This window comes from Pogona vitticeps, chromosome 6, assembly GCF_051106095.1.
Source record: "Pogona vitticeps strain Pit_001003342236 chromosome 6, PviZW2.1, whole genome shotgun sequence".
NCBI classification, from domain to species: Eukaryota; Metazoa; Chordata; class Lepidosauria; order Squamata; family Agamidae; genus Pogona; species Pogona vitticeps.
Genome location: NC_135788.1, coordinates 85187243 through 85330611, shown reverse-complemented (window position 1 = coordinate 85330611; position 143369 = coordinate 85187243). Strand labels below are relative to the sequence as shown.

The window sequence follows — 143369 nt, the reverse complement described above, 5'->3', positions numbered from 1 at the left end:
GTAGGCCAGTGGGGTGGCTAGGACAAGCAGTTGTTTAAGGCAGAAAGGAGGCAGCCAAGACACCTGTGGGGGAGGGACCATCACGTACATACAGAGGAGCACCTGGCAGGGTTTCTCACTCCCGAAGGGGGAAAAGCCCAAAGGGAAGACAAGCCCACCTCCGTTGTGTCGGTTAGCAAGGGAATGACTCCAGATGTCATCGGCATTGTATGCCTCCAAGTCTCCCCTCCCTACCTACAGTATACAAGAGCGCACCCCCCTTTGTCTTTCCTCGGTCGAAGCAAGGACAGGCTAGCAATGAAAGCTGGCGAGTCCTTCAAACGAGAAACCAATCCAGCCAACGCCGCTGCCTGCAACCTGCTGCACCCGCTGACAGGTTGCCAAAGTTCACGGAGGAAAGCCCTGCTCTCTCTTCCAAAGGCCTCGGGGAGAGCGCAATCTGCGCACCCTCAGGGAGCAATGTAAAAACGTGCCGGTTTGCAATCTGGAGGAAACAAACGAAAAGACCAGCTGCGTGCAGCCTGCAAGACAGAGCATGCCCTTGCCTTCCAGGAGGACCAACTTCGGGTGTGGGGGGGTATCGTTGGTATACATATATACATCCGTATTTTGGAGCTATGTAAACGATGCCTTACTTTGCTAAATTACTTCTGTTCATATGGACACGTTGCCTATACATGAATGCTATTTCAATTAAACTCTTCAATTTAGCTCTTCACTGAATAATGTGTGTTTCGATACCCAGTATGTCCCATATCCACACAACCCTCTATGACGCTTTCTCCAGGTTACACAGTATGGATCAATTGCTTAATCCTAGAGGAGGGGAATGAGTGAGAACTGGTAAAGATGAGAACCCAGCCATACGCACCGTTGCTGACGTGTCTAATGTGGAAAGACATGGTTTGAAGCCTCTGCTTCTCTCTTCATGTTCTGAGAAGAAAAGTGGACCCAAAGTGTTAGAATTTTTAGCCAGGCAGTCTTCTTCATCCCATGCATGACCTTTCCTGGCCACCCACAAGGCCCCTTCCATTGCTTCCTGCCTACCAGCAATTTCGTTACCCCATCAGAGTTTTGAAGCTAAGTGCGGGAGAGCCTCTCCTGCTTCTCCCATCCCCAGCTATCCACGTTCACCCTTGTTGTGGGTTAACGACTGCTTACCATTCCAAGCAGCTGATGATGGATTGACAATGCCCACATCTTCTGATGGCCTCCACTCTTCCTCCACATCCTCTCCATACCAGAGTTCAACATCATCAGTGAAGCTAGAAAAAACAACAAATGCCAGTCATGACAAAAAACCAAAGGTTGTAAGAGGAACGTGTCCTTTGAGCACAGGTTCCTTCCCTCCTCCCAAATCCTTGCGGCACTCCAGGAAGAAAATGACTTGATTCTGTAGTAACTGTTTCTCCTTCCTCTCCTCCATGGAAATCTAGACATGTAACCCCCTTCCCCCTACTCCTTGATACGTTCCACCCACACAGGTCAGTACCAAGTCCCAAACCAGAAAAAAAAATAAGTTGACCCACACACTCCTGGGCACAGGAAGTACTTTCACGTACTTTATGCTGCACTGGGCAAGACCAATTACAGTATTTCAGTTCATAGTTATTCTCACTTCCAGGTGACCCACAAATACAGCCAGGTTCAACATTGCCTCCAGACCTCCTCCTCACACATTTCAAGGTTTGTACATGTTTGCTAAAACAGCAGATTGTCTTCCCCACATAGGAAGTCAGAGGATTTATGTCTTCCCCTGAGGCCATCAAAGCTCTGGACTTTCTGTGGCTCTTACCTTGATGTAGACTTCCTCTGTCTGGCTCTGAAGAGGAAGAAAGCCAAGATGGCACTTGTCACAAGGAGGACAGCTAGTCCTAGTCCAAGGCCCACCTCACTCTTCTGGAAACGTCTATTGCAGTGGCCGTCCAAGTACCAAAATAAATCCAAGTCCGTACAGCTATTGGAGAGAGAGAAATAGAGAGAGAAATGGGTTAGGAAGGCTCTCTTTTCCTTCTCTCAGGCATTTGCAGTCATTCTTGTCTCACTCCATCCTCACACATACGTGAATTGTGCTGCTGCAAGAATAAATCAGAAAGAGAACTATAGCATAGCTCTTGAAAGAAGGGGGTGTTTCTACTATCTTTTTCTTTCTTTTTTATGGGTAAGATTTTAAATGAAATCTATTGGCTTAACTCACATGTGCCTATCCATGTCTCCAGTCCATGAGTTATTAGGAGAAAAAGAAAAGAACTGGACTCTGCTCCTTTCACTTTCTGTGCAATGTACAACACGAGGACATACACAGCAGACCTAGAGTGAGATGTGTGTGTTCCAGATGCTGAGTTCACTAAGGGCCAAACTGAATCTTACAGATGTAACTATGCATTTTTACAGATAGCATGTCATTAGAACCTGAAATCACATTAGTGATCCAGAGAAATCATTCCAACAGATCTTTGTGTGCCAGAAATCATACTTGCAAATGAGGCACATGTTTACCTCCCAATGAACAATCATAAAATCAAGCAAACTCCTTTCCAAATTTGTGCTATGAGGATCAGAAACCTTTCAGTGCTTAGAGAATTCTAGTGATATGCTATCTTTAATGTACTGAACCACCTGATGTTCAAGGGCCTGCTTTGTATGCTGCATAGACTGATCTGCTATGAAATGAAGCAGGAAGGCAGGAGCTATAGCTTTGTATGCAGAAAGTACCAAGTTCCATCCCCGGTATCTTGTCTTAAAAGGCTCGTTTAGCACAGTGGTTCCCATCCTTGGGTCTTCTAATGTTCTTGGGCTAAAACTCCCAGAAACCTTCACCACTAGCTGTGCTGGCCAGGATTTCTGGGAGTTGTAGTGAAAGAACATCTGAGGACCCAAGGTTGGGAACCACTGAATTAGCAGATGTAGATCCTGCAGATGCTGCACAGCTGCTGCCAGGCCATGTATGGAGTCAATACTGAACCAGATTGTCCAAAGGTATGACCCTATAAAAAACAGCTTTTGTGCACTCATGAGACCCCTGCAACTTCCACTGCTGCTTTTGGCAGTATTTGACACCAGTCTAACAGACACTACAGAGATAACAATCACTCAGTATAATTTCTCTTCTAGGGAAGTTAGATAGAAGATAAGGGTTAGAAGTCTGATTATCAACAATAACCACAATAGAGCACAGACTGCAGAGATAAATGAAGAATCTGGGTTCAAATTCCATCTGTATGGATGGTTACATGCGCATTTCAGGTCCTTGAAGTCATTGCCCTGGTGTACTTATTTTCAATATGCAGAATGTTTCTTAATTAGGAAAAGACTCAAAGAACACTAGAAACCAGCTAAAATAAGGCACACAACAAGTTACCTGAAAGGGGAAAGTAATGCGTCCATAAGGCAGTTACAATTCAAAAGTAACGTAGCAAATGGAAACAGTACTCCCCCCAACATTAATGATTGCATAAAAGTAACTTAGGGTGTGACTAGACAAGGGAATTTGGAGCAATCCAGGCCACACTAAAAAAGCTCTTATCTTCAACACAATCTATTTTATCTCGCACTTGAGCAATCCTTCCATTCACACGGGAGACTTTTCCCCCCATGAGAAAGATCTAGGCAGCACTTCAGATTGCACTAATTTATCCCCCTTTTGATTATTGATGTTCCTTCCCCTGCTGCTTTCCCCGCCTTTTGTTGCAGCTGTCATTCTGTGGGTTGCCGCAACTTTCCTTTTTTTGTTTAATTTAGTAAGTGAAACAGCACTACAGCAATACATCGACTAGCATGGATATTGCCTTATATCTGAAATAGTGCTGCATCACATAATATTTTTTAAATTGTGAGAAGAGGAAAATAGAAGATAGGGTTCCTCTGCCATCCTTTCTACTACCACAACTCACTACATACATCATAGGATTTGCACTGTCAACAGCTCTATTTGGGAGTGAATTCAGCAATCGCATAGACTGTAGAACAAGATAATCATGATTGCTCCCAATTGCACCAAATACATTGAAACCCTAGCACTGTGTCAGAAAGCATCAGAACATCTCATAAAAGGGGCAGAATATATTGCTCTTGTTTAAAATACCCGTGGTCACTGGAAAACAGTGAACCAAACCATTCCAAAAACAAACTACAGTAAATAGCGAGCTATATGCTAATCTTATCACACACAGCCCGAATGGCTGAAATCCTGTTGTTTAGGCATAGTTAGTCACAAGTAGAGTAGGCTCATTGAACATTTGGCCTATTCTAGCATTGGATGATGAAAATATTTTAGCACTCCATCTGAAACTCAGCAGTAAACCACAACTAGAATAGGCCCATTGAATTAGTGGTGATTTGGTGAGTCAATTGTAGGTTCCACTGAATCAAATGGGCCTATTCTACCTGCAACTTATTTTAGCGTAGTAGATTGCAGCTAGAATCGCCCCATCTAAAACAATGACACTTACAGAGGAGCTGATTCATCAAATTCCAACCTCTTAGATGGGCAAATTTTAGTTGTGAATTACTAGTAGGTTTCAATAGGCTGGGGACAAGGATTGGGGGTGAGGAATAATCCCACTTCTGCAGTCCTTCTCCACCCATTGCAATGGATAGTTAATGGTTGTTAACAGTGATGTTTCTGGTGGGTGTGGTCCTAATCTTTCTGGGAAGGGAGGAAAGGGCAGCATGATAAATAGGAGACAGATTGTATCTAAGGCCTCCACCCCTGTTGAGTGAGGGATTTTCTATATGCACATGTTTGGCCTCTCTGACCCCTCTCCCAAACCACCTGTCTTCTCCGTCCAAAATGAGTACATCTTGGTCAACAAATGAGTGTCTTTTGTCCTTCAAATGAAGGAACACTGCTGATTGTGGTCCTGAGCCGTTGCCCCTCCTGTGCTGGGCCTTTCTCCTGTTTATCGGCTGTTTGGTTTCTCCAGTGTAGAGCTCCGAACACTTCTCTTTGCATTGGACTGCACAGACTTACTATATTGCTCCTGTTGTGTTTTGGTGTCCGGTCTTTTGGGTGGACGTGTGTCTGCCTCAGTGTGTTTGTGAGTTTGAAGTGCACGGGTATCCTTTTGAGTTTTTCAGACACACCCGTCATGTAAGGAATGACCAGGTTATCCCTCACCCCAAGCCCTTTGTCCTTCTAACCAGTCTATTCAGACCAGGGGGAAGTGAAACTAACATGGAAGATATATCAGGGATCTCCTACCAACTCACCTCAGACTGAAGAAGCTACTTGGATGAGTAGTGAAACGTTTCAACCTAACAATAAGTCTTATTACTTCCAGATAACCTCATCTGAATGACTGAGAATCTTCACATATATACAGCCCTAGTCATTATTTCAAATTTAAATGTCAGGTGGATTGAAGAGTTTGCATCTGGGGATTCTTTGGCTCATCGTTCCTTTCTGTTCACTTACTTGCACTGCGCACCTCTTAGGGATATGGCACAAATTCCATGCTTGCAAGTGATGGCATTAGGGTTGTCACTGGAACAGTTGGACAGACAGCGCAGGGTGCCCGTTGAAGTATTAGCATAATAGTAAGCTGCATAATTAGCATTACTGATAGTTTTACAGTTTTCTGGAAAAGAAAAGTGGTGAGCAGTTAAATGTATGTGGCTAATACAAGAGGAACAAGAGGACCATAAGCAGTCATAGTCTGAAACCAGAGGCTATGCTGTATATGATATGCCCGCTGAGACCACCAAAAGGAAAGGTAGACCTAAAGCAGGTTTAGCCAATATTGATATTTACTGCTCTCCAGGCATCTGTCAACTGGCTCCCCACTTGTGGGAATATAGCAATGGCCGGGAATATATTCTTTGGGCCTAAGACCCCCTTTTTTGGTTAATGTTTATATCCCACCCTTCTCATCTCAGAAAAGCACAAAACAAGTTTGGGAAGACCTGGAAAATTATATAATAGGACTAGAATGCAAATTCCCTAGAGCCCAGTTACTCATAATGGGGGGCTTTAATGCAAGATTAGCCTCAAATAACAGCACACTCTTTTCTTCTAGTTTATGGGGGGCAGTTGACAATGAAATCTTTGCCCCTAGCTACGATAGAATTTCCAAAGATACTAAGGTGAATTATGGTGGCATCTGTATGATCCAAATGGTGACTCACCTTGGTTTTATAATATTAAACAGGAACCCCTGCTATTCACCTATGTATCAGGACATGGAGGCAGTGCTGTGGATTTTGTGCTAATCTCCCAATCTTTATCTAGAGAGGTACTGGAATTTTCTGTAGGCCTAAGGCTGGATAGTGACCACATGCCCCTTAATACCACCCTCCTACTTTCACAATCTGTCCATCTGAGGGTAAAACCTCATCTACAAGATAAATTTCTAAGCTTCAAACAAAAGAGAATACACTGGACTGAGGAAACCCGCAATAAGATAGAAGGCTTCTTTGGCTCCACTGAGGGGAAGTCCCTAAAAATTCAATCATAGGAGCCACAAATGCCACTACTGCCATAAATAAATACTGAATCCTAATCAATGCAATGAATACGGTCCTAACCTCCAAACAACTGCTTCCACAAGCCTCATTAAAGATAAGCGGCCCCAAGTGGTTTGACGGGGAATGTTATATAGTTTTAAAAAAACTGAGAGAGGTATGTAACAACTATAGAAAGGAAAACCTAAATGTATTACCTGCAGAATATTATAACATAAAAATATAAACAATTAATAGCACGTAAAAAGAGACAAGCAATTCAAACGGGATGGAATGAATTAATAGAATGCACTTTAAATAAAAAATCTAAACTCTTTTGGGCTCCTGTCACTGATGCCCTGAGCTCATCCTCGAACCAGCTCAGCTGTAACATCCCAACATTTCTCTACTCTATTCGGGAACATTAAAGAGAATTCAACAGATTTATCTCCATCTATACATTTAAATGACACTCCTCCGTGGAGACTAGTCACAGTGACTGAAACAGAAACCCTGATTAGAAGTACAAAATGAGGCAAGGCCTCGGGAACAGATGCCATTCTCCCTAAAGGCTAACATGGATTGGGGGGCACCTTTGTTGGCAAACTTGTTTAACCATATCAATAACTCAGATAAATTTCCCATTGCTTGGTCCAAAGCCATAATAATACCTATCTTTAAGAAAGGAGAAAGAGGAGATCCAACCAACTACAGACCAATCAGTCTACTCTCTGTGCTGGGTAAATTGTATTCTAATCATTTAAATCAAAGACCACTTACTTGGATAGAGGAGGAAAGTACGTATCTTGGGGAAGGAACAGGCAGGATTTAGAAAGGGTAGATCAGCAATTGATCAGTGTATGATTTTGAGCCATCTTGCAGAGAAATATATGTCCTCTCATGGAAATGGGCTCTATACTGCATTCATAGACTTAAAATCAGCCTTTGATTCTGTCCCAAGAGACATTCTATGGTCAAAATCATACAAAACCTCTATAGATAAGAGACTCCTGTATCTTATTAAATGTCTTTATAAGGGTACCACACTCCGTGTTAGATGTGGTACAGAAGGAAACCTGACAAAACCTATTCAGGCTAATAAAGGGGTTCAACGGGGCTGTATATTAGCCCCCACACTATTTAACCTGTATTTAAATGATCTGCTTGGGTAGTGTCTTGGAACAGACTTCCATCCTCCTAGATTGGTAGAGACCAAATGCCCCCTACTGCTTTATGCAGATGATGCAGTTCTTCTGTCCCTATCAAACATAGGACTTAAATAGCTGATCCGCACATTTATGACCTACTGTAAGAATAACCAATTGATTATAAATTTTGTTAAAACCAAAATTATGGTTTTTGCTCAGTTTCTAACACCTAGAAAATGGACAATTAACGGTTCTTGCATTGAGCAAGTAAAACAGCTAAAGTATCTAGGTATTACATTCCACCATAAACTTTCCTGAGCTGCCCATAGATGGTCCATAATCCAAGCAGCCCAGAACATGCAGAAAGCTATCTTGCGTTTTTTCTTTACTAAGGGGGGACAATTTATATCAGCTGCTATTCAAGTTTTTAAGCTCAAGATTTTGCCCCAACTGTTATATGGTATACCAACTTATTTTAAATATTATATGTATGTATTTTAATGGGTCAGAGACCGCAAAATAGAGATTGATTGATTGAAACCAGAAGGGACAACAAGTCCACTGAAACTTTGCAAGCCTAGTTTGACCAGTGTCTGGATGAACCCTTGTTCATGGTGCTTTATGTTTCATCTAGAGATGGCAGTAAGCCAGACCTGGGCAAAGTGCCAGCCCACGGACAGTTTTGAACATCAAAACCATTTATAGCTTTTTGTCTAAAGTTGATCAGTTGTTTATCTTTAACATACCACAAAAAACCTCTTTAGTATTTGTGAAGATTAACAAGTTTAAAATAAAAACAATCATAACATCACTGTTTCATTTTATTTTTAAGTAAAGTTGGTTCATGTGGCCCCCCTATGGAAATTAATTGCCCACCCCTGCAATAAGCAATACATCCAGACAAGACAGAGGGCCTTCTGGTACCTGGAGGGCAGATAAAGGAATAGGATTCAACTTGTGCTGGATGGCACCATAGTCCCCTCAAAACTAAGGTTTACAGGCTTGATGTACTTCTGGATTTAGATCTGAGTGATATCGAACTTTCAACTGTGGTCAGTGTCAGGATCACCTCTCCCTAAAGAGATAAAGATCACGGGTGAGGTGTGATAAGGGGAAAGATGTTCTGTCGCCGTGATTAATGGGTGTTGTTAGCTAGTCTTTTGTATGCAGTGATCACTGGTCCTTGTGGCTGGGTAGAGTTCATTGACCTTTTGCAGGCTGTATTTTTCAGTGCTGGGGGCCAGGCTTTGTTGAGTTGTCCTGGCTCCCAGCACTGAAAAATACAGCCTGCAAAAGGTCAACAAACTCTACCCAGCCACAAAGACCAGTGATCAATGCACACAAAAGACTAGCGAACAACACCCATAAATCACAGTGACAGACCATCTCCCCCCTTATCACAACAATACACCCATAACAAAAAACACCCTGATCACCATAATCACTCAATCTCCTGAAAAGGACAAAAAGCTGACCTCACAGCTACAAATACTCAACTATCCCACACACTACACCAGAACACAGATGGAGTTCTAACTCCTATCCTCTGAAGATGCCAGCCACAGAGACTAGCGAAATGTTAGGAAGAAAAACCTTCGAAACATGGCCAAACAGGCTGAAAAACCTACAAAAACCATCAGATACTGGCCATGAAAGCCTTTGAGAATACAAAAATGTTTTTTCCTGTCTTTTCTATGGTTAATGCCATTTCTGCATTAATCACGACCTTTGTGTTTTATCATTATCATTTTCTGCTATTGTTAAATCATTAGTGGATGAAGATCTACTGATAGTGTGTAAATGGTTGACATTTGTGTGGCACTAGCAATCATTATGTTAGACTACACAGGGAAGCCATTGAAATCCACAAACATCAGCACAGCTTCAAAAAGAAAAAAGTCTAAAACTCAACAAAGCCTGGCTCCTAGCACTGAAAAATATAGCCTGCAAAAAGGTCAACAAACTACACAGCCAGAAGGACTGGTGATCACTGCATACAACAGACTAGCTAACGACACCCATCAATCACCATTACAGATCATCTCCCCCTTATTACAATAATATATCCATAACAAAATTATTGATCACCCTGATCACCATAATCACCCAATTTCCTAAAAAGGACAAAAAGCTGATTCCAGAGCTACTAGCTCCTGTCCTCTGAAGATGCCAGCCACAGAGACTGGCAAAACATTAGGAAGAAAAACCTCCAGAACACTGCCAAGCAGCCCGAAAAACCTACAATAACCATTAGATCCTGGCCATGAAAGCCTTCGAGAATACAGTTGACATTTTCTTAGTGTTTCTTAGTCTAAATTACAACTATGTAATTTAGTAAGTGATTCTGGAGACAATGACCATGTCTGCATAGGAAAGTACTGGATGCTCTCTGCAGAACAAAGGGGTATTTGGAATAGAGATACTCTTGGTAGGCCTTGTAGTAAATAAAGAAATGCATGAAAATCATCTTTTGAGTCAGACTCACTTGCCCTATACATAATTGTGTCCACAGTAGAAAAGCCCATTCATGGGTCTGCAGTGCCACCCAATGGTAGCTCTAACCACATGGCAACCACCCACGGGCCATGTCTCGCAGCCCAAAAGGAACCCAAGCTTTGTAGAGTTCAAAAGACAATGCAATGAATTGCCTTACTGGGAAATGGAAGCCGGAGTTGAGGCAGGTAAAGATGAGCACAAGAGAAACAAACCGGGTCATTAGGAAAGATACAGCTGTTTCTTCCACCCACGTCTACATTGATTCTTTTCAAAAATGCCCCATGTTTTATTAAGAGCAAGTCCTCCAAGATTATGTATGAATCATCAGTTCAGATACCCTCTCTGGGAGCTGCCTGGCCCAGCCTCAATATTTAGTTGCAAAAGAGACTTTATTTCCTTTGGGCTTCCTAAACCACGAACCCATGCCTTAAAGAACCAAAGGTGTCTTTCCCCTGATAGAGGCTTTGATGAGTTATTCCTAAGGTTCTGGTAGTCTTCTAGAGTATGTACATGGCTTAGTTACAGCAGTTTAGCTGCCCTGATTTCAACCTATAGAATCCTGGTTTTTATAGTTTGAGGAGATGCTTAGCCATGTGTGCTGGAGAGCTTTGATGATCTCCCCCAAACCACAGCAGAGGATCTAAGGGCCTTATTTCACCAGACAATATATCCAAGAGTTCTATAGAATGGGGCCAAGATGGTTAAAATGCTATTGAAAATAACTTCGCAGTGTATATACAAAGTTCACTGGACTGAGGAATGGCACCTTGTGTTTTCTAAGGGGAATCTATTTGGACTATGTTGTCCAAATAGATTTTGGACAAAATGACACTGAAAACAGGGCATACAGGGACCAAAAGAGACCATCAATTTTCCATGCCCATATCTAGAACTTACCATCTGGTGAAAAATCTGGGGTCACACCAAGAATTGGGTCAGGTGGAGAAACGAAGCACAAATCTGGCAGGAGAAAAGACAATAGTTACCTAGCAGAAGGCAGTTATTATGTTTGTACTGTATTTGCCTCTAAGGATTCTTCTCCTCTACACACCTCACAATTCTGGTGTTGAAATAGGCCCTGCTGCTTCATCAAAGCAAGTTGGTCCTTATGAACCATTTCCAAACAGCAAACAATATTTGAAATGTGTTTTAAATCTCAGTTTCTAAGCTAAAAATGAGGTTTTTTAACAGTAGGACTCAACAGGAAATTTTACAGTATTGAAAAGAATGCATCCGATAACCAGACTTCAGCTGGGAGGAGGGGGGAGAAACCCTTAATTTAGTATCATATAAATTGCTTTATTGTTGGAAGGAAATTGGTGTTAGAAAGAAATTAATGGAAACCTGACTCCTGACAAAGGACAAAACTCCTCCTATCTCTAGGCTAGAAATGGCCCTACCAAGATCCTATGAGTCTGACTGGCTTGATCATTATGACAGAGGGTCAAAATTAACATTACTAGGAACACATACTTTCTGCATTTAACCTCCTCTTTTTTAATAGCAAGATTCCACAGATATGTGTGCCTCAGCAAGCAGACATGCAAATTAAGTCTGTGCATACCTTCCAGTGACCAGTCACAAAACAAAACATTAATAAACACAAGGCACAAGCTGAAAGAAAGGCACATGACATAACAAATTTTGGAGTTTTGTTTGCAACCTTACATGCCATCTGTAGTTTATGTGACTGGGAAGGAGTTTTCTGGGCTGAGGTTATTGTATGTCTATGCAACACTAACCAAACATTCCTTCCAGTCTTTTATTTCAAAAAGAGCCCCACGTCTCTGCTGGGTGTTCTTTTCCCTCTCTCTCTTAGCTGATGGAGGCAGTTGCTTGTTTGCTGTGGGTGTGTTCAGTTGGTTGTTAGTATGTGTACAGCAAAGAAAGCAATATACTCAAGTTTGTGATTTTAACTGTAAGTGAAGAAATGTTTTTTGTTCTTTTTATTACAATTTTCTCAGTTATTCAGACTTTAAGTGCCAGTTAAAGAGAAAGGGAGGGACCCTGGGGAACTTGTAGCTATTCTAGTCTGTGGATCTCTGTACTTCTACCATGTAGCAGAAGGGAATTTTTTTATCAGAAATTAAAACTATGCAACACAAATATCTTTCCCCATCTGAGCTCAGCTCTTTTAGAAGAGGATAATTTTTTTAAAGTAATCACTAAATGTAATCTGGTTCAGCCATGAGTGACTAAAGGCATGAAAGAGGAATGAGAATATGTCCTAAGGACTAAAAAGTTTTATAACTATGCAATTCACCAAAAGAGATGTGATCCAGATCTAGCAATTTCATGGGAGAGATAGAAAGAACTGGGAACTCCTGACTGATGTGAGTTGAAGCAAGTGTAGCTAGGAAATGTTGTAGGAACAGGCAACACTGTCCTCTCCAGATGCTCTTTTTGATTACAGCTCCCATAATCCTTGATCCCTGGTCATTCTGGCTGGGTTTTATGGAAGCTGTCATCTAAAACAGTGGTCTCCAACCTTGGGCCTCCAGATGTTCTTAGACTTCAACTCCCAGAAATCCTGGCCAGCAGAGGTGGTGGTAAGTCCTCTGGGAGTTGTAGTCCAAGAACATCTGGAGGCCCAAGGTTGGGGACCACTGATCTAAAACATCTGAAGGGCCCCAGATTGGTATTGGTGTGCAAGTTTAATGTATGTGGATTTGCCATCTACTGTATGACTGCCTTTTTTATTCCACAAAGAGTGCAAGTGAACACAGAGAGGTTTATATTTGTAAAGAAAGCATAATAGTAGAAACAAGTGATAAGTGTCCAGGCCTTTTGGCTGTAAGATGCCAAACATGTTAGTAGCAAGACAGTGGAAGCTTTTACCATTCAATAAGCACTGCATAATAATGGTATGAAAATATTTCATTAAGAGCACAGTTACACTATGAAAATGAACAGGAAGAGGATCGGACTTTGTGAAATCAATTTAAAGTCATGTACTAATCATGTGGGTTTTGGCTCAGTATGTGCATCCTCTTGGGAAAACATTTAATATATTTTTAAATTGTGTCATATATTGGTTGAGAGGGCGACATGGGCTTTTAGGATCATTGCATTTGAGGCTTTGTCCTGTGTCCTTCCACCCTCATGCTGGCTGCCTATTGCACCCACTAGCCGCTGCTGCTGTGTTGTTCAGTGTTTTCAGTATATATATATCCTGGCATCTATTACTTGACAAACCCCACAGACACAATTTACACTGACAGAGATATTAAAATATGCCAAAACAAATCAAAATAAAGTGTTCCCCTGTGCATCGTGTAGTCGGAATTTTTAAAATTACTGTAGTTTGAAACAGGCTAAAAAACCAAATTCATAAAAGTTTTTTTTCCTACTTGTAAACAAGCCCTCAGTTGAAACTTTGTTGCCAGTTGCTAGTGAGCCCTTACCATTCATACAATCATTTTCAGTGTTGTTGATGGCAGTTAGTTTATCCAGCACCAAATCTGTTACGGTCTTTCCCAGGTTCTCAAGAGTTGCATTAATGATGCTAATGTTGTTCGTTATATTAGCTTCAAAGATGACTTCATGATCCACAATGATGCTTCCTGGTCTAAGACATAAATGAAGAGAACTCAACTCAGCTGCTGACACACAATACTATATTGCTGGATAGAAAAAACTGTTGAAATTATTGCAGCCTTACATGTTGCCTTTAGTAGGTTTGGCTGGGAGGGACCTTTCTGGGATGGGGCGATTGTCAATCACTACCAGCACTAACCAACAGTTCCTTCTCTGTTGCTGTTTAAAAGAGAGGCCCGCTTCTCTGCTCTTCTCCCCCCCCCCTTTTTTGTCTGTTGGAGATAGTTAGTCTGTTTGAAGTAGTGAGTTTATTGAGGCCTGTTGTTACAGGCAGCCATGTTTTGTTAATTTGCTTTTTGATCTGTTCAAAATTGTAAGTAAAGAAAATGATTTTGCTTCTTTCTATTCAAATGTCTCAGCACGAGTTATTGAGACTGTAAGTGCCAGCTGATGAGAAAAAGGGATGGACTGATCTGCAGAACTCGAAGCAAATTCTGTTCTGTAAATCCCTGCACTTCTGCTGCACAGCTAGAGGAGTTTAACCAAAATACAAAACCCTGCAACAAGAATTAGAAGAGGTTCAAGGTGTCATAAATGATTCTTCTTTGGCCCATATTGTCTTCAGAACAATCCTGTGAGATATACATAGCCAATCTACCATGGAACTAATAAAGCTAAAGTTTAAGGGCCCCTAATCCCAAAGAGGCTCCAGAAGTGACTTTAGTCCACATTTTAAAAAAATGTGTAGTGATCCATCACAGAATAACTGCACTGTGGTTACCCAGTTGTTGCCCAACCCTCATTCCTGGTTGTGAAGAGGGCCCCATAACAGTTCAAGCTTCAGGGCCCCCAAAATGTAGGTCTGCCACTAGAGATATGTTATACAGAAGGGAAGTAATTCTCCCAACGCCGCCCAGTCAGCTTCAGATCTGAGTGAGGTGTAAACTTGGGCCACTGGCTCTAGTCCAGCTGCTTGGCCATGCATGTTCAGTAGTCTGTCAGGGCAGATAAAGTTGTGTTCCTGCTGAGGGACGTTTCCCAGTTTCCCAGTATGACTATATGAGCATTCTACTGATAGAACTACTCCTCAACATTCTTGACCTGTTTTTTTGTGCTACGATGGTGATCATCAAATATTCAGGAAAGGGGCCATTTCTCAGTACTTCAATTATGTTCTTTGTTACGCTTTTCCAAGTAATACGCAGGTAAGGAAGAGTAGTCTAGGAGATCTTGACAGGGACGTAGTGCTGCGAGCAACAAGGAACAAGACAGAAACCAGGAACCACAAGAGTCTCTTGTGTTTCTTCCGGAGGAGTAGGGTCTGATGGCCCCTAGGAGCTAGGACTCATTCAGTGGGCTCCCTCTCCTTGGCTGTGAATTAGAACTAGACCACTGGGGATATGTATGGAATCTCAACTTGATTTCTGCCTTGGGCACTCACCTCAGGTAAAAGATCTCCACATCATTGTATTCAGGGATATCCTTATAAATCTCCATCATCTGCAAGGTAGAAAACATAGAACATTTCAGACAGAAACCACCCATGAAGTAAGTAAGTAAGTCTAATTAGTTAAAAGGAAAAGAGAAGTAAAAACCAAAAAAGCAAAGCGTGCTGCTTATATACCACCCCATAGCGCTTCAAGCACTCTCTGGGCGGTTTACAAGTTAATTATGCAGGCTACACATTGCGCCCCCAGCAACCTGAGTACTCATTTTACCGACCTCAGAAGGATAGTAGTTCATATATTAAATCTCCCATGTAGTTTGCTTCTAAATGGCAACAACCAAAGATGTTTGATCTAATGACTGGTTTTTACCTTCTTCTTAAACTCAGTTTCAAAATGTTTATATTCTTTGGAATGTGTGTTATTGAGCTGGTTACTGTAGTTCCTGTTAGTGACCTTCACCGAGGCTTGAACCAATACATTTGCAGTTACTAAAACAAACAGAGAGAAAGACGCTCACATTAGCTGAAACTAGGAACTGTTCCAACAAAGTAGCTATAAGAATTATATATCAATTTGTACATTCTTTGCTTTGTTTTAAACACCTACACTACAAGGTAAGGTTTGCATAACTGAAAGGTTTTCTGTGGTCTTGGTAGTTCTGCCTGGTCAGTACAGGTCTGGCATTCTTGAGGTGGCCTTTTCTCTTTTACCATTGACATTGTTTAAATCTGTCTTCTCTCTAGCTGAAGAAATTTCACTACATCTGTTTACTAGCATAGCATAGTAACCATTTTCTCAGCTACTTTGGAGGGCACCAGAGCCATACTAGATATTAACACTGACGGAGCCTCCCTGCCTCAAAGCTGGTGGGATGGATAGTGATAGGGCTTCTGTGAGCCACCTGTGTTGGAGGATGCAGAGTAGCAGGAGAGGGGAGATGCCCGCTTCCCTGGATGTATCTTACCCCACATTTGGCACAAAAAGATCCTAACCAGCCAACGTCCCTCAACCTGCAGCATTCCACCTATGTTGGACTACAACTCCTTTTTAAAAATATATATTTTATTTTCCAACATAAAACTTAAAAACATATAAATACAACATAATGTATCTTTAAAGTGTAAACATAAAGTATAAACTGGTGAGATCCTATCCCTACTATTCATTTTAATGCAATTATTACGGGATTTTTGCTTTCCACCAGTCATAAAATAAATTCCAGCTTAGGTAGAAAGTTGACTTTTCTTGTCCTTTTAATCTCTTTGTTAATCTGTCCATTTCTGCACTTTCTAATGTTTTTTTAATAATCATGTCATCCTTTGGTGAATTTTCCTCCTTCCAGACCTGTGTTCATACTAACCTAGCTGATATCAAAACATGTACTGTATTATTAAGTAGTAGCTTTGTGTATTTCTGGTTTAAATTCTTTTTCCTGTTTTGACATTTGCTTTATCCACCTATGAATTTTAACCCAATACTTTCTTGCTTTATCGCATGTCCACCATGCATGGTAGTAAGTTCCTTCATGATTCTTGCATTTCCAACACTCATTTGACATATTTGGAAACATTTTTACAAGTCCGGCTGGCGCCAAGTGCCATCTATAGAACATTTTATATAAATTTTCTTTATAGGAGGTTGCTAATGTTAACTTGTAATTTTTTGTCCACATTTGTTGCCCTTTTTTTAGTTTTATATTATATCCAAAATTTGTAGACCATTTTAACATTATCTCTTTAACTTCATCTTGTGTATCCCATTGCAGTAGAAATTTGTACAGTTTTTGAATTCGTTGTTCTTCTGTGGTAAGTAATATTTTATCAAATATTGTATATTCTTTAGAGAATCCTTGTGTTTTCTTATCTTGGTTATAGATTGAGGCATTTGAGGCCACCCTGAAAAGATCAATCCTTGGTTCTCTAGTTGAGATTTTGTTTTTAGAAGTCCCTCAGCATTTATAAGCTTATTATACATCATTATTTTTTCAAAATTTAGCAAATTTGGGTGTGTAAATGCTTCCATGGGTGAAACCCATCTGGGTATTTTCACATATACTTTGAGCTTAAATATTCCCCAAACCTTTAACAGAGAATTCCTTATTATATTTCTTTCAAAGTATTTGTGAGTTTTAGTTTTTCCATACCATAGAAATGCATGCCAACCTGCTTGCAGGTCGTGTCCCTCCAAGTATAGTCTTCTCTTATTTTTTTAGCTTTATACAACTCCTATCATCCATAGACAGCATGGTAACAGGCTGCCAAAGTTAGGCTGTGGAAGTGAAAGGCTGCTCCTGACTGCACTTACTCTGCTTCACAGGGATCTCCACGACAGGGAACTCGCACTTTGGGCCATAAAATAGATTATCTGGACATATGCATTTGCCTCCATCATAGGTACCGCCATTGTAGCAAGGCTCTGGAAGAAAGAAATTCCCCACATTGCAGGGCAAACAGAAAAGGAATTAGGTCATGCACAAGCATAATTTTCCTATATAGTAGCCAATAGATAGCCTAAATAAACTAAAGTGAACTCACCACATGTACTTTCTACCAGCTCCCCAATCCCAACATTGTTCCATACTCCCTTGGAGCTCTCAGAGAGCATCATCATTTGACAATGTCAAGTCAAAAAAGGTGAAAAAGAAAACAAATGTATCCCCAGTTGAGTGATGAAAAACGAAATCACTTCAGCTGACAGACTCAGCTGTATCTTGTCCATATCCTACTGGTCCATCTTCAGTGGAAGAACTCTGGGATGATTGACACTGTCAGTCTCTTCAGACCAAAAATGTCAGCCATCACCAAGGAAAACGTTCAGCCCGAGATTAGCAGGCATCCCCTTTCCAACCATAAGGGTCTTGGGGACAGACAGAGTGTTCTGCATATTAGGGAACACCCAAGGTCCCTAAAATTTTGTTTATATGAGTAAAGAACACAGATTCTCTCTCTCTCTCTCTCTCTCTCTCTCAGACACGTACCACTAGTGTGAAAGGGAGTGTTCCCTGGGCCATCTGAGAGGTGAATGTGCAGCCTCATGCTGACAAATCCAATCCAAGGTACACGTGTTTGATGGGAAGGTTCATGCTCCCTCCCTCCCTCCACATAATAATCTCTTTTGATATGAAACTAAAAAACAACCTAGAACTCCAGCTATCTCTACTCCACAGGTAGACAAGCCTGAGTAGACTTGCTGTGGCAGCTGCATTTCACTGCTACTGTGATGGAAGTGTGTAACAATATTCTCTATGACAGAGAAAGGCTGAAAGGCATGCAAAAGGCAGAGCAATATTTTTTTTTAATGATGGAAGGATAACACCTGATTTTGCCCAGATGTTTGGGGGTAGTATTGTTGCAGCTGCTGACAAATTAGGAAAATGCCACCATTCAAAGGAAAGGGAGAAATTGACGTCATTACAAGCATATAAGCATTTCATGAAGAAGGACCATCTTCTTGTGGGTGTTGGGCCATTTCTGTCTATGACAAAGGCTGAAAAGCATGTAAAAGGCAGAGTTCAAGTAGTAGAAAGATGGAGCATCCACCATGAAAGGGGCAATGAAACCTCTTTCCTTCTTGCATAAATCATCACAAACAGAGAAATGAATTAGCCAGAGAATAGGACCTCATGACAACAAAGAGGGTGAGAAAAATCTTATTGTGGTGGTAGAGCCCCATTCCATCAAACCTCGATTATACTTGCCCAGAAAAGAGACTTGTGGAGTTCTGAGGCCAGGGCAGATGCATGGAGGAAAGTAACGAGGTGCCCTATTAAAACAAGAGTCTCTATTCTATATGTGGAATTGAAAGGTTCTTTCTGCATGAGAGCATCTAACTTGGAGTTTGCAAAGCAATGCAGAGGATTACTGAAAGACGGGGTTCGAGTTTAGTGAACTGTGGGAGACTACAAAACTACCAAACAGAGGCACCAAAGAGAAAATGTGCTTACCGAGAGTGGTTGTTTTAGAAGTGCTCTGGGTGGCTGGAATTGCAGATGTTGCAGGGAACTCGCACTTTGGGCCATGAAATAGGTTTTCTGGACATATGCATTTGACTCCATCATAGGTACCACCATTGTAGCAAAATTCTGAAAGAAAGAAATTCCCCACATTGCAGGGTAAATAGAGAAGGAATTAGGTTATGCGCAAGCATAATTTTCCTACACAGTAGCCAACAGATAGCCTAAATAAACTAAAGTGAACTCACTACACGTACTTTCTACCAGCTCCCCAATCCCAACATTGTTCCGTACTCCCTTGGAGCTCTCAGAGAGCTTCATCATTTGACAATGTCAAGTCAAAAAAGGTGAAAAAGAAAACAAATATATCCCCAGCTGAGTGATGGGAAATGGAATCAATTCAACGGACAGACTCAGCTGTGTCTTGTCCATTAAACCCTAAACTCTGGGATTTACATATCCTACTGGTCCATCTTCAATGGAAGAACTCTGGGATGATTGACACTGTCAATCTCTTCAGACCAAAAATGCCAGCCATCACCAAGGAAAATGTTCAGCCCGAGATTAGCAGCCATCCCCTTTCCAACCGTATGGGTCTTGGGGACAGAGTATGCTGCATATTGGGGAACACCCAAAGTCCTTAAAATTTTCTTTATATGGGGAAAGAACACAGATTCTCTCTCTCTCTCTCTCTTAGACACACACCACTAGTGTAAAAGGGAGTGTTCCTTGGGCCATCTGAGAGGTGAATGTGCAGCCTCATGCTGACAAATCCAATCCAAGGGACATGTGTTTTATGGGAGGGTTCATGCTCCCTCCCTCCCTCCACATCTTAATCTCTTTTGATATGAAACTAAAAAACAACCTAAAACTCCAGCTATCTCTACTCCACAGTAGAGTAGATTTGCTGTGGCAGCTGCATTTCACTGCTACTGTGATGGAAGTGTGTAACAATATTCTCTACGAAAGAGAAAGGCTGAAAGGCATGCAAAAGGCAGAGCTCAAGTAGTAGAAAGATGGAGCGTCCACCATGAAAGGGGCAATGAAACCTCTTTCCTTCTTGCATAAATCATCACAAACAAAGAAGGGAGAGAAACAAATTAGCCAGAGAATAGGACCTCATGACAACAAAGAGGGTGAGAAAAATCTTATTGTGGTGGTAGAGCCCCATTCCATCAAACCTCGATTATACTTGCCCAGAAAAGAGACTTGTGGAGTTCTGAGGCCAGGGCAGATGCATGGAGGAAAGTAAAGAGGTGCCCTATTAAAACAAGAGTCTCTATTCTATATGTGGAATTGAAAGGTTCTTTCTGCATGAGAGCATCTAACTTGGAGTTTGCAAAGCAATGCAGAGGATTACTGAAAGGCAGGGTTCGAGTTCAATGAACTGTGGGAGACTACAAAACTTCCAAACAGAGGCACCAAAGAGAAAGGGTGCTTACCGAGAGTGGTTGTTTTAGAAGTGCTCTGGGTGGCTGGAATTGCAGATGTTGCAGGAGAAGGATGAGATGAGGAAGCGCGGCTGGTCGGGAGGCTCATAGTTGTTGTGTTGAGCGGCTTGCTTGTGACTGTGTGTCCTGAAGAAGCGCTTGTAAGATGTGTCCATGTGGAGCTCTCCTCCTTGGTGGAGCTGGAGACCGAAGCTGAACTCCACACGCTGCCAGGGGAACTGCTCGTGAGGTGTGAGCTTGTACTGATTTCCTGCGTTCTGGTGAAAAGGCTGGTAGGAGAGTGACTTGGCTTTGGGGTACTGCTGGTGGAGACGGACGTTGTGGTGGCCATTTCCAGCGTGGTAACAGGAAGTGAAAAACTTGTGACTCCTGTAGAAATACTTGTGAAAGGAGTGAACATGGTGCTTGCCCCACTTGTGGGGCCAATGTCAGGAGGCGCTGGGGAGCTTAACACCCCTGAAGCAGGGCTTGGAGAAGGAGTGGCCACAGTGCTCTGTTCCTCTGTGGGGCTGGTGTCAGCGGGTGTTGTGGTAATTCGGTCTCCTGAAGGGAGGCTGGGAGAAGGAGTGGCCACGGTACTCTCCTCCTCAGTTGGGCTGATGTCAGGGTTCCCTGTGGTTGTTGAGTCTTCTGTAGGAGAAGGAGTGGCCGCAGTGCTCTCCTCCTCAGTTGGGCTGATGTCAGGGTTCCCTGTGGTTGTTGAGTCTTCTGTAGGAGAAGGAGTGGCCGCAGTGCTCTCCTCCTCAGTTGGGCTGATGTCAGGGTTCCCTGTGGTTGTTGAGTCTTCTGTAGGAGAAGGAGTGGCCGCAGTGCTCTCCTCCTCAGTTGGGCTGATGTCAGGGTTCCCTGTGGTTGTTGAGTCTTCTGTAGGAGAAGGAGTGGCCGCAGTGCTCTCCTCCTCAGTTGGGCTGATGTCAGGGTTCCCTGTGGTTGTTGAGTCTTCTGTAGGAGAAGGAGTGTCCACAGTGCTGTCCTCCTCAGTTGGGCTGATGTCAGGGACCCCTGTGGCTGTTGAGCCTTCTGTAGGAGAAGGAGTGTCCACAGTGCTGTCCTCCTCAGTTGGGCTGATGTCAGGGTTCCCTGTGGTTGTTGAGTCTTCTGTAGGAGAAGGAGTGTCCACAGTGCTCTCCTCCTCAGTTGGGCTGATGTCAGGGTTCCCTGTGGTTGTTGAGCCTTCTGTAGGAGAAGGAGTGGCCGCAGTGCTCTCCTCCTCAGTTGGGCTGATGTCAGGGTTCCCTGTGGTTGTTGAGTCTTCTGTAGGAGAAGGAGTGTCCACAGTGCTGTCCTCCTCAGTTGGGCTGATGTCAGGGATCCCTGTGGCTGTTGAGTCTTCTGTAGGAGAAGGAGTGTCCACAGTGCTGTCCTCCTCAGTTGGGCTGATGACAGGGTTCCCTGTGGTTGTTGAGCCTTCTGTAGGAGAAGGAGTGTCCACAGTGCTCTCCTCCTCAGTTGGGCTGATGTCAGGGATCCCTGTGGCTGTTGAGCCTTCTGTAGGAGAAGGAGTGTCCACAGTGCTCTCCTCCTCAGTTGGGCTGATGTCAGGGTTCCCTGTGGCTGTTGAGTCTTCTGTAGGAGAAGGAGTGTCCACAGTGCTGTCCTCCTCAGTTGGGCTGATGTCAGGGTTCCCTGTGGTTGTTGAGTCTTCTGCAGGAGAAGGAGTGGCCGCAGTGCTGTCCTCCTCAGTTGGGCTGATGTCAGGGATCCCTGTGGTTGTTGAGTCTTCTGTAGGAGAAGGAGTGTCCGCGGTGCTCTCCTCCTCAGTTGGGCTGATGTCAGGGTTCCCTGTGGTTGTTGAGCCTTCTGTAGGAGAAGGAGTGTCCACAGTGCTCTCCTCCTCAGTTGGGCTGATGTCAGGGATCCCTGTGGTTGTTGAGTCTTCTGTAGGAGAAGGAGTGTCCACAGTGCTGTCCTCCTCAGTTGGGCTGATGTCAGGGATCCCTGTGGCTGTTGAGCCTTCTGTAGGAGAAGGAGTGTCCACAGTGCTGTCCTCCTCAGTTGGGCTGATGTCAGGGATCCCTGTGGCTGTTGAGCCTTCTGTAGGAGAAGGAGTGTCCACAGTGCTGTCCTCCTCAGTTGGGCTGATGTCAGGGTTCCCTGTGGTTGTTGAGTCTTCTGTAGGAGAAGGAGTGGCCGCAGTGCTGTCCTCCTCAGTTGGGCTGATGTCAGGGTTCCCTGTGGTTGTTGAGTCTTCTGTAGGAGAAGGAGTGGCCGCAGTGCTGTCCTCCTCAGTTGGGCTGATGTTAGGGTTCCCTGTGGTTGTTGAGTCTTCTGTAGGAGAAGGAGTGTCCACAGTGCTCTCCTCCCCAGTTGGGCTGATGTCAGGGTTCCCTGTGGTTGTTGAGTCTTCTGTAGGAGAAGGAGTGTCCACAGTGCTCTCCTCCCCAGTTGGGCTGATGTCAGGGTTCCCTGTGGTTGTTGAGCCTTCTGTAGGAGAAGGAGTGTCCACAGTGCTCTCCTCCTCAGTTGGGCTGATGTCAGGGTTCTCTGTGGTTGTTGAGTCTTCTGTAGGAGAAGGAGTGTCCACAGTGCTCTCCTCCTCAGTTGGGCTGATGTCAGGGTTCCCTGTGGCTGTTGAGCCTTCTGTAGGAGAAGGAGTGTCCACAGTGCTCTCCTCCTCAGTTGGGCTGATGTCAGGGTTCCCTGTGGTTGTTGAGTCTTCTGTAGGAGAAGGAGTGGCCGCAGTGCTCTCCTCCTCAGTTGGGCTGATGTCAGGGTTCCCGGTGGTTGTTGAGTCTTCTGTAGGAGAAGGAGTGTCCACAGTGCTCTCCTCCTCAGTTGGGCTGATGTCAGGGATCCCTGTGGTTGTTGAGTCTTCTGTAGGAGAAGGAGTGGCCGCAGTGCTGTCCTCCTCAGTGGGGCTGATGTCAGGGTTCCCTGTGGTTGTTGAGTCTTCTGTAGGAGAAGGAGTGTCCACAGTGCTGTCCTCCTCAGTTGGGCTGATGTCAGGGATCCCGGTGGTTGTTGAGTCTTCTGTAGGAGAAGGAGTGTCCACAGTGCTCTCCTTCTCAGTTGGGCTGATGTCAGGGATCCCTGTGGCTGTTGAGCCTTCTGTAGGAGAAGGAGTGTCCACAGTGCTGTCCTCCTCAGTTGGGCTGATGTCAGGGATCCCTGTGGCTGTTGAGCCTTCTGTAGGAGAAGGAGTGTCCACAGTGCTGTCCTCCTCAGTTGGGCTGATGTCAGGGTTCCCTGTGGTTGTTGAGTCTTCTGTAGGAGAAGGAGTGTCCACAGTGCTGTCCTCCTCAGTTGGGCTGATGTCAGGGTTCCCTGTGGTTGTTGAGTCTTCTGTAGGAGAAGGAGTGTCCACAGTGCTGTCCTCCTCAGTTGGGCTGATGTCAGGGTTCCCGGTGGTTTTTGAGTCTTCTGTAGGAGAAGAAGTGTCCACAGTGCTGTCCTCCTCAGTTGGGCTGATGTCAGGGTTCCCTGTGGTTGTTGAGTCTTCTGTAGCAGAAGGAGTGTCCACAGTGCTGTCCTCCTCAGTTGGGCTGATGTCAGGGTTCCCTGTGGTTGTTGAGTCTTCTGTAGGAGAAGGAGTGGCCGCAGTGCTCTCCTCCTCAGTTGGGCTGATGTCAGGGTTCCCTGTGGTTGTTGAGTCTTCTGTAGGAGAAGGAGTGTCCACAGTGCTGTCCTCCTCAGTTGGGCTGATGTCAGGGATCCCGGTGGTTGTTGAGTCTTCTGTAGGAGAAGGAGTGTCCACAGTGCTCTCCTTCTCAGTTGGGCTGATGTCAGGGATCCCTGTGGCTGTTGAGCCTTCTGTAGGAGAAGGAGTGTCCACAGTGCTGTCCTCCTCAGTTGGGCTGATGTCAGGGATCCCTGTGGCTGTTGAGCCTTCTGTAGGAGAAGGAGTGTCCACAGTGCTGTCCTCCTCAGTTGGGCTGATGTCAGGGTTCCCTGTGGTTGTTGAGTCTTCTGTAGGAGAAGGAGTGTCCACAGTGCTGTCCTCCTCAGTTGGGCTGATGTCAGGGTTCCCTGTGGTTGTTGAGTCTTCTGTAGGAGAAGGAGTGTCCACAGTGCTGTCCTCCTCAGTTGGGCTGATGTCAGGGTTCCCTGTGGTTGTTGAGTCTTCTGTAGGAGAAGGAGTGTCCACAGTGCTGTCCTCCTCAGTTGGGCTGATGTCAGGGTTCCCTGTGGTTGTTGAGTCTTCTGTAGCAGAAGGAGTGTCCACAGTGCTCTCCTCCTCAGTTGGGCTGATGTCAGGGTTCCCTGTGGTTGTTGAGTCTTCTGTAGGAGAAGGAGTGGCCGCAGTGCTCTCCTCCTCAGTTGGGCTGATGTCAGGGTTCCCTGTGGTTGTTGAGTCTTCTGTAGGAGAAGGAGTGTCCACAGTGCTCTCCTCAGTTGGGCTGATGTCAGGGTTCCCTGTGGCTGTTGAGCCTTCTGTAGGAGAAGGAGTGTCCACAGTGCTGTCCTCCTCAGTTGGGCTGATGTCAGGGTTCTCTGTGGTTGTTGAGTCTTCTGTAGGAGAAGGAGTGGCCGCAGTGCTCTCCTCCTCAGTTGGGCTGATGTCAGGGTTCCCTGTGGTTGTTGAGTCTTCTGTAGGAGAAGGAGTGGCCGCAGTGCTCTCCTCCTCAGTTGGGCTGATGTCAGGGTTCCCTGTGGTTGTTGAGTCTTCTGTAGGAGAAGGAGTGTCCACAGTGCTGTCCTCCTCAGTTGGGCTGATGTCAGGGTTCCCTGTGGTTGTTGAGTCTTCTGTAGGAGAAGGAGTGGCCGCAGTGCTGTCCTCCTCAGTTGGGCTGATGTCAGGGTTCCCTGTGGTTGTTGAGTCTTCTGTAGGAGAAGGAGTGTCCACAGTGCTGTCCTCCTCAGTTGGGCTGATGTCAGGGTTCCCTGTGGCTGTTGAGCCTTCTGTAGGAGAAGGAGTGTCCACAGTGCTCTCCTCCTCAGTTGGGCTGATGTCAGGGTTCCCTGTGGTTGTTGAGTCTTCTGTAGGAGTAGGAGTGTCCACAGTGCTCTCCTCAGTTGAGCTGATGTCAGGGTTCCCTGTGGTTGTTGAGTCTTCTGTAGGAGAAGGAGTGTCCACAGTGCTGTCCTCCTCAGTTGGGCTGATGTCAGGGTTCCCTGTGGCTGTTGAGCCTTCTGTAGGAGAAGGAGTGTCCACAGTGCTCTCCTCCTCAGTTGGGCTGATGTCAGGGTTCTCTGTGGTTGTTGAGTCTTCTGTAGGAGAAGGAGTGTCCACAGTGCCCTCTTCTGTTGAGCTTATGTGAGGGGCCCTGGGTTCTGTAAGGAATAGTGGAAGATTGTTATTTTGAATTTCAATGACCATCAGCCCTCGACACCATGGATTACGGGAGTTGTAGTTATACCCTAGCCTAGGGCAGGGAGAGAAACATGGAATGAGGAAGATCAAAAAACCTGGTTCCTTCTGACTCAATATCTATATGGCTCCAACAAGGAGAAGGCTGGGAAGGAAGAAGACTGAGGGGGCCATGACGGTGGGATCTCTCATCCTTTGCTCCTTTTCTCCTTCCTCTGGAGAACACTCCCACCGTTGACATCCTAGCTGATGGCAGGGTCACCCTAATTGTAGGCTGGTCGCTTAGACTCTGTGCAGGAAGAGGCAATTGTACATGGGGGGGGAATGAAGCTTATGTATCTGAAGCAAACTGAGAGGCCAAAAAATCCCATTTCCCTAGCTAGGCGAAACAACAGCAACAATGGAATCAGCAGAGAAGTGGGAGACATCAATTTGATGTTGCAGTAATGTCATGTGGATACATTATTTATTTATTTATTTATTTATTTATTTATTTATTTAATTTATATGCCGCCCACACTACCCAAAGGTCTCTGGGCGGCTTACAGCATTTAAAATACAATAAAGATATGTACAATTAAAATACAATTAATATATATATAAAATTGCCATCAGACCCACAGTTAATATTATTTCAGTTAAAAGCCTTCTGGAATAGTAGTTGAGACTTCTGTAGGAGAAGGAGTGTCCACAGTGCTGTCCTCCTCAGTTGGGCTGATTAGATAAATCTGAACCAATGGGACACTGAGCTCTTTAAATAGAAGCAAATAAGACATGTAGTTGAATGCCCAGGAGTTCCAATCTAGACCTTTAAAGATTTAGACATTTAAAGCTGTAAGTCTGAATGGGCAATTTGTTGATTTCAGTTTATCTCACACTTAATTATACAAATTAAAATGCAAGTTTTCCCACCCTAAATATTAAAAATTGTGAATTTTCCTGCTTATGGAACTGAGATGAAATAGTTCTCATCTTTACCTATGCCATGAGCTAATTTAAAGACTACGAAAAATCAATCTACTACTAAAAACATTTTAGTTTTAAGCTTTCTTTCAACCCTGTGCAGGTCTTTATTAGTGGAGCACCACAGAGCTGTGTGGGTGCAGAAAAAACCCACTAAAGTTCCAAAAGGTGTGGCCAGATGTCCATGCCAGGCTCCTTCCTGTACATTACTGACAGAGAATAGCCTGAAACTCCTTGCAACCAAAAAAGGAAGAAGGTAAAGAACAAGGGGGGTGGGGGAAGTAAACAAATGCTGAACAAAATCGACAGAAAAAGTACATAGAAATGTTGCCTGTCGTCAGTGGGATGACATCATATGGACATCTGAAGAAACTGGGATATTATCTGTGCAGGGACATGACCTGAACACTGGGGAAAATGCTAGTGGGCAAGCCCAAAGTGGCACTGACTGGGAGAAATCAAGGAGGACCAAAAGCTTTTTCTGGATGCAGCTTTACCTAACCTTCTGAATTAAGCACTATCTTACACATGTCTTATTTGCGAGGATTGAAATGTGGGTGTACGAAAAGCCATGTACACCTGAGTATTGGCTACAGAAATATGGAATTGTTTTTTAAAGCACCACAGGCTCACCCAAGTTTCCCCCATTTCCTGCTATAGTCTGTTTAGGAAACATCTACTCAGACCTTTTTTGTGGGAGATTTACACACTAAATTTGTTTTAAATAGTTCCTTACTGAGTAATTGTGGCATATTTTTATACTGCTACAGATGTGTGAGTACCTTGTGCTGTCAAGTCATAACAAACTTATGGTGACCGTCGTAGGGCTTTCAAGATAAGTGAGATATTTAAGGAGTGGTTTTATACACACACCCCAGTGAGCTTCCATTGCTGAGTGGGGATTTGAACCCTGTTTTCCAGAGTCCTAGTCCATCACTCTATCTGCTATACTAGTGGTCTCCAATCTTTTTAACTCCACAGACCGGTTGGGAAAGGTGGGGCACCCCCCCGCGCTTGCGCACATGTGCAAAGGACCCGGGGCACACGCATGCATGCGCAAATAGCGGGGGCACTTGCAAACACTCATGACAGGGTGGGGTGGCCCATGCGCGGGCTCACACACATGTGCAATGGGGCTGTACGGGGGGCAGGAGTGTGTGTGGGAGGTGTGAGATCTGTCTCCACCGCCTGGTCCGGCCCAGGCCACAGACCGGCACTGGGCCGCTGACCAGGGGGTTTGGGATCCCTGCACTATACCATACTGGGAATCTAATACATATACTGTACTAAATTATTTCAAAACTATGCCAAGTATATACCAGAACAAATACATATACCAAATAATTGAACAAGAGTGTGCATGTGTGTGTTTACTCAACCTATTTATATGCTTCAGAATAATTTTAAAAATCATTTAAAAAACTTAATGTGTCATGAGCATGGAATTATACCACAATCTCCGTTGATTTCCACAGCTATGTTGGCAACACCGAAAAGTCTTTCTTTCTGATGACCACCCACCTCTCTGTGGAAGTTGTACCCTTCCTTATACTGCCTATTCCCATGTCAGGTGGCGAGTGCTTCTGGTCACTCAGTGCTGAAAAGAAGACACTGCATGTGCTCCACGTCTTCATGACTCCCTTACATGCCCTGGGACAAGCTGAAGGAAGCTTTTTGGAACCACCTGAGCACCCAGTTAGAGTAGAAATGGAAGAGGCTAAGCCTTGCTTTCCGCACAGTTTTACTTTCCATGTGTTTCTAACATCAAACTCCATCTCAGCATATGTGAGAAGAGAGAGAAGCAAACAGATACAACACTCAAGTTCCTTTAAGGGGTTTGTAGGCTTCCTGAGGAACTGAAAACCACTTACCTGTTTCAGAGCTGAAAATGACTGCGTGGAAGGCGATGAGAATAAGAGTTACGATTGCTTTCCCCATTGCTCAGCTTCAAATGTTTCTTCGACGATTAAGGTTATTTGCACTCAAGTCGCAACCTAAATTACCTTATGGGCTGTGACGTGGTTTCTGAAGAAAGGCAAGTGGAACTGGGGACCTTGGACTCCAGAAAGAAGGAAGGGAATGGATAATCAGATGGCAATTGCATTATAATATTTCCCCAACATTCAACACAGGTGTGTCCTTAGGGTATTAAGACCAGGCTGGAAATTTGCCAGTGGACCAGGAAAAGAGAAATACAGCCAAGAGTGGCCCATAGAATGGGCTTGGACAGCCTTTTCTTTCCAGCAGAGTAGAAGAAAGAAATACGCCATGTCTCTGTGAATGGCAAGAAGAATAGTAACAAGAAATGTGAATTCCTCAAATTTGGGGCCAAACTTTAGAAACAGTCCATCATTAGAAGCTGAAATTTCTTAGCATTTTAGAGATGTGATTCTGCCAAATCTTTCACCTACTCCTGCATTTTTATGGCCAAATTGTTTTATATTCAGAATCAGAACACAAACCAAGCTATTTTATGAACTACAAGAAGTGTGAAAAACCCCTGTTGTGACAATCAGATATGTTTAACTGTTGAGGAATTCCCTCTTTCAATTATGAATTGTCTGTAATATTTAGTCTGGACTCAATAAGTGTATGTATCATTAAGGTGTGTATGTGTGTTTGTGTGATCAGACTACCCATGTTGGACCACCAAGCAAGACGATACAAAGATAAGATGGACAGATGCAAACAATTTTATCCATCTTTCATATCCTGGTAAGCCAGATTTATTCACAGATTGAAGGTGTAATCAGTTGGAAGAAAGAGTGCTTTAGTGAGGTTTGCTTCTGAGTTGATATATGTCTGCCCTGCTAATAAATTAGGGGAGTTCCTCTCGATACAGAAGATGAAATATAATGTCTGCCACATCCAACACAAATCGTACGTGTTTATGGTGTAAGTAATGAAAGGTTCGAGGAATAAAGCCTTGAAATAGCTGTGCTTTTGTAACCTCAAGGCGGAACTGACAAAGAGAAACTGGAGATTGTTTTTATGGAGGAATAATATTGGATAGAGGTACAGAGACTGGATTCCACGCTTATCTCCTGTGTTAGTAATTTGATCCTTGCACCCTATTTTACAGTCAGATGTTATTTTTAGCTCAAAATTACAGCACATGCTGCATCATCCAATGCCTGCTCCCCACCATATGTGGAACAACGTTTCACCTCTGATGAGTGCACATAGAGTCCTTTGTTGTGGCAACCTGGACCACACCCAAGAGGTGTTTTGAGTCACTTTTGACCTTGTCTACTTCCAGTCATGGCTATTGAGATTATTATGTCTGAGTGATTGGCAGAAATTGTAAAGAAATGTAAACTGAAGCACCCCCAAAAAACACACAATCCAAACAAATGAAAAAAATAAGACCCACCATATATGGAACTTCACATTGTTATGCATCTGGCCAAAGCATGGAAGAATATAGTCCCATCAGAAAGTGAAAAGAAACAGTGGCAGCTGTAAAGAAGGGAGATGCTGCAATAGGACCACACTCTGTTCAAATAGTCCAAGATTTGCTCTTTCAACATTCCTCTTCTTAGATGCCCAAGTCCTAAGGATTTGTCAAACAGAACAGAAGTGAGCTGGGGGATGTGCAGCTAGATGTCTTACTTTAGCTGCTTGACGCTCCAGTGGAACAGTAGAAGTAAGAGGAAGTAAGTAACCCTGCCATGTTAGAAGTAGATAAAGGTGCTGTTGATTACTAGGATGTACAGAGAAGTTTTTTAAAGGAAATATAGATTTTTATTAAATATAATCATATTGCAAAGTTCATCATACAAATAATAATAAAAATATACCAAAGGTAACAAAATTTTGTATTTGCATTGTGAATGTTTTTATAGTTATGCATTTTCATCAAGTCAGAAAATGTTAAAAAAATGAAAATTACACATGCATACACACATGCTTAAGTTATGGCTGTGTTCTACTCACTTGCCATGGCAAATAAATAAATAAAGGAATGAATGAATGAATAATTGAAAAAAAAATCCTGATCTTTTGAAAATCTGAGCTTCTCTGATCTGAAAACCACAAAATAAACAAATTTTCCATCTTGCTCCTTTTTAAGTCCTCCTTGGAATTTTTGTCAATAAATAAGACTTGAAAGTGCCATTAGTAGAATTATGTAGGTGAATGTACAGTATACTCAAAGAGGCTAAGAGGCTTTCCAGTCTTTCTTTTCCAGCTCTGGTGGAATTCCAAATACTGACCTATTGCTGCTGTTTGACAGCAGGCCAGCAGAGTGTCTTTACTACCCTTTCCCAAGTCCACCTGGATGAAAGACATCCCTTAACAAGATATTCCATTGTTTTCTTTTGGGGTTCATTGACTGAGGCCAGGTTCATTTCTACATCATAGCCTTACAATGATCTGATTTGTGTCCCTCAACTTCTGGCTAGACTTTTGTGAGCACTTCCAGACAGGTCTTCCTTTTCTCCTGCTCTGGACGATGGCAAAGGCTTTTCTGCTGTGCAGTTCCAACGGTACAAGGAAGTCTGCGGGTAAGGCCAGATCTTGGAAGAGATCAAGAATCCCACAGCCAACCAACATGTTGCCTCTGAAATTCTGGGAGCTGTAGTTGAAAAAGAGTAACTTTTCCAATATCTCAGCAGATTTAAGATTCAACTTGCAATTTATCCGGAATTGGTCACAGTGACAGGCCTCCCAGTAGCATCTCCTGCGACCAATTTGCGGCCTTCTTTAAACAAAAAGTGTAGGCCATCCGCCAGGACCTAGATATCTCCTCTTTATCAGTGGATTGAGCTGAGATGTCCAGCGCATTGCCTTGCCCAGGAATTTTAACACAATTTCGGCCCGTAAGGTCAGTTGAGGTTGACAGGGTCCTTGATCACTGCAGGGCCACCACCTCCTCACTAGATCCTCTCCAGGCCTGGCTCTTGAAAGTGGCCAGGCCAATAACCACGGAGTGGGTGGAGGCTATTATTAATGGGTTTCTCCTTGAGGGCAGGGTCCCCCTTACCCTCAAGGAGACACTCATTAGGACTATGCATAAAGCAGAAGCATTTGTTTAATCTGTGGGATAACACTACAGGCAGAAAGTATGTACAGGTTGTGGGCTACCTAGTCCTGAAAATGCTGCTGATCTGGATTGTAGACGTAGAAGTGTAACTTTTTCAAATATTAGTACAAGAGATTTGCTTGGATCCAGTTTTGTTTACCAAGCACCAGAGGGCACTGTTGGCTTCACCAGTCCCTCCATTTTTCCTGTCTTTAATCACACACAAAATCAGAAATGGACAAGGGTCCTTCTTAGGGTTTGATTCAGATGTCATGAAAGGTATGCATCTGGTCACCCCAGAAAAGGTCACTTTGCAGCGAGCGATCTCCCTTAGAGTGACCCTTTTGTCTGCCAGGGAATCACTCCAGTTCAGCGATTCCCCAAAACTAGTAGCAGCACAGCTGGAACAAAAAGGTCCAGTTTAGGCATGGACCAGGGTCAGTTAGAATGCCATTTTCCATGTGTGATCACTGGGAAAGAAACTGCGCTGGACCACTCCACATGCAGTCCAAAATGCAATCTATTTCCCTGTGTGCTCATACCTTCACAGCAATTCCTTTGTCACCACTTATGGATACACGGTTGTAACTCATTTTGTAGAGCAGTGGTCCTCAACCTTGGGCCTCCAGATGTTCTTGGACTTCAACTCCCATGAATCCTGGCCAGCAGAGGTGGTGCTGAAGGCTTCTGGGAGTTGCAGTCCAAGAACATCTGGAGGCCCAAGGTTGGGGACCACTGTTGTAGAGGATGGAGTATTCTTTCCTTGCACTTGTTCTTCTGGTGCAGCATCTCCAATGCTGACCTTGAGTGTCATGCAAGGGAGCAAATTGTTGTTTCTTTAATGTATTGTTGACAGCCATTGTGGTGTAGTGGGTAGAGTGTTTGACTACAATGTGGGATGTGACAAGACAAGGAAGCAGGATTGCGTCAAAAAGGGTCACTTTGCTGGCTATGATCTCGTTTAAAGTGATCCTTCTGTGCACACATGGGGCTTGTCCATGCCATTTGGGCTGCGGGTTGGATCAGGCAACAAAATCAGACATCAGTTGTGACAGTCTTGGTAAATAACAGAAACACTTCAGCCACATGTCTCTCCCCATCCAGTGTCTTATATATGGTTTTATACTTGTGTATTGGATTCCCATCTAACCCTTTAACTTTACCACTGTGAATCTGTGCTAATTTTTTTTTTCCGCAAGAAGCACTTCTGTTTGGATTTACTGAATGCAGTTGGGAATTAAGCATAATGCCTCTCCTCTCTCCTTATGTTTCTTTATGGGCAGCCCATTGGGTAGGCAGTTTCCTGTGTTCTTCTGAAAGGTTTGATCAAATACCACTCCATGCCTCAGAAAGGAAGGAGTAAAGAAAACACCCATCCTGTGAGTGGGAAAAGGAGAAACAAAGGGAGCTGGGAGGGAGGACAGCCAGCTTCAGAGGGTATATTCCTTTTCCCATCAAAGCCATTTAGGAACATAAGAATACAAAAGCGCCCAGTGGAAATACTTGTCATGTAATTAATGATGACCTCCCCCTTGCAATTTGTGAATTCTTTGCTTTGATTGTAGATTTTGTTTTCTTTTAATAACACTTGTGCTTAGAAGCAAGTCAAATTAATGTTATTTTTTCCCATCTGGCTCTGGCTGTTCTCATGCCCTCTTCCCCATGACAATGAGGGTGGTGGACACAGGAAAAGAACAACAGGGTGGCATTAATCAAGCTACATTCAAGCAATCTGAAATACTCTCATTGTCCTCCTTTTCCTGTGACCACTCCAGTGAGACCATTAACCGGGGGTTTCCCAGCTGTTGTACACGGTTTTTCCATTGTGAAAGATTGGCTGCCTCTTTTAAGACTTCCATATTGACTAAATAAAATCTCCTTACTAAAATATGTTGATACTCTGAATCCTACACTTGTCCCTTTGATCCCTCCCAGCACCAGAAAGCTGCACCCAAGAAATTTAATTTAGCTCTGACCTAAAAGGTCTACACCACTAATGCACCAGGAGGTCTCTCAGATGGAGTTATTAGGCCCCATATATCATGCTTACTTTAATACCTTGTCATGTTATGTACAGTGATGTACTGGAAACAGAGGGCTGGTTAATCTGAATTTTAAGATACTGTATTTTGGGCAATATCCTGTTGTGTAGCTCTGCAACACAGGACTGAAGTCACTGGCTATGACAGTGCCCTCTTCAATTTCAGGATGTATGTGATTTAGTATTGTTAAAGACAAGTCGCACATACGCCGAAATCGAAAAAGAACTCTTTAATTAGTGGTAATCCATGGCTGAGGATGTCATTTCCATTGTGCAAAACATATTGGCTGAAGTCAAGCACGACGTTGCCACAAGAATAGGTCCATTGAATCGGTGAAGATTTGGTGAGTCAATTCCTCCATAAATTCCATTTATTCAAATGGACTTACTTTAGTTGTGACTTTTCCAGCCTTTAAATAACAAATAAAATATTTCAGCACAATGTGCTTTACTTTTGCATGTGTATGAATTTGTGGTATATATGTGTTAGCAGACAGGTATTTGTGACTGGGTGAGTTTGGGCACTCAGGATGAGTCTCCCTCCACATCCCATTGGCCCTCCACAGGTTCTTGCAGAGGAAGCGGAAGAGCTGGGGGCAATCTGTGAGAAACAGGAGGAGGAAAGCAAGGCTGAAGACGGGGTGAACACACTAAAGTGGAGTTGGGTCCTATAGAGCAGTGGTCCCCAACCTTGGGCCTCCAGATGTTCTTGAACTACAACTCCCAGAAGCCTTCACCACCACCTCTGCTGGCCAGGATTTCTGGGAGTTGAAGTCCAGGAACATCTGGAGTCTCAAGGTTGGAGACCACTGCTATAGAGTATGCCAGCTATGCAGCACCACAAAGCAGTCTTCCTTTAGGTCTTTTCCTTACCTATTCACTTTTGAAGGGACTTACAACAGAGAACCCTAAGGAGCCTGGCAAAACCGAGACCCCACCCAAGGTCATGACTGAAGCTAGGAGAAGAGGCCCAGTTGAAACAGAGGGCATAACCCTGAGCCAGCCTATGACAACTAGCAATGGACATCTGTAAAGGGAGAATGAAAGTCTGTAAGCTTTAACTGTTGGGTAGACTGCATAGGTGTGTGGTTTTGGTGAAGATAACTCTCCCCCGCTCCCTTATCAGAAACTTGATGAACTAAATGCTGTAAGCCGCCCAGAGACCTTCGGGAAGTGTGGGTGGCATATAAGTTAAATAGATAGATAGATTGAGAACTATGTGGTGGAGATATGCTGTAAATAGTTCCTAATAACTCTTTCTTAGGAACTGATCACTGAGACTGAGCCTCCTTCGATAAAATGAATGACATGGTCCCCATCCCCTCAAGTAAAAGCATATCCATTCACAGCATTGGATATTAATTGGCAAAGACTTGCTCTTCTGCAGTTGACCAGAAGTGGAGTATAAACAAAGGTTCTACATAGCACTTTATATTTTTTTTATTTGTTTGACATATTTACAAATCATCCCAATGCCCACCAGGTGCTCCAGGTGATATGTACAATTTAAGTAAAAATAAGAAAAAATATGTAATATTAATATGCATTAACAACAACAACAACAAAAAACCAAAAAACCAATGCAGTAAAATTCAAAATTGACATTTGAGAGCATTAAAAGATCAACTAAATAATACTGAAACATTTAAACACTGTGTATCAATCACAAGAGGAAAGTATTATCTAACTTCACTATGGAAACAGTTTCACAATCAAAAGAATATATAAGTAATTAATATTCACATAACTTAGCTCCGTCATAGTTTAAATCCCATTTAGCAAGGTTCATCTTAATTAACAGTTTCTTCCTTATAGCTTTTGCCTTTTCCCCCCTCTGCCCATATATAGCTGGGAGGTTCTCAGTTTACCTGGGTATTTGTATTTGTTCACAAAGGTATGATTACTAACTTCCTCTTATATTTCTTTTTGTAAAGTAATGAAATTGCACTGTTTTGTTATAGAGAAGGAAGTGAAAAAATACGATGTCAGTAATTAGAGATTCCCTCCCTCCCTTTGAAGCAACAAGACTGACAAATTAAGATGAAGCAAGGAGTCTCTTAATCAGGAGTTCCACATTCTTGCTGAATGGGAAACAATAAAAGGAACAGCAGAATCAATAAAGGGGTTAGGAACCTTTATAAAATAAGCTATTAATTCATGGTACAGTAACACCAGAAAGTCTCAATAGCACTTTCCTAGCTTATATTGGACTTTATGTAAGTAAAGTATGTGTCTTTAAAACACTTGAATGCAGCAAGCTGTCAGTGACATTGTCTTTAGAGGATTTGGAAAACAAAGGATAGCATTCCCAATCTAAAACTATATGGAAACAACAATTTTCAATAAAATATCTGTAGAAGTATCATACAAGGCTAAAATGCAGCTTGAGTTCACTTTCAGAAATAGTTTAGAACAATTCATTTTGCCTTTTTTTCCACATTGTTCACTTTAAGACATTTCCACCCATTACCTTGGTCCTTAACACTTTTGTGGTTTTGGGTTTTTTTAACCTACGTGGAGAAGGTATCAAAAAGCAAAGTCTCTACTGAGCACGGGGCAGTTTTGGGTGGAATGAGAATACCATTTATTTCCTAATGGCATTTTCATAAGGAAAGCCAGATTTGCTTAAGATACTCTCACGTTTCTCTGCAATGCAAGCACATACAAGAAATTCAGTTTTAAACAGCAAGTGGGAAAGAAACAGCCACCTAAGCTTATAACTTGTTTGAAATGCTCAGCATTTTTGGTGTATGCAGTCAACAGGCGCCTCAGGAACACAAGCTATAAAGAACTGGGACAGTTTAAGTGGAAGGGAGAAGATATCAAACTGCAGGGAGAACTATTTACACAAACACTCAATACTTGTGTCTAAGGCCCTGGTTACATGAGGGAAACGTTCTCTAGTTCTTCCAATACTTTCCATACCTCTGTTGTCCTGATTCTCAGTCATGTGGTATATATACCAGGGCAAAAGTCCCAAGAACTTTTAGTGATAACAATAAATTTTTCCTGTTTGAATCATTATGGTTGGCTACACCACGGTACCAGTTTATTTTCTCTCTTGCTTCAAAGGACAATTCAGCCCCTTGATTTATATATGTATTTCTTTTTTAAAAAGTTATTGATACATTGATATATTGGGAAGGGGGTTCTGTTTGGGAATATGTCCTCTGCTGTGCTGGCTGCTCCTGCCGAATTGCATTGGTCTGTCTATTTCCCAGCCCCCCCATCTACTCTGCATCTCAGCTTAATTTGCCATTTCCTTTTTCCTGCTGCAATCCCCCCTCTCCCGAACCTGTCTCCTGACAATGACTGGAGAAAAGCAGCATGTTGAAATGCCGGTACTGCAGCAATGGCTCAAATTTCTCTGTGACATACTTTTACCAACATACAGATGTACCCGCCACACACACAAAAAATCAATTTTAACTTTGCATCATGTGACCAGGAAAAAAAGCAATGATCTAACTGGGGGACAACAAGAGAACTTTTCCTTTGTGTGACCAGGGCCTAAGAGGAGAAGACCTAATCATATGTATCATCTTTCACTATTTCAGCCTCTCCACACAGACCTCTGGAAAGCAATTCTACAAAAGGTCCCGGGAGCTGTCAACAAGACTTGTGGAGTGTCCTATAGCATTATAGTTCCCATAATGTATTGGGAATTTGCTGTAATAATTCATTGTCAAACTAGTCTCACATTTCTTCTACAGCACAGGTTCAGCTTTGATCATTCCAAGGCAGCACATTTAGTAAAGTGTAAGGTACCTCAATATTTTTAAAACGCAAAGTCTCTGTTTTAAGTCTCCAGTGCAGTGTCTCCCGCCAGGCTGTGGTCTTGGAGTAACAGGAAGGATGCTAATCCCACGATGGTCAAGAGATGAGGACTGTAAAAGTACTGCGAAGTGCTAGAGCCCAAGGGCCCTGCAAAATGGCTCCATGAAAGTCAGGACTCACGCTTTCATCTCACTGTCCTTGCTCTTCAGGACAACAAGAGTGACCAGAAAAGGAATGAGACAGATGGGGGTTATGATGAGGGCTAGTAAAACATTTTCAGGTGGGTCCATGAGGGGTGGGTGCTCCAGGGGGCAGTCGAGGAAGTACATGTGGTGGCTGGAGACAAAGTACATCTCGGATAAGGTGCTAGGAAAGCTGTAATTCAGATAATCAGCACTACTCTCCAAGCATGTTTTTAGATCGTTGTATGGCCTGTAGAGTTAGAAAAAGAGATGAAGAAATAAAGGAAGGGAGTCAGGAAGAGAAGAGTGTTAGATGGAAACTTTATATACAGGGAAAGTTAACCTGTTGCCCTCCAGGAAAGAAACCTTGCCTTGCAACTTCAGAGAAACTTTCTACCTTGAGTCAACATTTTTCTCAGTGAACCCAACGTCACAGCATTCTTTTCCTGAAACTACGCCATTAGCCAAAATAGAGATTAGTCAAACATAAAGATAAAAGATGGACATAAGCTACCAGTTTATTGGTTCATCTGTCAGTCTAACAGGTGTTCTGTGGTTCCATGTCTTGCCTCCTCCAGCAGGAGCCCACTCAGAGGCAGTGCCCTGGCCTCCTTGCCCTGCCTCCTCTGGATACTGACTATGGGTGGGCAGCCACTGAAAGAGGTGGGACTTGGAGTCATGGAACACCTATTGGGCCAATAGACGAACCAGCATAAACTGCCAAACCAGCAGTTTGTGCCCATCTCTAATAAAGATCCCTTTCTTTGTTGTTGTTCTTGTTTAGTCGTTAAGTCGTGTCCGACTCTTCGTGACCTCAGGGACCAGAGCACACCAGACCCTCCTGTCTTCCACGGCTTCCTGGAGTTGGGTCAAATTCATGTTGGTTGCTTCGATGACACCATCCAACCCTTCTTTAAATATGCTTAAACAAACAAGGAGTAAAATGTGGAAAATATTAACTTTGGTACATTAATATATTCCTGTTTTAAACATTTTATTAGAATGGGTGCAACTAGGCAGTGAATTTACCTAGGCTGGTTTGGGCCAAACAGGGTTGCTTGAAAATGCTTACTGATTTCAAATGAATCTTTACATCCACACAGAAGGATCAGGTGGTTTCCGGGCAGGACACTGCATCAAAAAGTAGCCCTATTTAGCCCTTTCCTCCCTCTTAGTTTCCATGACCCTGCATGCTGTTCCATTTCCTCCTTTGCAAGGAGTAGGGAAAGCTGGGATTCTTTCATTTATTAGTAAGTGCAATATCACTTCATTGGCTTCCCACTAAAGTGAAAGAGCATTGGACTTAGATAAAAATGAACGGAGGGGGGAGAAAAATCACTCCCTGCCTCCTTTCCTATCACCCTCTCTGGGAGGAGTAGGGGAAATCCAGGTGTTCATTGATGTCACACTGAATTGTTAGGGAAAACACCCACCAGTGCTCATTTGATACCAGCAATCACACATGCCAGAAACCAAACTGAAAAAAGCAATCCTACCCACACTTAAAATATTATTATTATTATTATTATTATTATTATTATTATTATTATTATTATTATTATTATTATTATTATTATTATTATTATTATTATTATTATTATTATTATTATTATTATAAAAACTCCTGCCAAGGACCCCAAAATATCCAGGTTGTCATGGATAAGGGTCAGGCTGCTTCACAATTGTCCAGATGTAGTGTGATTGCCAGAAAATGGAGCAAAACAGCCCATTCCCAAAGCAATCCAAGAAAATGTCATCTGATTGCACCTTGTGTCAGAACTGGGTTGGGGGTTGCTTTGTTCAGTAAAAAAAAATGAATGTGAAAAGTCAGATATCAAATTCCAGATTTTGTCATTTGAAGTTTTAAAGTGTGCACACATGATCTAATGTGGAAAACAAATAAACACAAGATGTTAAACATTTCTTTAACATGATGCAACCCACCCCGTGTCCAAGAAAAACGTTAACCCGTGGTACCTGATAACGGCCCTCCATTCACACCACTGCGCTTTACTGACATTGGTCATCTGGTGAACAAAGTTAAGCCAGCATTGTTTCGCAATGAAAGCATAGACAGTGCCTAGAGAGGAAAAGGAGCAAAAAGGCAATGAGTAATGCCTCTCATGTTATACCATGTGGAAGAGACAGCAGCTAGAGATTTTCCAGAAGTACATCTTGCAGTCCACATCAAACCAGCCTTGACTCAACTTCACCAATTCGAGTTTGATTTTAGGCATAAGTATTGCTTTCACTCAGAGATGTACTGTGTCTGCAAAATATCTACAGTGGCATGCCCTTAACTCTTGGGGGGAAAGTCCCAGTTTTAAACTGCAAACCCTGAATTTGAAGCTTTAAAGCATGGATCTTTAGGAAGATTTCATGTAGAGACTGCTGATAGGATTGCACACAACCTTTGTTACTCAGGGCACAACTATGCCTACTCGGCGGGAAAGACTAGAGTTCCTGATCCCGGATTCTCTGTAGATTGTACAGTATTGAGATAAACGTACAGTACATATATAGCCTCGTCTGCAGACTTTTTCCATCAATATTCAAAAGTTTGAATGACTTTTAGGGTTTGTTGGGACTTGGGTAGCTTGGCTTTGTGCATGCCCCTCCCACCTCTTATTTAGTCTCCAAGAAGTCCAGGGGAACAAGGTTAGTTCCTGCCTGAAAACAAGAAACAATAATGCTCTATATTCTGGGGTTTGTTCTCACTGGTCGTGAGTGAAGACAACCACAATGGCAGCCTCATATTAGACACATCTAACTACCAAAAGCTAGAGGACTACAGATGGCTGTTGATATCATGCCCTACTTGTAAGCTGTACCAGGACTAGCTGATAGGCTTCTGTCAGAAGATGTGCTAGCTGCGTAAATGATCTGATCCAAAATGGCAGCTATTGTAGTCTATAATGTTGGGCATGCCACAATGTGTAGACCCATCTCTAATCTTTCAGTGATGAAGAGAAAAATGCACTCCGTACTTGCCCAGAGGCACCAGAATCCCCAAAGCCAGCAACTCCGAGGGCTCTCTTATCATAATATGAAGAATCTTGCCACATCAGACCAGCCAATGACCTATCTAGATGCACTTGGGCAAACTCAATGTAGGGCAAAAGAGCAATGGCAAATCCACATGTGATTTCCTGCTGCCTCTGACATGAGAAGCTTTGTATTACAATAATGACCACAAGCTATGGATAACCTTCTCCTTCATTAATGCGTCTAAAGCCAAATAAGGTTTTAGTCATGATCACAACATATTTTGGTAATTAATTCCATCATTTAAAAATGTGCTGTAGGAAACAGTACTTTAGTTTCTGCCCTGACTCTCCCCCTGTTCAGCATTAGTGAAGGATCTCGGGATCTAATAGGAAAGGTGGAGAAAAGCTATTCCCTATTTATTTTATCCTCACCATGAATAATAGAACTCACCAATATCCATTGGATAATTCAGAGCTGTATCGTTTGGCATGATTTCTGAAGAGTTGCTGGTATTGTGAGGAGCCACCGTTATCTCAGAATAAGTCTTAAGCGCAATAGCTACTGTAGGTAAAAGAAAAAGAGAAATACAAAAATGGTTTGAAGAAGGTTTCTGGATATTAAAGGTATAATGTTTTGGAACAGATTGCCTAGAGCTATTTTGGGACCAAAGAGTTCTGCTTGGGTTCAAGACAATAAGAGTTTGGCCCTATTAAAACAGGGTTAGTATCTCCAGGGCAGGCGAGCAGATGAGAGGGGCAAACAGGAGCAGGGAAACAGTCGGCTAGGCTCTCTGTCCATCTCTTTTTTCTGCCTTTCCTTTTTGTGAAGCCTGATTTTGAGAACTGCTGTGGTTGTACTGGTTAGAGAGTCAGACTAGCAGGGGAGAGAACTAGGGGTGTGACTGGAAGGCCAAATTGTCCTGGGCTGGATTATCCTAAACAGGATCACTTTGAGATGCAGAACATCATTTGGCAATACTTGCAAACATATGCAAGGGTCAGGTGCTTTCAGGGCAGAAAACCACATTGCATTTCAAGCGGCTCTATTTGGTACACTCCTTTCTTTGAACAGAAAGGGAAAAGATAACAAAAAAGATATTCCATAAAACACCCCCCCATGCCTGTCCACTACTGTTTACTCCTCCATAGCGGAAAGCAGGACAAAGCTTTCCGTTTCTTTAATTATTATTTTCCAGTGGAATATGGCTGAAGCAGCTTATTGAACAACCAATTCATTACTAGATGGCAAGGGCTTTTTTAAAAAAAAATCAAAGCAACTTTGCATCCTTTTCTATCTCCCTCTCCATAAGGGAACAGGAGGAAGCGTTCAATTTATTAATAACTGCTTAGATCCTGCAGTGCCTATGCTGAAAACGACAGCCAAACATGCACTTTGGTTTGATCCCAGAAACCACACATGCTGGAACTGAACCAAAGTGGAGTGATCCTACCAGGAAAAAAAAAACCAAAAACAATAGTCTGGTGACAGGGACCCAAAGAGGTGTAAGTAGGCAAAGATAAGGGGTGGTCTGGTTCATGATTAACTATACATTATGTGGTCACTAGAAAAAGGCAAAAACCAGTCCAGCCCAAAACTGGATCAAATCATGGGACAAATTCCTGTCTAATCACACCTCAGTTTAATTTCCTGCTCAGCTGACTAGGCAATTGTGGGTCTGTCACTCTCTCCTGATTTTACAAGGTACTGTAATTATGAGAATAGAAATGGGGAGGAAGAAGAGGCAGGATATAAATATAGCAGATAATATAAATGAATAAATAGGCTTTAAAAAAACAAAAAAAGAGCATTACATATATTTGTATGTAACAGACTTTTAATTCACTTCAAATCCACAGACTAGTGGAAAAAGTCAAATTGCCTAAAAGTATTCGCAACAGTTTTAGACCTCCAGACCTCTTCCTGAGATAAGACACTACCAACAGCCCCAAAAAGGTGAAGTGGGAAGAAATGGGGAGAAGAAGATTGCCTTCATGTTGACACCATGAAGTCTGGCAGCCAGAGTCTTACAGTACTTAGGACCAGTTGAAGACTTGGGTTGGGTATCTGGCAGTGGAGCCAAAGGTTGGGAGTTCGATTCCCCACTGTGTCTCCCTGAGAGGGGTTGGACTCAATGATCCATAGGATCCCTTCCAGCAATGCAGTTTTAAGATTATTGTAATTATAGATTATATAAATATGATGCTTGGAAGAAGTTGTGGTATGCTTTTTTTATTACTGTTCCCAATGTACTCTAGACAGCATGTGTGGGATGGGAATTTTTTTTGGGGGGGTGTACTCTATAAAGGCAAGCTCTACTTCAATAGGTTCTGTTCTTCTAGAAGTCCAGAATGTGTCACATTCTACCTAAGGCTGTTGGGGCAAACAAAAATACAGACTTTCATAAGAAGTTTTTATTGGGGAAGACCATTACATCATTTACATAATTTTACAGGATGTCCAGACGATGTCATTTTCAGTATGCAACTCTCCCATGTTCTCTCATCACTGCTATCTCCCTTATTTTAAATGATGAAATCTGTTCAGGAGCGAATGAGGTAATATCTGCACATTGCTTTCTGACTGGTAATGCTAAAAGCCTTCCAGAGTTCTGTTCTGCTGGCTGAAATCTGCTGAGAGAATAGCCAAAAAAGGGGTGGAAAATGGGTGTATGAAGGGAAGGGAAGGGATGAGTTAAGCTAGATCCAACCTCTTCTAGATCAGGGACTGGGGAAGAGGGCTGGCCAGGGATTGGGGGGCTGGTCCATTAGAACTAGTGGGGTGGTGCCCCACCTCAAACTGAGACAACACTTAGCCAGTCCCCCACTTGAGAAGCTCACCTGTATTGCTCTTCTGTTGAACTCCCAGGTTCACATCATGCAAACTGGGAGCAGGAAAAGGAAAAGAAGAAAGCAGGAAGTATAAATTGGCTGTCATTTCTGGCTCCACCCACAATTTCCTGCAGTGCCGTCTGGCCTATCAGTCACAATGGAAACCTACTCTATGGTCAGGGTTGTAGCCACAGTGCTAGAACAAATTGAAGCCAGGGTGAAGGTAGTCCTGAGTACTTTTCTACACCTGTAGGTAGAGAGGTGGTTGGATTCAATACACCTTCAGATGGCCTAGGGTCAGCTCATCCTTGTTCATTTTGGCTGGGTGGCATTACAATGTCATCTGCACTATTTCCTCTAGTCCAGTGGTTCCCAATCTTGGGTCCCCAGATATTCTTGGACTACAACTCCCAGGAATCCCAGCCACCACAACTAGCGGCAAAGGCTTCTGGGAGTTTTTGTCCAAGAACAGCTGGAGACCCAAGGTTGGAAACCACTGCTCTAGTCCCTCTTAGAACTCTGGCTAAGAAAGCCATGAGTGCAACATCAAGTCACGCTTTCCTCTTCTTCTCTCCTGCACTCCCCAGTATGAAACCAGTCTTTTAACCTTTTGCCTGTTGAAGGGCTCTAGAGATCTCAAAAGCTTGCAAACAGTTTGGAATATATTTGGTTGGTCCTAACAAAGACACTGTCTGATTGCACTTTTGGATTTTTCTTACAGACCGGCGCAGCTTACTTTTATGTTACTTAATTGGTGTGCTTTTATACAAAGGGGAAGGAAGGATCCCTCCCTAGCATATTTCCTCTGGAACCAGAGGAACTCCTCGTGCCAGAGACAGGATGTTGCATGGCACAGAGATGTGCATTTCACTTCAAACTACTCAGTATGTGTGCTTGGCTCACTCTAGGTCATGTTCAATTATCAGATCTGAGGCTGGGAAAAGTCTTTTTGATCCAGATCCTTGTTGTGGTACATTACTGTTTTTCCTCTTCATGTACCAAGCAATATCCTTGGCCTGGCTGTAGCAGTTCTTGTAAAGGAAGTATGTGTGGGAGGAACCCTTCCTGCCTTAATAGGTTACAATAAATGGGCTAAGCAACACATCACACAGAGGAAACTGCTTTGGGTCCAAAATGCACAGCAAGAGTCAGATAATATCTTTCTTACAACCAGACAAATTTGTACAAAATTGTGCTCAAGCTTTCAGGGCTGGTGCAGAGACATATATGGCCAAATTTGGAATTGGAAATACATTTTTTTCACAGAGATCTTGTTTGCTGCTGGAATTTTGTTCGCAGCTTCACATGCTGTTTGTGGTTTGAGTGACTGGGAAGGATTTTCCTGAGCTGCAGTGATTATCCATCTGTCCAGCCCTAACCAACCATTCCTTTCAGGTTTTACAATTCGAAGAGACCCACTTCTCTTTGCTGAGTGTTCTCTCCCTTTCTTTCCTCAATAGGTGGCAGTTATTTGTTGCTATTGATCTGTTTGGTTGATTGCTAGTTTGTATAGTGGTGCCCCACATAGCGACGTTAATCCGTTCCGGATTAATCGTCGCTATCCGGAAACATTGCTATACGGATAGGAAAACCCCATAGGAACGCATTAAACTCCGTTTAATGCGTTCCTATGGGGCGAAAACTCACAGTTGAGCGAAGATCCTCCATAGTGCCGCCATTTTTGCCGCCTCAGTAAGCGAGGACAGTGCGCGAAAATGCTTGCGGCGGCCATTTTGGTTACCCGGTGGCCATTTTGGATCCGCCGATCAGCTGTTCTAAAAACATCACAATGCAAAGATCCGTAAGCAAAACACTAACCGATCATCGCAATGCGATGTTTTCCCTATCTAAACATCGCAATGCAATCGCATTAGCAATCACAAAAAATAGATCACTATGCGGATTCATCGTTAAACGATGCGCTTGTTATGCGAGGCACCACTGTATACATTAAAGAAAGTAGTATATCCAAGCCTGTAATTTCAAGCAAGTGTTAAGTAAATAAACTTACAACATTTGATTGTGGGCACTGCGGGTTAAACCGCAGAAGCCTCTGCACTGCAAGGTCGAAAGACCAGCAGTCATAAGATCAAATCCACATGACAGAATGAGCTCCCGTCACTTTGTCCCAGCTCCTGCCAACCTAGCAGTTGGAAAGCATGCAAATGCAAGAAGATAAATAGGTATCACCACGGTGGGAAGGTAACGGTGTTCCGTGTCTAGTCGCACTGGCCACGTGACCACAGAAACTGTCTATGGACAAATGCTGGCTCTATGGCTTGGACACAGGGATGAGCACTGCCCCCTAGAGTCAGACACGACTGGACTAAATATCAAGGGGAACCTTTACCTTTACCTTATAATTATTTGTGCTGGTTTGATAGCTCAGTGGTTTAGGTATCTGGCTGTGGAGCCAGAGGTTGGGAGTTCAATTCCTCACTGTGCCACTTAAGAGAAGAGCTACCCTGTGTAGTCATGGGCCAGCTGCACAGGCCCAGGATGCCCCCAGGAGAAGGGAATGATAGACCACTTCTGAGTACTCTCTACCTAGAAAACCCTGGAAAGAGTAGCCACAGGTCAGATTCAACTTGATGGTACTCTATTGTTGTTGTTTGGCCTCACAGCACGTACAACTTGGATCAATTGCTGGAAACACAACCAAAACACACCTGACTAGGTATCCTGGATCAAATGAATTACATCTAAGAGGGATTGACGAGACAGGTGGATATTCCTGCCTGACAACAAAGGGGGGTTGGCCCATTCTTGAATTTCTATGATTGTAAGAACCTACCTTCCAAACTAGTTTCCAGCAGGCGGTCAAAAGGCCCAGGAAAAATACCCTTGTGCATCAATTTAAAGAGGTGCAATACCCAGACTGAAAGAACTCATCACAGGAGTGCTTTAAAGTCATGGCAAGTCTCAGTCTTTAGAAAAAATTTAATTAGCAGCCCAAACACTGCCCAGTTCTGTGAAACTGACTAGTGCTTGCCTCAATGTGCCATGAGCTTAACAAATTCTCCCAGAAGCTTTGTATCCAACTGTCCCTTTGGAAAAGAGAGCTTAGTAGGGGGAACAGACATGGTCTTGTTGGAATACAGAGACACCCAACAAAATCAGATCAAGGGACCAGGCAAAATGTCAATTTAGATCCCTATAACGTACAGCTCAATAGAACCTCTGAGAACAGGCAATAGGAATAAAACTGCAAATAGTGTCCGGTCGCAAAAATTACACAAGAGGCAGTATGAGAGACTTGTGACTGACACACATGTGGGAAGCAAGACAAGAATAAGAAGCTTCATCTCAAAAAAGAAGCAAGGCTAGGGGAATTGGTAACCATCAGGCAAAGAAGTCCAGCTGCCTTGCACAGTCTTCTAAAGCAGACAACCTGTCCAGAGTGAAAACAGTTTCCATCCTTCCCTTCCAGGAGAACCAAGGTCAGTGGTGGCTGGTGCCCATGATGGTTTGTAGCATGGAAGGGACAGCGGCCATTGGAGGGTGAAACGGGGGTAAAAGAAGGTATTCACTCACACGTACACACCACCATTCACATATCTACCCAGAGACTGAAAGGGACATAGGTGAGGTCCAGATACGTGGCCTCTGGTAAAAGGCAGGCAGGAGTAGTCTGGGGAAAACCTCAACCTTGAGGTGGGGCAGTAACCCATTTGCCCTAACAGATCAGTCTCCGCTGAGCCCAAAACCACTCTTAGCTGTCCAGAGAAAGCTTTCCTCAAACTCCCTCCTCTCTTTCTCACTTTCTCTTTCCTCTCCCCCTGCATTCTCGCCTGGAAGAAATTTACCTGGAAAGACCAGCAGAAGGAGCTGGAAAGGAAGATGTTGGCCATCCATCTTTGTACACCCTGCTGCCACTCTGCACCGCTGCCTCTTCCCTCCTGTCCAGCTCGAGATCCGACGCAGAATAACAGGAAGCGCCTCCTTTCCTCTGACAGAGCTGGTAGCGAGAGAGTGCAGCAGCCGACATGTGAAAAATGAGATTCAGGAGCAAGCCCTACTCCCAGGGGCTTGGCTTCAGTGAGGCTCCAGTCTCCTCCCTTGCTCCCACACCCACCCGGAGTCACCAGCACCTCTGTAAACCACCACCGGGGGGGGGGGGCAGCCACCTCAGTTCATTTGGGCATGGCAACCCAAGAGCCCTGTTCACAGCCCATCAATTTTACAAGGCCCAGTGCGCCTTTCTCAGGGTCCCTCCTGCTTATTCCTTTTGCCTGCTTGGTTGTGAAATGAAAGAAAGAACTGGAAACAGGCAGATGGAAGAGACGACTGCACACCCCGAGCCTGTGAAATTACATATTGCCTCCCCTCCCACTGCCTCCTGTGAAAAATCAGATATGGGACAAGAGAGCCTGGGGGGCACCATAGACGGCTGGGCAGCTCCTCTGACTTATGCCTGAAGAAGAAGGGAAAGATGCCATGAGCAGACAGCATGTAGAAAAGTGCTTCAGAGTCAAGCAGAGTATTGCACCAAGATCAGCAAAGGAATGAGAGATACGGACACATCGTTGGGCCTTCACCCACGGTCCCTGGCTGACCATCTCTTTCCCGGGGCCCTGGATTTACTTCCCACCACCCAGACTTTCCACTGGCACTAATGATTCCACTGATGTCAAAAGGTTAAAGGGTTATACTGTGAAGGAAAGAGTTAAGCCTCTTCCCCACACACCCTGTAAGCCCCCCCCATTTCCCTCCCCCACACATGGCAATTAAGGGGGGACTCTTTGGGGCCAATGGAAGCTTTTTTCGTAAGTGCCCTGGGGTGGGAACAATCACCATAAACCAGGGGAAATGAGAGAAGCCAAAGGAGGAAGTGGAATGGTAGTTGTGGGGGAGTGGGGGGGGGAGAAGGAGAATGAAATGTGTTTATTGCCCTCTCAAAAGGTTAAAGACTCTGGGCAAAAGGTCATCTTCCGTGTGTGTGTGTGTGTGTGTGTGTGTGTGTGTGTCTGTGTGTGTGTGTGTGTGTTTGTGTGTGTGTGTGTGTGTGTGTGTGTGTGAGAGAGAGAGAGAGAGAGAGAGTGAGAGAGAGAGAGAGATCCTCTGTGTGCATCTACAGTATCTGTATGGGTTGAGGTTTGAGGCTGAGAAGTCACAAGCCCACAGGATGATCAGACAACCCTAGGAACTGTAGAGCACAAAAAAGGGGGAGAATGCCAGCCTTCCACACCCACCCTCACTTCATCCTGCTCTTTCTGGTCAGTTGAAAGGGAGCATCAGCATGCTCATACTCTCTCACACATACATCAGGAGCTCACAGCTGTTTGTGATGAAACACGGGCGTAAGCCTTTAAAAAAAATAACTAAATGTTTGGCAAGGCTAAAGTGTACTTTCCCCCATGGGCTTTGCAATTTATTCTCTTCTCCTTTCCAGGCAGAGGGCATGGTTACACTAATGAAATAAATCAAGGGATGGATCAGGCTTTAAAATTTAGTTTAAAGTCATACGATGGTCACATGGCTTTTGTGTCAGTGTGTGCATTCTCTTGGGAAGACTCTTAATCCGTTTTTAAGCTGTGTTGTATATCGGTGGAGGGGGGTACAAAGCATCTGAGGCTTTGTCCTGTGCCTTCCCTCCCTCATGCTGGGTGCCTTTCACAACCACTAACTGCTGCTGCTGTTTTGTTATTTTTGCCAATTTTTAAAATTTGTGGTATTTATTTTTTCATTTATTGCAATTTGCTATAGTGCTAGAATAGAATGACGGGGGGGGGAAGATGAAGCAGAGGCTTCCCTGCAGCATGAAACATGGAGACAGACAGACAGACAGACAGACAGACAGACAGACAGACACACACACACACACACACACACACACACACAGTGTGGAGAAGGAGGAGACACACAGCTGGCGCTGAAACTGGCCAGAGACATTATTGAGCAAGCTTGCCAAGGAGGGGCATACAAGGCAGGCCTGAAGCTGACCTCACAGAGAGGGGGAAAGGGAGAAGGAACAAGAGAAGGGAGCTGCCTCTCAGGGCAGAAACTGACCAGAGATATGATCAGGCTTGTGAAAGGAGACACACACACACACATGCAACTCTTGAAGAAGGAGAGGGAGCATAGAAGGTATACCAATAAGTGGCAAACCCCACAGACACAACTGACACTGACAGACTTGTACAGTGGGGTCTTGACTTGAGAACTTAATCCGTATTGGAAGGCGGTTCTCAAGTCAAAAAGTCTGTAAGTCAAGTCTCCATTGACCTACAGTGCATTGAAAACCGATTAATCCCGTAACAGGCCGTTTTTGTTCCATTTTGGTTTTTTTCTGGTCTGTAAGTCAAATCTCAGTCTGCAAGTCAAACCTAAATTTTGTGGCCAGAGATGTCTGTAACTCAAAAAGTCTGTAAGTCAAGCCATCTGTAAGTCAAGGGTCCACTGTATGCCAAAACTATTCAAAATAAATCAATTTGACATACAAGTTAAAATAAACAACCCTCTGGCAGAAAAGTAAAATACATTGATTTCAATCAAAATAACACAATTCCGTGTGAGAACAGTCCAGACAAAATAAAAGACTGGCCTGTGTTATATGGTACTTCTATACATGTTAAGAACAAATTTGGAATTATGCCACCTTTTTTGGAACCCTTTAAACCTTTCCAAAGCCAAGCAGCTTGACAGTGAGCCATAAAAGGATAGGCAGAGGTGAGATCAGAGGAAGGAAGGGAAGAAGGGGGACAAGGGGCTGAAAATGTGGATTGTATTGCATTGATTATGAACAGTGAACTTCTGAATGAGACCACACTCCATATTTCATCACTGACTATGAATCCAGCCATAATACAGACTATAAATCAAATTGCAACAAAACCAAATCAGAGCAATTTGGCTTTCCAATGTAGTGACAGCCATTGTGGAGATCTTTAGTATTTTCTGAGATGTGTCATTATTCTCACCATTAATGAGACCATTATCTCATTAAGGCTGAGACTTAATCCATAGCAGAAGCAGAAACTGAAAACAGATCTCATAGGTACAAGGCCCACTTTATTGTAGGAGCTACAATTTTCAGAATGATACTTTGAATGATCTTGAATTTTATCTAAGCCGTCAGTTTGCAACCTTTTCTGTGCTAAAGGTAAAGTTTCCCCTTGACATTTAGTCCAGTCGTACCTGATTCTAGGGGGCGGTGCTCATCCCCGTTTCCAAGTCATAGAGCCCGCATTTGTCCATAGACAGTTTCCATGATCACGTGGCCAGCGCGACTAGACAAAGAATGCCACCTTTCCACCGTGGTGGAACCTATTTATCTACTTGCATTTTTACATGCTTTCGAACTGCTAGGTTGGCAGGAGCTGGGACAAGCAACAGGAGCTCACTCTGTCACGTAGATTCAATCTTACAACGGCTGGTCTTCTGACCTTACACCATAGAGGCTTCTGTGGTTTATTCCATGAAAGTTCCTGAGTCACACCATGATAGAAACAAAAAAACCACTTTCCCCAAGATTTAGAAAATTACAGATATCCTGTTATTTCACTTGTGATTTATGAGGTGCCAGTGGGCATGGGAAATGGGGCATTAGTGAGATTAGAAGAAACGCTAGTGCCTAGTTCCTGCAACTATGTAGCAGGTACTGTACAACACTTGCCAAAGAATACAGCCGGTTAAAGGAGAATGAATTTATTGTTATGGAAATCCTGTACCCCATCAAACCCACTCCTACATCTCACCAGTAGCACATGTACCGCTTACAACCATGGACCTAGGATGCTTCCACAGAATATTTGCAGGGGGAAGGCAACTTCAACATAAGAACATAGCTAAGTGGCAGCTTGTGACAGAAGCTGTAGGGTGCCATCCTAAAATTTTGGGACAAGACTCTGTTGGAGTTTTTGCAACCTTGTATGTTGCCTGGACAACGTGTGACTGGGAGGAACCTCTCTGGGATGGGTTGCTGTCAATCCATCCAGCATTAATCAATAGTTCCCTCCTGTCTTTGAATTCAAAGACAGTCCTCTCTTTAGTCTGTTGGAAGCAGTGAATCTGTTGAGGTCTGTTTGCCGAAAACAGCCATGTTTGTCAATTTGCTGTCTGAGCTGTTCAATTTGTAAGTAATTAAACCTTTTTATTCTTTCTCCTACTGATGTCTCAGAATGAATTATTGAGACTGTATGGGTCAGTTGGTGAGAAAACAGGGTGGACTATATTGGGGAACTTGAAGCTATTCTGCCCTGTGAATCCCTGAACTTCTGCTACGTAGCTAAAAGAATTTAACCAAAATTCAGAACTCTGTAAAGACTCCTACATCCCAGTCTACAAACTGCCCATGACATAGCTGATACTAGGTCAGGCCCCTAGCTTATCTGCTCTAGCACTGTGTGGTTCAAGTAGTAGCAACTGATCAGGACCTCTTGAGTAGAGAACACAAGTAACACAAGTGAGAACCATTAATCTGTAGTCAATGTATTTGCGAAGGCTTTCACGGGCAGGATCTAATGGTTGTTGTGGGTTTTTTGGGCCCTTTGGCCGTGTTCTGAAGGTTGTTCTTCCTGACGTTTCACCAGTCTCTGTGGAGTCCTCTGAAGATGCCGGCCACAGAGACTGGCGAAACGTCAGGAAGAACAACCTTCAGAAAGCCTTGCTGAAAACATTGACTAAAGATTATTGGTTATCACTTGTATTATTTGTGTTCTCTACTCAAGAGGTCCTGATCAGAGACTGGTGAAATGTCAGGAAGAACAACCTTCAGAACACGGCCAAAGAGCCTGAAAAACCCACAACAACCAATCTTTAGTCAAGACTAAAGACTGGGACATCATGCATACAAACTATGTACTCTCCAAGAACAATGGCATTAGATAACTGCCTGGTAGTCTGTACACCATTACACCTTGACCTCAGAACTTTATTTTGGCCTTAGCATTTGATTTTCCTGATGTGTAGCCTATATTGTGGACAAAAACTACCCCAGGACAGAATATGAAGATACAAAATGTTTCCTCTAGGCAAAGGTATCAGACAAGGGTGTATTTTATCCCCTTATCTGTTCAGTCTGTATGCAGAACATATATAGAAAGCTAAATTAGATTCAAATGAAGGAGTGAAAAGGTGGATGAAACCTCATTAATTTAAGATATGTGGTTAGTGGCAGAAAGCAGCAATGGCTTGAAATGACTTGTAGTGAAAGAGGAAAGAACCAGACCAGGACTGCAGCTGAACATTAATAACTTGGTTCAACCATCAATCCAAATGGAGACTGCAGCCAAGAAATCAGAAGACTGATTTCTGTGACTCAGAAGGGTAACAATGAAGGAATTAGAAAAGATAATCAAGTGTAAGGATGTGCCACTGGAGACTAAGTCCAAGATCATCCACACTATTGTATGTATTCCCAGTCATCACATATGAGTGTGAAGGCTGGATAGCAACGAAAGCTGACAGGAAGAAAATGATGTGTTTGAAATGGGGTACTGGAGGAAAGCTTTGCAGATACCCTGGAGTGCCATGAACATGTGGGTCCAAGATCAAATAAAACCTGAACCATTGCTGTAGGTAAAAATGATGAAATTTATTTATTTATTTAACTTATATGCCGCCCACACTACCCAAAGGTCTCTGGGTGAATTACAACAATTTGAATGCAATAAAAAGATAAAAAGATAAAACAATCAAAATACAATTAAAATACAGTGCTCTAAAAATTGCCATCAGGACCCACAGTTGATATTATTTCAATTAAAATCGTTCTGGAACAGGAAGGTTTTGACCTGGCGCCAAAATGTCATCAACATTGGCGCCAGACGACTCTCCCTCGGGACGGCGTTCCATAGTCTGGGGGCAGCTGCCAAAAAGGCTCTTTGTCTACAAGCCATCCCTCTTACCTCCTTGAGGAACGGCTCTTTCAGGAGGGCCCCCGGCTAGATCTTAATTACAGGGTAGGTTCATATGGAAGGAGGCAGTCCTTCAGGTATCCAGGGCCCAAGCCGTTTAGGGCTTTATATGTCAAAACAAGCACTTTGAATTGGGCCCGGGCAGCAACTGGTAGCCAATGTGATTTGAACAGAATCGGCTCTAGTGGGCCCATCATTCACCAGCCATGCAGCTCAATTCTGAACCAGTTGCAGTTGCCGGACTGCCTTCAAAGGCAGACCCATGCACAGCGCATTGCAGTAATCTATATGGGATGTTACCAGTGCATTTGTAACTGTCATGAGACTCCGCTCGTCCAGGTAGGGCCGTAGCTGGTATAATTTCCACAGCTGAAGGAAGGCACCTCTGGCCACCGAATCCACCTGGGGCTTCCAGAGTTAGAGTGAGGGCCAGGAGCACCCCCAGGCTGAGGACCCTGTCCCTTAGGGGGCGTACAACCCCATTCAGGGCAGGGAAATGGCCCTCTAGCCTGTCCTACTTTGAGGCTGTCCTACTTTGGGCACATCATGAAAAAGCAAGATTCTCTGGAAAGACAATAATTCTGGGAAATGTTAAATGCAGAAGGAAAAGAAGACCAAACATGAGATGGTTTAACTCCCTAAAAGACTGAGTTTAGAATTGCTGAGCAGGGCTTTCGTGGAGAGGACATTCCGGAGATCTCTCATTCATAGGATCGCCATAAGTGAGAGAGAACCTGACAGATGTCACAATAACAACAACAGTGCTGCAAGCTTTATTTTATTTATTTCTTTTGGTCTGTCTGAATAAGCTTCAGGATACTTTACTGAAGTATGCAAGTTCAAAGTTTATGGGGTCACACCGAAGAAAACAAAACGAAAAACACATGAATAATGATTTCTAACTGAAAAGTTAATGAAAATTGGCATGTGTTAAGTTAATCACTAAAAAGCCACAAAAGCTAATTAAATTAGTATGTTTACATTGAAAAGAGGGAGGGTTTCAATTGGCACTTAAATTTACATTACCTTGCTACACCAAAACCCATATAAGAATGAAGATAAACAATCTTGTTCCTGATTTTACTCTTCTCCTTCCCTTTGCTTTGGAGAGAAGAAAATCAGCTTCTGAAAATGCCACTTCTTACTCCTCCATCCCAAAGACTTTTTCTTGCTCTTCCCTTCTTCTACCCTTAAAACTTAATTCTATTACCTTTATTCTTACTCTTTCTCTACTTTAAGACTTTTAATCTCATTGGGTAGTGCAGATCTTTGAAGGAAGGAAAAACAGGACTTTAATTATGTAATTAATTAATGATCCTGTTGCCTGGCAACAGCTTTCTTTCCCTGTACTCTCCCATAAGTGACTAATTTATCACTGCAGCAACATAGCTGAAAATACCCAAATGACAGTTAAACATTAATTAAATTGCCCAGTTATGTTAGAAAAAGTACCACTTAATTATTACAATATATGAGTGCCAATCTCTGCTAATTGCTACCTAAGTAGTTTATTTATCATTGGATAGCGAACACCATGCCTCTCACCAGTCTTCAACCCTTAATCGAAAACTGATCACAGCAAACTGAAGGCCTTCTTGAGAACAAATAGATAGGCTCTTATTCCGCCTCTGGATCTATTTTCTTTCAAATGACTTCATACCAAGAACTGTGACTTTATAATCTGGTTTAGTCCCATTGTTGACTAGCCAACTTTTAACTCAAACACAACGTTCTCTCCTTGGTCCAATGAGGCCACGGGTGCAAAATAATATTCAAATGGTCTAAACACCACTTTGTAGTGGTGTTGTGGAATGTACACCCTTGAGAGTGTGTTTGGCTGAGTTGAAGTCATGTTTTATCTGTTTCAGATGGCCCAGTTGTCTGATGCAACCATTTACCTAACTTAATTTCTCTGAAGGACTGCTTGTCCTGTGAGGCAAGAGGAGACAGCTGCTCCAGGGGACAGATTGTGAGACATGGTAGTCCCCACTTGCTGCACACAGGATTACCCACAAGTTGCTGCAGCCGTTAGCCATGCCTGCCCATCATGAAGCAAGGCTATGGCTTATTACTGTGAATCATGCATCTTCAGGTTGTCTCTAGAGTGCAAGGCAGGCCCAATGCCTCACTTGGAGGAAAGACCCCTAGGGGAGGCATCGGTGGGTGATACTGCCCCTGCTACTATCTGCAAGGAAGCAGAAGAAAAAAATTCATTGTGGGAAGCAGTAGCAAGTTCTCCTAATGCAATGTCTCGCGCCAGTCCTGCTTCTGAGAATGCCTTCAGAGCTCAGTAAAGTGGATTACTTGAATGACAATTTTCAGAATCTCCCAGCAAGCATGGCTAGTGGGAGATTCTGGGAGGAACAGTCCATAAAAGTAACACTTCAAAGCCCTTACAAGGTATGTATTAGATACAAGATTATCTAAGTATACACTGAAGTAAGCATTATAGATCAACACACCCTCAAAACAGTAAGCTTTCCCTTCGTTATCTCATGGTCAACTGTGTATAAAGTCACAAGCTATTCGGATGAGCACGGCATGCAGCAAACTCAGAAAGGCCCATTTTCATTGATCTCCCTATAACCCACAGACCATGGAGATCCTCCAATTAAAAAGGGTACCTTCAATTGCTACCTCAATGTGGAAGCAATTATGAGGGGAGAGAGAAACAGCTCTGTACATGCTCAGCATCACCCTTCTCTTGAAATAACATCCCAAGCTTTGAGGTTGAATATGAACAATCAAAACAGATACCAAAGCCATTCCCACTCACTTTCAGCACTGACTTCCTCAACATGTAAACCAACCAACAACATTTGTTCTTCTTCAAGATAACATTCCTGTATTACACAGGCTGTACACAAGGGTGTTCCACTGCAACCCCTTTGGGGATAGAGGACAATGTTTTCCACACGCCAAGACCAATTCTGAGCAGCAAAAGCCACAGAGCACCACCCACCCACCTGCGCGTAGCTTGTTCCAAACATCCAGTGAAAGCTAATCCTGAATACCTGCAGGAGAAGAATCGAAAGAAATCTGTTTTATTTGGACGAGCAGTCCGTAATTAGGGGAGACGCAAGTCATAGTCTTTTACTGGCAAATGCTTTGTGTGGTTTGGTTTGGTTTTTGAGCTCAGAGTTTCGATTACTTGTTTCTAATGTTGCTACTGGCTTTAAGCCTTCGGGAAAAAGGTGAGCTAAGAATCCGATGAAATATATGAGTAGTGCAGGGCAGCCCAGCCCCTAACATGTTTAGTTAGCCCACCCCTGCCTGTGGATTACAATTTATTTATAAAATGCTTTAATTTCTGCAAGAGGAACAACGTTAGTCTATTGCAGCAAAAACAACCATTGTGGCACCATAAAGTCTACCAAGTTCTCTCTGGCATACGCCCTTCTGGACTGCAGCCAATTTCATCGCCGTGCATTGAGCACAATGAATGGAATCTGATGAAACCCACCTCCAACGAAATAAGCTGCTGTCCATGAAGGTTTATATCAATAAAACCTGGGGGTCTTTAAGGTACCGCAGGACTCCTTAGTTGCTACAAATGCAAAAGTGCTTGTCTCAACTGCATCTGCTCCCCACAGCATAAATGCTCCCATTTGATAGAAGAGGAACTGAGTCCGAGAGCTACATAGCAAATCTGCTGTTATCATTTGAACCCAAGACTCACAAATCTAACTGAAATTCAGCCCTCTGCATCAAAGCGGCCAGTGCTTCCAAGCCCCTGCTCTGTCCCGCCCTGCTGCTATCCCAGTTTGGGCCTCTCTGAAGTTAGGAATAATCACTCAGGTTGAGGCAGGGTCACACCATGCAGTTTTTGGACAATTTCAAAGCAGAATCGAACTTTATCCATGTCCCTCATAGCTGGGGAAGCCACGCCATCCAAGAGTTTTTAATGCCAGGGCCTTCTTGTAACCGTTTTACATGTGTGTGTTTCTATGTGTGTGGTTTATGAGTCAGAAACCACCCAGCAGGAGGGCTTATTCTTATCCCCATCACCCCTTTGTGTTTCCCTCAGACTGCACACACACAGGCTTCTCTCTCTCTCTCTCTCTCTCTCTCTCTCTCTCCACCCCTCCCTCCCTCCCTCCCTCCCTCCCTCCCTCCCTCTGAGCCACATCTGGAAGGGATCATATGCTGGATGTAGGCCAGGCTTGTCACCACCCTCGATGCCGCTTGCTGAGGTCACGGCGGCTGGATCCAGACCCCCGGGGAATCAGCCTGTGTGTGTGCTCACTTGCCACAAACCCGCCCACTGAAGTCAGACCATCTCTCTAGCTTTTGAGAAGGTCAATTAGCCCTCAGCAGCCATTTCTGGCAGACACAGCTGGACAAAGCAGAAACTAATCTCCCTCTTGCAACATTTGCCTTGTTCTAAGTAATCACTTGGAGAAACAAGGGGAAAAGCTGTGATTGGACTTGGCACCTATGTTTGAAATACTGTAAATTAAATTGTCAACTAAAGCGAAGAACACACATTACAAATAATCACACACACACACACACACACACACACACACACACACACACACACACACACACACACACACACACTTCTGACTTAAGCTTAGGGATCATCAAGTCTCAGAGCAGGGATATGTACACAACTAACATTGCATCAACTCACAAACACAGCTAGTGAAGACTCCCTGTGATAAAATAAATGTTATACACTGTTTTACCAGATATGGGGCATTCATTCAAATTGAAAACTCAAGTGGCTAGATCTCAATGAAATGGATTTTCCTCTTGTTCCCCACCCTAGTTACTAGTAAAACAAGCTTGCCATTTTCTCATTGCTACCACAAAAAACAATAAAACAATAGAAGAAATTGCAGTCCAACACTCCAGTTTGTTTGACTCTTTCCTTTCAGATAACAGAGTCTCTAATATCCTTGGGTTTCTCCTTTGGCATAACCTTTCCATTTGATTACAGGCCAAATATACAGCTCCTAGGCATTTATCTAAGCTCAGTGATCACAACAAAGAAGACTCTATCTCTTCCTGCAGCCCTGTTATTCTAACACAGTAAAAAGGGGGAAAGTAGGAAGAAAACAAAATATGTGTCAGTTTGTCAGAGTCATAAAACCTAGGCACTGAAGCCTGGCTGCATGCTTTAAAGACTCTGGGAGTATGAGTCTGGAGTTTACTTGCTTTTTTTAAAATGCAAATGAATTTGAATTAATTTTGATGTCTCAGCCATAGGCATCTTTCAGTCTCGAGAGACTATGGTAGCGTGCTCTGTATGGAGGACTTGGAACAGCGTCTAGTGTTTTGACGCTGTACGCAAAGCTGGAGTGTTCTCTCCAGAGCACGAAGCCTGGGTAAAATAATATGGAGGATAGGTTGTTACCCAACTAGCAAATCCCCCCTCTCCACATCACTGAAATAGTCCAATGGAAAGGCAAGAGTCAATACAACTGTTTCAGTAACGTCGCAGGAGTTGATAGAATGAAACAAACTGCCCCTGGGACTCTGGCTCCGGATTTTGCCCCAAGGTTAACTCCTGAAGCCTTTTCCATCGGTGGATATAGCCACAAGGCAGTGGAGGTTTGAAATCAGAGTTTTCCTTCTCTTAGATGGGCTGTCAGGGTTGACAAGTCCCACCTACCTGGTCTATTCTCTCATGGCATGGAGGACGATGGCGGCACCTCAGTGGAGGTTTGAAATCAGAGTTTTCCTTAGATGATGTCTGTGTGATTTGAAATCTACAGTACTATCTTGTTTCAGTAGGTGGCAGACTTCCCTAACCTGTGCATAGGTTTGAAGTCAATACAGCTTGAAGTGGGAAGAGATTGCAGTTATAGCCATGGCCTCTTCCCTCTGTTGTGGAGCTACCATTTTCTTCATGGGCATGAATAAACCAGTTAATTACTGAAGAGGCTGCAAAGGTACACCATGACAGTAAGTACATCTAGAGGTCCCAATAGTCCTGTTTTCACTCGTAATTTATGAAGTTTATTGTATGATCACATTATATGCCCAAATATTTACTCTCACAAGGCAGGCAGAGTATGCAAATTCTGATAGCTGTATCCTACTTCTTGAAGGCTTTGATTATAACATTTGGGGTTTTTGTTTCCTGAGTGAAGCTACTTTCAATAATAAAGAAATAAAACAATGCAGATTGGCTTTTAAAAGTAGAAAATATGAGAATATATATCAATACCACAACTGCAAAATAAGCAACCAAAATATTTCAATTCATAAATTAATAGATTAAGACAAACTGTTCTTTCCACCCTGCGCTTACTGTATGTATATTCCCTCGGTGTTTCAAATAATACACATTTTCTCTTGATCATTAAGAATTTTTAAAATAAACAGTATGTTTTATCTGAGGTATATTTTATATTGAGGTAGCTAACTATCTGTTGTACTTTGTAGAGGACAGTCCTCTGCTTTGGGACTGGGGAATCTTTGGTGACCTAGGAGCCAAAATCCAATTTGGAATTAGGCTTGGGGACCACAGTCTAGCATTAGAAGGAGCTAAGTATACAGAGCAGGGCAAAGCAACATGGAATAGAACCAGGTGCGATTTTTGACAATTTGGACATTTACGCACCAAACATAGTATTCAGCAGTTGTGCAGAAGTCCCCATCCAGCTGTCAGGGTTCTTCCAGAAGCTTTGGGAAGCAGAACAGCTGACAAACGTCTGAGGATAAAGAGGGTGCGCCATGTATGATGCTCATTAGTCTAAGAGAGAGGTGACGGTTGAAGAGCTTATATAACAAAGAAGCCCAGCATCTCAAGGCTTCCACGTTGCCCATTAGAAACAGTTGAACATCAGGGAGAGCTAGATAAGGATCTATTAATCATGTGCATGTTGACACCAAAGCCTCTGTGGGAGACAAGGCAGAAATTCATCTCTCACCTGCTATCCATACTACCCGAAGATTATGAGACCTTTGATGAACAGGCTGTCGACAGCCATGCCTCTGCCTACTTGGTCCTGAGAAGGCGATTGATTCATCAGACTGGACTAACAGTCTGACCCACTAATGGCATGATCACTACAAAGTGTTGGTGGAATACGTTAAGGAACATGGCCCTATTGGAGAAAACCAGCAGGTAAAGGTGAAGGGAATATTCCACTCTGCAACCAAGTCTTGAGCTTTGATGACCTTTTATTGCATACATAAACCAAATAAAGCAGACATAATTCTCCAAGCAAACATATCAATTTGTGCAAACTTGGACTGCACAACGTGGCTCACCTGAAATGTTTGATGTGATTTAGGAAACCCCTGACAAAAAGTTTAGATTTGTGTAGTGTTTATATACTGTATTTGCTGGCGTATAAGACGACTGGGCATAAAAGATGACCCCCCAACATTTCCACTCAAAATATAGAGTTTGTTATATACTCGCTGTATAAGACTACTCCCTCTTCTGCACACCTTCCACACACCAAATAAAAGGTGCTATTCATTGTCACCATTGTACGGCCACAGCACGACTGCAGCGCCTCCAGCCTACCCCTGTATGTCCCTGTGACCAGCACTAGTGCGCAAGTGTGCATGTGTGAGCTCTGCGTAGACAAGGGGCAGGCCGGAGCGCCACTGCTTCCCGCCGAGCAGAATGGGCTGGTCACGTCAAAAAAGCTGGCACCCCATCTTGCTGCTGATGCTCGCCGCGGCCGCGCTGGATACCGCATGATACTGGACGGTATGTAGAATGAGGTGGGCAGGCATCGAGAGGCTACTATGGGCAGCTATGTCTATCCCAACTGAAGTGCACCTGGCGTATAAGACGACCCCCCCCCACTTGGAGGCATGTTTTTCAAGGCAAAAAAGTAGTCTTATACGCCAGCAAATACAGTATTTTAGTTGTTTCTTGTTTCCTGTTATTGAATGACAAGGAGACTGAATTCAGAACACCTCAAGCAATGAAGTGACTGCATGTAGAATGTCTGATCTTTTCCATGTCATCTACGACTAGGTTGAGCCGCCACTTGCCTTAGGACATTGCTGGCTCTCCTTATGAAAGCTTCCTTGAGAGTAGCTCATTGATCGGAATTTGGTGTGTGAGGGAGAGCTGTGTAAAATTAAAAAGAGTTCAGAATGCAAATAAGTTGTATAGCTGCTGGGTGCAAAAGACAGAATGTCCTTTCCAACTTTGTCTTTTGCAAAAATTATTTATATGGAGAGGGATAAGGATCAAAACAAAATATTTAGCCATTTTTTTAAAAAAGGGTGTGTGTGAACTACATTAGCACCCTAACTGTGTAATGTATCTTGTGATAAAGAGGTACATACACACCTCGCCAAACAAGACTGTGAAAGAATATTGCAGACACATAGCTTTAGCACAGCATTCTCGAATACTGTATGGCTTGTTGTGTTCGCATAACAGGTTGTATTCTTCTGCCAGTTAAGAAGAATTACATTCTTCTGCTACATCATTCATCTCTTGCCGTTTTTCTTTCTTGGCCACAGTACCTTGGATTTAGTCCTTCCCTTTCATCCAATACATTGCTCTCGTAATAACATTCATTAGTGTTTCTGAGAGTCCCTCAGATTTTCAGCATTGCCCAGTGTGTAAAAGTAAATAGTGCCATTCCACCCCACTCCACTCCACTCCTCCCACTGCCCTGGCCACAGTATGTATGAGACTGGCCCTGTTATTTTCACTCCTGGGGCAGAAAATCCTACCAAAAAATCCCTTGAGGAGTCAGAACAAAATATAGAATAGTTTATTGCCCTTGTGGGGGAATCCCCAATGAGGTGCCTTGCTACCTATGTGCTCAGGAGGAAAAAAATGAGGTTAATCTTATACCAAATGATGGAAGGACACCATAGACTACACACTGCCTCAGAGACTGACTGCTGATTTCTTCAGGCAACTCTTTTGCTCTCACAATGTCTGGCATTTGTACTCTCTACCAATGGCTTTGACCCTACACAACATTGCAACCATTTCCTCACAACCTGATAATTAAGAAATGTGGTTTTCGTTGATTTTCCATTGCTTTAGAACAATGCAGCTCTGTGCTGTGGTTGAGAGGAACATTTCATAAATAAAGGCAAGCAAGTCTCCTTCGCAACATGAAGTAAGCCTTGTCAACATGGGACTTGCACAGCATATTTTTTTTTAAAAAAAATGCAAATAAGCATCCCCGCACATCACAAGTAAAGAAAGGATGGGAGTAGAAGGCATGCCCCATATTAAAAATGGAAATATTTCCCTAATTTCTTTTCACTTTGCATTAATTAAGCTAGAAGGTTCCATTAACATGGATTTGAACTGTTCACATGCCATTTTTTATGGAATATACTTGTCCCCCTAATATTCTCCTCTAGTTCTTTGGTGGGATATATTTTCCTTTCTGATCATACAGGTATTCACTTTTGCTCTAAATTTTGCCGGTGTTTCCATGTTCAAGTCTGATAGTGGTGACCACGATTTCCCCATCCGATAGATAAATTTCCTTCTTGAACAGACATTATAGGACTGCTGTATCTGTCATGTTGTGATAGCTGCCCTATTTCGATAACTATAGATGAAAAATTAAACATTTAATCAGCCAATACATTTATATACAATACATAGCAGATATTTGTTGTTGTTTAGTTGTTTAGTCGTATCCAACTCTTCGTGACCCCATGAACCAGAGCATGCCAGGCCCTCCTGTCTTCCACTGCCTCCCGGAATTGTGTCAAATTCATGTTGGTCGCTTCAATGACATTGTCCAACCATCTCGTCCTCTGTCATCCCCTTCTCCTCTTGCCTTCACACTTTCCCAACATCAGGGTCTTTTCCAGGGAATCTTCTCTTCTCATGACATGGCCAAAGTATTGGAGCCTTAGCTTCAGGATCTGTCCTTCCAGTGAGCACTCAGGGTTGATTTCTTTCAAAATGGATAGGTTTGTTCTCTTTGCGGTCCAGGGGACTCTCAAGAGTCTCCTCCAGCACTACAATTCAAAAGCATCAATTCTTAGGCCGTCAGCCTTCTTTATGATCCAGCTCTCACTTCCATATATCACTACAGCAAAAACCGTATCTTGGACTATGCGGATCTTTGTTGGCAAAGTGATGTCTCTGCTTTTTAAGATGCTGTTGAGGTTTGTCATCACTTTCCTCCCAAGAAGCAGGCGTCTTTTAATTTCATGGCTGCTGTCACCATCTACAGTGATCATGGAGCCCAAGAAGGTGAACTCTGTCACTGCCTCCATGTCTTCCCCTTCTATTTGCCAGGAGGTGATGGGACCAGTGGCCATGATCTTAGTTTTTTTTGATGTTGAGCTTCAGACCATTTTTGCACTCTCCTCTTTCCCCCTCATTAAGAGGTTCTTGAATTCCTCCTCACTTTCTGCCATCAGAGTGGTATCATCTGCATTAACAGATATTAGGATAGGCAATATCCCTACAATTTCACTGACTTTTTGAGATCGTTTAAACTGGCCAAAGAAAGACAGTGAATTTTGTGTGTGAGTGCTGGATGTGAAAGAATAGTTGCAAACAGGCAAAAGAAGAAGAGGAGGAAGAAGAGAAGGAGGAGAAGCAGAAATGACTGCTACATCTCAGTCATTTCTAAATGTTTTTTCCTGACATCAAAGGGGAGCAAAACAGTAAATGATAGCAATCAACCGTCTGGTTTTAAGATCAAGTAAGTTCTTTCAAATCAGTTTTCCAAAATAAGAGTGAGGATTGTCTTATTGTTAAGGAATAGGACAATTTTTGCCAAAATTGTTCCAAATTCTGAGTAGTAATACCTAGGCGGTGGTCTCACATTGATATATCACACTCCCACAACACTCCCCAGCACAAAAAAGCAAAGCCTCTACTAATTAGTTTATTTAGTAAAAAAAGTACACTATAAAAATACAGATCATGATATCTTTAACAAAAGAAGAGTACATCTGGAAACCAGAATAGGTCCAGTTGACTCCAGTGTCACATGAGAATTCTTATCACTTCCTATCTTTCTGAAAAGAAAAATGCATCATGCCACAGATCAGCATATGAACACTTCAGAGAAACAAAAGCAAAGAGAAAACAGTACCTCCTACCCACTGAGTCAAAATATACTTTCAATGATGCACTATACTGACTTCACCTTGGAGCAAAACTTGGAAAAGTTGCTCTTTTTTGTTTTTACTACAAATGCCAGAATCCTCCACCAGCATGGCCACTGACCACATTGCCTAGATGATTCTGGGAGCTAGAGTAAAAAAAAAAGGAACTTGTGTAAGTAATGTTTGCAATCTTATTCCAGGGATGAGTGACTACTCAGCTCTATCAGAGATATATGCAAGGAAGCAGAGAAGCATTGGCTCCATTCTATGATTTACCCCAGAAATATTCTACATAAGACATACTATCTCTGTCTCCCAGTTCCTTCTCTTAGTGTCAGTCTGCCATATGGATCTAGGCCTTTAGACCTTGCGGAGGATGAGCACAACAGAAATGGGCACAAGGCAAACAGACAAGAAAATCAAGATTGCAACTGTTCCTGTGTGTGGCTGATGGTCAGGGGCACTAGTGCTAGGCAAGGAGCAGTTGGTGAAGTACTCGGCGTGGATTCTCATGAAGAAGGCATCCAGGGTGGAGCTTGACATGGGGCAGCCCATACCTGCTGCCACTAGTCCTGTACAGAGGGCAAGTTCACCATACACGCTGTAGAGAGAGAGAAGTTGAGATAGTTGTGAAGGACACCACACACAAGAGCTGCTCGACTAAATAAGGATGTAAATCCTCACTTGTTGCAAGCAAGGAGGAGCCACTGCACAATGGTTCTCCACACCCTGCAAGAGGATGAAATATTTCCCGGTACTTCCAACAAAAATGCTCACATTGGTGAAATCAGTTTTTGCGCAAATTGCTCAGTTCTACAAACCTACAATAACTAATCATTGCTTGCATGGACTTACACAGATCAGACACATTGAATGGGCTGTTTTTGACTATTTGAACAATCAGCCAATTATTCTGTGCTTAATTTCTGTGTGTGCAAAGCTTGCTTCTGGTCTAGTTTGACTCTTTGATTATTTACATTTTGAACATTATTTTATATGGGTGAGTTTTTTGTTTTGTTTTGTTTTGTTATTTGTATATATGAAAAAGAAAAATGAATACACTGTTATTAAAAAGCACTGCTTGAGCTAGTGGGAACTAGCTCTGCTCCAAGACAGACATCTATACCTGCCAATCATTTCCCATAGGCACCGACTGCTGTCATCTATAGCCATGAGGGCAGCATGAAATTTGGGCCAGCAGTATAAGGCTATCCGATCATAGTAGGCATCTCCACAGTGACTGCCTTGGTCCTCCTCTTCAAACAACTCTAGCAATAGAAGGAAAGATGAGCTTCAGAAAAAAAGGGGAAACTGCATGAAGAAATGAAGATACCATACAATGCTGCTGGGTATATGCTTTGTATATTTTTTTTGTGACCAACATTCTGAAACAATGCTTCATCTGCAGAGTTCTTGCTTGCATACCTAGGAAAAACTGGGTGTCTCAAGCACATTTCTTGCCTGTGATCGGAGGGTTGGGCAGTATGATATTAAGATTTCTTTGCGGACAACAACTGCTGTATTATGAGTGAAAAGAAAAGGTGTTTTTTTTTTTTAAGAGGATATAAGAAAAGCCATAATGGAACAGATTAATGGCACAATATCTACTTCAAAGTAAATCACAGTGCATTCAATAAGGCTTTTAGGATTTTTTTGATTAGGCCTCCTTCAGTCTCGAGACACTATGGTAACCTGCTCTGAATGGAGGACTTGGAACAGCGTCTAGCGTGTCTGAGAAGGCCAATTCTAGAATTACAATTCCTTCCACACTGAAGACAAATATAGTCTGTCCCCTGTCCAGCTACTGTACCTGATTTTGCTGGTTTCAGGAGGAAAATAAGCCAATAAAGCTTATTTTCAGGTAAGTGTACAGGATCACAGACAACAAGCCTGTTATATCGCTGAACGTGAAGACAGTGGACCCATATTTTCCTAGCCAATGTAGGTTTTACATAGAAACTGCAAAGAGAATTAAGTAGCATGAAAACACCTCAGGTAGTCAATGTCATATGTGAAAACTGACAATAGTATAGAGGGACCCTAGACCTAGCTTGGAAAGTTTATTTTTAAAACTAATTCATTATATTTAGTAATTGCTTGGTTCTATTAATTTGCTGGTGTAAATTAATACATCAGGAAAAGTAATCCGTTTCTGCTACTCATGTTATTTGTGAAACATTGAATAATTCTGTCCTCATTACCAAAAGGTATGAAGGTGCAGATAATGGTTATTTGTAGCTCTTTCAAGTTCTGGCTGCAGATGTAGCTGAGATAGGGACAAAGCAGACAACTTTATAATGCAAATCTTATAAAGAAGAAAACAGGAGTTAATATAGGACTGTATTTCTTCTGATATGAGAGTCCCCATTATGTGACACTTGGCAAAGATTATGAAGTGGGGGGAAAATTTTGCTCACCTTCTTCATCTGGATACAAGTAGGAGACTAAAAAAGAAAGACAAATGTTAGCAGTGGTGCAGCAGTAAATTCAGAAGTGCAGCTGCTCATCCTGGCAGTCCCCACAGACACCTTGCCTCAGGGAAAGTCCAAAAACGCTTCATCCGTCCATAACAACAAATAAGGAACATGTCTTCCGTAAGCTAAAGCCCCCTAAGTCCCCATTTAAGACCAAATTATCCTCAAAAAGTTGATGAGAAATAAATGTCCCCTCTCTCGCAGGAACGGAATCGTGCTGCATGCCTTCTCTGTTGTAATGCAGAGCTGGCACTTAGCACTCTTCTGTTCCTGGGGAAAATATATTTCTTTCCCATGAATTTTGCAACTAAGTTCAGAGAGAAAAGGGCAGCTTAAGAGGATTGGGTGATGGCAGATTATATCATAGGCCCCACTACCCAAAAAGTCAACCCTGCATGCCCTGGATCTGCTATATCACTATATGTTACTTTGGAAAAGTCAAAGGGATAAGTAACAGTGATGAGACAGACTTAGACAAGGTCCCTCAATCACCACTCTTATCTTCTTGGAGAAAAGCCCCATATGATTTGTTTACTCTCTTGTTAAATTGGATCTAGATTCAATCATACTGAATAACAGATTAATTAAAATAACTGGGTTTAGTCTCAATAAAATGTATCTAGCCTCTTTGTAATCCAGCTGTTGGCTTTCAAATTGACACAAGCTTAGAGGGAGGGCAACAGCACACTTGATTTTGCCACAGTGGACTATCAGACTGAACATGCATCTAGCATAACACTTTATCTCCAACAGACAACAAACGGATGTTACCTTGTCAGATGCTCCTAATGAAAATATGATGGACAAATATTATGCTGGCTCAAATTTAAGCTCTTCTAGGGAAAGGCTCTCTCTGGGGAGACATTAATAGACATTCTCCAAGAAATTTAAAAATCTTCTTAAAAGTAATGTATGCTGGTGAACATCAAAATGTCCTAGGCTAAGGACTTCTGGGCAATGGCCTTTTTGTTCATCCTGATAGTGACATCAGTCAAATTTATACTGGCTAAAACAAGTTTTATTATTTTTAAAAAAGGAATAAATATTTGTCTTGTTCAGCTCCCTCCACATAAGCTCAGAATGATTTTATCTAAGGGTCTTGTTCCTTTCAAGGATCCTATCATGCAAAATTCAGAACATCTACTTCACCTAAAGCATCTGAATCCAAAAACTCGGGCAGTTTTGAGATCCCTAGAGATCTAGCCATGCAGTTTTGCCTGCTTCTTAATTAGTTCAGTTTATGTCTGCCTTTCTACAATATAGTGACAACACTGCCATCATCAACACAAGAACAGAACATATGTTTAAAATCTATAGCAATATAATAAAAAAGAAAGGAGATAGAACTTGTTTAAATACACAAATGATGAGAGGGAGAAAGAGAGAGAGGAGGCCAAGCAGGCCTTATAGGAAGGGCCTCCCAAATCTCTGCCACAGTCACTGAGAAGGCTCTCTCCTGTCTGTTTCAAAGAAACATTTGCACAGTTTCAGGCAGTGGTGCTGGTACTTCAGGGCATATGGGAATCTGTACTACCATAGTCTCAAGTTATATTCAACCCGCCTCTTTACCAGAGATAACAGCCCCACATGTGTTTCCCTCCTCTGAACTCCTGGCCTCCTCACATTCAGTGCGTTTGTGTGGTATATAAAAAAGAAACAAAGGCAAGGAGGGAGAAACAAGGAAGCCTGGGTGTGCTCACCACTGGCTGCTCCACCTTCTACCCTACCAATCACAATCGCCAGCAGCCATTCAGAATTTGAAAAATAAACTGTGGGAAAATGCCGTATAAAGTGAGGGAAAGACAGTAGCGTACATTCAGCACAATTGCTTGTTCCCACAGCATAAATACAAATGTTTATCTTACTGTCATCTTCAAAGTTGCTGTAGGTCCATACTATGCACCCTAAAGAAAAGAAGAAATGGTTTAGTACAGGGAAAATATGACAATTCACACTGGCCTTCCCTTCCATAATGCAACCCCACTCTAAGGTGCTGCTTTGGAAAGTTATTTTGGACTCCCAAGTTCCAAAATCCCCAGCCAGCATGGCCATGGGTGGGAATCTGGGGGTTGTAGTTTTTAAAAAGGTAGTTCTTCTTAAGCTCTGCCCTGAACTCGTCCTTTCTAAGAATGCCCCCCTCAGAGCACCACAGCTTGGAGAGGTGAGGAAAAAAAGAAGAGAAAGAAAGAATCTGGAAGCAATAAAAGGAAAGCTATCTGAGGGCTCCCTGGGACTGGTCCTTCGTAATTCAAAGGCTGCTCCATTCTCGTGTATGTTTGTGCAGCTGCTGGAAAGGGAAGGGGCTCCTTCACTCTTCTTTGTTTAGATTACTTTGAACCAGCTCCAGTTACAGCAGGGAGCTTCCTTGCCCTTCACCCTGCCCCACTTGTTACCCCAGATCCACAGCACACAGTCCCACAAGTTAAGCTGGAAGTAGGTACCGTAGTTCTTTACCAGCCATCCACAAACACAAGGTTGTCATAAAGCCCAAGGCTGATTGTGTCAATTACTGGAAGAATGTAACTGAATCTAGTAAGAAGAATAACTGAACCAACAGGGCATGTGTTTGTGCCAATTGAAATCCTCTGTGCTAAACATTGGCAGATGTAAGCCCAATACCCACCCCCTCCAAGATAAAGAAAATGCCAACCTTGCATTTCTGCTCCCATGCAAAAACTGACTTCACATGTTTAAATGGGGGGGGGGAGCTCTTTGAGAAAGACATATGTTTATGATAATTTGTTCCAAATGTTTGCTACAATAGAATCAAAGCTTAACAATTGTGCGGGCTTCTACTCAGGAGCATGGAAAAATTACATTTAGAGCTACAACATTCAAAACGTTGACTGCGGACTTCAGTGACCTGTAGTCCCCCAAAAAGGAACTTATTGTGCCATCGCACAGTTTCAGTTTTATGGCTGTGGATATGTGAGGGAAGGGGAACAGATCTCAAGGAATCACAAACATGAAAGCTCAGGAAGATTTACCCCACCCACCCCTTTTATTTTTCTTTTCGAGGCCACTGTTCCCAACTTAGTGTTCTATGACAGCTGCAAATGCTCCCAGGCAACATGACCAGGTGACTAGAGGAGGATGCTTGAAGGCACCTCTTATTGCTGCTGTTATTATTAGACAGAGCCAGAACTTTAGTCGGTTAGTAGAAATCAGAGTTCAGAAAATGTGTCCACTCCACTGCCTGCAAACCTGTTTATTTACTAGAGCTTATCTCCACTTGCTATGTCCCTGCTGGGAGGACCTTTTATGAATGAGGATCCAGAGCTTCTGGGGCAGATGGAAGAGAGAAGCAGATTGCCTCTGAAGACCCCAGGCCATTGGAAAGGGTTGCAGAACACCTTCCTAAAGAGGTGAGGACCTCAGAGTCGAAGTCAGAGGAGAAAGAAGAAACAGATTCTCTTTCCCACCCAAAAAAAGGATGCCCCCAAGAGTCACAAATGAGGCAAGAGGTGACTCAGCAAAGTGCCCATTATAAGGTGAGGCCCCTGTGGGAATAGAAGCCTTCTTATAAGTAGGGGTCTCATTAAGAGGACACTCTCCCCTGGATATCTTGTGCTGAAAGGCTTACAGCTGAGTCATGGTTAGCCAGCTCAGCTTCAAAAGCTTAGTTTAAACCCAGATTGGAAAAACAAATTCGGAAATACTGTCTCATTCTGCCCAACCCTATTTCTAGGACTTCTACTTGCTGCTTTCCCATTGATTCCCTGGTTGATATCTTACTGTACCTCGTGTTTCTCCTTGTTGTCCTTCTGTTTGTCTTTGCTGTCTGCTGATTAGAGCTGGAACTACATGTTGCTAATAACCCGCAGTACACTTGTTGCTGCAGGTGATTTACAAACTGGAGTGAGACTGCGCCAATTACTCTCCTGTTCTAATGTGGTGAATACAGAGCTGCTGACTACCTTTCCGAGAAAAAGAAAGCTAGCCAGTAGCCTCCCAGCACTGGCTGGGTGGCAACATTATTTTGGCTTAGGAGATCAACTTCAACGACTCCATTTTCACCACACATGGAGCAGGTGAAGACTTTGCTGCCTTTTCCACCAAACAGGGCTTGCTTATCCCAGGGTGGCTGAAAGGTGGCAGTCAGGACCCCCGCGTTGGTAGCAGCAGCAGCAGCAGGATCAGTCTCCCTGGCCATTCGAAGACACTCCTGCCTCCACCATCCAGCTGTCTGCTGGATAAGCAAGCCCTGCAGAAGAGGAAGCCCTACTCCATTTTACCATACTGAGCACTGGGCACCATTTTAAAACACAGAAGGGCTTATGTCATCTGAAACCACAAGGGATGCTTCACTTTCAAACCTATTTCAAGCAAGCGTATAGTTCCAGCCTAGGACTCTCTTTGCTGAAAAACCTGAACAGAAACTGACTCACAAAACCTGGCTTTAATCACAGTTGAATCTCTGACCCTGTTGGATGTTGTTCTCTTTTGGACTTGGAGCGCAGACTTCGTTGTTTGTCTGCTGACGAGGGCTGAAGCTACAAATTCCAGATTAAAACACCAGATCTTGCCAGCCCTTATACGGAACACTACCCATAGGTACATTTACATCAGACCACAGTGGGCCAGTATGCTTTTAAGATTCTACAGGGTCCTTTTCCTCTTTCTTCTGCTGTAAAGGAAGGGGTTTTGAGAAAACCAGAGGAGCCTGGATCCTGCCCCCACCCCAATAAACAGACAAGGTCTTTATTAACAAGGAGGTGAGGAAGAACTGCATGCTTCTTTAATGGAACAAAATAATCACAATGCAACAGAAGGATGACTTACCTCTATGGAAAAGCAAAAACAGGATAGAATACAGGAGACAAGACATTCTCATGAACAATCTTGCAATCTTGGAAGTAATTTCATTCTTTTCTTTACCACACTCATAGGGGTTGTTTGAGACCCCTATAGCCTGCATGTTATGCTTTGGCACTTGCAACGCTTTAGCCAATAGGAAGAACATTTCACTACAGATACGGGTGTAATGAAACCAGGACAGTTGTTTTATGTACAATAATCATTCTTCTTTGTGAAATAGCAAGTATGGGGTGTGAACGTTCAGGGGGCTTTCTGATTCCTAATTCCAGACATAAGGAATTGCTACATAAAGTCCACACATGTTCAGAATCGCTTATTATTCACATGTGTTGGGAGAATGTTTGTTTTGTAATGACACAGCTGCATGGAGGATTTTGAGGCCTTGGTGCCAGGAGGCATATACTGCCATGCAAGTCTGACTACAGTGGCAGATGTCATCCAGAAAAATAAATTTTCCAGGCTTTGCCATAAATGTATTTTGATTTTAAGCACGCAAAATTATGTGGTGGGTTATGATTATTGTTTATCTTTTAGGCCCAAAGGCTTCTACAATACTCCAGTTCCAAATAAGGTGTCTCTTTAAATGGTACTGATATTTCATTCTCTGGCTACAAAATCCGAAAAAAAAGTCAACAACTCCAATATGTAACTAGGAATAAGAAAATCATAGTTTTGAAGCCCGTAGACTAGTTCGTCAAACATGATGCAAAGGAGGCAGGAAGAGCTACATAAATTTCTTGGGAATTTGTTTTCTGTTCTCCACCCAAAACCAAAAAAAGCCAAGGGCCAGTACCAAGGCAAGTAATGGCTGATGTTTCTGAAATGTTGAGAGGAGGTTTGCCCAACCTGATACCCTGCAGATGTGACAGTCTGACACATCTGGAGGGTGACAGTTTTAGGATGAGGTTTAGAGACCATATGAGAGCCTGCTATAATTTTCTGGATGGGAATTTTTAAAATGTTTCTTTAAAACCTATCACTCAATGTACATTTTGTAATAAAAGATATTGCTGAAGGAGGACTGGCTAGGATCTTCATATGAAGGTGAGACTTCCTCCACACTACTCCTCTTTAGCCTTGTGGTGTAGTGCAGTGGTTCTTAACCTTGGGTTACTCAGGTGTTTTTGGACTGCAACTCCCAGAAGCCTTCACCACCAGCTGTGCTGGCTGGGGTTTCTGGGAGTTGCAGTTCAAAAACACCTGAGTAACCCAAGGTTAAGAACCACTGGTGTAGTGGCTAAACTGCTGCACTGCAAGTCAAACTCTGTTCAGGACCCAGAGGTTCAATCCCAGGTGGGGTTCATTCACTCTTCTGTTCTTCTGAGTCAGTAAAATGAGTACCCATCTCGTGGAGGTGGGGGAGGCAATGTGCAACCTGCATAGTTAGTTTATAAACCACCCAGAGAGTGCTTTAAGCACTATGGGGCAGTATGTAAGCAGCATGTGTTTTTAGGTGTAAGAAGATGCTCTATATGTGATCTCTGAGAGATGGATGGTTTAACTGGATGCCATAGCCCTGAAAATTCTCTTTAGTTGAGAATGTGTGTGATGACCACTGAGTCAGTGGGAGAGAAAAGGCACTCTGGGTGTGCTTTGAGAAAGACTACTGCATTCGTTCATTTTTCAGTTATACAAGAGTTTATCTGAGTCAGTGTAGGGCTGAGTCCCGCAAGCCTCCAGCGTGAAATTGGTCATATTTTCTGAAAAAAAGGCACGTTTTATTTATAAATCCCTGTGCATGTTATTCAAGACCAATTAACCCCACCCATCCCTTCCCAGAATTGCAACTGAAGAAAATGTTCTGTGAAATTTACTGAGCAGTTTATTATACTATTTTACTAATACACTGTATATGTGGTCCACAGAACAGTAAGTTCCCTGTCTTTCACCTTCACACTACAGCTCTTGTATCTATTACATCTTGACTGACTTGTTCTGATTCCCCACCGATTTTGTTAACATGTAACCACCTCATTAAAGAAAATTATATACAGTACAGAGATCTGAGGCAGGGTTTTAAGATGGAAACCTGAAACAGGTTTTGTCCATTTGTAAGGGAAGAAAAGAGAACTGGGGATGAAGAGTTTTAAGTATACTGTACTTCGTTTGCCCGAATAGAAACTGGAAATGGGCATCTCTCCACACACTAACACATCCGTTTACACCGGAGTGGCCAAAACGTGGTCCTCCAGATGCTGTCGAACTAACAACTTCCATTAACGTTAAACAGCACAGCCAGTGACAAAATGACGCCGGGAACTGTGGTGCAACAACTTCTGGAGAGGCAGCATTCCTCATATCCCTCAAGTATAATGACATAGTTTGCCTTCACTTCCTCCAAGCCTTCTTTTCAAGCGTGGCGCCATCAAGCTATCTTTGACTACAACTCCCATCACTCCGTGATAACGGCCACTCAGTTTTCTAAGAACGATGGGAGTCGTAGTCTAACACTTTGGTAATACTGTATGTGGTGAAGAGGTAGTAACTGTCCCAAGGTAAAGTACGCCTGGAAGCTTCGAGAAGGAGCGGACGCCGACTCTGAGTCTGGGCACCTTCACAAGACGCCTTCCCCACCCGTCAACAAAGAACGCCGCCCTCCCTGCGGATAAAAGGGGGAAGGAGGGAGGGGCTGTGAACGTGGCTTTGAAGAATCTGTATAGAGCGATAATAATTAAGAGTGGCACATCCCATGTGCGGGATTAAACATTCCGGGTACCTCACGAGACTATTTTTTTAAACGGGAGGGGGAACAGAAGTGGTAGAAATTAATGTAGTGTAGGGAGGCGAGTTGGGGGGGGACTTCGCCCTGTTCTGTGGGTTTTTAAGTTGGTTTGGTTAATTGACGGTGCGGGGGGGGGGAGTCCTCCAGCTACCACACTCCTCAGATTGCCACGTCCTTACAGTCAGAAAACAAGAGTGGACGATGTATCTTCATCAGACTCCTCAGACATCATAAATAGGCACGAGTTATCGAGTCCTGCAGGCTTCTTTTCATCAGTCCGGACATTAGAGAGATGAGGTGGGGGTGCAAAAGAAAAGCCCCTCCCCCCCCCCAAATCATGGCGAGAGGGAGCGGCCGGGCTCTCTTTTTTTAAAAGCAAGTTTCATTGCAAAGCCACCTCGAGTGGGTGGAAGGTTTCAAGTTCTACCCCAGGCCATGCGGATTCTGACGTCCTTCCCGGACATAACGCTTACAACGACCCTCTCCGATCTTCTAGTGGCCGCTCGATTGCACTCTATACTGTAGCTCGTGCTCGCAGTGGCCGCTCAGGGGAACGAGCGAAAGGGACCCCTCAAGCTCCTGGCAGAGGCGTCGCTCTTTTGCGGGGGTGGCAGCGAGAACCTGACACCCACCGCAGCTGTCATAAAACCTTGCATTGCTCCATTGATTTCAGGGGCTTCCATCCCCAATAAAAGCGGGGGAGAAGAAACAACTAGAAAAACATCAATGCTGAAGGATATAACTAAGGTGTTGTTGTATTTTTCCTAAGTCTAGGGAACATTCCGTCACAGGGGGCGTGGCTTCACGGAAGAGGTTGCGTAGAGAAGGAGGAGGGCGAGTGACGCGCTGGTCGACGCATGCGTGGATGGGAGAGGGTTGCTACACTCACTGTAGGTCACCTGAGTGCGATGTCTAAGGAGTGAGTGACGGAGGGGCCTCAAAGGGAGGCGCGGGAGGGGTTTGGGTGGGGTGGCTTTAAACAGGGAGTCCTGCCGACGGAGCGGAGGACTTTACGAGGAATTGGCCTCTAGCGTGTCGGGGTGGACCCTCCAGTCTGAAGTGGGGAAGCAAGCGGGTTTCTCGGGCTCAGAAGAAGGGGAGCAAGAAGGACATTGCTGCGCGGGTGGAGATGCTTTGGGGTGGGGTTGGGGTGGGGAGAGCAGAGAGGTCAGTGTTGTTTAGTTCCCTTATAAGCCAAATCTCTCATGATGGCGGGCTCTGTGGGCATGGTTCGAGGCAGCGTGTATGACTGCCCTCCCTCCCACTTTATCCTCACAACAGCCCTGTGAGGTAGCTCAAGCTGAGAGTCGCCCAAGGGCCTTTGACTTCTCAGCAGGGACCTGAACCTGCATCTCTCAAATTCGCGTCCAGCTCTTGCACCAGCATTTTACGCCGGTGTGAATGTAAAGCTTATGGTGGTACACTCAAAAATGAGACCAAAATGTGCAGGTGAAAATGGAAGGGCGTTTCTCTTTTAAAACAAACCATTAAATAATAAACGCATTCTTACCATCATGCTTGGAGACAACTACGGTTTTGGAAATGAAGGATCAGTTGCAGAAACAGTTTGCTGTGGGATGTCATGTAGATATTCTCTGATGTTCCCTGTTTTGGCTCTGGGTTTAAAATGTTAACCTTGGTGGACTCATGATTGTTACAGAAATGCAGACTTGGTGGTGTTTATGAAAATATTGAAAACAAAACAACCCAACCAAGCATATGTGAGTGGGGAGTGCATTTGCTTGGTCCCTTAGGGTTTCGTCTATTCTGTTAAATAAGGAGTAAAAGAGCCTGTTGCATTTTTTTTGCTTTTTTTTTTGTTTTTTCTGGGTTAAAAAGGGAAGAGGGGAAGGAGACTGATCCTTGTTGGTGCTTACCTTGAGCAATGATTCTGTGTCTACACCATTTTCTGCCTTTGCTACATTTTTCCTCGAGTGGTTTTCCTGCTCTTTAGGAGCCTGGAGTCTCAACATACTCAGCTCACTGTTCTGTTATTGGTAAACAAACAATCATGTCATTCTTTTAAATTAGGCATTCATCATGAGCATCCATTGCATGCAGAATCCCTGATGTAAAACTTGGTTTCCATTGCATCCTAGTATTCCCATTTGTGCTTCAAATGTGCTTGAAGCTAAAGTTGGGCAAAGTGTAGTCCTGCATGTGTTGCCAGATGGCAACTGCTGTGAGCCCTAGCAAGCTATGGTGATAGTTGACACTTGGGTCACCTCTGCTTTAAGCCATTGCTAAGGTGCAGGGACAGGAAGCAACAGTTAGAACTGGATATGGAACAACTGACTGGTTCAAAATTGGGAAAGGAGTATGACAACCCTGTACATTGTCCCCATGCATATTTAACTTATATGCAGAATACATCATGTGAAAGGGAGGACTGGAGTAATCCCCAGCTGGAATTAAGATTGCTGGAAGAAATATCAGCAAACTCAGATATGCAGATGATACCACTCTGATGGCACAAAGTGAGGAGGAATTAAAGAACCTCTTAATGAAAGTGAAAGAGGAGAGCGCAAAAAAATAGTCTGAAGCTCAACATCAAAAAATCTAAGATCATGGCCACTGGTCCCATCACCTCCTGGCAAATAGAAGGGGAAGACATGGAGGCAGTGAGATATTTTACTTTCTTGGGCTCCCTGATCACTGCAGATGGGGACAGCAGCCACAAAATTAAAAGACACCTGCTTCTTGGGAGGAAAGCGATGACAAACCTAGACAACATCTTAAAAAGCAGAGACATCACCTTGCCGATCGTCAAAGCTATGGTTTTTTCTTGTAGAGATGTATGGAAGTGAGATCTGGACCATAAAGAAGGCTGACGGCCTAAGAATTGATACTTTTGAATTGTGGTGCTGGAGGAGACTCTTGAGAGTCCCCTGGACTGCAAAGAGAACAAACCTATCCATTTTGAAAGAAATCAACCCTGAGTGCTCACTGGAAGGACAGATCCTGAAGCTGAGGCTCCAATACTTTGGCCATCTAATGAGAAGAGAAGACTCCCTGGAAAATGTTGGGAAAGTGTGAAGGCAAGAGGAGAAGGGGGCGACAGTGGACGAGATGGTTGGACAGTGTCATCGAAGCTACCAACATGAATTTGACCCAACTCCGGGAGGCAGTGGAAAACAGGGCCTGGCGTGCTCTGGTCCATGGGGTCACAAAGAGTTGGACACGACTTAACGACTAAACAAAAACAAAGTGCTGGTAGCAGTAGTATTGGGTTAACTGAAATTTAACAGTTCATCCAAGGTGCCATTTAAGTATTGGGTGCTTTATTGTATCTTGGGAATACAGTGTTTCATTTCATTTTTTAAAATGAAAAGAACACTTGTGAAGAGTGGTTTAAAAATGGGGAAAATTTCTGGTGAAAAGTCAGATACTCAAGGCACTGCTTGTATTGAGTAACGTATGTTGTGATCCAACCTTTCCAAGTCCTGTGGCAATACTTGTTGTTCTTTTCCCATGAATGCCAGTATTAATAAAAGAAGCAAACAAACTAATTTGCATATATGATGTAGGTCACAAGATGGCAGTTTTTCTTGTGCAAAAGATTGTGTATTTTTCTTGAGCAGAATTCAAATGACCTGATTAAGGCTTCAGTTCTCCTATTAGTACCTTTCACATAGCTCTCCTTCTGCTTTTTTGCTCCCAGGAAAGTGGAGATTACAGATCCAAAATGCATCCTTTATTGGAAAAGAAAGGTCAAGTCAGAATACATGCGTCTCAGGCAGCTCAAGAGACTTCAAGCAAATATGGGGGCTAAGGTAAAGATATTTTTGACCATTGACCAAAGAGCTTTTTCTGTAGCTCTTTTCTCATGTAGGGATAAGGCTGGTCAGTTTTCAGTGAGTAAAATCTCCACCTTGTAACTGGCTTTCTTTCTAGAAGATGAGAAGCTTAAATAAGCTCTGGAAAACATCCAGGCCTATCCCTCCCACATCCCAAAAGGCTCAACATGCAGAGTGGCAGTTGAACTATAACTGCAAGATCAGGGCTAGTCCAATATGTTTTGCTTCATAGGTCAAAGAAGATTAATGTGCCCTGCCTACTGAAGCCAACTGGATTGGCAGTGAACTCTTACTTAAATGCTGGTAATGGGAAGGCATCCTTCACTTCATCTGAGGGCATTAGGCTCTCAGCTTAGGACGTAAAAGGCAGGATACACAGTTCTTTCCTCCAGCAGAAGGGAATAGCTAAGGGACTCCCACTGTTGCTCCCTACACATTATCCCCTTATCTGCCATACGAGGCAATCTCACCAACAGTAGGATCTGCCTTAACCAAATATAGCTGTTATTGTAACCAAAACAAGGTCGAGTCTTCTGGTGTAGAATTTTGTGTTCCAAGGAAGGTCTAGTTCACAACAATTTAGGTTGTAATCTAGTAGACTTCGGTATGTTATAAGATTCCTAGAGATGGCTTCAGATAGCACAATATGAAACCGGAGTGAGAGCCCTGCTATTTACCAAAATGAAGCGCTGTTCTACAGCAGCAAAATAACTGCTTCCCCCTCAGCCACTGCAAGGGACATCCATTGCATTACTTAACTCACTGGAGCTTCCTATTTTCTAACTGCTGGGTTCCAAGGACCTCTCAGAGCCAGGCCTTGTCCATTGAGTGTCTGAAGGAACTGCCTGTCCTGTGGCACAAAAGATTTCCCTGGCTTCTCTACAAACTTGGAGAAGCCCTTAGAGGCTGGCAGTTAGAAAATGACTGGCTCTGCTGACAGCAGTATGCCCCATGCTTCTCCCATCTGAGCTGTTATGCTGCCGTAAGTGAGGGAGGAAGAAGAGGTGATGAAGTGGCGAAGAAAGGAGGGAGAGGATGCGGCAGCGGTGATAGGGGAAACCAAATGGGGGACAGAGGCAATACTATTTGGGGTATGGTGGAAACTGGATCACAGATATGGTGACATTTTTGCTTGATAGACAGGAACTCAGGAGGAAGTAGGTTGTTGTGGTGTGTGAAGGCCCCATCTCAACCGGCCTCAAAATGGTGTAGATTTCATCTCTGAAGATGTGCCTGTCTGCACATGTAAGATTTTTGAGATTCTTGTATCAGTGGTGAAAACTCGAGAGCTGCATCCTGGTTTTTGTGTTCACAGGGACTTTGTACAACCACCAAAAGGGATTAAACTTTATAGAAGATGAGGGTTTTGGTCCAATGTTCTTCTCTTCTCCCCTCTCCCCCCAGGTTTTATATGTGTCTAATTATGCAAAGGTTCAAGAAAAGATCAACATCCTGAATGAAGACTGGAAGAAACTTAGAGTCCAGCCTATTCAGTCTATGAAGCTTGTTGGAGGTCACCCTTTTCTCAAACAGGTATGCTAAGAAGGCGTATGGAGATGTCAGTCTTTCAGTGCTATATTGCTCCATAGAACACTCTGTGATTTCTTTCCTATGTTTGCTTCCACACCCCAGGAAAAACATTATCTCCATTCTTCAAGGTTGTTCTGCTACGTAATCATGTGTAATCTCTTAACAATAAGAAGGGAGAAGGGCTGTGGAAAGTTTAAGCAATGTGGCTTATGTCACCAGGTGACCCACTGAGAATCACAGCTTGTATTTTAAGAGAGTTGCAGATCCCGGGAAGCATTCAGATGTAGATTGATGGAATGATTTGCTTTCAGCAATGAAGGCTCCCCCCCCCCCCCCCCCGCTAGCATTATTGTCCTCTTTCTCCAACTGTATTCAGATACTTTATAAGGGAAAAAGAAGTTGTCTTTAAAATATATTGGAAGCATTACGGAGTATAAATGTAAGAAGAGGAGTAGTGTTGATTTAGCATAGAATTTGTATATTGTTATTGGCACACCTCTTTTTCTGATCTTTGTGATCTATAGAACAGTACAAAGTCTGAATTATAAAGAAAGAAGGGATATATGCAAGTATTTCTCCTTGCCAAATGGATTTGACTGTATGAATTCTATTATGACTTCTGTATGAAGAACATTTCTTCTTTACCCCCACCTGAACTCTAAGCAAGATTGGGATGCTAAGATGTTCCACACTTGGCAAGATAGAGTTAAATGTTAGGTAACGTATGTGGAGCTGTTTAAGGTCAGTAGGATGCAGGAAAGCTTTCGGGGAGCTAAAGGAGTTATTCAGGTTTTTCGTAGTCTAACAAGGAACAGCAAGATACAATAGTTAAACCAAACATGATACATTAGATAAAATTATTTAGAGCAGGGGTCCTCAACCCTCAGTCCGCGGCCAGGTGCTGGTCCATGGTCTTGGCAGGACCAGGCCACAGAGACAGATCTCCCACCCACCCCGTGCACAGACACCTTCACGCATCATGGCCCACCCACTCGCATGCATGGGTGCCCCACAAGCATGTCCCGCGCCATGTGTGTGAACGCACCCCGCCCTGTGAGCACACCCCACACCTTCAGCGCAAGCGCGCCCCACTCCCCGTGAGCATGGGGGTGCCCCCGCCACCCCTGCACATGGACCCCGCATGCCCAGCCGGTCCACGGATCATAAAAAGTTGGGGACCACTGATTTAAAGCACTGATTTTTTTTCTAGAAAATATTCCACTTCTACTTTTTCTGGAAACTCTACATCATTATTTATTTATTTATTTATTTAATTTATACCCCGCCTATCTGGCCCACCGGACCACTCTAGGCGGCTCACATTGTCAAATAAACTGGCTCCTGTCAATTGTTCACCATCTTCCCTCTGGATGTGGTGTTTAGTGATGCCTCTACAGGAAATGAAGAGGGAGGGCAAACGTGAAATTTTAATTGAAGAGGAAACCTATCAGATCCCAGTGCTTGACAACTGAACATAACCACTTCTCTTTCTTTGAAAATTGTAGTAGAAATGTACATAATACTTAGTAGAAACTGCCCAGTCTTGGAGGGCATCTTTCTTACAAATTGCAACTTTTCTTCTCCCTCCAGTGTACAGTTGAGAGCGGTTTCCCTGATTGGAGCCCACAAACATTGTTTATGCGGACTCTAAACACTGTAGCCCTGGTGCCTATCATGTACTCTTGGTCGCCACTTCAACAGAATTTCATGGTAGGTGGCCAGCTGGTACTGTATATACTTGCTTCCTACAAATAACGGTCTGAATGTGGATTTACTCCTTTGACTTAGGACTGCAGGGTTTCATGTCTTGTTGGGGGTCAGAGAGGCTAAACTGTATATTGCCCAGTTTTTGTTTTGTTTTGGATTTTTGACAGGTGTTTTTGACTCTTTTACCTTCTTGCTGCTTCTGTACTTCCAAATTTAAAGTAGATAATACTGCCTCTCCTTTAGGATTGCATGTTTCTGGTTGTGCTCTAGTAACTAGGCCGTCTCTTAGGACTCACAAGTGGCTAGCTATCATTTACTTGTTTACCCCTTCTTTAAATATCCAACTCTGGATAAAGTGGGAAAAGTAGACTGGGTTTCCCCCCCCCCCATCTTTTATAACACCAGAGCATAAAATTATTGAGTAAAACTCTAGGCCAATAAATTGAAAACAGTGAAGTAAAATACCTCATAACCCATTGCATACTTAATTTATTGAATTTTCTGCTTTTAAATGTCATGATGATCATGGCCTTAGATTGTTTTGAAAGGTAAGTGAGTTTTTAAGGAAAGAAGAGGAGTTTTATTCGACTAGACCAAGCAATAGGTATCTTAGCCTACATGTTCTGCATAGAAGCAATAACCTATTCCACTCCTGCACCTTGGGAACTGGGCATAGGAACCAGAAGTTCCATTCTGCTGCCATGAATAATAGCCATTGTTAAGAATTTGTCTTTTGTAAATGGACTTAATGCCTTTTTCCTTGTTCTTTTTCTTTTCTGTTATAAAATATGAAACAGTCAAAAACAGACAATCTATTATTATTAATTATTAATTTTTGTCGTTCAAAAATACCAGGCACAGTGAATCAAAATTATAAAAACATTGACTGGTATTATAGTATTCTATAACAGATGCAAGTTTTAACCGAAAACCTAAGTATCTATTAAATATCGGCACAGTATATATGCTGTACCTAATATTGCCATTTTTTGTAGTTCTGATGGTGTCATTTCTGAGATCTGCAACTGCTTATAATACTGTGTGAGATTTCTTGATACTGTTCCCAAAGTAGAGATGTTAAATTTCCAGAATGCTATTTTATACGACTTCAAAATTTCTGGAAATGTTACACCTGTAGCTGGGACTACATCATGCCTAGAGATGGGAAGACCTGGGGGAAATTGGGGGGGGGGGGCATGGTTTTTTCCATTTTTTCCAAAGCTGATTTATATGGCTTCAAAATTTCTGAAATTTTTTACCTCTCTATCCCAATGCCCTAATGACTGTGGGGCCCCCTGAAGTGTGTTTCACCCACACATGAAATATTTCATTTGCCCTCTCTATTTTGTTAGCTTTTTCAATTCTTTATCTTCTAATTCCTTGGATCTTAGCTTTCATCACATTGGTTTGGAATACTTGTTCCGGTGCAGAAAAAATCTTGCCTTCAGTTTCTTAATGGTCCCCAGTTTTAGCCATACCCATGTTGAATTAGTATTATGCTTTCCATCAATATTTCTCAGGTGTTGTTGGGATGACGATGATCATGGCTGTGCACCAGAATGTTGGAGATTTTGACATAGTTGGCCAGTGTCCCATCTAACAAAAAACTGTGACTTGGAGAAATGAGCTTATTTGTGTAGGAACTCTCAGAACAATTATTACAGAGCAGTCCTATAAACAGTCGCACTGGGCAGAGATGCACAACTGCTGTGATGACACAAGTTACTTTTTGATGTACCTTTAAAGCTGATTTCTTAGATTTCACCAGATGGGGTGCTTGACTTCTAGAGGAGCAAGTTATGCATCTCATAGTGGTAGCATATGCGTATCTATCATGTATGTCCTATGAGTAGATATACAGTATAGCTTTCTTGCCCCTTTAAACTTCCTGATCTAGAGGAAAAGAAAACACTGAATCCCTTCAGCAGTAAACCACTACCGAGCAGGAACTCCATAAAATCCACCCTCTTTCCAAGGAACAGTAGGACTGGAACTGTAACATTGGCCGATTGACTTGGCTTTTTCTTCAGAATAAGTGAGAGGAGTAATGTGCTTTTGAAATACTTCTCTACTGATAATGAAAGTCCTGCTCTGTGAGACTGGGATAAATTGGACCAGTCTTTCCCACTCAGTTTCCCTTTATTGTGTTGGACTACAAATCCCAGTAGCATTATTGGTTGAAAGTGGATTCATTGTCCAATACATCTGGAGGGTCCTGGGTTGAGGAAGACTGAGCCGGGCAGTAAAATCAAGAAGAATCCTGTAGGATCCCATTAAGGCAGCCATGCAGTCTGCCATTTGGAAGCTCTCCTGGTGAGCGGACAAAAGACGACCACCTGCCCCCTTCAGGCTGTCTCTGCCCTATTTTCAGGTGGAAGACGAAACTGTTTTATGCAACATACCTTATATGGGAGATGAGGTGAAAGAGGAAGATGAAACTTTCATCGAGGAGCTCATTAACAACTATGATGGCAAAGTCCATGGCGAGGAAGGTAAGGGTATGCAGGCAAACATCCACAGAGATTTCAGGGTGCCGTGCTCAGCCTGCGATAGGGCAGTGAGATGTGGGTTTCTTACACTGACAATCACCATTTTATTCACCTAACCTAGATCTGAATGTCATTTTTTTAGCCTAACTTGGTGTGCCATAGAAGCTACATTTTCTGCCAAAGAGCAGGTCATGTGCCTCACCCATGCTCAAAGAGCATTATGCCACTGCATCCAATCTCTTCCCCCGCTTAAGGCTCATCCTACTGATTCACTATCCACCAGTTCTTCTTTCCAGAGATGCTTTCGGGCTCTGTCCTGATCAGTGATGCTGTGTTCCTGGAGTTGGTAGATGCGCTCAATCAGTACTCTGAAGAAGAGGAAGAAGGACATGAGTCTGCTGAAGGCAAACAGGAAGCTGGGAAAGATGAGCTACCTGTGACCCGGAAGAGGAAGCGGCTTTCCATGGAAAGTAAGTGTCTTAGCCTGCTTGTCTGCCATGCTAATGTCATAACTTCACAAAGTAGTATGCATTGGCCAGGTAGGAGGACTTCAGCTGCAGTTCTCAGTTCTGTGTATCCAAGATTGGGAGGTCATGTTCCTCTCCAGTAGAGATTAATGAGAACAGAGCTTGTTACATTTACTGCAGGTGATATATTTTAGATTTCACAGTAGTCCCATCTCCCTACCCTAAAATTTTATCTCAAGGGAAGAATCTTGACAAGGAAACTGCCAGAGTCAAGAGCAGTTTCATAGTATTCTTTATCCCTGATAAAATTCCTGTTATTGATCTGAGAAAGTAAAGGGCAGTGCAGATATTACACAGTTCCTATGAGGAAGGTCTTTCATATAAGAACTAAATTGCATGCTGTACAGTGATTTAGTGCAGTGATTTTACTTCTATATTGTGCTCTAGGGGAAGCTGCTAGTGGCTACATGCACACTTCATTTATATGCAGTAATCACCATGGTGGTCTACAGTGGGAGTAGGCAAATCTGCTAAACTTGATTTTGTTCAGTTTCTGGTTTTGACCATTCCCATTTCTGCTTAGCATTGCCCCCCATCAGTTTGTATGAAATTTCGTACACACATACACAAAACATAGATATTGGGCAGACTTTTTCAAATATATGTCATTTTTTTCAAATCTTTCCCCATCAAATAAAGCATTTTGATGCATTTGCTTCAAAATACACATTTTTAGAAGTACAATTTGCTGTGCATCAGCTGTTGTGTGTACCACTCTTCTTTATAAAAATTACATCAACGACTTTACAAAACTACATGTTTTGAGGGCCATTTTGATAAATGCTTATTGAAATGAAAACAAAACAGATTTCTTATTCATTCTTGCTCTTCCCATTGAGTGTCTGCTAATCTTGCATGCAAGTGTATAGAAGGTGCCTTTCATTTACAGAAATAGAGAGCTTCCTTTCCTTTAGAATATAGTTTGTTTTTGCCTATTCCTTATATAAACATCTTTGTAGATAATGGATGGTTCCTGATTATGCTTTGGAACAGTGATAGCAGTTAACAATTAAGTACCATTAGTTCCAAAATTGCCATCATCCTTCCCTTTTTACCTGCGACAGGTAGCAAGAAATCTTCCAAGAAGAATTTTCCAAATGACATGATCTTTGCTGCTCTTTCGTCCATGTTCCCTGAGAATGGCTTTCCAGAGGATATGAAAGAAAGGTGAGGATTCTTTGATACAAGCCAAGCATCTTTTGCCTTTTCTAATCTGAAACCCCACCTTTACCTGTGATATACATTCCCAAGATCTGCAACAGAAATGTGTTTGCTATATAGCTTATTGACGCGCAAATTTTAGACATTTACATATTTCCCAGCTTTTTGTTTTCGGTTTTTGACAGATTAACATTTGAGAGATTTAACTTGCAAATTTTAGATCTTGTTTTCAAATGCAGATACTTACATTTTACACGGGGTTCATTCTAAATATCATATAGATTTAACTTCATGGGCAGATGTGATGCTGATTCAGTCTTTCTGCTTCCAACCTGAGACTTAGATTCCTTGATTGAATTACGTTGAGTCAAGGTGGAAGAGTTTCTTCTTTGAACTATGACTCCAGACCGGTGGTCGTGCCGGCTATGATATTCTTAGAGGTGCTGTGCAGAAAGATTTTTCAACATCTGGACAAGGTGGACTCATTGATGTGGTGCAAAGCAGTGTTTTTTTTTCCTGATTCCATGTTCTGCAGTATGATTAACAGGGTCCAGATACCAAGAAGTGACCTGAAAAGTGTTCAGTTACATTTCTAGGCAGTTCTGTTCTGCTTAAGTGGTACCAACTTCTAGTTTGAAATCAACCTTTCCGCATACTTCATTTGGCTTGCTCTGAATCATCTTGCAGTTTTGGGACTCCACTGTGTGACTCATCTCTCCTCCTCCCTTCCCCACAGGTACAGAGAGCTGACAGAAGAATCTGACCCAAATGTGCTTCCTCCTCAGTGCACACCAAACATTGATGGGCCATGTGCCAAATCTGTTCAGCGTGAACAGGCCCTGCATTCCTTTCATACACTTTTTTGCAGGCGCTGCTTCAAATATGACTGTTTCCTCCATCGTAAGTCCTTAGCATGATTCCTTACTTTTCAGTTTGTGCTTGCAAATGAATATTGAGGGAAGTGTTTGTTCCAGGGAGGTCCCAGCAGGTATTAGAGTGGCCCAGATGTTTCTTGTATATGAGAACTGTTCCCCAAATATCTTGTACTGTCATTACCAGGATATAGATTCTTGTGAAATACAGGCACACCTGCCCTTTGAACTCTGCCTCTCAAAGAGCTGTTCTGGAATTTCCAGCTCACATCAATCTGCCCACATCCCTTACTTACCACAATCTATGTGTGAGATTCATGCTGCATACAGAGTGACATAAAACAAATATTGCAGTAAAGCCCATTACTCTTTTGCATAAAAAGCTGCTGTATGAAAACCCCAATTAAAGCTGATCAGTAAAGTAACATTGTATTGCTCAGGTTGCATTAATTTTAGTAAGTAGTTTGGGATTTTCAGTGTTTTCCCAGAAAGTTGCAAGGAGGTGTAATTCTCCTGAGGAAAAGAGCTGCAAGCTATTTGGACAGCTTCCTCTTCTAACTCAAATAAAAGGACTCCTGTCTTTTAGCATTCCATGCTACCCCCAATGTTTATAAGCGGAAGAACAGAGAGACCAAAATCGAAATGGAGCCGTGCGGACCAGACTGCTTTTTGTGGCTGGTAAGATGGATGGGAGTTGGTGATGTGGGAGCAGAGAAGGGGAGCGGGAGCAGCACAAGGAGTGGCAAGGGAAGCAGTCCTACTCGGACATCACCAGGGGAGTAGCTGTGTTAAGAGAGAGCAAAGCCAAACCAGGAGTTCATGACCACCTTGAACGTTAATGGAGTTATGAGGAGTGATATGTTATTGCAGAAAGCAAGATAAAAGTGAGGGGAATATGGATCTTCAGAAAAGCGATGGGGTAAGAACCATCCCGTTGCGGGCATTGTTTTTGTCTTCAAATACAGTGGTGCCTTGCTTGACAACATTAATTCATTCCAGCAAAATCGCTGTAGAGCAAAAACGTCATCAAACAAAATTAAAAAACGCATTGAAAACCGTTCAGTGCATTCCAATGGGCTGAATACCTGCTTGTCCAGCAAAGATCCTCCATACGGAAGCCATTTTTGGTGCCTGTAAAGCGAGGAATCAATCCTAGAAAACAGCAGGGGGACATTTTCTTTAGCCGGCAGCCATTTTAAAACCCGACGATCAGCTGTTTGCTGATCGTCGTAAAGCGAAAATCGGTTCCCGAAGGAGGGAACCGATCATCGCACGGCGAAAAAAACATTTAAAACATCGTTTTGCGATCGCACAACGTAAAGCAGATTCATCGTAGAGCAGGGTAATTGTCCAGCGGGGCACGACTGTATTGAAAAATGGTTGGGTCCTCTGTCTTCTTGGAGAGATCCTTCTGAAACTGGCCTAGCTAGCCTTCTGTCTAGGTATTTCCATATTTCCGTATGTGTTGTAAATCAGGCTTTGATTATAGGAGGGGGCCAAGGAGTTTGCTGTAATGCACAACCCACGATCAAAGTGCTCTGGGCGGCGGCGGCGCAAGCACGCCACACTCAGTACCCCTTCCACCTCCAGTGCTTCAACTTCCACAAGCATCGAAGCAAAAGAAGGTGACAGTGACAGAGACACAGGCAACGACTGGGCTTCTAGTTCCTCTGGTAGGTGATGCTCCCTGAACAGATTTACCCCTTGCTTTGTGGAAAGGTGGGGTGCCAGATTTGCAGGCATCCAGGTACCTGTTAACTTCCCCATAGTCCGGGAGGGTAGGAGATTAAAACAGAAGCGTTTTTATTCCATAGAGGCCAGAACTTCATCTCAGCATCTGCCTTTGGTGCTGAGGCTAAAATTTGAACTGAATATGGTGGCGTATGTGCAGAGTGCTTTTCTTTCATCACAGCCAGCCTTTGGTATTTGGAATAAAAGTTTCTGGGACAACTTGTCAGTGCAGTTCTATGGAGATATGGCTCCAGGTCAGTGGCACTTAGAGTCTCTCGTCTTAGGGACCTGCTCTCCAAATCTTCATCCTTGTTCTCTTAGAGGCAAATTCGCGTTGCCAAACCCCAACCAAACCAAAGTTGAGCCCAGCCTCCTCGCAGCCCTTCATGTCTGACATGCCAGCAGAGCCTGTCGAGTGGACAGGGGCCGAGGAGTCCCTTTTCCGCGTCTTCCATGGGACATACTTCAACAATTTCTGCTCCATCGCTCGGCTTCTGGGAACCAAGACATGCAAGCAGGTATGGCCCTGGGCACCAGGATGACCAGCTTAGCAGTGTTGGGCACATTCGGACATCCCTTTGAATGAGCTGCATTCCTCTTGGCAGGTCTTTCAGTTTGCAGTAAAGGAGGCTTTGATAACAAAGTTGCCGGCTAATGAGCTCTTGAACCCCTCTCAGAAAAAGAAGAGGAAACACAGGTGAGCAGCAAACAGAACCTGCCAAGTAGGAAACACATAAGACTCACCCCCTTTTAAAACTGGTTTCTTTGTAGCTACAGTGTAGGTGGGGATCCTGTTGGTCTTCACGTGCTGTCAAATTATAACTTCTTCCCATACTGCTTAGGGTTAATAGGAGTTGTGGGTCTCCGGATGTTACTATATTCTGTGTTGCCTACCCCCAGGAACTATTAAAGGTGTTTATCACCTATGATGGTTTTGGTTGGGGTGGGCCTAAATTGCCCAAGCCAACTGAGACCTGACTGTAATCTTCTGCCCTGCTCATCCACACACCTTAAGAAAAGAGGGTTAGAAATATGAAATGTAATAACTTCCCACCTACCTCTTTTCTAATAGTTTTAGGCTGGGAATAATACATTGCCTTTTCCCAGCCTGTTCTCCATTTCCCAGTTCTTTGCTGCCAGGAGTATCTGGCAAATGAGCTAGAGGGAAACATTGCCAGTATGGCATGGCAGTTAACAATATATAGTATATATTTACTGGGATTTGGGAGTCTCAAGTTTCAGTCTGTTGACCCATGAGACCGAGTGGGCAACTTTGGGTCCCTCTTTCTCCCTCTCTCAGACAGGTCTGTTTCACAAGCTTGTTATCAGGTTAAAGTGAAGGGGAGGTGTGTCCAGTGCTTTTCTTTTAAGGAGAACAGGGATAGAAAATAACACTTAAGGACCAACAACCTTTTTCTACATTTAAAATGTGGACTTCCCCCCCCCCTTCCTCTTTCCTCTGTCTTTCCAATCAAGACTCTGGGCTGCCCACTGCAGGAAGATCCAGCTTAAAAAAGGTAATATTTGTCCTCCTCCTACCCTGTCTGGCTTCTCCTTCTCCCCATCTCCCCCTGAAGAGTTTCATGTTGGCTACTCTGAGCTGTTGGTCCCTTCAGAGAGTTGAACAGTGTTTCTTCCAAGACATAACTCAGATGTTTCTAGGACCTGCCTTGAAGTAAGTATTCTTTTCCAATGCTGAGGGCTAGAAATCAAAATCCTGGGACCCTGTGAGTGGCAAAATAGGGCGTTTCAAACTGTTGCCTTGGCACTCCAAGGTGGCGTTGCTTTCCTGCTGCCTCCAGCCCTGGCTGAAGCTTGGCTTGGCCCTTTCCATGTGAGGCACTCTGCCCTTAGCTAAGGTCTGGTGCTTGCAACTTGTGCTGCACTGAACGGCTTTTATGATGGTTGGCTCATGACTGTATCTCTTCCTTTCTCTTCTGGCAGACAATTCATCCACTCAAGTGTACAACTATCAGCCCTGTGATCACCCAGAGCATCCTTGTGACAGCTCCTGTCCTTGCATCATGACCCAGAATTTCTGCGAGAAGTTTTGCCAGTGCAATCCTGACTGTAAGAAATTACACTAGGCTAGATTTGCACATTCTGGCAAATGTCTTTCTAACAAGGGTTGGTTCTGGTTTTCCCACTGTCACATGAATCCCGTTTTAAAAGTGTTTTTGCTTTTCCTCAAGGCCAGAACAGATTCCCCGGCTGCCGATGTAAAACTCAGTGCAACACCAAGCAATGCCCATGCTACTTGGCTGTGCGAGAATGTGACCCAGATCTTTGCCTGACCTGTGGTGCTTCAGAGCACTGGGACTCCAAAGTGGTCTCATGCAAGAACTGCAGCATCCAGCGAGGTCTCAAGAAGGTTTGTCGCAGTCCAGAAAGGGGCAGAACTGGGAAATGCAAGAATCCCCTTGCGTCGATGTGGCTGTGGAAGATGTGGAAAGCAGGGAAGCAAGGGGAGAGAAAGAGAGAAGAACTGGTTGAGTTTGAGGCTGTAGGCTGATGCAGAGAACATGGAACGTGAACTGCTGTACTTGCTCTGGGACAAATATGAAGGAAAGCAGCCTAGGAGTTTTGTGGAATTGGTTTATTTTGAATAATTGATTCTGTTTCTGCTAGCAGTGGAAAGGACTTTAAAAAGTACTGCTTCCAGGCCCAACACCTTTTTTGTTTCTATATTCACTCAATGCCACACCCAAATTTCTAAGATTTCATGAGTGTTGCTAGACGTGTTTCCGTAGCCATAAAGGCTAGAAGCCTATTTTTCATATGGGATCCTCTGTGTGCAGTGCTGCTATGGACATGTGGAGACTGCAAAGTGTGAGATGATATCCTCTCATTTGGAAGCCTTTGAGAGCAGACATCTATCTAAAATGTTGTAAGCAGATGATTTGTTATGGGGGCAGTTTAAACTGAATTATTGTTACAGGTTCCTCATGACTCTGTGATTCCTTGTGACTGTGTGCTCTTTCGTTTCTTTCCTGAGAGTTAACAAGGCAGACTGAAAAGCTTTCCATCTCTCCTTCTTTTAGCATCTGCTGCTGGCCCCATCAGATGTTGCTGGGTGGGGAACCTTCATCAAGGAGGCTGTGCAGAAGAATGAATTTATCTCTGAATACTGTGGGGAGGTGAGTTTTGGGGCTCAGGATGTGGCCTGGCCTTCTCTTTGCAGCACTCCTTTAATGTACAAACATAAGCACACACTTGTTACCATCAAGGGGATGGGCATGAAGTGATTCTACTTACACTGAGATGTCCTAGAGGCTTACAGACCTGCAAGCGTATGAGAAGCAAAGGGACCTCATGAAGAAGATACTCCTTTCTGTCTCCAAACAGAAAGATCTGGCATTCCATGGGAAGCACCACTGATAGTTATCATATCCCTGTAAAGTATAGGGCAGTATCCCTGGCTAGCCGTCATCATGCCATGGGTTCTTCGCATATCCCAAGGGCCAGAAAGATGTAGGGGATAAATACTCATCTTTAGATGACTTGGGACCCTTATTTGGTTAGCCCTTATTTTATGCCATATTATTAATATGTCCTGTCCTACTCTTGTGCACCAAACTCTGTTGCAAAATGCGGTTGAGGGGACAAGGGATGGTTGTGCACTCTCTCTTTTGCCATGGGCATACTGGCTGCTCTGCCGTTTCCAGCAGACCGAGTACGCTGGTCTTTGTTGGCTTTGGGGCCTCCATTTGCCAGATCTAGGATTCACACAGGGAAGCTTAAATCCTTGACTTGCCCCAGCTGCTTTCTTAATTGGATCTGATTTGACATGCTTCCAGCCATTCATTTCTTATCTTTCCTTCACCCAGCTCATTTCCCAAGATGAGGCTGACCGCCGTGGGAAGGTCTATGACAAGTATATGTCTAGCTTCCTTTTCAACCTCAATAACGGTAAGTGGCTGCATTGGGACAAGGCAAAACTCCAAACTGGCTGCACCCCACAGCCTTGAGTAATGGAATGAAAATGGGAAAAGGAGCCACTTTCAAGGGAGCTGCACAAGGAGTAGATTCCAGAGTTCTAGCACTGTAATGGCTTTAGCTTGAGTCTTTTTTCCTTGGACAGATTTTGTTGTTGATGCCACCCGCAAAGGGAACAAAATCCGTTTTGCAAACCACTCTGTCAATCCCAACTGTTATGCCAAAGGTAAGGCAAGTTGGCAAACTTTTTCTTGCAGAACCACTTGTTATTTTTCCACCCGCAAAGCAGGCTTTTGAAATGAAAAAAGGATTCATTTAAAGTAATCTCATCAAGTCATTCCAGCTATTTCAAACCAAAAGTTTATGGACTCAGATGCCACACTAGAGGTTTTCATGCTTGCATTTAAACTCCGGACTCTGATTCTTTATCAGAATCTGTGATTCTAGACAGGCTGGTTACAGAAAGGGCTTTGGGAAGGAATGCAAAGGGTACAGGAACAAGGGAGCAGGATTTTTTAGCTGTAGGGAACAAACAACAAATGGAGCAAAGCCTCCATGTTTCTTGACTGTAATTTAGATTTCTGCTGTTGCTGCAAAGCACAATCCCACGAAAAAATGTCCAATAGTAGCTTCTTGGATTAACCAGCCGGTGGTGTTTTAACTGCTTCAGTACATCTGTGTGCATGCATATCTTTGCTGCAGGGATAAGTGGCGCCTCTTTTCAAGTGATACTGGTAGCTTGGCAGGTGATGCGAACTTCGGTCCATGTATTTAGATGGGCAGTTAATAGGTGGCTGTGACTACTGGTCATGTTGGCAACTGAGTCTTTCTTGTCCCAACACAGTGGTGATGGTGAATGGAGACCACCGTATTGGGATCTTTGCCAAAAGAGCAATCCAGGCAGGGGAGGAGCTCTTTTTTGATTACAGGTGAGTGTCTCTCAGAAGGAAAAGGCAGGAGTGCCCAGTTTTTGGTTCTGGAAGGTTTTGAGCTCTTGCTCTGTGCAGGACCCCCCCCCCCCCCGCATCTGCACAGAAGACTGTGCCTCTTCATAGCCATTTCCTTTCTCTTACAGGTACAGCCAGGCAGACGCACTCAAATACGTTGGCATTGAAAGAGAAACTGACATTATCTAACCATAATCATTCCAAGACTCCCAGCCGGCATCACCACATCCTATCCACGCTGCTTCCCTCATTGCTGTGTGTGTTGTGAGACCTTCATTCACCTGGATCTTCAGAGAAGAGGCCCTCCTCTTGCTGCAGCAATGAGACTCTGGCTTCAAGGCCCAGCTGGTGGCAGGTGCTGCCACAGAGAAGCTCTGCTAAGTTTTTGCTGGGAGGAAAATTAGGAAGCATTGGAAAGGCAGTGTGGCTCCCCTGCTTAAGCCCACCCTGTGGAGAATCACCTTGGCAGTGTGGGATACTGGGCTTTGCATCCTCTATTGTTTTAAGGTGAAGTGATTCTTGTCCTCTGCCTCTCTCCCTCTCCTTTTTTTTTTCTGAGAAGAGCAGAGACAGATCCCACCTCCAAGGGAGGATCGTTCATTGAAGTGCTATGCAGAAGCTCTTTGAGGCAAGGAGGTTGTAGCCTGAAATAGAAGGCAGTGTAGAAACACTGGCTATTGAAGGCAGGGGCAGAGTTATTGGCATAAGGAAGGGAAGGAGTACTTGTGATAGAAGGAATACGCTGAGGTCAGGGATTGAATATGGAGGATTAGCGAGTAAATGGTAGGGCAGTAGAGGTGAAAGAGCAGGGGACAGGAGCACAAATCCATCTTCCATGGTAATTATGAACCTTTTCCTCTCCCTAAATTGGATTTCCCTTCTTTCTCTCCACACCATTGTGGTAGGATTTCAGAGGCAGGAGGTATGTTCTCCGGGGAGGCAGGGGGAAATCAGATTCGTTTTCAGTTGTAGGGCTCAGAAGTCCCTTCCAGGTGCAGTAAAGTCCCTGCAGGGAATGGTGCTGCTGCTCTGCCACCAAAGTGTCATGATTGCAAAAATGCTGGTTTGCAACACTGCTTTACCTGCTAAGTAAGATTTGCAGAACCAGCTTCTCTTCAGGCAGGACCTTGTTGGTAAGGTTTCCTCCACCTCTGCAGAAGGAAGATTGTTTACCCTCCTATTTACCTGACCACCTTCAGTGGAATCCTGGGTCTCACTTTCGCACTTTCAGTAGGTAATTGAGACTCCTCAGAAGCTTGGGGTAACAGTTCATCTTTGGTCTTGCACTTCCTTTTAAGAATGTTGATTTATTAGCAGTTTTCCTGGTTGAATGCATGAAGGGGAAATCATTGGGTCTGTATAAATTGACAGTCCCTAAGTTAGAAACCCCTTCCCCTAAAAATCAGGATTTCTCTCCCTTCTCCAATCTATGAACAAAGCAAACAGTTGAAATGCACTTTAGAGTAATTCACTCCACCAAGGCTAGGCAGTGGAGACCTGGGCTCCCTGTGGGCTGTAGTGAGTGTGGAAGGTTGTCTCCAGCTCCAGTCCACAATGTGGACTTCTGTAGCAGCTGGATTCTGGGTTCCTTAAAAGCTCCTACAGGAGTTGTTTAACCACAAACCTGTCATGAAACTTGGTTTATTGCACTCTTGAAGGTATTTGCAGGTGCCAGCAGTAGACATGATATTTGTGTCTAAGTAGGCAAGTCTCTCCCTCCCTCCCCAGTAGGCAGCCGGCATGGCAGCTGCTGGGTCAGGATTGAAGAATTAGAGAATAAAAGGAGAAGACATACTTCATGGAAATGAGTTTGTTGCAAGTAGTATGCAAAGCTTTGGAGTTATGCAGAACTGTTCACTTGGGTGTCACGGAGAGGTAGCTTACTCTTTGTAACACAAAGAGCAAGATTTGGCCTAGGTAGGAAGATTTCCATTCACTTTTAAGGTAATTGACTGTAAAATCTTTAGTATTCTCCCTCTCCTTTATAAAACACTCCAACGTACAGTAAAATATTTATTGGCCAAAACCCTTATCCTGGTAATCGAGTTAAGGTGTGTCTGGAACATGAAATTTTAGTTAGCGATTCGGAGCATATGTAGAGTGCCTTTATCACTGTACATTTACAATCTGCTGTTTGCTATCTGAAATCAGGGAATGGGCTTCCAGGGGTAAGTATATAATGACAAGGGAACTTCAACTTTTAATCATAGAACTAAGCAGCTCTTCCTTTCACCAATGCTTTGCATTTTCGAACAGTTAAATAGTTCTGGTGGAAGAAACATGAGTATCTTTTATATGCTGCAGCTTACCCACTGAATCGAACAGCAGTAAGACATGCATACCCATTTCACATTTTTCACTGCTTTTCCTAATATTGGAATTAATATTGGTGTGAGAAATTGGTGCCGTGTTGTCATTAGTTCCTGGTCCACCATTTTTACTGAAAGCCACTAGCTGTGGCCCTGTGCTATTCTTTCTTGTACTAGGTAGTACCCTTTTTCTCTCTTGCCACTGCTAACAGAAAACACTTTCAAGGAACAGTCAAAAAAAGCCAGTGAAGTGGCTAACAAAACTGATAGGAGGCAACAGTCTCCTCCTCCAAGCTACAAATATTAAACTGTATATGCTGGGAAATCGAGGGGTAAATCCCATTGTGCTTCCCACCTAGTGTAGGCCCACTGAATCAGTGGGAGTGTAGCATTGATTCAGTGGATTGAGATGAACAATTGGGTTCAGCTCAAGGTTGGTTTTTAAAATCCTCTGAGGAAGTAACTGCAATAGGGTCATGTAGGAAACTATGCCTATTTCCAGAAGTATTCAGTTAAATACGCTAATAGACTTTGGCTCTGCAATGTTTCTTCTACTTCAGAATTCCAATCTTATGCAAAGGTAACACTGAGTAGGCTTGCTAGTTTTCAGCTACAGAATAGTAATTATCTTAGTGGACTAGTTACACGTAGCCTTTCCCATCGTGCACACTGCTTAGGGTAAGGTGAAGGGTTTATGGGATAGCAGCTTTCCCAGGGATGCCTGAAGGCTGCAGAATCTGACCAAGCAGTGGCAACAGAGAAGGGCAGAAAGGATTGCTACGACTTGGTTTGGCCAGGGAGTTAATCTGTCACATGGTGCTTTCAGAAAAGAGGCAACCAGTCTTGAAACCGTTGCTAGTTTCAAACAATGCATGTCGAATATTTTGTCTTGAGGCCAGGTCTGCAGCAGTGGGCATTCTAGCTGTTTGTGTATGTTCACAAAGGTACCGTGATCCAGGCATTGTTCTTGCAGCTCATGGGTGTTTTGACCTTGCATCCATAGTGCATTATATTGTCATACAAGCCTGTATTGCTTGACACTTTCGAGGCACAGCATAGAGGAGGGGGGTATAGCTGCATTTTTAGAAAAAAGCCTGCAGTCCCTTGCCAGACTGGCAGAAGTAGAGCAGGTAGTAAACTGCTGTAAGAATATTTGTGCTTTTTTCCCCTCCCTGAACTTCATGGAATTGCTCTCTCTTAGAATATGAAAACGGGGATCTCCAAAGCCACTTGCTGTCTGGTCCCTCCCTCCTCTGGCTGCTTGTGACTCTGTGCTTTGCTGCTGGTAACTTACGTGCACTTTATATTATGGCTTGTAAAAGTTTGTCTTAATAAAGTTGTGGTGACCTGCTGAATTACGTTTGCCTCCATTCCAGGTTGCTATCAGTACTGGAAAACCATTTGTCTGATTGTAATTGATAATACCCATTTCTTTATAAGGGTGGGTGTGGATAGAGGGAGACGTGCATCTATTTAAAGCAGGCAGTGCTGCTGTCGCAGCATGACCATCACCTGTTTCAGACTGTCCTTTGAGGACACCATCCCAGGTTTTCTTCAGGGCTCTCTCCATTTCCTGGAGGGTTGCATCTTATCTCACTCCTGTGAACTATACATACATTGGCACAGCTACAGCAATGCCAGCAAGTGTTTGCTGTTTTGCCTCTCAGTCCAGCATATTGATTCTTTGGATAAAAAAGCAGTGTCACTTTAGAACATGAGCCTTGTCTGCAAAATGAAATTTGATCCATCCTAGCACATTCCCATTGATTGCACAGCATAGCTGGCGCTGTGCGGGTGGCTAGTGAGCCCGAGGGCTGCTTATTGGACTGCCCTTTTTCTGGTCATTTGGAATTGAAATGCTGCTATGGACAGCAACCCTTTCACACAAGAGCCCTGCAATAGGAATGTTTATCTGCCTGTTCTGCTAATCTACTTTCATTTAGCACTCCCTGTTCAGTGGAGAGCAAAGGTGGAACAAGGGCATATTACAAAACAGAGCTTAACTGGAAGATCATAAATCCTGTTACTTGCTGCCCCAATATTTATTATTGGGATTATAGAATCTATACTATCGCTTCTCCTTAGGCTGTTGATTCCATCATTAAACTCACCCTCCGTGGTTCACAGAGAAGGGTACAGCTAGTCTTTGGTGTACACAAATGTTCACTTTCAATCTACATTTTTGTCCCTGCTACACCTAATGCCAACATCTAAAGAAATGGGATAAAGCTTACAAAATGTCAAGTAAAACGTGTTAAGAATCATTAAGGTGCTGTGTAAGCCTTTGTGTTTTTTCCTGCAATAGAATATGATGGATGTCCTTTTGGACACCTAACACTAAGCAACCAGATACCAAAACCACAGAGCTATCCAGCAGTTACTCCCATTATCTTTGTGCACAGCTAATAAATTTAGCGCTTGTTAGTTGAGAACAAGATTCATCCTGTGTCTATCAGAACAAACATTATTTTAAGAAACCCAGCACAGATTCCAACTAGAAGATGTAACGAAGAAAAGAAAAATCAAGCCACATTCCCAGTGGCCTCAAGACGGAGGATCACATCATAATCTGATCATCCCATCCTTCTCCTTTAATTAATTTATTTATGGTAACCTTCACATTTTGTCCAAACAAACAGCTCTTTAGAAAAAATAAACTGCCCAGGAATAGGCCCAGACTTTCTGGATAAAATAAATGCATTTGGCCCCTGCTACAGTATCTTCTTTTACAATTCACAAGTGAACGTAGCTCTCAAGATAAGGAACAAAGAGGGTTGGAGATTGCCAGGAGCAAAACATCCTTCCCCCTGAAGTAGCAAACTACAGACCACAGACAACACCACTGCACTTTAAAACAGATTATACATCTGCTTTTGTGTTTTTATACAAACTGATAGAATAAAAAAACTAGTTGGTCTAAATAACCCACCGCAAAAACAAAAAAGGTAGAAAGAATTTAAAATTCTCAAAACCCTGATTTACGAAAGCAGCAAGTGGTAGCAAAGTGCGAGTGATTCTTCCATGCGCTACAGCTGCACATATATACTGGCAGGCGAAGGATACCTATATTGCACATTGGTTTCTTTCAGGGCACAATATAACGTGCCACAATCTAAGTAGGCTATATTGCATGGCTTGACTAATGGCTTTTTTTAAAAAAATGCTAAGCAGTTAAGCAGGAAGACTGTGCTAGCAAGTCACCAGTGAGAAGGCCAGCATGGATTTTGCGTTGCATTTTCCCTTGTTTCTAAAAAATAAAAAGAAGAAAGTGCACTATCGACAGTCATGTCTCTTCCGCCAAGAAGAAACCCTGCAACGGGTTTGGAAGAGAGTCCCAACGAACTGGAAAAGAGGGCTGCTTGACACAGCCTGCTGGATGTCACCTCTGCCATCCCCTCTTGCTTGAAAGAAGAAACTACACTGCCCAAACAGAAAAAGGAGTGGTGTGAAAAAGCAGAGTATGGAAGAAGAAACAGCATAATACCCTTGAGATGGGAGGAAATAACAAGTATTTTGACAGCTGCTCTGGTGCCAACCAACTCCCTTCATGAATGAGAAGCACATCTGGTAGGAAAGAGGTTATATAACAAACAAACAAACAAATAAATAACTTTGGGCCGGATGCCTGCTGGTCGGTATTGGTTCCCACTGGAAGATGCAGCAACACTCCACAGGATGTGCATGTGAGACAAGGCAAAGCACCAGGCAGGCCATCACACTGAGTGGTTGGAGGGATGTGAGGTGGGGAGAAGTCAGCCTCCTAGCAAGTGGCACAGTTGGCAGTTCAGGTTTGGTCTTGGCCAAGAGGCTGCAGCCAGCACCGACAACTAGAGGGTTGACCCTCCCGGCTCCAGTTGACTATTCTGTTTTGGATTCCTCCAGGATCTGTGGCAGATTTTGATCCTTCCGTGAGACTACAGGCTTAGCCGAAGGGGTGGAAGCTGTTCTGCTGCTGCTGCTGCCGCCGCCACCGCCACCCCCACCCCCACCCCCACTGCTGCTACTCCCGGCGCCGCTGTTGTAGTCCTGGATGGCCTTGGGTTCATTGGTGTGATATGAGCCCTTGTAACGGTGATGGTGCAGGTACATTAAGATGAGGGCAGCCGCCAGGAGCAGAAGTAGGAAAATGACAACTGTAGTGAACGAAAGGAGAGAGATCAAAATGAGTTCAAAAACAATACAGGACAACAGCCTGCCAGCAGTATCTCATGGGGCTGAATTGGACCACCCCACAGGTCTAATTCTCCATGGCTCCCAGTCCTGCTTTTCGGTTGGTACTCACCTCCAATGACGATTGCAACCCAGCCATCATCATGGATGTACAGGAAGTCCACTAGGAAGGCATAAAAGATTTGGACATTCAAAATGAGTTTTTTTTTAGCCCATAAAAAACACTATCCCCAGAATATTTTACTTCCCTCTAGCTACAGCCTCCTGACCAAGACCAAACTTGAAGTCACTTAATTCATGTAGTGCGGAGGCACAGAGCCTGTAGACTAAATTTCCCCAGATTCCTCATTGTTAGTCTTGCTGGCTGAGACTTTTAGGAGCTGAATTTTTAAAAAATCCTGGGGACCAAATGTCTCTGTCCTGTCTTGGATGTTATAAGCCTCCTTCCTAAGAAAGCAACAAGTAATCAGGGAGAATAAAGAGTGTAGAGTTCCCGGACCAACTCCCTTTGAGAAGCATTTGGTATGAGATCTACAGTTTTTATTCATGTTTCTTTCCATCCAGCCTTATCCTGGGATATTGTGTGAGTGGTACATGCGGTTTAAGGCCTACTTACATCATTTAGCAGAAGGCATTTGCTCTCAAGACAACTTACTTTCCACTTCAGCTGCTCTCTAAATTGCACTACCCAGGACAGCAAGAGGAGAAGCATGCACAAATGGGCAGAAAATTTAGTTCTGGAAAGTCACACCTAGGAAACTTCTGGCTCCATCAATAAACACTGAGACCTCAATCTGGCCAGCATGACTCTGGATGTACCCCCAGTACAAACTAGTTCCTTGGGAGATCAACTGGCCAACTCTCCTTCACAGAGATTTACTAATGATACGCAACCGTGTGGTGAAGGCGGAATACCAGACATAGCTGGGCATATCCACTTATACAGCATAGGATTGCACCCATAGAAAGCCAGGAATGTCTTTCTAGGAGTGCAGGCAACCCCCCAAGGGTTGCCCATAGCCAGGATGAATACAGAAAGGAGAAGACTTCATCTCTAAGATCCCAAGAAAGAAGAAAGAGCACTCCTACACAGTTCCCTTGTATCCAAGTAAACACAGCCATCGCTCGTGGTTGTGGGATTAAAACTTTAGGCAAACCCAAAGCCAAATCTCTTCTCAGCATGTGGAGAAATACCTTTTTTGGGCTACAGCTTCCAGAATTCTGCAGTCAGTAGGTCAGCACCAACGAAGACTAAGAAATTCTGGGACTTATAGTCCAACTTTTTACTATCTCAAGCTCTTCTACTTCCGCCATGTCTGCTTTCCTCCAAATAAAGATGCCTTACCTGGGTCTATGTACCAGGGATCCAGTTCTGGGGGCACTTCAATATAACTGGAAGGCATAGAGGCACAGTTGGACTCTACCAGTCGCCCCTTGATGCTGTAAGGGATGATGGGGTTGCTGCCACTAGGCCGGAAGATGGTTTTCAGAGGCACAATGCTGTTGAATTTCACTCCTGAGAGACAACCAGTGAAGCCTGGTGTGTTGTACCTCTGGATTTCAGGGTCAATCATGCCTGTCTCTGTGAACCATGGGAGACAATTTGTGCAGAACTGGATTAGGCACGTACACATGCTCTTTTCATTTCCTTTTCCTTACCCCACAGCCCACCATCAAGGGATTGCTCCAAAGCAAAAGGAGAGTTTCCTAATAAGTTTATTATTTTATATGATAAATTTTCTCGTGAAGACTATGGTTTAGAAAGACAGTTATGAAAATATATTAAATAAAATAAACCTAGTAAATAGCTATAATAAATACATAAACATCCATGAAACTGAAGATAAAATCTTACTATGCTTTAGAAGCAGAAGTCAAGTTTGACCTAAGAATGTCAGGGAAAAGAGACAGAACTTGGAAGACAGGCAACAGCCAGGAAAATCACTGCTCTCACTCACCCATGAAACGGCCAAGATAAAGTGCCTTGGGGGAATCAAGTTTGCTGTCCACAAAGAGGGAGAACTGATGCACCATGACAGGATAATAATCCAGCTAGAGAGGAAGAAGGAAAAAGGCACTCAGAATCTGATCAAGACCCCAACAGGCACTTGCACCCATTCCTGGTCCACAGCTGTCCTCCGGCAGGCAAAAAAACAAAAACAAAAAAATGACTGCTCTTCTTCCCTTCGATCTAGCCAGACTCACAAGGCCCCTCCATCTTTATTCTATCAAGCCCTCCCAAAACAAACAAAAAGCCCCAGTCACCTGGGTGTACAAAGTCCGATTCACACGCGTGATGTTGATGCGGTGGGGCTGCCCATCAGCTACTGAGCGTGTGCTCAAGGCCAAGACGTAAGGAAGGGTGCCCAGTTGGTACCGCAGCTGCAGAGTGCCTACAAGGGAAACATAGACAGAAAAGGAGACTGGGTCACCTTCCGCCAACCTAAATTGTGTGCCCCAAAGATGGAAACTCACAAACGGAACAGTGGAATAGCTGATTTATGGCTCCCACCCTGTGAATTACAACACCACTAGTCCCTCCGTGCATTTACAAAAGTAAGACCCATGTTGGCCCAGATCTTTTTGGTCTACCATTTTGCTTCTGGCGATGCCTGGCCAGATATCCCAGAGGAGCCCACAAGCAGCAGGGTAACAAGAACCAAAATTTCCACAAAGTCAGACCTAATTGATATTTGTGGAAATTTTACTTTGTGCTTGAACTGGCTAATTTCCATTCCAGGCCATCTAGTGGCTATTCTTATATTTCACAACAGTGATTTCCATGATTATTTAAAAAAAATGTAACACTTTCATTAATCTATGCTGAATCTGTTGCCAGTGAATGTCATTTAGTGAAACCAGCTCAGTGGGTTGGACAAAAAAGTTCCCCAAATCACCCAAACAACATGCCCATTGCATGTGTTGGCTGGGGCCTTCCAGGAGTTTTAGTCCCACATAATAAGATTTCCAGCTGTACACCAACTGCTATTCTTTGGAGGAAGAGAGAGGGGGAATGATTTGGTTGATTTTTCTCTATCATACCTAATAATCTGTGATCTTGCAATCAATTATGCAATACCCGGAGGCCCCATGGGGCTTCTGGACCACCTCCTTAGGTGTCTAGGAAGGCTGCCTGCCACACCTAATATGTTTTTAAGCTGGATTATTATCATTACCATCATCACCATCATTATAGTAGCTTAGCTTGGGCAGGTAGAAATCAACAAATCTCCAGTTGTCCCACCCTTCACACCAAGTTGAAGTGGCAAGACTTTCCCATTGGCACCTTCCTCAGATTTCTAAGTTTAGCAGCCATTATTGTGATAAGCCAGGAAAAAAAAATTGGATTTCCTCAAAGCAATATATTGTTGTGAGAAATCCTTGCTTGTTTTTGAATGGATATAGACTCAGGGCCAGGCTATGCAATCTGAGATATCAGATTTACAAGTACAAAATATTTTTATGTCTTGAAGATCAACCCCACCCCCGAATAAAACAAGATGATACACAAACCACAGAAAGTGTGAAAAATATCCAAATGACACCCACGTACATAGTACATGGATCAGCACAGAATAATGCAGTACTAGGGTCCAGGCAGGCAGGCAGGCAGGCAGGCAGGGAGGGAGGGAGGCAGGAAGGAATGTTTTTGTCCTGCTGTGACTCTGTTGAGTAGTTTTAGTTCTGCACAGACACAGGGATGCAGTGATGGTGTCATGGGTGCAAGGAGAGATGACGAAATGCTCATTGTGGATAGACTCTCTTTACAAAGGCTACTCTGGCAGTGGGAATAAAAAGTAAAAACAATAGTGTAATGAAAAAGGAGGAGGGAAGAAGGAAAGGAATGGAAAAACTATCTATGCTGGACTAAAGACCAGAAGGATCACATGTTCTCAAGAAAGAAGCAAGAACCAGAGCTTAAGGGGAGAAGGCATCTACCTTCAGTCATCTTACCATCATCTCGGATCAAAATGGCCATGTAATCACGCACAAAGGTGCTGACGTAAAGCAGGACAGCAGGGGCTGAGTTGGTGCGAAAGCTGAGTCCCACTTCCTCCCCAGTCAAGTTGTACCCAGGGAGCGGCTGAAGCGGCTGATGGACAATATTGGCAAACTCTCGTACCACATACAAGGGCAGTGTCAAGATGTCATAGCGCACCCAAGTGCCCGGATAAAAGTAGGCACCAATGTCTGCAAAAGGGCAAGGAAACATGGTGACAATTAGTGGGATGGTTAGAGCTCAAGAAAGATGTTATTGTAGAATCATTATAGACCACAATCTGAATATAAGCCAATAGTGTGATGTGGCTGCAAAAAAAAAGGCAAATGCTATTTTAGACTGCATTAACAGAAATAGTCTCCAAATCTCATGAAGTACTAATCCTCTTCTATTTGGCACTTACTAGGCCTCCTCTTAAGCACTGTGTCCAGTTCTGGACACCACGCTGTAAGGATGTGGACGAACTGGAGCAAGTACAGAGGAAGGCAATAAGCATGATCAGGGGACTGGAAACGAAGTCCTATGAGGAAAGATTGAAAGAACTGGGCATATTTAGCCTTGGGAAGATAAAACTGAGGGGAGATATGATAGCACTTTTCAAATACTGTACTTGAAAGGCAGAGGAGGGACAGGATCTGTTCTTGATCATTCCAGAGTGCAGGACACGTAATAATGAGCTCAAGCTATAGGAAACCAGAATTTGATTGAATATAAGGAAAAACTTCCTCACTGTTAGAGCAGTACAACAATGGAAATAATTCTCTCAGGAGGTGTGAGTGCTCCAATGCTGGAAGCATTCCAGAGGAATTTAGACAACCATCCATCTGTCAGATCTTTGATTTGGATCCCTCCATTGAGCAAGGGGTTGGACTCGATGGCTTAATAAACCCCTTCCAACTCCATTAGTTTATGTTTCTATGATGTTCTACCTCGTCCAGCCTTGCAACACACTCCAAGCTGAAATGTGCAATCCCAGCCCTCCTTCTCTTGAATCTGGCTCCTACCTCGATTGCAAAAGGGTCCTTCATAGGCAGAAACAGAACAGTTGCAAGTGTAGTGGCTATAGTGCTCCAGGCAGATGCCATGGTTCCTGCACGGCACCAAGGGGTTCCGACAATGCCCTGTACAGTTCACTAACACCCCCTCTGTCTCATTGGCCTTCCCCTCCAAGTTGAGGGTCACCCCATTCATGTGCAGACCCCGCAAGCAGCCCAAGAAGGGACGTAGGTAGTATTCAGCAGCACCTAAAAGAAAGGGACAGAAATGTTTGCATTCAGGAAAACAGCAGCATTCTTACTGGTCTTAATTTCTCTTTATCCACTTCCTCTATATGATTCTCAGATTTTAAAACTTGCCTTCCCAAGCCAGGCTGGCCAAGCTTTATCTTCTTCAGCAAATAAAGATGCAATGTATCTTGTTGTCAAGATACTTTACTCCATCACCTGTGTTACCCTTTTCCATACTTTTTTTTTTAAATTTTGCAATACCTGTTATCAAAAGAGGTGACCAGAAACCCCCAAAGAACTACAAGTGTGGTCATATCAAAGATTGATATAAGAGCAAGAATAATACTGGCTGCTTCATTTTCAGTCTTTTTTCTGATAATCCTGATAACTATCAGGCCAAGTTTAGTACTTACAGCAAAATGCAAACACATTTCAGATTGTCAGTCACTGACAACAGAAGAACCTTTGACCAGCTACTTTACAAACCCAAACTAAAATTTGCTTCCACAGTCTCTCCCTTACACACTTACATGCACTTCAGCCTCTCCTTACTCACCCACGTAGAGTGGCTTAGTGAGATTCAGGTGGAGGAAGCTCTGTGGCGGGGCGGCTCGAAACACCCATGGCATCCGGTCAACCCGCAGCCGGGCTATTTTGACGTTGATCCGTGCCTTCACCTCATGCCACTCATTGTCATTGAAGGGCATCTCTGAGTGCACGGTCAGGTTCTCATCACCATTTCCAATGTGGTAATGGAAGACCACATCCCGGGTAGCTAGGAGTCAGGGGAAAAACAGAGAAGTCATGGAACCATTTCATGCTATATTTGCCTGCTGCAACAACTCTAGTGAGGCGTGTGTGTGCCTCTGCTCCTTTGCTAAATCTCCAGCCAGCATGGCTAATGGTCAGGATGTCTGGTAATCAAAGTCCAAAACATCCAGTATACTGTATGAAGGGTTGAAAACTAGTGATCGAGGTCAACCCTGCCCTGAAAACAGGGAGTTAGAACAATCACTTGCCTTTTTTCCACAAGGCACTGTGAGGAGAAATCTATAACAAGAAACGATGAGGCATTTAGGCTTCTATGCTGGTAGCATTCTGCTCCTCTTTAAGGCCACTCAAGAAAGCTAAAGGTTTGCAAATGTCTCATGACTTGACCTCAGCCAAAGGTGAAAAGGAATGGAGATTAACTAACATCGATTTCTTTTAAAATCACACAAATGTTAGTCCTCACTCTTGTTAATGTTTTAAACAGTGGTGCCAGTCATAATCCATTAGGATTGCATCAGTTATAAATATAATAACTAACGAAGTCTGTTATGTTGCTGCACCCCGATAAACCCCAAATTCCATACTGTTAAGCTCCAGACGGATGAAGTTCTTTGGGCCCACATTCTCCAGAAAAGTGCCTGATGGGGCGGACGTCTTGAAGAAGAAGCTGATATCAAGACTGTAGTTAACTTGGAAGGTAGGAAAGAGCAAGGCTGTTCCCCTGATGAAGGAGACTGTATTCCAGGAGTTGCCTGAAAGTCAAAAGAAAGCCCTCAGAAGAGTGCTTGCGCCCAATAAATCCATATCCCATCATACTTCAAGAAATCCCATTCTATTCTAGCAAGCCCATAGGGGAACAGCAGCCATATCTCCTCCCCACCCTGCCCACTACTCACGATCTCCATAGCAACGCAATGGGCCCACGTAGAACTGGGCCTCTGACCCAGTACGGTTTGTGTCGCTCACCACGACCTGTGTGACTGGAAGATGGTCTACAAAATTCAGCAGCCCTTTATCTGCCCGCCTGGAACACAGAAGGGAGACTGTGGGAAACTTGCTGGGGACAGCCAGAATTCCATCCCCACACATGCAATACCAATCAGGCCCTCCTTGGAAGGGGGGGAGGGGGGATCATTTCTCACCACATGGCATGGTCAGCATCACAGTTGCAATAGAAACGGGGGTCAGCACAGCTCTTCTCCATGCCACAAGCACAGCGCCCCAGCCCTGGTGGAGAACCCCCCCAGTAATAATGGCGCTCAGCATTTCGACCCATCCAGAAGCTCAGTGGCATCCCAGCTAGGGGGAAATAAGACAGCATGCAAAATCATGCCTCACACACTAAATTTCATCAGAGCATATAAAAACAATCTGCAAAGGGCATCCTAGTCCAACATACCATCTCTCACAAATAGTGAGACATTTCTCTCTATCTCTGTCTCTGACTCTGTTTCTATCTCTCCATCTCTCCATCCATCCATCCATCCATCCATCCATCCATCCATCCATCCATCCATCCATCCATCCATCCATCCATCCATCCATCCATCCATCCATCCATCCATCCATCCATCCATCCAACTTTTATGCCGTCCATATGGCTGCCAAGATCACTCTGGGCAGTTTACAATATAATAAACAGCAATTTAAAAAACAGTAAACATATTAGCTATAAAATCAAAATTAAACACATACACAAATCAACATAAAATTAACTGAAAAGAGTTTAAGGTAATTCAAAGGCAAGGTGGAAAACAAACACTGAAACAACGACTATGTTACAATGTTATAAAGATCCAAGAAGGCCTGTCTGAAAAGCCATGTTTTCAGTGACCATTTTAAAATTTCCAGTGAAGGGGGACAGGCGAATTTCAGGTAGGAGATTATTCCAAAGATGCAGAGTGACCACCGAGAAGGCCTGGTTTTTGTCCTACTGTTTCCAGACCTCTTACAGGATGAATATTCTCAACCGCCCAGCCTGGGAAGTTTGTATAGAAGAGGCAGATCTCATTGGAAGGAGGCGTTCTGTCAGGTTTCGAGGTCCCAAACCATTTAGGGCTTGCATGTCAGCATCATCACCTCGAAGCTGACACAGAAACAAACAGGTAACCAGCGCAGGGCAGCCAGAGTAGAGGAGATATTATGGCATTTCTTCGCACTGCTCAATAGTCTGGCTGGCATATTCTGGACTTTTTGAAGTTTCTGTAGCAGCCTCATGGACCGCCCCAGAAAAAGAGCACTGCAGTAGTCTAATCTCAAGACTACCAATGCATGCAGCGTGGTGAAAGACCCTGTGTCAAAGTAGGGATGCAACTGGGCTATCCGTCTCAGGTGGAGACAGGCAAAGCGGACCACAGACACTGTCTGGGACTCCAGATTGATAGCGCTGGGTCCTGAAGTATGCCCAGGCTGCAAACCTCATTCTTAGCAGAGAGAGTCTCCCTCCCCCCAAAGGAGAGGGAGGCTCACAAACTGCAGACACTAGGGGCACCCACCCTCAGGACTTCCATCTTGTCTGGGTTCAGCCTCAGTCTACTATCCCTCATCCACCCCAGCACAGCATCCAGGAGGTGTTCAAGGAATGGGATGGCATTCTTTGCAGAAGGATGGAAACAGAGTTAGAGCTGGGTGTCATCCGCATATTGGTGACATGAAGCTCCAAAACACCTGATGACGTCCCCCAGAGGCCTCATATAAATATTAAACATCATAGGTAAAGGTAAAGATTCCCCTTGACAATTTGTCCAGTCATGTTCGACTCTAGGGGGCGGTGCTCATCCCTGTTTCCAAGCCATAGAGCCAGCGTTTGTCCGAAGACAATCTTCTGTGGTCACATGGCCAGTGCGACTTAGACACAGAACGCCGTTTTACCTTCCCACCAAGGTGGTTACTATTTATCTACTCACATTTGCTTGCTTTCAAACCGCTAGGTTGGCGAGGAGCTGGGACAAGGGACGGGCGCTGACTCCGTCACGTGGATTCGATCTTACAGCGGCAGATCTATAGACCTTACAGCACAGAGGCTTCTGCGGTTTAACCCACAGTACCACCACGTTCCTCTATTAAACATCATAGGGGAGATGATTAACCCATGTGGGACTCCACAATTAAGAGTCCAAGGGGTGGACATCATCTCGCCAAGATGCACTCTCTGAGGACGGTCCTCTGGGAATGACCGGAGCTAGGCCAAAGCCAGGCCACTGATCCCCAACCCAGAGAACCTCCCCAGGAGGACACCATGGTCTATGGTATCAAAGGCCACTGAGAGACTGAGAAGGACCAGCAAGGACATTCTGCCCCTGTCAATCTCCCTCAAAAGGTCATCTTCCAGGGCGACCAATGCTGTCTTCTAGCCATGACATGGCCTCAACCTGGACTGGAATGGATCGAGGGCATTGGTCTCCTCCAGGAGTGCCTGTAGCCGGTTGGCCACCACCCTCTCCACTAGCTTGCTTAGAAAAAGCACATTCGGGATGGGTCTATAGCTGGTAATATTGTCCGCTGGGAAATTAGTTTTTTTATGAATGGGCCTTAAGGCGTGTCTCCTTGAGGGCTCAGGGGACCCTGCCCTCAAGGAGGGACCCATTCCATTGTTCCTGGCCTGGCAGCTTGCTACAAGTTTCTACAAGCAAACTGTGAAATAAATGACCTTACTTATTATTGCTGGCCCCCAATTAGGATTCATCACATTTCTAAGCTGAGGAAAGTTGCTAAGTGGCATTGGCCTTCAAGGCATATGTGCACAAGAAAACCCACATTCCCCCATATAAACTCACTCTGGGTGTTGAGCAGGCGGGAGAAATAACAGTAGAACTCAATTTGCTGTTCGCAGTATTCGGAGGCATTGGCCAGGGCTGACACCTCTCCCCAGGATGCATTCCAGTAGTCAACTGTGCCCAGGAAAGGGTTTTCAGGACTGTAGCCTGTCACTTTGGTGAGCCAGTGCCGGTTGTGTCGAACGATGGTCCAAGCTCGATCCTCTGGCAAGTAAAGAAGGAAAAACATTTAACTAGTGTCCATGCTTCTCCGTATAAAAGGTTCTGGGTACAAACTCTCTCCGTTACACAGATACACAGGCTAGCTGAGGGGTAGAATAATCTTTCCCCAGTTATTCTTCAGAATCAACTCCTAGCTTAGGAGATGGCTTGCTAAAGCCACAAGTAGGGTTCCAGGTAGACCTGAATGCAGAGCTTGAAAATCTCCTGGACTGCCATTCCCAGAATCCTCCAGTGGTCATGCTGGCTGAAGGATTCTGGGAACTGGAGTCCAGGCAAGTCACCTTCCTAAGCTCTGCAGAAGCACGAGCAAACTTTTGAATGCACTTTGAAAGAAGAAGGGCATTTCCCCATACCTCGAATGTCACAGTAGACATTAAAAGGCTTCAGGGGTCCACTGCCATCAGGATCAATGGTGTAGTTGCCAGACGTTTTGCCCATGAGTCGATAGGCATCACAGGTTTCTTTGTAAACGGCTGCAGGATGAAGGAGGAAGTGAGGATGTGACGCCCCCAGGCTCACACTGTCAACCCTCCCCTCCCCAGGCCCATGGCTCACGAGTGTGGCAGGTCTCCCCCTTGTAACCCGTCAAGTCACAGATGCACGTGAAGTCATCCCAGGACTGGATGCAGCGACTGTCATGTTCACACATGTTCGGCGTACACCTGGCACAACAGGAAATGAAGGTTTATTCTGGAGACAGGGATCCCGCCTCCCTGCATGGATTCAAAAGCCTTTTAAAAACAAGTGGATTCACCTCTTCATCTGTGGGCAATGCCCATGGTGGCACATATTAATGGCATCTCACACATGCAAACCCTCTAGAGGATGTTACACTGCAATTTCCAACTTTCCTTAACAAAGGCTATGATGATTAAGGGTGATGGGGGTTACACTCCAACAATTTGAGGCTCACCCTGTGAACTGGAGGATAAGACAAGAAAAGAGAGAGAGTGAGCCATTCCCTCATACTTCTATAGAGGAGGAAAAAGATAGAGAGGAGAGAGATAGAGAGGTAGTGAAAGTTGTGGAAAGGGTGAAAGAGCTGAAGGCGGGGAAAAGAGGGAGGAGTTAGAAAAGACAGGCAGAAAGGGGTAGATGTTTTCTTGACAATGGAGTAGGAGGAGAAATCAGGGGAAACAAGAAAGGTGGTAGTTTTAGAAGATGAATGGCAGGAGGAAGAAAGAGGACCAAAAGTGTTTCAAGATACCTCAGAAGGGAGCAGGAAGAGATGGAAGTCGCAAGAACAAAGAATCAGACATAAAAGGGAGTGAAGTGAAATTGCCAATAGAAGGATTAGGACCCAAAGAATGGATGGTACTGGTATACTCTCGAGGACAGGGTCTATGGAGGAAGGTAATCTGGCCAGGACCTCTCCAACCGAATGAAGTCAACCAAGGGAAACTGGTCTCGTCATCCCTGTTGCGGGACAATATGTGCTGTGAAAAGTGGCTGTTTGAGAAAGCCAACAGACCAGGAACGAGATTCAGACATGCTCCCCGCTGAAGAAAGAAAGTTATGAGGAGACTTTACCATTGTTATGGACAGATTTTCCTGTTGGTGTTGGACATGTTGATCCCATAGAGGTTGTTGTTGAGAGACCTAAGAGCTCTATTAATAGTTTATTGTGAAAGAACCCTCTCTCTTGTCGTTTTCTGCCAAAACTAAGGAACTCTCAGACTCTGACAAGGAACCTGATCAAACACACCAGATCTAATCCGTAGCACTTCTATGCTCACCTCCACTCTAATCCATAGTATTTTTGATAACATTAAAAGGCTCAGACACCCTCCACATGGAGAGCATGATCACACTAGCCATGGCTAGCTAGGAATCCCCAGCATCTACTAATACGAGCTCTAAAGGTGTTTTAGCACAATATACCCCTGTTCTCTGCAATATCCAGCCATGTCCAGGATACTCAAGTATTACATTTTTGTAAATTTTAAGATGTGAAAAGATGACTGGTACAAGTTTGAGTTATGTATGATATTAACAATGGACTGTATTACCTTTTTCTTGGAAGAGTCAGAAAGGTGATAACTCCCAAAGAAATCAATCAGATTAGCTAGTCTTGATTTACATAGTATGCTTTATTCTCCAACAGATGGATGTACATTATGACATAATGACTGTTCCAGAAAGGGAACAAGGGAGAAGGGTGACTGGTTGTCTCAGAAGGTTTTTTTTAATGGATTATTGTGCCTTGTTGCTTTTAAATGTGTTTTTAATATTGACTTTGTTTACCATTTTAAATATAGTTATTTAAGTCTTTTAAAGTATTTACACACTTACTTATTTTAGCTTTTAAATACTGCCTTTTAATTATGTAAGCCACCTTGGGTCCTTTTTAAGGAGAAAATTATTTTTTTAAAAAAAATAAGGCTGCAACACTACTGAAAACTGAAGAGCAAAGGACTTGATAAAACTTGAACCTTTTCTGAAACTTTAACTACAGATCCTTTCTCTTTCCACTCTAAACTCTGATATTTTCATCATTCTTTACATTAAATATATTTTGTTTCTGCCTTTTTTTTCAAAGGTAAGTTACATTTTTATTAACTTTCTGTGGTATTTTATTAATAATCTATTACAAAGTTTTACATTTTAATTGAAATCAAGAATTAAATTTGAATGTTTTGCTGAAAAGGGTTTGGCTGATGGTAGAAGAGAAATGGGAAGGCATGAGGATTTCTTGAAAATCAAAAGGGTATCTGGGTGATGCTGAAAAATAGCTGGTGATCCAGCCATTACCTCAAATTCATAGTCTTTCATAGCTGGAGCTATGAAAGTCTTCCAGTTTCGACAACTCTTCTGAGATAATTATGGCACTTCCTTTTTTAAAAAATGTGATATATCTTGACTCTTCTGAAAACAAGATTTAACTGAGTTTGTGCAGAATTATCAAGGCAAACATGAGTTAGGTGAGGATGGAAATGGCATGGTTTACTTCTGTCGGATTCATCTGGATATTTTATGGCTTCTCCTGTAGCATATACGCTGGTAACCACAACCCTTTTGCATATTGCAGTACAGTATACATGTTAACATCTACTATAGTGGACAAGCATCAAAGCTCTTCCATGATCCATCAGCAATCTCCTACACAGGATGTGGTTGCCTGCAGATTCTATCCCAGGATGTGGGTGGTTTCAGATTCCTCAACACATTTAGCTTCTGTCTCGAGATATGCCAAGCAGATATTAAATCCACCAAATAGCATGGAAAACCTGCCATGCTGTTTGTTTGCTTCCAATGTTTGCTTTTGCTATTTCAGGGACTTTTTCCCTCATTGTTTCTGTTACAACCCACGGAGACATGAAAGACCAGTTGATCTGTGGAACATACAGGATTTCTTGCTCACGATCTTGTAATTTGAGCCTATCCACCCTGAAACTTCCTCTGTCTTCAGCATCAGTAGAATCAACCAATATAATGCCAAGCACAATGTACAGTAGTCATAATTATTATCTAGAAATGTCAGTCTTTTGCCATCATCAAGCACTACAAATGTACTACTTGATTATTTTGGAGTGCTCCCAGTTTGAAAGTATGCAATCACCCTGAGTTATTCACAGAATTTTACCAAGGTGGGGGCAGACAATATTGGTTTGTATTTATAACTCTCCTCTTGCTCTTCCTTTCTGTGGTCTTTCTCAACACACTCACTCAGTCACTCACTCAGTCACTCTCTCTCTCTCTCTCTCTCTCTCTCACACACACACACACACACACACACACACACACACACACACAAATGGGAGAAAAGATGGAATAGCCACACAACAGCCAAAATCCTGTTCCTTGGAGTAATAAATTGTTCTAGAGTAAGACCATTGACTGAATGGGGATTTAGTGAGCCGTTCCATTGATTCAAATGGGCCTATTCTAACTTCAGCTTACATTGTCATAGTAAGTCACAATTAGAATAGGCCAATTTTAATCAATGGAACTTATGGAGGAGTTGGATCACCAAATCTCCATTTATTCAATAGGCCTACTCTAGTGCAGATTACTACACCAAGCAACAGGGTTTTGGCCACTGTCTTTTGATTGGCAGTGCTAGAAGTCTCCCATCTAAAGCCTCTTCCTGTATAGCTGCTCTTCCAAACCAGAAGCTACAAGAGGCCTTTTCTTCTTTTGCATTAAGTTCCAGCTACTTCCTTTTTGAAAGTTTTCCATGCAGTATTTTTTAAAAAGACATCAGCTGGGTCATGAAGACCTATTCTTCATCAACAGCCATATGCATCACATACCAAGAAACTCATGTAATTAATTATGAAGTTCCTTCCAAGGTGCCCACTGCTCATTAACTGATACCAATGTAGACTGAGTGCTTCAGCACACTGATAGATGACAGCATGCTCAAAATGACTAAAATAATCACTGCCCTTCCTGTCACCACTAATACCTGTCACCATTGTAACAGCAAAGGAGAGATGTTCTGATCCACTGCAGCACATACATTATGGGAAAACAACATTGTGCTCAAGCCACCACCAGTTAACATTATCACCTGTTGACAGAAAGGTTGCTAAGGGTCTCCGTGGGTCTCTGTCTGGTAACTCTTGATGAAACTGCTGGCTCCTGAGCCTCCAACACTTCTGTCAAAACATTTCTAGAGCACCAATATCAATACTACTTATGCATTATTTAATTCAGTGCAGTGGGAATTGTTATGTCTCCACCTATAAGAAATTGTCTGATTGATACTAGACCCATATAAGTCACCAAAATTCTATTAGTAATACCTACTGGCATTATTCTATCAGCCTAACTGTTGACAATGAACTGCTGCGAGTTAAGGAGCAGGCACTGTTGTTGCATGACAGTTATGTGACTAAGCTTGCAACAGAAAATGTCAATGCCGATATCTAACTTGCAGCAATTCACAGCTGAAATTTGCTGGTGGAGTCACACTGGTGTAATTTTCACCTGGATCCCAGATATTATATTTTAAGATACAAGGAGGTGTTGTCCACCATATTTCAGCAACCACCTTCATTGTGTTAATTATGATATCCGAAACATAACAAAATCACACAGAATACTTCTGCGGCGGAAACAAGGTTACAAAAACTTTTTAAAAACAATTTTGATCTTGGGGGCCAGATTTATCGTATTTTTCCATGTATAAAATGACATGTAGTGGAAAAAATTGAGGGTAATTTTATACATGGTAGTAAGGAGGGGGGAAGAGGGACGTGGTGGCGCTGTGGGCTAAACCGCAGAAACCTGTGCTGCAGGGTCAGAAGATCCGGCAGTCGTAAGATCGAATCCACGCAACGGAATGAGCACCCGTCGCTTGTCCCAGCTCCCGCCAACCTAGCGGTTCGAAAGCATGCAAATGCGAGTAGATAAATAGGGACCACCTCGGTGGGAAGGTAAACAGCGTTCCGTGTCTAAATCACACTGGCCATGTGACCACGGAAAGATTGTCTTCGGACAAAACGCTGGCTCTATGGCTTGAAGAGCGGGATGAGTGCTGCCCCCTAGAGTTGGACACGACTGGACAAAAATTGTCAAGGGGAACCTTTACCTTTACTTTAAGGAGGGGGAGGGATCAAAGTGCTTTGATCCCTGCTTTCCCCCTCCACTTTCTTGCAAAGAAGATGCTTCCCCCCCCACTTCCTTTGCAAAAAGTAGAGGGGGGAAGCAGCTTTTTGCAAAGAAACTGGAGGAGGAAAGCAGGAATCAAAGTGCTTTGATCCCTGCCTTCCCCCTCCACTTTCTTGCAAAGAAAGAAATTTTGGGTTAGAAAAGTGGGGGGCGTCTTATACATGAAAAAATATGGTAGGTGCCAGGAGGCTGCACGTGGCTGAACTTTGCCCACTTGCCTTAAAAGTAGGGCTAGGCCCCTATCAATCCCACAACCCTCCGCAGTTGGAACTGGCATTCTCATAAACATACCTATCAGTAACACCACACACATTGAAGTACACCTCAAAATATCTGCCAAGCCGATGCTGGCGAACCAAGTCTAACTCAATCGGCTGCCGATCTACAGTGACCATCTGCATGCATCCATGGAAGGCTGTTTGGTTGGAGGCACAGCCAGTACGTGCTGCTGGCTTGGGGCATCCTAGGGGGAAAAAACAGCTCTTTAAGGTATGAAGGAAAAAGAAGAGGCAGAGAAAGAGGGAAGAGATACAGTGGTTACAGTTCATGAATTTGATCCAGATTTGTTTTAATGGACTAGGCCCATTAAAACCAAAGGGACTTCAGTTAATCATGATTAACATAAATATTATTGATATCAATAGTTCACTCTAAGCATGTCTAAGTGCACATCCAACTAGATTGTCCTGAAAAGCAAGTGATATCATCTGTCAAAATTACAATCTGAGACTTTCCACTAGTGGAAACCTTACACAGTATGTTGGCCTGTGCCAATGATCTCTCCAGGATAGTTGCCGCAGGAGGATACTAATCTGGCAAAGTCAATTTCAGAACTCGATGGTCTTGAACAGGAAAGCAATCCATTGCAAAAAAAAAAAAAAAAGCCAAAAGAGCCCACAACCAAGACCTAAACATGTGAACTCAAAAAGTTATAAAGTACAGAAATCAGATCTTAGAGCCAACAAGATCAGAAGAATAGTCCAAAAGGAAATGGACTCTTCTGAGGGAGAGGTGAAGTGTCTTACTGCCAATGTTCAAGAAATAAGAGCTATTGATAGAGAAGCTCTTGACAAGGGAGTGTTGCCTTAAAGCCTTCATCAAGGAACTTCCTTTAGGCTAGACTACACTGAAAGATAAACTGAGGCTCTAAAGAACCACAGCTGATGTTCCAACCTCTTGTTTTCATAGCGGTCCTGAAACCAAATGGAAATAAAAAGAATGAAGTTTTCTGGATAGACTGTCTTCATTCAACATGGACAGATCTTCAGCGGACTCTCTTAAACAATAAGAGAAAAACATCAGAGCTGTGTACTGGTTTTCTGTCAATGGTCAAACTTCCTGGCTTCTATTTCCCACCCACTCCCCCTTAGCACCACCATCAAAGTGCTGCCTCAAATACAGTGGACCCTCGACTTACAGGCGGCTCCACTTACAGACTTTTTGAGTTACAGACTTCTCTGGCCGCAAAATTAGGTTCGAGTTGCAGCCGGAGAACTGACCTATAGACCAGAAAAAAACCCAAAATGGAATAAAAACGGCCGGTTATGGATTAATCAGTTTTCAATGCATTGTAGGTCAATGGAGACTCAACCTAAAGACTTTTTGACCTGCAGCCACCGTTCCAATACAGATTAATTCCGTAAATCGAGGGTCCACTGTAAACAGCATTTGTAGGAGCTATTTATTCCAGCAGCCAGAAGACATTAATTTTCAGTAACGAAAAAGTGTGAGTCCAGATTAGAAGCCATCTGGATTTGGACCCTGCTGCTGCTTTTTCATCAAAATAAAAACAGCCAGATTAAGTATATCTGCTTAAGCATGTGATTAATGGAATATTTTATTTGCTGTACTGTTTGTCTATAGATATATTTAAAAATACTTCAGAGGTGACAATGCAGGTTAACTGTGCCCTTTAGTTATAACACTCCTATTCATACCACAGTCCTCCTTTCCAACATATTAAGATTTAAGTAAACATCGATCATAAGCCTTCAAATTTAACTTCTATAAATACAAATGGCTGGTATCTGGTTTTGTTTTTTTTTAAAGGTGATTCTGAGAAGCCAAAACCAGATGTCATACCATGTTTGACAGTTACAGAGTTGCAGCAAACACACAAACCTGTTGTTTATGCCTGAAATCCTGTCCCCGACCCATCTCCAGCTTCTCAAATGTCTTTTTCTTTCCCTTTACTGAAAACCAAAACTTCTACAAAGTCTTCCGTTGACTGACAGAGATTGCTGCTACCTATAGGCTGAAAGAACTGGGCAAGGCTGAAAGAATTAGGCATGTTTAGCCTTGAGAAAAGAAGGCTCAGGGGTGATATGATAGCACTTTTCAAATATTTGGAAGGCTGTCATTCAGAGGAGAGACAAGATCTGTTCTCGATCGTCCCAGAATGCAGCACACGGAACAATGGGCTCAAGTTAAAGGAAGCCAGATTTCGGTTGAATATCAGGAAAAACGTCCTCACTGTTAGAGCAGTACGACAGTGGAACCAGTTACCTCGGGGGGGGGGGGTGGAGGCATTTGAGAAAAACTTGGATAATCACCCGACAGATATGCTTTGATGGTATTCCTGCACTGAGTAGGGGCTGGACTTGATGGCCTTGTAGGCCTCTTCCAATTTCACTTTTCTATGATCCTATGATTCTATATAACAAAAACAAAACAAAAGTCTTGTGGTACCTTTATACCAAATGTATTTTAGTGTGAGCTTTCCTGAATTACAATCCATTTCCTTGATGTCTGAAGGAGTGGAGTGTAAACCGCAGAAGCTCACACTAAAATAAATTTCCTGATTGTAAAAATGCCCCATGACTTCAGGGTTTTGCTATGGCTGCAGTGATGCACGCTTAGACAGACTAATCCTGCTGTCTCTTTGAACGTTGCTGCTGTTTGGTTGCTACTCCAAGCCAGGTCCCCAGAAAGCCTCATGCTTACCTCCAAAGAAATACTGGTTCCCTGTGCGCAGCTGAATATCTCGGTCAACACGGAAGCTGGCATCATTCTGGTCATCGATGGTGATGACAGCCGAAGTTTCACGCACCATCAAGGACACTGAATGCCAGAAGCCATCATTGAGACGGTATCCTGGTGCAAAGGGTGAAGGGAAGCAAGAAATTCATCATGTGATCTCACTAACAGTAAACAACTTGTTTACTGACTGCCCTCACCTTCACTTTAAAGAAACAGATCTCTAGAATCACTAAATGCCCTGGCAAACCATCAGTCCCCTGAGCTTGCTGCCAGTCATGATCAATAATATTATGAATACTAAAGAGGGGTATGTTGAAAAGACAGCTAGAATACATTTTGCCTTTAGTCTCCGGAGGTCATTCACAGGAGTTTTATCCCCAACCAAGATACTCAAAATAATAATTTTTTAAAAAAATAATAATCAGATGTACTTAGAAAGATATTCTGTGTACTACATCCAGATCAACTTAATTCTACATGGGAGAAGGCTGCCATTTGAAGGAAGATTGATTCTTACTGTGAGCAACATAACCCTAGAAAAATTTGTTCTGTTGATCTGATGCACTTAAAATGTCTATCAGAATACAGTACGTGCAGAAACACACATAATGTTCTTATAATTCAGATGCTATCTTGAATCATTTACTGTAGAAATAAGCAAAGATATGGGCAGACTTTTCTACAGGTCTCTAATGTTGATGTTTTTTCTCCCAGTACAACTTTAAATCCACTGCAGATGGCAGCTGTAAGAGCAAGTAAACACCAGACCTGCAAATCAACACTGCAGCTCAACAAACTTGCATATCACCAACTTTGCCAATCCACTAAGATATGGTGATAACCTCTCACTGCTTTGGCAAAGGCAAAGACACACTCTGAAGATTATCAATCTTCTCATACTCAAATAATAAATACCAATATCTGCTGTACAAGACATAATCACTGATGATGATATATCTCTTCACTTGGCACTCTACAAAAAGTCACTCAAGATCAGATCAAAGCTCCTAGTCATGTTGGTCAAAATACTGTTCTGAGTATTTAAAAAAATACAGGCTATTCTTACAGCTACTTTGAAGTTCTCCCTATGTTTTTCCATATGTTTAAGTGTGCTATTAAACATGTTTTTCCTACTAATGACAGCAAACCTTGGCTTCAGGCCTGTAGCAGTATAACAAAGAGAATTCTGCATTTTTGCCTAGACCATGGTTTCAATCCAGATACAATTTTTAAAATAACTGAGATTTTAAAAATAATCAAGTCATTGCTGACTGCATGCTGTCACATAAAGCATGTGTCTGGCCCCAAAAAGATGGACCAGTCAACGTCTTCTCCTAGAAAGAGACCTTTGGGGGGAGAGTTTCCCATTATGCTTATACCAGTTTAGCTTTCCTCTTTAAAATGATACACAAATTCCTTCTTCTTCCAGTCCCCAAAGAGAACTATGTTAATGGGGAGAGTTCGCCTTTTCTTCCATGGAGCCAGAGACAGAAATGTATTTGTTCCCTTCTTCAAAACATGGGTCAGAGCTTTCATTTTCTTGCCGGATCATTGGGTTACTGAGTTATGAGGACAATCCTGGCTCTTTTCTTCATAGTGAAGATCTAAGAATAGAATTCTATTCAAAGCAAGCATGTTTTTTATAGTGTACTGTCATCCTTCAATATGTTCTTTGAAGAGGAAAAACATGTCCTCTACCACTAACAAAACAAAGAGGGACAGAACAACCCATTGCCTCAGATTCTCTTTTACTAAGCTAACTAAGTGGGGGAGAGATGCCACCTTGTTTCCAAAAATAACCCTAATCCCCATCTCGGATATTACACAGTTAGGGACTGGATCAACCTTGCTTCACATCCAGTTCTCAGTTTTGGAAGTATTGACCATGAATCCTCCATATGAAAGCCAACTACCAGACAAGCATGTCTACTTAGGCGTCTAAATCTGAATGTCTTAAATTGTAATCCTGTGAACTGTCCAGATTAGTGCTTGCACTAAGAGGGTGGTATATAAACTGAATTCCCAGTGTGGCATAGTGCAGTGGTTCTTAACCTTGTGTTACTCAGGTGTTTTTGAACTGCAACTCCCAGAAACCCCAGCCAGCACAGTTGGTGGTGAAGGCTTCTGGGAGCTGCAGTCCAAAAACATCTGAGTAACCCAAGGTTAAGAACCACTGGCATAGTGGATAGATTAGGACCCTGGAGAACAGGGTTTGAATCCCCATTCAGTCATGGGAATTTACTGGGGGAGTGGAACTGGTAAAGCTACTTCTTAAATATCTCACTTACCTTGAAAACCCTGTTAGGGTCACTATAAGTCAGTTCTGACTTGACAGCACATCATCAACAACATATAAATTGAACACATAAATAAATATCTGAAAAATGAAACTGGGGACATCACTGTCTTGCAGCTGATTGGCAGGGATGAGCCTTCAGCTTCATTATTAGCTTCCAGTGGGAACCAGCAGAACATGGCATAACACATAAAGAACCCACTAGAGTATTTTAAATATCAAGGGAAAATGACTTTTAAGTTTTACTTTTAACTCAGCAAGGTCCATACTCTTTCTTTTTGTGATGTAACAAACAGCAAGTTATAACTTGCTGTTTCATTAGTCTTCTGCAATTGTCTGTGATCTAACACTGGAGGTAAAAGCTATTTAGAGCTTGGGAAGATTTTGTGTGAAACAGGAACTCAGATGTACAGATGGGCAAAGTTCTGTACAGAACTGGATTTCTGGTACAGCCGGCCTTTCCTTTCTTTAAAAGGAAATGATTAGGGATGAGAGCCCATCTCTTAATATAATATAATATAATATAATATAATATAATATAATATAATATAATATAATATAATATAATATAATATAATATAATATAATATAATATAATATAATATAATGTTAACATAAATTAGATTTTTGGTCTCACAAATGGTTAGAAAACAAATTAAGCCTTTAAAAACCCAGTGCTCCAATAATTCCTCACCGGGAAGTCAGCAATCAGGATACAGCAATGAGTAATATGAAGGCCCTGTGTTACCACTAAATCCATCTGAAGCACAGAATCAATACAGCCAAGAAAGCTCCTCTACACAAACGAGAGCTTTAGTTTGTGGAATCAAAAGCGTCAGCATCACCTTCACCATCAGCCTCACACACAGAGAAGCATACCAAAACTCATTACATGTGGGACCAGGACTAACCTTTGTTCTCCAAGACAACAAACATTCCCCATCAAGGCAATGCTGCTCTGTGGAAGTTCTTGGCTATTCCTGAATTAGATTAGGCACCTTGGATATCTCCTTTAAAATTTAGATTTAAACCTGCAGTGGATCTACCAGGCCGACAAAATCAGAGTCACTGGCCTCCATTGCTTCAAGTCTTCCCCCAAACTAGACACCTCCATCCTTCCCTGCAATGCCATCCTACCTGCTGCAAATTCCAGCTTCTTGGTTTTTGTTTTGGGCTGAGCAATGGTTACATTGATTTGCCCATCGCTCAGCACCATTTCAAGCCAGCCCAAGTCATCAGCAAAGGGTGTGTACATGAGCAGGCCCACAACGTCCCATGTGCGGAAGCTGAAGCTGATTGCCAGCTGATTGCGCCGGGGATAGCCGGGCACTTGCAGGAAATTGTTGACCCCAGCAAAGGTAAAGGGGAACAAGAGGTTGTCTCGACAGAAAAAGCCAATGTGGCCCTGCAAGAAAGAAAGAAAAAAAATAGTGAGGTGGATCCTGGGCAGTGGAAGTCCAACGGCATGATAAGGCAAAAGTGAGAGGTGGAAGGGAGAAGGACCTAAACGACATGCCATGAAAGCTAAGCCATGTGCTTTCACAGCATGTTACACGTGCACTATGTTGAACTTATCAGATGAGTAATTCTGCAGTTCGCCAATCCTTGTCTTCCTCTTGCAAGGGGGAGAGACATTTTATCCTCACCACTGTGGGCATAAGCTTGATATCAAGTCGACAGACGATGCCCAGTGAAACCTCAGAAGCAGGTTAGATATGGGAAAGAAGGCAAAGAGGACCTGCAAGGGCTCTGGGGGCACTTTCAGACACTCTGGTTATTTCCTCGATCTACGAAGTATTCCTAGCAGAGTCCAAATAAATTATACAAAATAGATAAACTAATAGAGGAGATAACATGCAGCTCACTGGCTTCATACATTCCTCCAGGGACATTTTGGGACATCCAAAAGCTACCCCAAATTAAAAGGGTAAAAACTAAAGACTTATTCCTACTTCTGGAAGCCTTCAGAGGCAGCGATATTTGATTTAGGGAGGCTTTGGGAGGTCCCCCAAGCCCTATCCACCCCCCAAAATATAATAAAAGGGAATTCCTGTATACATTTTAAAGTAACTAATGCTACTATTTAATTGATATTTGTTCATTTTAATATTATATATGTTTAATTCTTTCTTAATACTGTAAAAAAATTATTGGTAGCTCTAAATAGCTCTAAATGTTATTTCTGTTTAATACTGTAAGCTACTTCAAGCCCTTTCAGGAAAAAGATGGGCTATAAATATTTTGATTAATAAATAATTTTTTTTAAAAGCTTGGGGGAAAACCAATGATTTCTAGGCCTAATGCGGACTGTGGCAGGTGCCGAGGGCTAAATTTGGCAACCAAATCCTTCAAAGTTTTTCATTCTTCATACGCTGTTATTCTTTCTTTCATTCATTTATTCATTTGCCATCCTTCTCCCCATAAGGACCCAAGGTGTTTCACAAAAGATGAAACAACAGATTTAAAACCACTAAATAAATATATTTTAAAAAACAATTAAACATATATTCAGATCTTAAAATCAAGTTCTAAAACAATTTAAAAGCATTAAAAAAAATCTGTAAGTTAACAACAGTCTTACATTCCTGAGATAACTGACTGCTTAAAAGCTTGCCTGAAGAGGAAGGTCTTCGCCTGATGAGGGAAGGACAAGAGGGAGGGGACCAACCTGGCTTCTTGGGCAATGCATTGCAAAGCCTGGGAAGCAGTCCCTGAAAAGGCACACTCTCATGTCCTCACCAAACAAGTTTGGGAAGGTGCAGGAACCAACAGAAGGGCCTCCCCAGAAGATCTTAAAAGCCAAGAAGGCTCATATGGGATGACAGGATATTTCAAATACCATGGGCCCAAGTTCTATAGGGTTTTAAAAGGTAATAACCAGCACTATGAACTGGGCCAGAAAACAGACTAGCAGCCAGTGAAGCTATTGTAATAAGGGAGAGGTAAGGGAGTTGTATCAACAGTTTGGCTGCAGCATTTTGAACCAGCTGAAGTTTCCAAACACTCTTCAAAGGCAGCCCCACGTAGAGCACATTGCAGCAGTCCAAACAGGATGTAAATAAGGTGTGGTCACCATGGCCAAAATGGACATCTCAAGGAACAGGGGCAACTGATGCACCAGATTTAACTGTGCAAATGCACTCCAGGCCACTGCTGAAACCTGTGCATCCAAGCTCAGGGTGAGTCCAGAAGTACATTCAAGCTGTGGACCTGATTTTTCAGGGGAAGTAACTCCATCCAGTACAGGCTAAATCCCTATCCCCTGATTTGGTCTAAAGCACTGGTTCTTAACCTTGGGTTACTCAGGAGTTTTGGACTGCAACTCCCAGAAGCCTTCATCACCAACTGTGCTGGCTGGGGTTTCTGGGAGTTGCAGTTCAAAAACATCCAAGTAAAAAAGGTTAAGAACCACTGGTCTAAAGAACAGTCCCAAAAAGCTTTCACTTTAATTGTCAGCAGGCACAGCCATCCCATCAAGCTGTGTCAGAAGAATAGAAGCCCAGCTAATCTGTCAGCCCTGTTAAAAGATCTACTTCATCCAACTCCTCCTCTTACTGAACTTAAAAACTGATCCGAGGCCACTTCCCCCTTCCCTATGCCTTTTTAATTTTGTGTTGTATATTCAGACTGAAAGGCAATACAAAACTACTCTATTGTTTTAAGTGAACATATGTAAATTGCCTGGGGAATCACATTACAGAGTGGTTTAGATGAAATCATTTTACTCTCAAAAAAGAATGACATGTTCCCCTTCCCTGTCAGTTAAGAAAACCAGGGCTGTACCATCACAGGCTGCCTTAATGGCAAGAGTGCATCTGTGGTGCTCCAGATGTGCTTGGCCTACAACTCCACTCAGCCTTAACCAATTTAGAAATAGGGCAGGATTATGGAGATCATAGCCCCAGCTGCCCAGGCCTGTTTCATAGCATCTTTACAGAAATCTGTTCACTTACAAATTAATGGTTGGAAAAAAATAATAGAGGTGCAGAAGGAAGCATAGCCAATGGCAGTACAAAAGCAAAATAACTGCAATCTTGCACAACATACTCTCCACAGAGTATTACCTAGAGAGGGCCTGAAGGCACACCTATAACAAAATCAGGAGCTACCAGACAGTATCTCCCCCTTGCCATAGACCAAATCTAACACCAGTGTCATTCCTCACCTCAACTCGGATGGAGGGGTGTCTCCGTCTTGCCCTGGTTGATATGTAGATCAAGTTGTAAGCTATGTTTTCCATGCACCCATGGAAATTCTGGCGATAGGCAAGGCGGTGTTTCTCATGGTTCATCACTCCTCCAAAGAAAACCTGCAGAGGCCAAAAGAAGGAGACAGCAGCTCAGCTGGCAGCCACAGAGTGCCCAACATAGTCCAGTCTCTTCTGCTATAAGAGGAAATGGAGGACGGGCAGTCATTAAAAAGCTTAAGCAAGAACCAGCCTCATGCCGGGAAAAGGAAGAATCATTTGGTCTAGGCTTAAAACTTGAAATCCATGATCAGGTCATGGCAAATATGAGCTGCAGTAAAGTCTTGGACAATGTGATCCTAAGGCTACAGCTCCCAGAATCCCCCAGCCAGGGGATTCTGGAGGTTGTAGTCCAAAATGGAATCCTTACGAACCTTTGATGATTCTTCTTAATTTCATTACCTCTGTGTCTAGGTCAAGCTGCTCAAATGCCCCATTGAGGCGGAAACGCACAACTTCCCCATCCAAGCTAAAGTTGACAAACTGCCTGTAGCGATCAAGGCGAAACTGGTGCCAGTGTTGGTCATCCAGAAGGCTTCCCAATTTCATTGTTGTCTCCCCTCCACTGGTGTTCAATGAACTGTTACCTAAGGTGTTGAGACACATGGCAACTCAATGTTGAGGGACAGTAATAATAGAAACGTGCAGGTAGATCATTTTTCAAATTTTCTCATTTGCCTTTGACTATTTGTTAAGCTAACATATATCCACAAGCTGGAGAGAATATTTCTGGTAAGCTATAGAGCTTTCAAACACTAGGGAGCAGCATATTAGTCTTCTTCTTCTTCTTTTAATGGACTAAGTTGAGAACCTCTTAGATTTTCCAGCTAAGGAAAAGCTAATTGAAAGGTATGCTATGCGCTTAGGGTGAGGCTACAAAGCAAAGGAAATGCAAATTCATTTGCATTCACTAGTTGTGAAGTCCCACCAAGTAATTCAGGTCGGTTTGCTTTAGGTGGCCAAACAGGTAGCCAGTAGAAAAGCCTCTTTTTTTTTTTTTTTATTTTTTATTTTTATTTATTTATTTATTTATTTATTTATTTATTTATTTATTTATTTATTCTTAATTAATTAATTAATTAATTCATTAATTAAACTCCTGTAGGGGGCATGGCTAAAAGAACCTGCCTGAATAAGTTGTAATAGGAGTTTCCTCCTCTTCATTTCTCCTCTTATTTGTGTTCTTATTATTTATTTATTGTTATTTTTATGTGTTTAGGTGCTCTAGTGCATGAGCACTGGCATGCTGTTTAAAAAATCTTGTCAGCTTTGGAAGCAGTTTCTAAGCGCTAAAAGAAAGACTTGTAGAGAGATGTTTTGCTCCTCCAGTTATACGTGAACATTGAGGCTTTCTGAGGCTTAGCTGGAAGAAGAAGAAGGGGAAGGAGAAGGAAAAGAAGACACAGCAGGAATAGACTTTGCCCTCCATTCCTAAGTGTGCCGGCACAGTAGCTTTTCTGTGGTTCTGTGTCAGTTCAAAGGATTACATGCCTGAACCAATGTGAACTGATTCATTATTGTAAAAAGCAGAAGCCCCTGCAGCAGATGGAAGAATTACAAATTGGGGGAGGGAACTCTGAGTCAATATGCATTTCCCTTTGTGTTGTATGTTCAACAAAAATAATGCAAATCAACCCACCCAAAATCTGTAGCATTTCCCACATTTTCCCCCAGTGCAGTAGCACTTTTAAAGGGCTAAAAAAATGCAAAGGACAGAGGTGTAAAGCCCTTCCTTCTTCCTTCCAAAATGGTCAGACTAATTTCTGTTATATTCTAGGCTGAGGGAAGCCAAATGGATGAATGAAATGTAAGATGCAGAATTGTTGAAGGGTTCAATACCTCCCCACCAGGCACACACACTTTACATATGTATTAATGATTCACTTCAAAAACTGCAAGTCAACTGCCTTCTTGTGTTGTCTGAGTCCAAGATCTGCTTTGCTTAGCCTTAGTTGTTTAGTATCTCACTCCCAATATTCTACCAACAGACCTTGCAAGATTTCTAACTACTTGTGCCTGGACACCAAACAGGAGAGGATGAGACCACATCTTATATAAAATAGCGAAGCAGTTTGCAGCATTTGAAATTTATTGGTCTTAAACTATAGCACTATGAAATACTGATTCGTGCAGTTAGTACCTTACGAATACTGTTATGAAAGCTATTAGAATGCAGCTACCAGGCTGTTGTTGGATGTGAACAAATTTGACCACATTACCCCTAAATTGGCCACTTATGAGGTTCTGGGCCAAGTTTGAAATTCTGTTTCTTACCTACAAAACCCTTCACAGTTTAGACTTTCATTACTTATCAGAGCACCTTTCCCCAAGAATATTGACACATGCCACTAAATCTTTGCAGTCGTTATGGGTTGCCACACTGCGGGAGATCAGAAAGACATCCACCAGACATTGTGCGTTTTCAGTGCTGGCATCAGCCCTTTGGAATGGGCTCCCAGTTGAACTGTGCTTGGCCCTCTCCTTTTCTATCTTCAAGAGGCTACTTAATATTATGCTTTTTAAAGAAGCTTTTAGTGGCATTCTTTAACAAATCTGTCAAAATTGTTTTGTCCATTTGACCATTGCTGCTGTTCTCAGTGTGTTTGTTTTTATCCTGTTTACTTTAGGGGGCCACACAGGTTTGTTCTTAAATTAAAACAGCACTCTTTCATCCAAATAAAACTGCATCTTTTAGTGTGTGCTCAGTGAAATCATAACTGTATAAAACTATAATCTGCAATTGTTTTGTCCTCATATGGATCAAGACTGGGGAGACATGTCATTTTCTCTCACCCTTTTGGGTTCTCACAGGCTGACAGCTGCAAGTGTGATTTCCCTCTCCACAGAATAGGGGTGCTGCCCTACCAGCTCACTCAGACACAACTCTGACCAGCCCTACACCAATCTCACCAAGACTCAAGCTAAGAACCAGCTGGGCCTGATGCAGTTCCACACGGATGTAGTCTCCCTGAGACCCTGCTGCATACATCAAGATGCCCTCGCGTTGCATGGTTTTGAAGTTGAACCCAATCATGTCTTGGGTGGTACGGATAGTTTTGGTGCGGAACTTGTAGGAAATGGCATCATCCCCATCAAAATATAAGATATCAGACTCTGCAAAGAGGAAGAGGGACAAAGAAAGACACAAGTCAAGTCTCTTCTTCAAGCAGCTCCTGGCTCCTTCTGGCCAATATGACTCCAAATGAGCCCAAGGACATGCTGGTCAGTGCTCAGCTTATATGCACATGGCTCTTTATCAATGCGAAGGGAGTGGGTCAGCAACCAAGATTTCTGTCTATTCAGCTGCAATCCAAGTATTAGAGGTGTGCAGGTTTATGTCGGGTGTTTTTTGGACTACAGCTCCTAGAATTACCCAAAAAAACCCCACAAATCTGCACAATGGTTGTAACGTTTTAACAGAACATCTGCCCAAATCACTGTGAGATCACATGTAGAAAATACTTGCAAACAAACTCTTTTCCTTCTTCCCTTTTTTCCCTTCTTGGTCACAGGAGACACTTTACAGACACATACCACCAATTATTGGACTCTTGCTTATAGTTTTTCTGCACCGTGGGCTGTGCTAAGCCTGAAGAAGTGGAGTTTTTTCCATGAAAGCTCACTATTTGTTTGATTCTTTAATGGTCCAATAAAAGGTATCACCCACTCTTACACATGTCATCCTGGTGACCACTTATTCTTTAAAACTTAAGCAGATATTTTCATTTTCCCTTCTCATAACAAGTGGCTCAAGGACTAATTCCCAAAACTGCTTTTCCACAGACATATATTTCTTATGTGAAATATTCACCAAAGGCAGATGGTGTGGGCAAAAGTTACTTTTTGATCAGTGGAGGAGATGGCATTTGTTCTGTATTTTTCTAGTTAGTTCTTGTGGGATCTGAAAAAAATATGTTTAAAAGATTCATAATCACATAAATGCACATATTTATTTTCTATCTCTGTGATGGTGGATCTTTTTAACATACTGTTCCAGATTCCAACATGAATAATCCAGTTTCTTTCACAGAGAAAGATACATAAGGCCATTTTTTTCCTTCATCACCACAAAAAGTAACCTTTGCCTTAGGCCTTCTGAACGGCCAAGCATTTCACATTTTTATGCTCCAGCTGCTTTGGAAAACACATCAACCCTCCCAGCAGCATCACTTACGGTAGTAGCAGCCATAAAGGCCCACACGTAACCCAATATTGCCATGGGGATTCCAAGCCACAGGAATGATGCGGAGGTAACGAGCCAAGATGGGGTAATGCAGGTCATGGATGACCACACCGCTTGCATTTACGTTTCCAAAAAACGTCTAAAGAAAAAAAAAGCAGGAGGAAAACAAGACATGACAAGGAACAGGACTCAAAGTAACAGGATGACTAGCCTCTGGGGCTTTTCCTCCTACATAAATATACACATCCTAGATTTCAGAACTAGGATTCAAGGAGAGGGAGCTACCAGGGCCACAAAACAATGAAGTGCAAAATCCTGGTGCAGCGCATGTATTTTTCCATTTGGAAAGTCCCAGGTTCAATTCTTGCCATCTGCAGCATGAAGAACTCAGGACTGCGGAAATCTCCAGAGCTTTGAAATGTTATTTTTGGTCACTGCAAATCCCAGAATGCCTCCAGCTCATTGAATGTCTTCATCTATATGAAAACAAGCCTTAGAGACGGGCGTATGTTCTTTTAGCATCTTTATTTACAAATGCAGAATCAATGGATTCTATTTATTTACAAATGCAGGATCAAGCAGACTGTGAAAAAAGGTAGCACACTCATTGATCCTACTATATCATGAGTAGACAGTGAGGGTTTTTCAGACATCCTTGGATGGCCATTACCTGTACTGGCTGGGGGATTTTTGGAATTGTAGTCCAAGCAAGTTCCTATGACCTTGAAGACTTGTGTCCACCTTGAAGACTTGTGGTCACCTGGAGTACAGAGTAATTAGCTGCAGGTAACAGTCTCAATATAAAGGCTATTCCTTCTGTCCTCAACTCTACCACTAAAATCTCCCACAGCTTTTGAGACACTGTTTTTGTTAAAACTATTTCAGGGAAGAAACAGTCAAGAAAAAGGAGAATGTGTTGTGTTGAATAATTAGTTAGATTATCATGACACTACATCTATGAGGTTCACTGCTTGGCCACCCTGTTTCAACCAACCTTACAGGGCTTTGTTCTATAGATAAAAATGTAATAACCCTCATGTAAGCTGCTGGAGCAATCTAGAAGAAAAAGTACTCTTCCCTGATGGTGGAACCCTGTCTTGCTTGGTGGCTCATTGTCCTCATCCTTTGACTTCTTTGAGGCAGCACTAAAGACTCACCTCTTTGACTTGGTTCATAACTTAACCCAGTTGCACCATTATCACTAGCAGTATTATTTGATGTAAGACTTTATTTTATTTCACCCTAAATGTGCAGCTTATATACCTTGCACATCAATAAATAATCGATGGCATAAATAAATTAGTATCAGCTTTACGTTTGGGAAGTGCTGTTCAAGAGCAAATATGCAAGAATCTTGATTATTACAAAATGTAATCATTGAACAGTCCAGTTGAAACCAGGAGTGAAACAGCAATGTATCGGTGTGGAAAGAAGGCAAACCTTAAACTCCAGTATGTACACTGCATTAAGGAAGTCGCAGTGACAAAGTATTTTTAGGACTTTCCAGTAGCTAGTATTTTGATTCTGTAAATGTATCTATAGCTATGAACACCACACCGTGATCACTTGCTCCATGTAAGTGGACACCAATCCCCCGGACAACAGCTGAAGTCCACGAAAAGGTTCTATACACCTCTCAAGCTCTGTTCTGGTCAAAAATAGTCTTGACATTTTAACTGGCTTTTGATTTTGCCTTTATTTAATGTGTGTCTATGATTTTGAATTCTAAAGAAATATGTCAATTGAGAATATGTCTCAAAAAAATCCTGTGAGGGGGCTGGATCTGATCCCAGTTCTACAACCTGGCAAAAACAAATCGCAGATAGAGGAACTCGGCATGAGTCTTTTAGTGGTAGCCACTTTATCATCATGATCCAGGGGCTTGGAGAGAGCGAGAGGCTAAACAACGAGTGGTGGAAGCAGAGGAGAACCTGAAAGATCTCTGTGTCTAAGACATCTTGACCTAGGCCAGCACTGGCATCCCCTGAGACTAGATTCAGCACTGGGACAGCCACCTCTTCTCTATGTGTTTTGAGAGCCCAGCAAGCCAATATGTAAGCAGCATCAGCAGCATGGTCCTGAAGACCAAGTTGAAAGCCCACCAGTTTAAAGCTTTCAATTTTATTGGAAGACATAGAGCAGACAGAGGAGCAGGGGAGGAGGGATTGGTCAAGAAACATAAAAAGCTTCAATTGAGCTTCAGACCTCGGTAGAACAACCAAGTGCTCACTTGGAGCTATCCAAGGTGCTGCATCTTCTGGTCCAACCTAGAAGTTTTCACTAGTGTACTTGCTAGAACACAATACTTACCAAACATATTTCAAAACTATTGATGTCTTATTTTTATCATGTTTCTAGAATGATAGCCGTTGACAGGTTTTATCCACAATTATTTTGTTGCGGGCTCCCTTGAGAGCTTTACAAAACTGAATTAAAATAGGAAAGGTTTGATGACAAATTTAAACTGCAATCAACAATCAGCTTAATTATTTTGCATATCTGTATCTTATACAGTGGATGTCACAGACATTAATACTATCTCATGTAATAGAAAAGTGGAATAACTTTTGCAGAATACAGTCCAAGGTTAGCCTTATAATTTGCTTATTCCAGGATGGGGAATTTTCAGCCTATCAGATGGTTTGGATTTCAGCTAACAGAAACCCTGGCCAGCATGAACAATAGTAAGGGACTGTGGGAGTTACAATCCAAAACATAGTGTCTATATAAGGGATATAGCTTCTATACAAGGATGGGCAACTTCAAGTATCAACATGTTTTTAGATTGCATCTCACATTAACTCTAGTCAGCATAGATAGTGGTGTGGGATGCACAGAGATGCAGCCCAGGAAAAACTGGGGTGCTACACTTTCTCCATCCCTGTTTGATGCTTAAAAAAAACCCACCCCTAATGTTTGAAACCTATGACTACCAAGGCATGGAAGACATCAACTCTTGAATATACAAGGCTCTTCTGAATAAAGTCTCCCTAATGTGGCCACACTCTCTATCTGATTGGAGGCAGGGGTGGCAAGCCCTCTCTCACCCAATTGCCCCCTCGTTGAAAATAAGGCTTCCAGTTGCTGGGATGGTCACCATAGAGGACAATGTAGCGTGTCACCCAATTGTATGTATTGAATGTCCCTTGAGTAGCAATCTGTTTAATGTGGGCTTTCTTTGTCAGGTCAATCTGGAGCCAGGGATGCTTGTCGTTAGGATCAGGTGACCAGCCACCAGCACCTGCACAAGAAAGAGAACGAAGAGGACAGAAGCCATGGAAATGATCTCTTTTCTGTACCTTCCACAACAAAAACAAATATGTTATTGTCCAAAGCTTTCTGCCACACATCTAGACATGCCCAAGAGACTCTGTCAGCTACCACAATATCACTTAACAACACACTGGCCACTCACTCAATTTCAATTTCTTGTCATTGAATGTATATACACCATATAGATATACAACAAAATTCACAAAGAATACTCAGAGACCAGATCAAAACACACACACAGCGTCGTAACAACCCCTAAATCCCAAAACCCCACCCAAGAGCTTATAGTATCCACACAACATGCAGCAGAATATAGATGAAACCACAAATTGTTGTCCCCTTACAGAGGCTAGCTCACCAAGTTGGAGCATCTATCTGCATAGCAAGAGGTTGCGAGTTCAATTCCCTAGTGTGCCTCTCAGTCCCAGCCTATGTGGCCTTGGGCAAAATTTCGCTAGAACACTCCCAGAAGGGACTGATAAACTATTTCTGAGTACTCTGTACCTAGAAAACCCTGTGAAGGGTCACCATAAGGCAGAACTAACTTGACAGCAAACAATTATTATTGTTTAAAAGAATCTCAAAGTCTGATGTTTATCCTGTATTGTTTCACACCAAGTATTCTCATGATACGCAGTTAGCTTATGGAATTATGTAACATTTGTTTGTTTGAACTTAAATATTTAATATTTATTCATTTGACTTACGTCCTACTTCTTCTGACAGTAAGATTACAAACAGCTACAGATAAAAATAGATGAAAAGTTATAGTGCTAAAATACAATTGAGCAAATGATTCTATCATAAAATTAGAATATGAAATCCTTCCTCCAAAGACCTCAAAGCAAAAGACATTTGGAGCCTCTCTTGTTCAGCATTTAAAGAGCATGAATAATTCTAATGGTGGAATACAGGAAAGGTTAACTACAAAGGGACCAATTCTTCTACCATGGGTGGCTGGTGAACCTCCTTAGGGCAAGTGGCCAATTTTGGAAGATAATCAACAGAGCTAAACAGGTCACTGGTTTAGTTTTATTATGTGCTAATGTGCTTCTAGGTTGGAGGGGAAATCCGACTCTCCCTGCTTAACTCACCATAAATCCGAGCAAAAGTAGCAGCGCGGAAGATGCTAGACCGAGAGGATGCAGCAAGATTCCAAGTATAGAGGGGACCAACCAATTCATCATCACAACGCCCTGCAACAGCAGGAGATGAAAAAGGGAGAAGATACAGTATCACTGTTCCAGCTAGGCAAGAAACAGGCCCTTGTGAAGGATGCCCAAAATACTTACAGACGAGCAAGTCTGGGAACATAAACCTCTCTTAAAAACCCTGACCTGCTAATGCCACACATGTATTCAGACTAGCTGTAGTTAATGAGTGATAAAAAAGCACTCCACATATGTTCAGATTACAGATTTTTTATTACAGCAGATTGATAACAAGCTGCAGAGCTGAATATTCAGCCAATGAAGCTCTGGGCTGCCTGTTTTTTCCAGCAGCCAGAATGAAACACATCTCTCACCACATAGCCCCTCCTAAGATTTCTGAGATGTCGGGGCACCTGGATGCAAATTAAGAAGAGAAGGGTTCTCATGCGTCATCCAGAGGTGACAAGATTTAGACGCCAGGCAAGTGGTACCCTCAGCCCATCATCACTGTCAAACTGGAAGGCTGCTTAGCAGTACCATCCCCGTTCTCTCTCCCTCCCTCCGTTTGTTCCTCCAGGTTTTTTTTTCCACCCCACCTTCCACTGCAGAGAGTGGCTGACACGCCCTTGCAGACTCAGCTCCTGCTAGAGAGCAAGATAGAGGGAAATTCTCTCAGGTTCCTAACAGGGTGTTATGAGACAGCAGAACAAGGAGGTTGCAACACTGCTTATTCCGCAGGCAGGGAAGCAATCTTACTCTCAGCAAGTAATAAAGATGTGTAGCAGATCAAGGACAGATAGATGCAAGGGCCCACTGGCACTGCCAGCCAGAACCAGGCATCTCTTTGCCCACCTAGGCCCATGTAAACCCTCAGCCTAACTTATTAGGATATACCTCTCCCTTTGGTGGAAAAGAGAGGGCCCCAACTCCCCTTTTCTCTCACTTCCAGGGAAAAACAGGAGAAGGAGAAAGAAAAGGGACACTGGGGTAAGGAAGTCAAGGGGAATATCTGCAAAGTTGGCACTGTTCTATGGGCAGATATTGAAAGAAAAATTGGAGACTGTCTCCCACTTCTGCAAGGCCTCTAAGAGGAGGGAAGGGAAGGGCTGTCTTGAACCTGCACATTCCTCTCACCCAGAGCTTGAGAATGTTGCCTTTTCGGGACTGCAACTCCCAGAATCCCCATGGCAGCAGATGCTGGGAGTTGTAATCCGGGAAAAAGGAACCTTCCAAAGTTGTTTTTACTGTCTAGACGGGAAACGGTGCATTTCGAAGAAGGGCAGCACAGTAGTGGGGCTGAGGGCAGTAAACATTCAACGTTGGGAGGCTGCCCGAAAGGTTAAGATGGCCCCCGCTCCCCCCCCCCCACTTTAACTTCGTTTTCCTCTCCAGTTGGCACTGCCCGAGAAGGGGCAACGGGCGGCAATTCGGATAAATCCCTTCTTCTCTCGTTTCCTCCACGGCTGACCGGCCGGGACGCATCTCTCTCTTCGCCCCCCCCACCTCCCCAAAATCACCCGTTCCCGCGCATCCAGCAGGCTCCCCTTGAGCTCAGCTCCTCCCGGTCCCCGCTTGCCTAATTCCTGGGATCGCCCTGCAGGCGAAGTAAACACTCGAACCCGAGCCCGGGGGGAGGAGGCGCGAAACCCTAGGCGTTCTCCCGCCCCAGATCCGAACGCTCAGCCCCCGCCAGATTTCAGCTCTTTCCCGGGACAGCGTGCGATAAACCCATCGCGCCGTCCGGGTTTCTCCTGAGCCGCTTCCAAAGCCCCAATGCGCCGCAACCACTAGGCAGCCCTGCCGCTGCCGGCAACAGACCCCCCCCCCTCGGCCACGCTCCTCGCGCCGAGCCCGCGGTTTCCCACCGCGACCTTTCCTCCCCATTTCCCGCCCTCCCGGCCAGATCCCTGCCGCTGCCGCAATGCAGCTGCGGCCGCCGCCGCCGCCGCCGCCGCCGCGCCTTGTCCCGGGACACTCACGCCAGAACCAGCTGCCGCTGCCGAGCTGGAGGAGGGCGGCGAAGGCGACGAGGGAGAGCAGCAAGCGGCCTCCCATGCTGGAGGCGCCGCGCCGGGGCTCGCCCGCTCAGTCCGCTCCGACGCCCAGCCGCCCAGCCATGGTGGCACGTGCGCCCTGCCCGCCGGTGCCTGCTGGCCGGAGCTGCCAGACGCGCGCGCGCTTCCGACGCCGGCGACGCGCCTGCGCGCACTCACCCACCCACCCCGCAGCCCCCTGTGGCCTCTCTGCCAAAAAAGCACCGGCTGCTGCTCTTCACCCCCCAGGCAGGGGAGAAGAAGGTTGGGCCCCTGTTCCCCGGCAAAGGGAAAGGCCCTCTGCACAGGCTCAGAGGCACGCTCTTCGTTTAGCGGTCGGTCACCCAGTGGCTTCTTTATATTTCTCACACTCTAATATTGATTATATGTGCTGTTTTTGCTGCCTTTCAGCGAAAGGTGAGCAGAGAACTGAGGCATAGAGGAGGGGTACAGATTCCTCCTGCTCTACACACTTCCAGATGTGTTCAGTAATTCATCACAGAACTAAAAATAGACGAAGCATATCTAAAATCTCCTTTTTTTTGCTTCAGTCACTGAAACATACTTTAATCCACTCCGCTCACTCCCACCACTGCCTATGAAAAGATGAAAACAGCTATTGAATCTTTCAGTGTTCTTTCTTAATGGCTTTTCGGGTTTTTTATTTTCTTTTTTTGGTGGGAGCAGAGGAGGGTGAGGGCAGTGCAGTCTGAGGTCTCCACTGTCTCTGCAGCAGGGAATCCACCCCAGGTTTTAGTCTGAACCTTACGGGAGCTGTCCATGCTGCTGAATCCTGTCCCACAAATAAGTGCAAACTAAACCTTGGCTTCGCTCCTCTAAAAGTCAGTCACAAACCCGGACTGGATTCACTGCCTGCGCAACTCTGGAGTCACCAGCCGTGAGGAACAGTACTTAGAACCAATTGAGCAACTGAAGGATAATGGTCAGCCCAAAGACATTTTGCTGCCTGAGGCAGAGCAGCGGTTGGCACACCCTTCCACCCAATGGCTGCTTTCAGACGGAAGACTGCAGATTCTCACTACTCCAAAAGTGTTATGCACGTTTCCAGGCACCCTGTGGACTGAGCAAGGGGGCTCCTGTCTCTATGTTTAGAGGGTGGCATACCTCCCCTTCCATGCTTATGACCCAGCAGTGCAATTGATTCATTCATTCCTTGTAGGAAAAAAGATAGCTGCCGCCCAGAGTAGACCTTTCATCTAGAAGGGTGGGGTAGAAATCCAATCAATCAATCAATCAATCAATCAATCAATCAATCAATCAATCAATCAATCAATCAATCAATCAAAGCTCTGGGGGAAAGCAGGATTACAAATGGAAAATAACATCTCTACCAGTACTTCGTAGAAATTATTGAATGAAGCAGAATGGTTGGATAAGAAAAGATGCATGTGCCCCCCTCTACCCTAGATTAAGGTGCCAGCCAAATTATTTTGGCACAAAAGATAGAAAATCCCCCAGGGCACCTCTTCCCACAGAAGTGTCATAATATTAATGACTCAAATAACAAATTTTCACCCTGTCAAACTGGCCAGTATCTGCTGCCTGAGCCAGCTGCCACGATCTGCCAAACAGGAGGACCAATCCTCTAAACTAGGCAAGATGGTTGCAGAGTGAAAGTGCCACCAAGAAACTTATCTCAGTCCAGTGCTTCCCCCATGCGCCTACATATACTGTATATGCTTTGCCCACCACTGGTGTGAACAGCCTATAGGAGAAGTAGAGCTGAGATTTAGGAACATTGAGTCAGACAACTGGTCCATCAAGCCCTGTATTGGCCACTCTGATTGGCAGCAACTATCCAGTGTGGTGCAGTGGATAGAATGACAGACTAGAACTCAGGAGATCTGAGTTTGATTCCCATTTGACAATGGAAATTCACTGGGGATGGCAGTGATAAGACTATTCCTTAAGTACTTTGCTTACCTGGAAAGCCCTATTAGGGTTGCTATATAAGTCAGTTCTGACTTGACAGCCACAGAACATCCAAAGTGCAGATTGGATTCTTTCCTGGCCCTACCTAAAGATCCACAGCATTCCCTGGAGGTGTCCAGTCAAGGTGCTAACTAGGCCCAGCACTGCTTAGCTTACAAAATCAGACAGGATCATTATACTGTAATGGTAGATTATGTAACCTGATTCCACATTAGGTAGGTTTCCACCTACCTAGAAACAGACTTGCTGTCTAGTGTTGCTGTAAGTGGTGATGGCGAGGATAATGATCCTGACATTTCAAATATGGTTTATTGGCATCCACCAACATGCTTACACATACTTAAGACAGAAATCAGAATTCTTATTCATCTTCACGACTGAGTCTGCTGGGTTTTAATTCGGAGCTTGGAAAAGTTACTTTTTCGGGGCTAGAGTTTCGAGAATCCCTCAGCCAGTCTGTCCAGTGACCGTTGCTGAGGTATTGTAGCAGTTTTTGCTATGGTCTAGTTTAATTTCTAAAATGAATGATGGGGATCACTTGACTCTATATGTAAATCATATCCTTGGTTATGTAATAAAAAAGTCAATTCCTTCATCCATTCCTTTGGTCTCTAGCTGCTGTCTCTCACTGCTAAGGAAAGGAGCACACACATCCCTCCTTTCTCTATCATCCTTATCTGGCACATTCCAGACTTGATCCCTGACACTAAAAGCAGATTCCAAACCATAATGTGTCTGCTCCACCTCCAGTACTAAATTTTAGAAGGTTAACATTAAGAAGTAGACGGTGCTCTTCAAATGCCTTCTCTTCGTATATTTGCATGCTGAGGACTGAGAATCTTGGCCAGTCCAGGGACTTCCTCTACAGGTTCAAGGGGCACTAAAGGGCACTCAGGATACTCAATGGGTACTTCCCATTTACCTGTACACTCACCCTTTTCTTTCCTGTATATTTTTCTTTGGGTTAGATAAAAATGTTAGTACTGTACCCATGGACTGTGTGTTTGTGGGCATGAGGCAGAGCTTGGAAATTTTCCTTTTTCCATTATGATTCACAGACTTCCGTAGACAGCATTGCCACAAGGTCACATTAGAGAAGACTTGTAACAAATTTACATTATTCTCACAGATTTTCTTTTGTAGGTTTGTAACTTTAAATCAGACCTGGGCAAAGTGCGGCCCAAGGGCCACATACGGCCCGTGAGCCGCTCCTGTTCAGCCTGTGGACAGTTTTGAACATCAAAACCATTTATAGCTTTTTTGTCTAATGGTGATCAGTTGCTTATCTTTAACATGCCACAAAAAACCTCTTTAGTATTTGTGAAGATTAACAAGTTTAAAATAAAAACAATCATAACATCACTGTTTCATTTTATTTTTAAGTAAAATTTGTTCGGCCCCTGAACACCGTTCAGATTTTTCATGCGGCCCCCCTATATAAATTAATTGCCCACCCTTACTTTAAATATTACTCACAATCTGAGGCTGTAGGTTGCAGCTTACTGAATTTGTGCACAAATCCAGCCATTGTTTTAAGCATAGCAGATCCAGACTGAGGCCTTAAGGGAAATATTCCATGGAAGAGAGTCCATTAAACTCTGCATTTTAAGATTATATGCCATAGGAATTATGTCTGGTTATTCATGTTATGGGGACATCTGTGAAAAAACTATTAGTGCACGGTCTTTCTACAGAAAGAAAGACTAATGTAAATGGCCATTATGAGGGCTGGAGATCCTTTGGAACAAAAAATAGTCATTTAAGTGATATTTGTTGATTCTTCCTATATACAGTATGTGCTAATTTAACCTAGACACCAGCAGTATATAATGATAACTATTAGTTATCTTAGATTTGTAGAAATAGACAGAAGGGTCTTTGACTCTGCACACTATCCCACAAATCTTTTGAAATAGTCCATTTCAGATCTTCAAAGCATCCCTTGATGGAAGTTACTATGTTCAAATAAATAAATAAATAAATAAATAAATAAATAAATAAATAAATAAAATGGACAGAATTCTTTGGGAGGGGACTTCTTCATTCCATGGTACAAAGTTAGTTTGGCCACTCATTCAGTTCCTATTTCCTTTCCTTTTCTAATGGCTAAATGTTTTGTTTTGATCCTTAAATCTTTTCATCTCAATTAATTTTTCAAGCAGCTCTCCTGCCAGCCACGTTTTCTTTTACACACATACATGCACCCATTATCTATACTGTACTTCTACACTGTGAGTCTCTGTACTTCTGCTGTGTATCAGAAACAGAATTTTTAACCAGAAATTCAAAACTGCAATAGAAAGAAGGAAATAGTTATGTCATGTAGGGCCAAGTGTTTTAAGATGGTATCTGTTCAAGGCAGAAGTTAACCAAAAGGTGGAATTCTATAAGAAGAAAGCAGATACGTTGGAGCATAGGTCTTGGTGGGGCAAGTGTATTTTGCATTATCAGAAACTTCAAGACCATTTTGCCCAAAGGGCATTCCATTCGACTCACAAGTTTTGAGTTCATTAAAATGTGAAGCATATCACAGAGGCTATCTCTATGAGGAAGGAGTCATGTCTGAAAAATAATGACAGCCCTTCTGTGGAATGAGAGAGCAATGCGAGTGCATATTTTATGAGGACACAACATCCCTTTGGACAAGGACAGTCATTAAGACAGTCATTAACATATGATTTCCTTGTATTTCCTCCCATAATATAAGGTCATGTTGACTAACAAAGAAGTCCAAGTAAAGGCCTATACAGTATCCAAGTTACTGTGGAAAATGGAACCAACTCCATTAGGAATCTAGTCTTCAAAAAATTTAACACATATTTACATAATCTTTGGGAGGGTACTTGTTCGTTGCAGGGTACAATATTAGTTGACCCACTTAGTCTGTTCATATTTAAATGGTTAAACAGTTTGTTCTTCAACGTGGTCTCTATGAATCCACACTAGTGGGTTAAACAGCGCCTGCGCTGGTCCTCTCCATTTTACTTACCTGTAAACATGGTTCTTCAAGTGGATCTCTATGAATACACATGTCCCGCCCAGCCTCCCCACTTGTCCATCACTATTGAGTGAGGTCCAACTCTCTCTATGTGGCGGCCATATGGAACTGGGGCTTTTGGCGGGCGGAGCATGCGCTATACAGGGCAACCTAAACTTTGTTACTTTTTCCCTATAGCTCTGGAAGATTCCGAGAGGACCAGCGCAGGCACTGTTTAACCCACTAGTGTGTATTCATAGAGATCCACTTGAAGAACCATGTTTACAGGTAAGTAACCTGTCCTTTTGACCCTTTTGGTGCCGATTAAAGTGTTTTAGATACTTAGCTGTGGAGTCCAACTCCCCACTGGGCCTCATTGACAGGGGCGAGATTTGATGATCCATAGGATCCCTTTCAGCTCTGCAGTTCTCTGAAAATTATTAATTATGCAAGAGCTGTCTTGGAAATGTTGTTCTCTCTCATTCACATGCACTCAGCAATAGTTTATGTGCAGAGGCTTCCTAGCCATTACTGCTAGCACTAAGAGAGCCCAAGATGAAGAGCGGAAAAGGCCAAAAGTAAGATCTGACATGACATGGTAAGATGTTAACGTGCAGCTAGGCCAATTTCTGGGAGGCTGTTAGTGTACATTTAGAAATTAAGAAAAACAGTTGTTAGATAGTAATCCAAACTGCTGAGGGGAGTGTCTAATATATTTCATAAGCCATGCAAAAGTGTTCTGTTTACCTAAGCTTTTGTAACACTTTTAAGTTCTATGGGGCTATGTGTTTACCTAGATATCTATTAATGAACCTTGAAAACACAATTGTACAAAACCGTAACCTCCAATACATTCCCCACAAGGAAGCCAACAAGTTAAAGCTTAGTGTAATCTAATTACCATGATCACAAATGACAGTTAGCTAAGATGATATGCCTATACTGTATATGTAATGTATGTATATATATATATACCCATAGGTGGCTCAAGAATGGGGGGAGCCATGTCCCTGCACTTCATTCACAAGTCACCTATGTTTATACCCACCTTGAACCTTAAAAGGAGAAGCAATCTGTCTCAGAGATCAGAGGAACTTTGGCTAGTGGTTAATTAGTGCCAGATGGTAGTTGCATGGCATGCGTGTTTAAGAAAGAGTACAGCTGAGTCAGAGAGTTTGCATTTTGAATCTCACTTTCTCCCCTGTAGGAAATAATCACTGAGCAGGCTCTATTTAGCTCCCTTGCTGTAGACACAAGAGAGGAGAATTGGGAAATGGCATGGCCACCTCAAGGAATGGTGAGGCCTGAGGCAGAAAATCCAGTAACACCACTGTGAGACACAATCCACATAGAAATCCTCCTTAAATGAAGAAGACCTGTACAAGAGTATTAGCATGGGACAAAAAAGCCTGTAACAAAAGCAGGGAGGGAAAACACAAAAACATAGGGAACATGCTACGAGAGAGTGTGCGCAGCATCTGAGGAATGAGACAGGCTCTGTCTGCTGTGACAGATGTGTGGCTGGTTTGCAATCAAGCTGTAGATTAAGCCTTGGGGGAGTTTAGGGGCTTCTGCTTTATTATCAGCTAAAGCCGTGAAAGCTACACAGAATTGATTCCATTTCTAGATCCTATTGTCATGTCCACCCCCACCGAGAGGCAGGCAGAGGAGATAACTTATGGTTGAGTGGCCTAGAAAGCAGCCCCCAGCCCTGCCCGCCTTTTTCAACAACAAGGTCATCCACTCTCCTGCGGATGGGAGCAGGCCTCCTAACAGCATCACGACCCAACTGGAAAAACATACAAATCACATGTGAATCTGTGGGGGAAACTGGGAGCTTGATAATCATAAGGAGGGTTCCCCTGTATTATTCACTACACAGCTAGTAACTCATATCTGTTCTGTATTGTATAGACAACTATAAGGGATTTTTTTAACCACTAAATCACATCCACACAAAGTTATTGGGGCTGGGAGGAACTTTAAAATACGAATTAAAATACACTCAATAGCTACATTGGGGAACAGCAAAGATTACAAGAGAGTGGCATAAATTGCAAACAATAATTAAAGCAAATGACTGTTTATGATTTCTTGCAAAACATATCATGTGGAGATATTCATTCAAAGGAAGCAAACTCTCAAGGCTGCAAGAGTTCTAAAGTGAAATCTGTTATTTTAGGCCTGGATACGTTTTACAAGACAGGTGGCTATAGGTTGGAGTATGGGGCTGACCACAAGGAGGAGAAAATGACCATATTATCCTCAGATGGCTAGATGGATACAAATAAACATCTACATATACCCCACAGAAAAGGGGGAGGAATAGATGGAAAAGGGCCCCTCTGGCCTTCTGAAGGCTATTATGGCCATAATTGTCTTAAGAAATGGCCTGAGTTGTTTTCCTAATCTCCAAGAGACCATACTGTATATCCATAATAAAAGAAGTGATTTTTATGCCAATATGTATTGTCTGAATACAGAATGTCTACAATGGCAAGATGAGACTGTGGCGTATGACTACAGTATATTAGTGGCAGGGAGTGAGCTAGTGTGGGCCACTTTGAAATGGTCATTCTTGATTAGAGTGATCTAATCATGCCAAACAGTTCACATGGAAATCGATCCTGCCAATATCTGAAGTGGCTTAATTAGCAAGCCACTTCAGATTTTTGTAAATTAATCACTTCCTCTGTTCTTTGGCATCAATCATAAAAATAAATAAATAGAAGTAATTTATTTGCCTTTTCTTACAGGGCCAGTCAAGAAACTGCCTGCAGCCAAACACATCAGCAACAGTCTATTATACAGTCAAAAACATTTTTCACTTCCCCTGCCCTTCTGCCAAGAAGCAGAGGAAGTGATTAATTTGCCAATATCCTGAAGTGGCTCACTTATCAAGCCACTTCATAATACTGGTAAATTCAAACCAAAAGGCATGCTTTGCATTGGTTCCAATGATCATACGTGCAGGAAATGATCCAAGCCAAATGAATCCTACCTGCAGCAAAAAAGTAGAAGCCCCTGACAGGGCCTCAGAAAGGTCAGGACTCACTCTGCGGGTGGGCT

General features: G+C 43.3%; 4 protein-coding genes and 1 long non-coding RNA gene across 10 annotated transcripts; 1 reads left to right on the top strand and 4 right to left on the bottom strand.

Moving 5' to 3' along the window:
• Window positions 1-9162: 9162 nt before the first annotated feature.
• Window positions 9163-20692, bottom strand: LOC144583604 (uncharacterized). The gene is made up of 2 exons (XR_013537498.1): window positions 19014-20692; window positions 9163-17485 (listed from the first exon to the last, which is right to left on the bottom strand). It is a non-coding gene; the product is annotated as an uncharacterized LOC144583604 (long non-coding RNA).
• A 14480-nt stretch (window positions 20693-35172) lies between these two features.
• RAMP2 (receptor activity modifying protein 2) lies at window positions 35173-47767 on the bottom strand. Of its 2 annotated transcripts, none has more exons than XM_020796130.3 (4): window positions 47330-47767; window positions 41146-41256; window positions 39685-39787; window positions 35173-37957 (listed from the first exon to the last, which is right to left on the bottom strand). In XM_020796130.3, the coding sequence occupies exons 1-4, from the start codon at window positions 47376-47378 to the stop codon at window positions 37702-37704; spliced, it is 519 nt and encodes a 172-aa protein (XP_020651789.3). In that variant the 5' UTR covers window positions 47379-47767; the 3' UTR covers window positions 35173-37701. The 2 variants fall into 2 exon arrangements, with proteins under 2 accessions (XP_020651789.3, XP_020651790.3); XM_020796131.3 differs by having other exon boundaries at window positions 41146-41253; window positions 47330-47658.
• Window positions 47768-64171: 16404 nt separating this feature from the next.
• On the bottom strand, window positions 64172-69568 carry LOC144583603 (uncharacterized). Its single transcript, XM_078377747.1, has 4 exons — window positions 68748-69568; window positions 66826-66852; window positions 65535-65676; window positions 64172-65009 (listed from the first exon to the last, which is right to left on the bottom strand). The coding sequence occupies exons 1-4, from the start codon at window positions 68932-68934 to the stop codon at window positions 64769-64771; spliced, it is 597 nt and encodes a 198-aa protein (XP_078233873.1). The 5' UTR covers window positions 68935-69568; the 3' UTR covers window positions 64172-64768.
• A 5582-nt stretch (window positions 69569-75150) lies between these two features.
• EZH1 (enhancer of zeste 1 polycomb repressive complex 2 subunit) lies at window positions 75151-96783 on the top strand. 5 transcript variants are annotated; one of them, XM_073004069.2, is made up of 20 exons: window positions 75151-75169; window positions 78084-78195; window positions 79624-79752; window positions 81340-81459; window positions 83828-83948; window positions 84242-84415; window positions 85537-85639; window positions 86370-86533; window positions 87092-87183; window positions 87995-88178; window positions 88558-88754; window positions 88842-88933; window positions 89713-89753; window positions 90181-90306; window positions 90429-90607; window positions 91278-91373; window positions 92064-92145; window positions 92318-92398; window positions 93017-93101; window positions 93248-96783. In XM_073004069.2, the coding sequence occupies exons 2-20, from the start codon at window positions 78148-78150 to the stop codon at window positions 93306-93308; spliced, it is 2175 nt and encodes a 724-aa protein (XP_072860170.1). In that variant the 5' UTR covers window positions 75151-75169; window positions 78084-78147; the 3' UTR covers window positions 93309-96783. The 5 variants fall into 5 exon arrangements, with proteins under 5 accessions (XP_072860170.1, XP_020651702.1, XP_072860169.1 ...); XM_020796043.3 differs by lacking the exon at window positions 75151-75169 and adding an exon at window positions 75203-75341; XM_073004068.2 differs by lacking the exon at window positions 75151-75169 and adding an exon at window positions 75212-75312.
• A 1229-nt stretch (window positions 96784-98012) lies between these two features.
• CNTNAP1 (contactin associated protein 1) lies at window positions 98013-135508 on the bottom strand. Its single transcript, XM_073004067.2, has 24 exons — window positions 135317-135508; window positions 133281-133382; window positions 131961-132154; window positions 128905-129052; window positions 127641-127844; window positions 125133-125317; window positions 124650-124793; window positions 121622-121889; window positions 118153-118302; window positions 115501-115672; window positions 110149-110255; window positions 109947-110066; window positions 109372-109575; window positions 106738-106894; window positions 106492-106619; window positions 106180-106347; window positions 105381-105599; window positions 104603-104842; window positions 103553-103789; window positions 101864-101991; window positions 101557-101650; window positions 100944-101180; window positions 99711-99761; window positions 98013-99561 (listed from the first exon to the last, which is right to left on the bottom strand). The coding sequence occupies exons 1-24, from the start codon at window positions 135390-135392 to the stop codon at window positions 99287-99289; spliced, it is 4008 nt and encodes a 1335-aa protein (XP_072860168.2). The 5' UTR covers window positions 135393-135508; the 3' UTR covers window positions 98013-99286.
• Between the last annotated feature and the right edge of the window lie 7861 nt (window positions 135509-143369).

Excerpts from the sequence above, each read along its gene's own strand:
- EZH1 (XM_020796043.3), top strand. The coding sequence starts at position 75,280 with ATGCGTGGATGGGAGAGGGTTGCTACACTCACTGTAGGTCACCTGAGT. Across the intron at positions 83,949-84,241 it reads CAAAGTCCATGGCGAGGAAG|AGATGCTTTCGGGCTCTGTC; the intron begins GTAAGGGTATGC and ends TCTTCTTTCCAG. Across the intron at positions 88,755-88,841 it reads GAACCAAGACATGCAAGCAG|GTCTTTCAGTTTGCAGTAAA; the intron begins GTATGGCCCTGG and ends TCCTCTTGGCAG.
- CNTNAP1 (XM_073004067.2), bottom strand. The coding sequence starts at position 135,392 with ATGGGAGGCCGCTTGCTGCTCTCCCTCGTCGCCTTCGCCGCCCTCCTC. Across the intron at positions 124,794-125,132 it reads AGCTTGACCTAGACACAGAG|GTTTTCTTTGGAGGAGTGAT; the intron begins GTAATGAAATTA and ends TGGCCTCTGCAG. Across the intron at positions 101,992-103,552 it reads CATTTTGATCCGAGATGATG|GCACTCTGCAGCTGCGGTAC; the intron begins GTAAGATGACTG and ends TTTCCCTTGTAG.
- LOC144583603 (XM_078377747.1), bottom strand. The coding sequence starts at position 68,934 with ATGGCCATGCTGGCTGGGGATTTTGGAACTTGGGAGTCCAAAATAACT. Across the intron at positions 65,677-66,825 it reads CTTGTATCCAGATGAAGAAG|AGTTGTTTGAAGAGGAGGAC; the intron begins GTGAGCAAAATT and ends TTCTATTGCTAG. Across the intron at positions 65,010-65,534 it reads CTATGGGAAATGATTGGCAG|CGTGTATGGTGAACTTGCCC; the intron begins GTATAGATGTCT and ends CTCTCTCTACAG.
- RAMP2 (XM_020796130.3), bottom strand. The coding sequence starts at position 47,378 with ATGGATGGCCAACATCTTCCTTTCCAGCTCCTTCTGCTGGTCTTTCCA. Across the intron at positions 41,257-47,329 it reads CCTTCTGCTGGTCTTTCCAG|TAGCTATTGCGCTTAAGACT; the intron begins GTAAATTTCTTC and ends TTTTACCTACAG. Across the intron at positions 37,958-39,684 it reads GAATGGAGGGCCGTTATCAG|GCCATACAACGATCTAAAAA; the intron begins GTACCACGGGTT and ends CTAACTCTACAG.